This window comes from Alosa alosa, chromosome 10 (assembly GCF_017589495.1).
Source record: "Alosa alosa isolate M-15738 ecotype Scorff River chromosome 10, AALO_Geno_1.1, whole genome shotgun sequence".
Taxonomy (NCBI): domain Eukaryota; kingdom Metazoa; phylum Chordata; class Actinopteri; order Clupeiformes; family Clupeidae; genus Alosa; species Alosa alosa.
In genome coordinates, this window is record NC_063198.1 from 11,862,834 (window position 1) to 12,007,012 (window position 144,179).

General features: G+C 40.6%; 9 protein-coding genes, 1 long non-coding RNA gene and 2 pseudogenes across 13 annotated transcripts; 4 read left to right on the forward strand and 8 right to left on the reverse strand.

The window, feature by feature from the left end:
• Positions 1–9,235: 9,235 nt before the first annotated feature.
• gnl3l (guanine nucleotide binding protein-like 3 (nucleolar)-like) lies at positions 9,236–39,426 on the forward strand. 2 transcript variants are annotated; one of them, XM_048256054.1, is made up of 16 exons: positions 9,236–9,540; positions 9,637–9,677; positions 9,914–10,027; positions 25,742–25,858; positions 26,941–27,024; positions 27,651–27,786; positions 28,317–28,420; positions 28,562–28,706; positions 28,865–28,952; positions 29,036–29,213; positions 29,364–29,506; positions 31,234–31,370; positions 31,591–31,748; positions 36,621–36,722; positions 38,729–38,801; positions 38,944–39,426. In XM_048256054.1, the coding sequence occupies exons 1-16, from the start codon at positions 9,528–9,530 to the stop codon at positions 39,327–39,329; spliced, it is 2,019 nt and encodes a 672-aa protein (XP_048112011.1). In that variant the 5' UTR covers positions 9,236–9,527; the 3' UTR covers positions 39,330–39,426. The 2 variants fall into 2 exon arrangements, with proteins under 2 accessions (XP_048112011.1, XP_048112012.1); XM_048256055.1 differs by lacking the exons at positions 38,729–38,801; positions 38,944–39,426 and adding an exon at positions 36,938–37,123 and having other exon boundaries at positions 9,237–9,540; positions 36,621–36,795.
• A 1,472-nt stretch (positions 39,427–40,898) lies between these two features.
• On the forward strand, positions 40,899–76,811 carry tfe3b (transcription factor binding to IGHM enhancer 3b). Of its 3 annotated transcripts, XM_048256058.1 has the most exons (11): positions 40,899–41,941; positions 42,886–42,956; positions 67,037–67,091; positions 68,540–68,796; positions 69,442–69,666; positions 70,657–70,752; positions 71,660–71,771; positions 72,524–72,580; positions 72,805–72,880; positions 73,139–73,286; positions 74,177–76,811. In XM_048256058.1, exons 4-11 carry the CDS (start codon positions 68,605–68,607, stop codon positions 74,612–74,614), a joined length of 1,344 nt encoding a protein of 447 aa, XP_048112015.1. In that variant the 5' UTR covers positions 40,899–41,941; positions 42,886–42,956; positions 67,037–67,091; positions 68,540–68,604; the 3' UTR covers positions 74,615–76,811. The 3 variants fall into 3 exon arrangements, with proteins under 3 accessions (XP_048112015.1, XP_048112013.1, XP_048112014.1); XM_048256056.1 differs by lacking the exon at positions 67,037–67,091; XM_048256057.1 differs by lacking the exon at positions 67,037–67,091 and having other exon boundaries at positions 40,899–41,752.
• Positions 76,812–78,171: 1,360 nt separating this feature from the next.
• On the reverse strand, positions 78,172–79,035 carry LOC125302541 (transcription factor HES-5-like). The gene is made up of 2 exons (XM_048255777.1): positions 78,939–79,035; positions 78,172–78,854 (listed from the first exon to the last, which is right to left on the reverse strand). Exons 1-2 carry the CDS (start codon positions 78,993–78,995, stop codon positions 78,369–78,371), a joined length of 543 nt encoding a protein of 180 aa, XP_048111734.1. The 5' UTR covers positions 78,996–79,035; the 3' UTR covers positions 78,172–78,368.
• A 4,020-nt stretch (positions 79,036–83,055) lies between these two features.
• Positions 83,056–84,155, forward strand: LOC125302293 (transcription factor HES-5-like). The gene is made up of 2 exons (XM_048255421.1): positions 83,056–83,182; positions 83,298–84,155. The coding sequence occupies exons 1-2, from the start codon at positions 83,120–83,122 to the stop codon at positions 83,700–83,702; spliced, it is 468 nt and encodes a 155-aa protein (XP_048111378.1). The 5' UTR covers positions 83,056–83,119; the 3' UTR covers positions 83,703–84,155.
• A 2,164-nt stretch (positions 84,156–86,319) lies between these two features.
• Positions 86,320–87,471, reverse strand: LOC125302330 (transcription factor HES-5-like). Its single transcript, XM_048255482.1, has 2 exons — positions 87,386–87,471; positions 86,320–87,218 (listed from the first exon to the last, which is right to left on the reverse strand). The coding sequence occupies exons 1-2, from the start codon at positions 87,443–87,445 to the stop codon at positions 86,805–86,807; spliced, it is 474 nt and encodes a 157-aa protein (XP_048111439.1). The 5' UTR covers positions 87,446–87,471; the 3' UTR covers positions 86,320–86,804.
• A 1,216-nt stretch (positions 87,472–88,687) lies between these two features.
• Positions 88,688–89,606, forward strand: LOC125302535. Its single transcript, XR_007194919.1, has 2 exons — positions 88,688–88,787; positions 88,912–89,606. It is a non-coding gene; the product is annotated as an uncharacterized LOC125302535 (long non-coding RNA).
• Positions 89,607–93,474: 3,868 nt separating this feature from the next.
• Positions 93,475–94,772, reverse strand: LOC125302269 (transcription factor HES-5-like). Its single transcript, XM_048255380.1, has 2 exons — positions 94,688–94,772; positions 93,475–94,575 (listed from the first exon to the last, which is right to left on the reverse strand). Exons 1-2 carry the CDS (start codon positions 94,748–94,750, stop codon positions 94,153–94,155), a joined length of 486 nt encoding a protein of 161 aa, XP_048111337.1. The 5' UTR covers positions 94,751–94,772; the 3' UTR covers positions 93,475–94,152.
• An 8,022-nt stretch (positions 94,773–102,794) lies between these two features.
• On the reverse strand, positions 102,795–104,231 carry LOC125302306 (transcription factor HES-5-like). The gene is made up of 2 exons (XM_048255437.1): positions 104,106–104,231; positions 102,795–103,994 (listed from the first exon to the last, which is right to left on the reverse strand). The coding sequence occupies exons 1-2, from the start codon at positions 104,166–104,168 to the stop codon at positions 103,590–103,592; spliced, it is 468 nt and encodes a 155-aa protein (XP_048111394.1). The 5' UTR covers positions 104,169–104,231; the 3' UTR covers positions 102,795–103,589.
• Positions 104,232–121,989: 17,758 nt separating this feature from the next.
• LOC125301442 lies at positions 121,990–123,942 on the reverse strand (annotated as a pseudogene).
• Positions 123,943–131,301: 7,359 nt separating this feature from the next.
• Positions 131,302–132,809, reverse strand: LOC125301443 (transcription factor HES-5-like). The gene is made up of 2 exons (XM_048253833.1): positions 132,727–132,809; positions 131,302–132,618 (listed from the first exon to the last, which is right to left on the reverse strand). The coding sequence occupies exons 1-2, from the start codon at positions 132,787–132,789 to the stop codon at positions 132,196–132,198; spliced, it is 486 nt and encodes a 161-aa protein (XP_048109790.1). The 5' UTR covers positions 132,790–132,809; the 3' UTR covers positions 131,302–132,195.
• A 4,545-nt stretch (positions 132,810–137,354) lies between these two features.
• LOC125302266 (transcription factor HES-5-like) lies at positions 137,355–138,693 on the reverse strand. Its single transcript, XM_048255377.1, has 2 exons — positions 138,618–138,693; positions 137,355–138,510 (listed from the first exon to the last, which is right to left on the reverse strand). Exons 1-2 carry the CDS (start codon positions 138,672–138,674, stop codon positions 138,085–138,087), a joined length of 483 nt encoding a protein of 160 aa, XP_048111334.1. The 5' UTR covers positions 138,675–138,693; the 3' UTR covers positions 137,355–138,084.
• Positions 138,694–141,819: 3,126 nt separating this feature from the next.
• On the reverse strand, positions 141,820–143,261 carry LOC125302242 (annotated as a pseudogene).
• Positions 143,262–144,179: the final 918 nt, after the last annotated feature.

The window sequence follows — 144,179 nt, forward strand, 5'->3', positions numbered from 1 at the left end:
CTCCAAATTCTATATATACGGTCTATGGATTAGACCTATTGGAAGCTAATTGTTGCAGAAGACGCAACGCGAACGGAATGCTTCAGTTACGTGCCTGGTGTACACTCATAAGAAACTGTATGACCACACTACCCAGAGATTTAGCTTGTTGAACCTATAATCTTCTAACCTAGGCGTTAAACCACAAATAATAATATTGGCAACAATATCTTATGCTCAACTGGACTGGTATTGTTCTAGTCTAAACAGGGAAAATCATCAATACCCGTGCACTATTAGGCTAAGTTGCTATCACTAGAGCCCAGGTATTTACACTTCAGTCTAATTTATGTCTTCTTGCCATTATTACATTGGCCTTTGTAGGCCTACAATGATGTTTTGTTTGATTACTTGCTGTTTACTTAGTGTTTTGTATGTCTTCCAGAGCACATCCTCATGTTGGGCTACACAGCTTTCTATTAGGTCATCACGTTAGAAGCAAAGGTGATCTAACTTTTATTGTTGTGCTAGTTAGTTTCTAGAAGTGTTTTTCTAGTAGGCTAATACAGGTTCTTATGTGCTCGTCAATGTTTGGGAAAGTCAATTCATGGGTTTCATCAGGTCACTTTCCACAGGTGTATAAGGCCATCCTTAAAAATATTTTTGTTTGCAGTAACAGCCAAAAAAAATAAAAATGGGTCGGTAGGTAGGTCAATATTTTTTTTTCCAAGATTCAAAGTAAAAAAAAAAGTTCAATTTTGGTCATGGTGATTACGTAGGAATGAATTTACACAAATGTGCATATCGTGACGTAACTGACTGGGTCTTAAACCCGTGCCTTCAGGCGCACCATTGCAAACATCATTCTGATGCAGGTTATATAGACCAGCCTTTCTCAAACTTCTTTGACCTGAGGCCCGGTCATGGCAGACTTTTGGGTCATAGGGCTCATCTACATGTACCCAGAAAGAAGGCTACAATAGCTCTTGGCCACGTTATATTGAAATTTGACTATACAATACTCAATGCTATACAGTATATTATACAGTCTCTGCTCTGTTTCTAAGGAAGTTCCAAAAAACAACGTCGTTCTATTAAGTTTCATTAAATAAATAAATAGCCTTCCAACAGGTTGAAGCGGAGCTTTGATACCAACGTTATCGATTAGTTTCAGTTTCTCTCGCGCAGACGCGCATTGAATGAATGCTCATACCACCACTTAATTGTAGGGCTCCATGTTTAATGACATCGATAGCAGAAACGTTTGTTTTCTTTTTTCGTCGATCCGCGGTTTCTTGATCAACTGCGCAGCAAATTATCAGATGAAGCATCGGGCCTAATTTCACTCCACGACTCCGCGAACCAGCAGTCTCCATGTTGCGGACCCATATTTCGAGAAATGCTGAATAGACCACAACCAATTTCAATACTCCGACACGGTCACCGCTAGACTAGGGGGAGAAGGGAGGAGAAAAGATCTGGCCACAGTTCCTCCAGAACTTCGTGCCAAGTAAAAGCGTTATCAGTTTGTGTGAATGAAACGAAGCGTAGGCCATAGTGTGACATGCGTAAAACCAATGGTGTAGAGATGACGCCAAGTGAGCCACGCAAAGTGAGCCACGTTTGCATGTAGGCAATTTATATTCACAATACTTGGGCCTACTAAAAGAAATATTATTTTATTGCATTTGTATTGGTATTGGTTGTTTAGAGTAAAAAAAACAATCGGTCGGTATTAACGCAAGTTTACAACCGGCAAGTCGGTCGGACTAAAAGGGGAAAAAAAAAAAATATTTGGGTCGGTTCTAAATTGACAGGGTCGGTCGGGTTACGGCAAACGAAAATATTTTTAAGGATGGCCTAAAATCAAGTACCTCGATTATGAATGCAGACTGCATGGTGCTTGATTAATACACCTGTGTATATAGACCTGATGAAACCGTGAATTGCATAACAGATATAATTGATATTACTGAATGTCTTCTTGTGGGTGTGCTACTTAGTAAATCATACGCCTTACCACAGTCACTAAAATATTTTTGTTTCCATTGTGCCAGTACAGTTTTGTGTGAGATAGTGAATGTCCTGTGTACTATTAGTATCTTGTAACTTGACAGTAATACACATTTATTTACTTTAGGTACCCAAACAGAATACTTCATGAAAAGTATGAGTATTTATACAAGCACTTCGGATACACCATGGACATGGGGGGCCTTCTACCTCTACTCCCATCAAGCCTGTTCATCCAAGGCCAGCTAGAAGACCTCGGGTTGATCAAGAGAAGGATGAAAGTGACATCTCCACAATAACACCAGAGGGGTATTCCAGAAAGGAGGTTTAACAAACACTGAGATAAAACTTAACCTCTGGGTTGTCTGAACCTGTGGCGACTAAACCCGAGCTGTCGGTTCCAAAACACCGGTTACCAGTTAGTTCAATCAACCCTGTGTTAGATAACCTAGAGTTGTGCGCGTTCACGGCGAACTTATAAAGGCATCATCTATTGAGAGTCGAAACCATGAGTGAAACCGGCGAAAGGAAGAGCATTTTTCATAGGCGGAGTAGTCGAGGCTTACGAGGAGGAGAGAACTGTAATAACAAAAAAAGAGTAATACTTAAGCGCCTGCGTCCGAGACCTTGCTTGGCAGTGAATAGCCTAACTGACCGTGTAAATGCGTATGTTTAAGATAGCCTATTTAATGTCAAAAGCACAATTAAATAATTCACTGGACTGAGCTTTGAATGATGCTTTCTTAAACTAGCCTACCTTGTCACAGATTGAGTGGGCCATAGAATTCTTTGAGAATCCCAAATGTAATTTTCTATTTTAACGCGGGTTCTGCAGCTGTGGGCCAAGTTAAACTTTTGCGCTCCATCATCGGAAGGGTAATGTCGGAAGGCATGGGTTTGGACACATTTCGGTGCACATTTGGAAAAGTTTATAAGTGATGATGACCTGCCAGTTGGTGAAACTACACTTTAATGATCCTCGTGGGTTTGTGTCCAGGAAAACGAATGAAGTTGCGCAAGAACTGCTTTAGCGCAAGGCAAACTTTACGCACCGACTGACAGCTTGCCGATATGCTCTGCGTCTCCAACACTACAACAACTCCCAGTCGGAGAGCGTGTGTAGCCTATTAAAAAATATTTTATCCCAAATGCCATCAGCAATCTTAACCAAACTTGACAACATGCATAGCCTACCCGGCTGAGCTGTACAGCTATATCTTATGTATTAATTTTCTATAGGCTATGTTTCCTCTTTTTTGTACTGTACTTGTTTTAATTATATCTTCAATGTGTCTGAGATGTTGTTTGTCCATCTGTCTGGTAAGCCAAACACAAATGTCCACTATGGTGTAGGCTAGCTACATTAAAGATTTATTTTATTCTATTCTAATCCACCATGCGTAATGTAGGGATAGAGAATGCTTTTCAAGTAGCCTATATTTAGGATTCAGCTGAAAAACTAGCGCTCTTGAAGCACTCGTTTGGAAAAGAATAGATAGGCTTTCATGTGATGTCGTGGTCTTATCGCCCTCTCACGGTAAATTGCACGGATGAATATTACATGATTTTGTGCTTCTTTGTCAATCGGACCTTCGTCAAAATGAAACGCCATTGTGTGACAAGTGTAAAAATAGCGGCCTGATTGAACATGCACTGAAATAACCGAACATAACCTGAACAAAACCTACCCCCTACCAGGTTAAGTTAAGAGCCTATGTTACCATAGTTACTTACATAGCCTGATCATTTTTGAGCTTTCTGGAACTGAAATCCCAGGTTTACCGTTTACTCTGGGTTAACATACCCAGTTCAGTTCAGAGCCTATGTTACCATAGTTACTTACATAGCCTGATCATTTTTGAGCTTTCTGGAACTGAAATCCCAGGTTTACCGCTAACTCTGGGTTAACATACCCAGTTAAGCCAGTAAACCTGCTTTCTGGAATACCCCCCTGATGGCTCCACCTATGGCCCAGCGCAATCAATGAGCAATGTATTAGAATCATCACAGCCAACGAATGTGTTTTGTGTGTTGTCCCTTCGGATACCCAGGACAACACAAGCCGAAACAACAACTCAGACCTTTTTTCCTAAATAATCCCAGCACCATCTTACAAAGGATCTGTAGGCCAGATGTCTGCATCGTCTGGCAAAAAGAGGACATTGTTAATTCTGTGCATAGTTTGGATGGTCTTGTTTTGTGTTTGCATTATTTTAATAGACTGCAATATTACTATTTGTCAGTGTTTCTCAAACTTTTTCAGACCAAGGACCACTTAAACAATAATAATTTAAACAAAAAACTGTTTGGATTTACTGTACATACAAGTTGGCTCAATATTGCAAACAACTCATCTATTATATTTTACCACATCTACTTGTGGAACACTTGAGAGAGCTTGCGGACCACAATTTGAGTACCACTGTGTGTAAATATAATAAAGCTATTTATTGAAAATTGACCTGTTTTGTATATTAGTTTTAGGAGTTGCATCAGTTTTTGTCCCTTTTAGGCTAAAGGTTTATCTTAGCTTTCATATCTTCTGTCTCACAGGGGGCCATAGTAGTCATAGTCGAATGTTTAGTGCATTTTGAAGGGAGTACATTATGTTAAGGCAGACTGGTTCTAATCCTGGGTACAGGGTCATACAGACAACAGGGGTACTGGTGTTGCCCATTTTTCTAACCACATGAGCAATCCCCTTATGAAAAAGTAGTATAGGAATCTTATAGTATTTTGGGACAAAATATTATAGTAATCTTATAGGAATACGTATTTTGGGACATACTGTAGAAGTACTACTAATAACTCTATAATACCCTATAACTGCTATAGTTTTTCTAGTCTTATACTATAAGATTCCTATAGTACTTTTTCCTAAGGGTCATTCGTGACAGAAAACTTGAGTAGGCTAACCTCTGCCAATGTAGGCAATGTAGGCTATTAAAGCCATAGTTTATACTCATTACTGGAGAAGTCTTCCAGCACACGTTCTCTGCTTCTGTAGGCATTCTGGTGCAATTCCAGCGAAATATAGCTAGGAGTAGGTAAGTGTGTTTGCATTTAGATCTATATATATATTGAGTTATAACCAAGTGGTCTTTCAATGAAAATATCATGGAATTCAAACCATAACTATCTATTCCGATAGCATACAATTAGCAATTAGCTAGGTCAGTGGCTGAACTGCATTTAGGGTGCTTATAACCAGTGTTGTGAAGTAAAATATCTCTAGGAAGATTGCAAAGACTTTTGACTGTAAAGAAATAGGTCTTTATTTTAAAACGTTTCCAACTGTTTATTACTTGAATGCAAGTTGACGATTGCCACAAACGTTTACCTCTTTTAGGAGAAATTTTAAGCTGACATGCAATTGTTACCGAAAAAAAATCAGGAAGCGGTTCTTCTTCCTACTCGGATACTAGGATCAAACACATGAAGTTGTATCTCCGAAGACATTTTGTGCAACAGTTTTGACTCGACTTTTAGCCAGGTTTTAGCACTGTAAAGTTGAAAATGGAGCATAGCACAGGCAGAATCGGACGAGGACGCACTGGAGCGTTACAGTACTGTTAGCCAATCAGAGGCGAGGTCATTAACATGTCATGAATATTCATGAGCAAGAGGCAAATCCTGTCGTTCCTCCCCTCCCACCTTCCCCACCCATAGACTGTAAATATAGAACCCCACCAAATTAGAACAGCATGAAATAGACGCAGGAGAGCATTTTTTTTTCACCAAAACCGGCTCACAGGGCATTCATTAATACTAGAGACCATGGCAAAATGAATGAAAAAACGATGAGATGAGACCTTTAAGGGGGTTTGGGGGGTTTCCCCCCAACTTATTTTTTATAAATTCCCTACTGATATAGCGCTAGCTACTGAGCCAGAACCAAACTGACAACTAGCATAGCAACCTGTAATGCTAGATAGCAGGGATAGCATTAAGGCAACTAGGTTATCAGGGTAATATAAATTGAACTGACATAATTTATTAACAGGAGTTTAGGACTGTATGTTTGCTGCAGGCTTAAAACATCTCATAGTCAGACATTTAGGTGATACTAGTGATAGAAGCCCATCAGTTTTGTCTTTTGATTTTTTTAACGTTCCCCCTCCGATTTAGCCAGAGAGTTTGAATTGTTATTTGGAGAGGCAATGAAAATACACACTGTTGATTGTTATATTTTTTGAAGTCACGTAAGTCTTCTAAAAAGCCTTTCAAATATGTCAATGACGTCATTCATTAGCACAATGCTAGCGTGATATGGGCAACAACGACCCAACCTGTAAGAAATGAAAAGGACATAAGTACTTGTTCATTCAACTTTAGATATAAAATCTATATTGAACCTGCATAAACTACAATAAAATCTACGATTCTTCTACGACAAGCAGGTGAAAGAGATACATTTAGCCGTCTAGCTCCATAGACCCCCATTCAACCTGCACTTGCCCGCGATCACCCCCAGTGGAATTCTAAAGGAACTGTAACCAATGTCGATACAATGAGGCTTAATAGGAAGTGCCAAGGCTCTCCGAAGACGGGCTCTGATAAGGGGAGAACCTTCACTTTCGGAACGCTTCCGGTGTAGTACTGCATCTAGGGGTGCTCGCGGGCGAGTCCAGAATGAATGGAGGTCTATGGAGCTGTACCCCTCAAAATCCACTTTTCTCGGGATATAATTTTTTTTCAAGTAATTTGAATATTGTATTCGAAAGGGGAGGCAAAGACAATACACTTGGTTGAGTATTACATTTTTTTTAAAGTCACTTAATTGTTCTAAAAAGCCTTTCAAATTTGTCAATGACGTCATTCATTAGCATGATCATAGCATAGCATAGCATCAATGCTAGCGTGTTATGGGCAACAACGACCCAACCTGTAAGAAAACGAAAGGACATGACTCACTTTCACTTTTGATTGATAATCCATATCCATTTTGCGAAAAATCAAATCTGAGGGTTTCAGTTGTTAAATAGGTGAAAACAATAAATGTAGCCATGTAGCTCCATAGGACCCCATGTATTTTGGATTCGCCCGTGATCGCCATCTAGGTGAACTCTGGTGAACTGCAGCCAAGTTCAGTTTGTATGGGATTAATAGAGAGTGGGGAGGCTCTCTAGCCTAGAAATCTAGACGTGCCCCTGGCAGCCACAAATTACATTTGCTGCCAGTCTAGCAACTCTCCGTTGGCTTGTGAGCTCCAGAAATCGAAACTTAATCAGCTCAATGAAATCGTGTATAGAGTCGTTAGGTGGGCTTAACATAATGATTGATGGCAGAGTTGCAACGGTTTGGCTTGAATTCCCTGCTACTTGAAAACAAATAAGATGGATGTTGCTGCTGGCGAACAGTGTGACAAGAGTTAAGCTTTTATTAAGTATAGGCAAACGTTTGAACTAGCCATTTAGCTAGCTTTAGCTGGTGGGAAACGCATGGGATTCATAGCGCTGCCGCTGTCCTATTGCGTGCAGAGGGAATTTGAAAGACAAGTGATTATACCGCCCCTCTGACTGAGCACTGCGAAAGGTGAGTGTCCAGACCCTACATTTTAACGCCTGTGATCCACTAGCATGCTATGCGAACTCCCCAAATCGCAACGCAACCCTCCATGAAGACGCTTTGATGGGCGTTCCCTTTTGTAGATGTGTAACGGCAGGGCAAGAGCAGGTAGCCTAGTAAACAACCAAACAAAATGTCTCCCTCCACTATTTTGAAATTACAGAGGGAAAGTCACATCTATAAATTAGTTTGCAAGTTGGGCGGTCATTTCATCATGAAGTTGTCCCTGTAGGATTCTAGCCACACATCATACAAACACGGAAATGTAGACACTGCTATGATTATTTTTTCTCATCTGACATGTTTCTGTACGTTGGCGGTAACCACACTACCGGAAAATTAGGTTTTGTTTAGCCTACGTGATGATGGACCTCCCCTGCGTTTTGCTCTACTATTGGATCGCCTCGCGATGGACGGATTCATTTGCATAAAGTTGGGGATTGCTGAACTTTTTGACGCGCCGCAGCCACAGCACTCGTCGCACCGCATACCCAGAAACCTATGCGGGTGCGGAATTTGCTTCTCATAGAGATGAATAGGGATACTGCGTCGCGTTGTTCGCATCGCATGCTAGTGGATCACCGGCGTAATGTGGGTCTGGCTCGTCAGGCTAGAGGCTCTCCGTAGACGGGCTCTTGTCATTCCCCGATGTGAGTCGCATGCGTCACTTTGCGACTACCTGTGCTGTTAGCCACAGAATAATGACATTAGCCTACACAGCAGTAATGTATTATTTAGCGTAAGGCATCACATTTTCACGGCATGATCTCTAATGTCAGTCCTAGATTAGAGGCTGAAGTAGCCTGCTAGCGAGAGACTTCTGTAATATCAAAAAAAATTGACCTACATAACGAAGTTTGTTCACTGCTGGCAAGTAAGTAAGCAATCAAGCACAACAAAGGCTGTCACTTGAATGGCGTTTGCTAACGTTAGAAATCAAACAATCTTAGATAGCTAAAACGTTTTTGAAACAGAAAGTTAATTATTTTATGGATTTCAGTCGGATCCCTTGGCGTTATGCCGTAAAATCTATAAATCTGAGCATGCGTGACTCACATCGGGGAGTGACACTGTTGTTACCATAGACTGTATATATAGAACTATAAACAGTCTATGGTTGTTACTTAACAATCTTTGCTTGTGCCAGAGCCCGTCTACGGAGAGCCTTGCCACTCCGTATTAAGTCCCATTGTACCGAATTTTGGATGCAGTTCCACCAGAGTTCCACTGGGGGCGATCGCCATGAGTGCAGAATGAATGGGAGCCAATGGAGCTAGACGGCTAAAATTGTCTCTTTCACCTGATTGTCGTTGACAAATCTCAGATTTGATTGAAGTTTGTATAACTTCAACATGGGTTATAGGTCAAAAGTTGAATGAACGAGTACTTATGTCCTTTTGATTTCTTACAGGTTGGGTCGTTGTTGCACATAACACGCTAGCATTGTGCTAATGAATGACGTCATTGACACATTTGAAAGGCTTTTAAGAACAATTAAGTGACTTTAAAAAATATAATACTCAACCAAGTGTATATTCTTTGCCTCCCCTTTCGAATACAATACTCAAATTACTTGAAAAATTATATCCCGAATAAAGTGGGTTTTGAGGGGTACAGCTCCATATACCTCCATGCATTCTGCACTCGTGGACGAGCGCCCTCATGTGGAACCACAGAAGGAACTGCAACCAGTTTAGAAACCGGAAGTTTTCCGAGAGTGGCAGTTCTCCCCTTATTAGACATTCTCTGCTTGTGTCGTGAGTTTCCCCGAGTTCGGGCTTTCAACCAAAGATTCTAGAACAGAGCTCTGTTCTAGAATCTTTGCTTTGTCTCCCCGGAGTGTCGACTCCTTTACATGCTTTTATTTTGACAAAGAAAACTAGACGCAAAACTGGTCATGTCGTCACATCCGTTAGAGTGTGGCGTTCCCTGTATCAGGCTGCGCTCCAGTGTCAACACGTGCAATTATGTCCAAAGCTAGTAAGTATGTTTTTTTTTTAAACTGTAACATGTGATTTCTAGGTTCCTATAAGAGTAATTTACACAGTATTTATAACTTTGCCAACTGTCTTTCAGAACAAAAAAGAGCGAAAAGGCTTGGTTTCATCGGTAAAAAGGTAACTAGCGTGAAGTGTTTTATGGGTTACTACCAGTTCGCTGATGGCTAAGGAGCATCGGTAGCAGATGTGCATGTTGTTGAATGCAATACTAGCAGAATGCAATATGTGTTATTTACTTGTGAACAGTAATGCTGTGGCCTGTGTCTATTTAGGTACAGTATTGGCGAGTTGTCGAGTGTTGGTATGGTAATGTACTGTCGCACATAGCGATTAATTGTAACGTTATTTGTCAGAGCAAGGATGGAGGGCAAACCAGCACCCAGGGAAGCAGAAAGGATCCTGGTGTGCCAAACGTTCGACACTTCAAAGAAAATGCGCAGAGGCAAGCTGAACTTCGACAAAAAAGGGTGAGAACGATTGGCTGATATTAATAGCAAATCAATCATTTTGTTTACTTGCTGGCTGTTGTCATTACACACCGTCTTGAAATTGCGAATTGTACTGGATGTCATTTAGCAGATTAAGTCATTAGTCTCTGACAGTCTGTAACAGATTGTGCAGACACCACAGCAGCAAGTGTATCCCCCCCCCCAGCGCCCACATATTTTGGTCAACTTAAAGGAACCATATGTAAGAAATGTATTTTAATTAATCATAAAATGGCCCTGATATGTCACTAGACATTAAGAAATCATGTTAATTTCAAATACTATATCACTGACAACAGTAGTCCGACCAGGATATTCTCATTTAAAAAGTGAAGTTGCAGCCCTCAACTGATGTTGATGTTGTCATGTTGTGTTTTGGCCTGATGCGCCACCCTCCACCTGTCTACTAATCACAAAGGCTAGTGTTTCGGCATCAAGGTTGCCAGCTCTGCTAGTCAGGGGGGAGGGGGAGGGGATACACCGCTCCACAGTAATTTGAAAGTGATTGCAGCAAAGATTGTTAAGGCGGAGCAAGATATTTCATCAGGAGCCACTTCCGGGAACCCGGATCGCATGAGGTGGGGGGGGGGGGTCAAAATACCCCTTTATGCAGAGCAGAGGCAGCGACTGCTCCATTGAAGTCTATGGGCATAGCTCAGAATTTCACCACATATGCTAAGGTCTTGGTTCTATAGAGTTAGGAATGTGAATTTCGGGCACATTTTCATGATCCTCAAACCCTTCTGAACATTTCAGGTACATTTTAGCATTTTGAGCAATCCAGTCTGGAGAAAATCAACCTTATATCAGGTGTCGCCCGGTTATTTCTGCCGCTGCTGTTGGCGGTTGCAACTTACGCCAATAATCGTCATCGACCGCCTCTTTATGCAGACAGGATTCGATCCCCATTTCGCGCCCATAGACATGAACTACGACGAAGTATCTTGCTCCGCCTTAACAATCTTTGATTGCAGTACCAGTTTTGGCCACAATCTTACATACTGTTCCTTTAAAACTACTGTTGTCCTATGTATAAAAGCACAGCTAGCAACATAGCAAGAGGCTAACAACCATACAGTTTAATTAATGTTAGCCTATTTCATTACATGTGTAGGCTAATAGGCTACTCATAAACAGACGCCATAGCTGTAATCTTTTCCTCGTTTCTCCTCTCCTTTTCCTCTCCTCTCCTTCTCCTCTCTTCTTCCTACCTGATGGCTTGATTCTTTCTTGTCCTGTGTTTATTTGGCACATCAGAATCAAATCACCTATCCCTCAACTACGACGGAGTATTAGGGCCACACATGAAGACATTTTTTTTTTTTTGCCATGGCGAGATTAAACTCGACATGTTGACTTTAAAGTTGCCATGTCGACATTAAACTCGACATTTCGAGAATAAATTTGAAATATTATATCTACTCTAATCTCGACGTGCCGACATTAAACTCGAAATACAGTTTAAACATACCCTACAGTTTAAGCTATGTAGCCTACACTAACACACAATATGTGACATGAATAATAGGCCTACTTCAAATAGGTGTTATTTCAGGTAGATTAATGCTAGATTGCTGATAGATTCAGATAGATTGCGTCTTGTCTGTTAACAACTCATTGTCGTCATTGTGAAGCGCGTCTCGCGGTTATAGAAATACCATGCACTATGCCATATATAGCTAGAATAATTATGTTTCCAATGATATAATGTTTCTATAAAACAAAATTTCACTCGGTTTTTACGTGGGTATAGGCCACCACATCCAAATAACTCCCCTTCATGACCCACAGGCCGTCACTCTCATTTTTTTTAAAACTGCTATTCCATATCTCACCTGCATAAAATATAGTATGCTATAAACATAGATATGTGTGCATTTACTTAGAATACATGGGGTTGCCTGGTCAGGAGGACGGCTTCAATCATCCCTCCATAGACATTCAGCATAGCTGGCTGTTTTGCATCCATTACAAACAAACATGCAATGTGAAAGTCTGGGATTGGGGAGAGCACTTATGCCTAATGCCTAATCTAGTGCATGTCAAACCTTTAGATGAAAAACACTCTTTAATAATAGGCCTACAATAAATAAATAAACCGCTAATGACGTTTACTTTTGACCATCACATCGCCTGTAACTCCGTGATAAAAGGACGTAACAGGAAAGTATTTGGCTGAGCAACGTAAGTTAATATGTTCTATGTTTTGTCCACATGATGTCTATGTCTATCGTTGTTGCACTCGAAGAAAACTGGAATGTTTCATTCGTCCTCCTTTTCAATCGTGCCGGTGCTTAGGCCTACCCTACTTTGGAGCGGTCGTTCTCTCTCCAAACTAACTTTATTCTTAAAATGTTGAGTTTAATGTTGACACGTCGAGATTAAAGTCGACATGACATTTCAACCTTATTCTCAAAATGTCGAGTTTAATCTAGTCATGGCAAAATATTTTTTTCTTCATGTGTGGCCCTAATACTCCTCATAATACGTACTCAACACCGTCAACCAATTGTCAAAACAAATTTAGATTTAATAGACTCAGTCAGACCAATAGTATGAAAAATCAGGAACAGAGTTTATTTACAATGATGCGCATCAAGGGAGAGACAGCATGACTTCACCTAAAGATCCATCAGCTGCTCTAACTAGACAAGGAAATAGTTAGGGTTTAGGTATCCTTCCAGGCTGACGGGAGATGGCGTTGGTCATCCCATCTCACGTGGACTACACTGAATCAGACCCTGATTAGTGGCAACCTGGCAATCCGGAGCAGATAGCTACTGACGCAGCCATGCAGAACAGTGAAACACTGCAAAGTCATAATATTCCTGCTTATCTTTAAATACAGTCACACACAGATATACACAGGGACAGTACAGATATCGTACTTTTAGTATCAAAGTGACCCACTGATGAGAAATGCAGAACATTAAACCACATATTGGAATATTGGACATAATGCAGAACATTAAACCACATATTGAAATATTGGACATAATGTTCTATTCCACTTTCTCTCAGTCCCCCTTTTTCAGCCTTTATGGCTGGAACATTTCATCAAATAGTGCCACTATATAAAATATAAATGATTATACAATTGTTTCATTAAAGTTAGATCCAAATAAGCAGGTACATGACAAGATACATGATTTAACTGATTTCTTCGTAAGTTGTGAAAAATAGCTACACATGATTGGTATACAATAACAACCACATAAATCAAAGAGCAAACCATCATGACAATTAGAACAAGAGCTAGAAAACTAAAAAGAATATATTTGGTCAATCCCCCTAAACTATCCAGAAACTTGTCTATATAATTTCTATATCAGGTTGGGATAATCCCATTGGTGTACCACCTTTTCAGATTATCAACCGATTTAGAGGCATCAGGACATAGATCACATGTATAAAAATAATAAGTTCTGAATCCAATACTCTCAAGTCCCCCTTTAAAAGATTTGAAGCCTTTGACACTAAACAATAGCACAAATCTGATTTGAATCAGAATGAGCCTACTAATTAACTGAGAGCAATGCAGTAATTGTGTCTTTTTACCATGTGTATAATACCTAGGCAAAGCTGAATATAAACCAAAACACATAAGAAATGTCTCTCAACAATTCTCAAATAGAAGCCAATAAAGGAAATGAATCAAATGAAACATGGTTACATGTATAAAAGTGGCCCTGGCTGTCTTGATTTCTCACAGGGTGTGAAAATAAAGTTTACAGACCACAGAGTACTAGTGATAAAACAACAATAACTAAACAGTTATAGGGGAAAAAGAAACAATAGACAAAGGGAAAAAACGTCATCATACCACATTATCATCTTGACACTGGTTTGCATACAGTAGCTGTGAAAACGGTTGTAAAGACCTTTTCATGTCAATGAAGAGAAAAAAAATAATACCAATATAATAACTGCAGTGGGTGTGTTGTTAATAAACATATGAGCCTATTAGTTCAATATTAGTTCAGAATAATGAAGTGAACATCAACAACCTCTCATCCTCCATGAAAGAAAAAGCTATCTTTAATTATCCCCTTAGCTAAAGTGTTGTGGCGTATAACACTATGTCCTAGAGCAAATTGTGTCAGAGCATCAACAATTTGATCAATTCACTGCTGTTGGTAAGATTACAACTTTGCTAAACTGGCCCTCAAGTATGAATTTAACCGATATGGTTCAACTCTTGTCAGTGTTGTCACTGCCAGAAGCATGAGATTGTGGAGCAATGCTTAATACATATGTCCAAGCTAAAAGTTCTGCCACTTGTGCCCCTCTCCCCCCCTTTTCCAGAACCTTCTCTGCCCTCAGAACCTGTATGTCTTTCACTGTCGCCCATTCAGCCAGTCGCTCACCATAGTGTATTGTGGCCTCAAAGCAGGACCTGGCAGGGCTTAAGGCCGACACACCTAGCCAAACAACAGTCAAAACACATCTGTGTCTACCTTGAAGCAGGAACATAGCGTCCGCATGGCTTCCAGTGTTTGCGGCCTACATGTGGAACATGATAACTTGGGTCTTGGAGAAACAGTTAGCCTGTATTTAAGCAAAATGGTCATACTTTCTATGGGGCCTTCATTAAATTTACAACTGGAAAATCTAAACCAAAACTGGAATATGTAATCTGATATAATTAACATACCAATCATCTCGCATATGTGCTCCTGTGACTTGTAGTGGATTGGGGAGAGTGTAAGACGCGAGAAATTATATATAGCCTCGGAAACATAGACGTCGAGCTATAGGCTATCCTCGCTTAAAAGAGCTTGTGTGGACAAATAGGGTGAAGAGTTAAATGGCAATGATATTATTACATACTCCTCAATCTGACTCCATTTGATAAATAATTTGTATCACCAATCAATTACCAAGTAACTAGTTTATCAGCTATTGAGGAGAATGGCATGGCACACTATGAGAATTGAAGTTATCCGATTGGTAGGCAAATTAACAATTTATTAGGCATTAAGCCTTAAAGGTAAATGTAACCAATATCACTTAAGTTGGATGTACAAGTAAACTCACATGGTCTACTGTAACAAAGTAACAACCAAAGGAACAAAGGAAGCTTATCAAAACACAGAGATAAACTTAACCAGTTAACAAGTTATGAATTTACAGATACACCAGATAAAACAATACAAATCCAAAAATAGAGGATAGGGAGAGGGAGAGAAAGACAAAGGGAGACAGAGAGAGGAAGAGGGGGAGACAGAGAGAGGAAGAGGGAGAGCGAGAAAGGAAGAGTGAGAGAGAGGCAGAAGACCAAGCCACAAGGGCCTAGCTCAAGAGGAGAGTGGAGATGGAAAAGGAGAAAGAAGAGCGAGGAGGACCAAAGCCTCCACTTTTATCATTCACTTGGACCACCCCCGACTCATCAGAGCCTTTGTTGTCTGAGGTGGATGGGTGTGGCCCAGGTGGATATCATAACTTTATGCTACAGTTTAATTCTTAATCTACAACTATGCACAGATACATTCAATTGTAAAGAAACCATAATCAGACTGTTTACCACATTACAAGTATTAATTCAAGACCAAACATGAATGTATTATTCACAACACATATTTACAGAGCAATACTGTATGATAATGAGGTTGGCCTATCTCACCATAAGACATCAAGTAGGCCCAGGACTGAGTTACCTCTCAGTAAAGGGGCCAAAACAAGGAGCAAATAGTCACTTTATGCATGAGCGGGTGTTGGGGATCTTTGGCCATGGCCAGCTAAGACAATACAGATCAAACACAGGTATCCACACATGTAACTTGAATGCAAAAGGCATTCTTTAGAAATGCATAAGGTTTGGGCAAAAGACGGGCCTTACAAGAGCAAGGATGGCTTTGATGCTTTGGTCCAGGCATCCAACACTCTTTATAGCACAGCACACAGCATTTAATTTTCTCTGCAAAGCTTCACTAAATTTAGTTAAAACAGATATTCCTAGGTGGAGATATCAGATATCAAAATGTATATAAAACACCGGAGGATGATGTAGGAGGTTGCGACTCTTATGACATTTTAGTCATTGATTAAATCAATGTAATTTGAGGCTAACCGTGTAAATATACACTTAGATCATCACAAATAACATACAAATTTGTTATTTCCCTCACCAATGAGCACTATAGTACAGCGGCTAAGGCCAGATTTTTACCTGAATCGTTCAGTTTTTGCAGAAAGCACGAAACTTGGTACAGTTATAGTACTACCCCTAGTGATCAAAAATTGAAATGGACCCCAACACATAGCGCCCCCTAGTGGCCCCTATCTTGACTTCAAATATGGCCACCAAAATATGCCCTTTTTTTCTACATTTATAATGCTATGCTGCTTTTAACACATAATATGACGTCTATAGCCATCTTTCAGCATTATGAAATGTATAATGAGACAATCATGCATAATTAAAATGGCAGACATGTTGGATTTTAAAGAAGTAGCCATACATTCTGACACCGAGTCAAAAACTGGGGTGCATTTAGGCTATGTGTGAAGTTTCGACTGTGTGACTAAACCCTGCACTTGCCTGGGCTCAATCCTTCTAATTTGCCCCCTAGAGGCTGGCATGCTAGCAAGGAGGCTAAAACCCATAGATGCTAGAGTCTGTCAAGTCTCTTAAAGAAACATATGCTGCCTTTTGGGAATTTAGCTATTTTGTCTTCTATCCTAGAGTTAGATAAATTAGTACATACACCCAGTCATAGTTAGATAAATTAGTATATAACCCAGTCCAACACATCCTACAGTTAGCCTAATTCAATTGAGGTGGGTGGGGCCAATTAGCATATACCAATTTAAGGCTCATAGTGATTGTCCAGTCCTTGGGTGTGCTTTGTGGTGGATACACCATAAGCTCAATACAAGTTGAGGTTGTTCTGATATAGTAAGTCCAAGACTTGCTTGAGGACCACTTTCTCCAAAACAAGAAAGAAAGAAGGGAAATAGGTCCGTAAAAACAGGAATGGTTTTAGAGGTGGTGGCAAATGAGAACTTTTTCCATCTTTATCCTCCTTGACTGATTTTTCACTAGTTTCACATTTGGCTATGGTCAGTGTCACTACTGGTAGCATAAGCCAGTACCTGGAGCCTACAAATGTTGCACAGGTAGTCCAACTCCTCCAGAATGGCACACTAAACGTTCCATTGCTAGAGGGATTGCTGTGTCTCCCAGTGCAGTCTCAAGAGCATGTTGGAGATTCCAGGAGACAGTTGCTCTAGAAGAGCTGGGCAGGACCAGTATCTGCTCCTTTGTGCAACAACAAACAGTAGGAGCCCTGCCAGAGCCCTACAAAATGACCTCCTCCTGGCCGCTGGTGTGAATGTCTCTGACCTGTCAGACTTTATGAAGGTGGCCTGAGGACCCGATGGCCTCTGGAAGGACCTATGCTCACTGCCCAGCACCGTGCAGCTCAATTGGCATTTGCCATAGAATACAAAATTGGCAGTTTCGCCATTGACGCCCTGTGCTTTTCACAAATGATACCAGGTTCACCCTGAGCACATGTGAGGTCTAAAGATGTCTTGGAGAATATAATGTTGCCTGCAACATCATTCAGCATGACTGGTTTGGTGGTGGGCCAGTGATGGTCTGAGGAGGGATATCCTTGGAAGGACGCACACACCTCTACGGGCAAGACAACTGCACCCTCACTGCTCTTAGGCATCAGGATGAAAACTTCAGACCCATTGTCTGACCCTGTATTGGTGCAGTGGGCCCTGGGTTCCTCCTGGTGCACAACAATGGCTGGACACATGTAGCGAGAATGTGCAGGCAGTTCCTGGAGGATGAAGGCATTGATACCATTGACTGTCCCCCCACACTCCCCTGACTTAAATCCGATTGAACACCTCTGGGACATTATATTTTGGTCCATCCAATACCGCCAGGTTGCAACACTGACTGTCAAGGAGCTCAGTGATGGCCATGTCCACATCTGGGATCAGATACCCCAGGACACCATCTGCTGTTTCATTAAGAGCATGCCCCGATGCCATCAAGCATGTTAGGGCCAAACGAACTACTGAGTACCATCATTGTTGGTGAAATTTAAGCAAAATGGACTAGCTTGCCACGTCATTTTTTCCACTTCGATTTTCGGGGGGTCTTTTAATTCAGTCCTCTGTGGATTGATCATTTTCATTCCCAAATAACGAAGTGGCATCCTTTTCTTCCTAACATATTACCCTATGCAGATGACAAACTGCTGGTCCTCCCAGCTAAACCTACTGCTCTCACCTACTCGAATGCCCTCATACAGGCATGTATGCTACCCCCCGACCATTACGCTCTTCAGACAAACATCATCTAGCTCTGCCACCGGTACACTCCAAACTTTGTTCATCTGTTATTCCTCATTGCTAGAACGAGCTACCAGTTCCTACTAGAGCAGGGACATCCCTCTCCACCTTCAAAAAACTCCTGAAGACCCAGCTCTTCAGAGAATATCTCCTCTCGTAGCACTACTTACAACTAGCTAATTCTAGCACTTAGCACCTGACTTGACTGTATAAAAACAACACTCACTGATGCACTTTTCCCTATTGTACTCTACCTTTTTGAATTGTTTTAAATGGTTCTAGAATTGTTGAGAGAATTGTTTTAAAAGCGTTAAACTGTTTACCAGGTTGTAAGTCGCTTTGGCTAAAAATGCGTCAGCCAAATGTAATGTAATGTAGATATCCAGTATGATGTTTTTTCCATTATTTTTCAATAATTGGCTTATTTTCTTACACATAGTGGCCATATTGGAATCTTACCAAATTATACTTGATGCCTTGTATATTATTGAGTTCGTCATGTGATAAAATGACTGTTCAAACTTTGAAATTGTTTTTGAATGATATTTCTATCATGAATAACAATAGAGATGGTCTATATTTTCACATTTGGTATCCGCCATATTGGATTTCAAAATGGCCAACATCAAGTTTGTTTGGAAATCATGTCAATAGCTTCCTTCACTCTAAAAATTGAGTGTTAGAACTTAAAAGACTTTTTTATGTTGTTTAATTTTGAAGTTGTATCAACAATTCGATTAAGAATGGTAGCCATATTTGAATTCAAGGTGGCATCCACTAGAGGGCGCTATGTGTTGGGGTCCATTTAAATTTTTGATCACTAGGGGTAGTAGTATAACTGTGCCAAGTTTCATGCTTTCTGCGAAAACTGAACGATTCCGGTGCTTAGCCACTGTACTACTACGTAGAGGTCCTTATAAATATCAAAAGGATCTCATAAACCTAGGTTTTTCTCTTTAGGATGAATCACCCCTGAGCCTCTTCGCTTTGGGTTTCTTTTCATCATAAGACTACTTCTACTAAATAGCCCTCCTAGTAGTTTTCTTATTTAGGATGAATCACCCCTGAGCCTATTCGCTTTGGGTTTCTTTTCATCCAACGACTACTACTACAAAATAGCCTCGACTCCCTACGGAGGAGATTTTTTTATTTTAATTTTATTTTTCTCACCGAACGTTCGCCTTTTTGCTTTATCACTGGTTCTCGCTCCGACGTCTCAGGAGAATTCCCTTTCAGTAGGACCCCGTCATCAAGTTTCCTTACTTGTTGTTGTGAGCAGATCTCTTATACTCAGAGAAACCTGAGATTCTAATATATATCTTATTCTAGGGCTAGGGCCTGAATCACTAGGGGGAAAAAAAATAAGATGGGCTGTAGCAACCTAACAGCCCTGGTCTGGCTGTAAGTCTCTGGTTTATCCGTTGCTGCGTGTTCAGCTCCCTTATGGGTGTTTCTAGAGGCCCATCCCCAGAACCAGGACTGAAAGATCACCCCCCTCTATTTTGTTTCAGAGGAAAAACAAACACTTAGGACGGTAGACATTATTAAATGATAACTGTAATTCAATGGCACATAATTTTCCAGAACTGGCAAATCTAACAAGAATATCAAACAAGGGCATTGCATGTCTCTTTTAGCATTGACAGGAAAACAAACAAAATAAAATAATTAAAGCATGTTGACCAAACACAAACCAAAACAAAACATGTGCCACTTTTAAGAGAAGTAACTCTTGACTGAATTAATATGGTATGCTATAAACATCAAAACGTCATTTTAAAAGAGAATTTAAGACACCTCTGACAAGCAACACCTTCAAATTGTTTGAACTTAGATATAAAATATTTGTAACTTCATAATTCAAGTGTAATAAACATATTTTCTCTTCTCCACTCTCTCTCTTTACACTGGCTCCCTGACCTTCAAGTGCAGAGATAACAACCACTCACACACACAAACACACACAGCTAAGTCAGAGAAGATCTGTACCTTATGGTTAAGTGTGTTAGTGTTTTCCGTACCAGCAAGAGTGCCCTCAATGGTGACCACAGAATATCCTCAACTCAACAGGGGAGGAGGAATTAGACTTCAAAGACTTAACAAAATCTCGGCTTCAGTTTAGTTGAGAATAGTTCAGTAAATCAAACAAGTTTGAATCCCAAGCAAAAACCCAAAAATAATTCTCTTATTGAGAGGAAGCAAAAAAAAAAAAAAAAAACAATTCAATATAATTAAGTCAGATGCATCTTTCTTATGTGTATTCTCAGTTACAGTCTGTAACAGATAGGTGACCTTCATGCATATCAGCTGGCCAACATACACACCCACAGGAGGAAAGACAAAACAAACTCAGTCTTTAGTTGCAACACAGTTGCAGTTGCAACACAAGGTCTGTGGCTAAAGCAGCCATAATGAAAGCGTTATCATTGTTTGGATACTTCACACACACATGTGTTTTTTAATCGCATAGACTACTACTACCAAGCTGGAATCAAAGCACATCGACTCTCCTCTCATACCCTAAACACGCACTTCGAACAAACAAAAAACGTCTCAGTCTCACGATATAGCGATTGGCAAAACTGTATTGGACCGGTGTAACGTTGGTACTAAATCATCCATCGCAAAGAATGATTTTTGTAGCACGTGCAACAAATGTGTAGGTACAGCCCTGCCCTGGATACATCTCTCAACGTGCGCTCTAAAACATTTGGCTTAAATAAAGATGTAGATCACTGGTGCGTTAATAAATCTACATTGCGGCGAGTTGACACAAATTATTCACTTTGATGAATTTATGTAGTTTCAGTCCTAGTTACTGTACTTTGAGCCATGCTCTTCCTTACTTGAATCACCTTTGAAAATAGAGGATTGAAGTAGCCTATATGGGTGTTTGGGAATGAACGTTGACTCAGATGCCTTTTGAGACTTTGAGCTAAATGTCCCAGCCCGGTGTTTAGGATGCATCATAGACAGGTTATCTTTCAGGTAGCCTATATATTTTCCATTAGAAAACCATCACGTAGCGAACGTGTTGTGGCTAACTCACCTAGCTCCTGTTAGTAGCCTAGGTTATGGTCATAAGCAAATGAGATGACAGTCGAAAGATGCAATTAGTGATGTCAATTTCTTGGTAGCCTATAACCGCATTTATGGTTTTCTACAAATACATCAATAATCAAATTGGCCTCCATCACTCAACCAATGCTAACGGTAACATTATTTTACCTACTCTAGGCTATTGATATAACTTAAGATTAACGTAGCCTACCTGCAGTAAAAACCAAGCATGTCCGATAAACATTCTCAGATTTATTTCGGCTTCAAGAAGAAATGGGAACATCCTACCCTTATTAGACGTTCTCTGCGGTAAACTACAGTCTTGTCCTTGTAGGAAGCGTAGTGTCTTTCCAACCCACTTTAGATTAACTTCCAACAAAATTACGTCTCACTGCAACGATCGCCATCTGGTGGACAAACGACTATGTGACGCCAATGCACCGAAATGCAGCCAAATTATTATGATGAATATTTGGTTTTCCTTTAATCCTACTGAATTTGTAATTATGTATCGGCCGTTGTAATTGCCGATACTGATGGTATGTGCGTGTTTATATGTGTGCACCACCATCTACAGGCCAATGAGTGTACAGTCACAAAACTTAATTTTATAGATGCACCGATATGGAATTTTAGGGCCAATAACGATAACCGATATTTATTGGTTTGTTGTGGCTGATACCGATACGATAACCTATAATATTACTCTTGAAAAAAATTTGGGGAAAGCATTTAATAAGCATAATTTTATTGCATTAATTTTACCTACCACCAAATGATGGGCAGAACTCATAATAGTCCTCAATAGTACAGCAGTGAACATAACAGTAGCCTAGCCCTACAGTATGTGTGGCTCCTTTAAGTGAACATGACGTCAGTGAATTGCGAGTGAGTGGCTAGAGAGTATGAATCGTTTTCATTTAGGACTAAACACTCATAAACGGCTCAGCTGGGAATAAGCTACAGTATAGCGACCAAATCAGAGTTTGTGAGGGAAATTTAGGTTTAGTTTCAACTGCGGGTAACTGAATAAAGCTGCAACTCCTCAGACTGTATCTTATGTCCGTCTACTCTGTTGCGCACAACCTGCTGCAGCAGAAATGAAAGGGGTTAGCCCCGAAGGTTTTAATAACTTATTATGATGACCTGTCTGGAACTGAAGCAGGAATGGTTAGCATATTTCTAGGTAATAATACAAAACCCAAGCTAAAGTAATGTAAATATAATACTAAAACACTAACGAGTTTGTTTATTTGTTTCCCCGACCAGCTCGGTAAAGTGCAAACACATCAGCACAAGACGACTCTAGATAGGGCTGAGCTCGGCTTTGGTAAGGTTAAATGGCGGATCATTCACGAGAGGATTTTGAGATGCACAGATTTCCAAATGAACGCATATCCACATATTTGTTAGAGTGCTGAAATACATTCACACCGCTGACATTATATTGAGGAAAAAGTATAGCCAACCAAGCTCAAGTAGCTCAGTGTAGCCAGACGGGCCTTACGCAGGCCTAAATCAGGACTTTAAAAAATATCGGCGCAAATTATCGGCCAGAATTCTGTTATCGGACCGATAATAATATTTTCATTTTTTCACTTATCGGCAAATAATATATCGGCCGCCGATATATCATGCATCCCTGCTTAATTGTTTTAGACCCCCCCCCCCATGGATGAAATTGGACGAAACTTGGCATACCCCCAAAGAATGTCAGGTTAATCATATACATAAAATTTGGTGCAGTTCTGAACATTTTAACTGAAGAGAGGGGCGATTAAAGCAGAATGATATTGCATTTTCATTTTTTACCGGGGGGGGGTGCAAATCACAATTGAGTGATTATGGGCTAGGTTGATGTGGGCCCTTGACCAACATACCATAAAAATGTCTTCATCCTCGGTGCCACGGTTCAGGTAGTTATTTAGGAAAAACTGCATTTTTTGGGTTTCAGGGGGCCCAGCGCGGGGGGGAAGTGGCCCCCAGGGACCAAACAAAATTTTTCCGTAAAAGTCTAGTGGGGCTACATACCCACCAAAAATTCATGAAGCAGACTTTGACAATCCCTGTATGACCGCTTCGCTAGCGGCGGTCATAATAATCTTTAACAATTAGGGCTGTCACTTTACGAAAATCGATTGCGCAATCGATTGGACCAAACAACACAAGTTTCGAAAACTAAACTAAAATAGGGAATCGATTTTAACCAAATATGTACACTATTAACTTTAAACGAATTAAACAAATAAAAAGGATAGATGTTACAAAATTCACAAACAAAAATATAAGATAAAAGAATTCCGAAATGCAGTAATCATTGTGAAAGCTCTACGTAGGCGAAATGTGTAGAATTGACATTTCTAATCGTAAACACAGACACAGCTACGTTAAATCCTGCAGTAATGTTTGTCACTGATGTAGGCAGTCCACTCGGCTTATTGTTTTTCGAGAATGTTGCACTCCTGTTTGTCATTGTGCACGAAACTTCACACCAATAAATCATCAGAAATATTGCTGGCTTGCATCTACAAGCGCCCTCTGTTCGTCCTCATGCCTGTTAGTTGTTTGTGGATTGGCCTATATTTGGCATTGAAAATGTCTTTAGACATGAAAAATCGATTTTACAATCGATTCAATGAACACTTTCACTGTCTCTCAAATCGAACAGGATTTTTTCACAAAAATGACAGCCCTATTAACAATTGCATTTGGATGCAGATTGAGAGTTAGTGTACATTGTCCAAATATTGTTTTGCTTGTACTGCTTGGTGTTTTAGGGACATTGGAAATGGGCTTCAATGGCCTCCAGTCGGACCTGCAGAGTAAATCCCAAATTTGCCAAAAGGTCGTATGTAGGGCTTTGACTCCGAACTTCTTTATTCGAATATAATTCGATTATTTTTAAAATTAAAGATATTCGAACGAATTTTAGGGATCTCTTAATATTCTAACCTGTAGCCTATGGAGATAATTTCTATAAATGTATTTGGTTGTAAACGTTATTTTCAATTCAGAGGTTTTTTTTCACGCCTGGTGAAGTAAAATCACAAGCTCATTAGCAAGGCTTATTATTGGTCATCTGGGCTCCTGTAGGTGAAGCATCCTGGCTGGTTCGCGCTTAGTGAGCTCACACATAGACATAAGAGACACTTTTATTTTAAACTTAACCTTCCTCTGATTTTAATCACCTCAGTTATCAATCAAAGCAAACAGGGAAAAGAAATGGCAACACAATCATGAAAAACACTCAAATAAATAAATGTGCAGATAAGTCTGAATTAAAAGCAGCACTGGTTGAAGCCTGGAAATATTGTAAACAAAGTAACGTAAGCTTAATTTGCTAGTGTATCATAGTCTGGTTAGACTGTTCAGTTTCCCTACGTGTGTTTAAGTTTCAAATGAATATTTTTTTCTCCTTGGAACAGGCCCGTTTGAGTCTTGGAAAATACTTTTCCATTTGCATCGGGATTGAGATGATTAGAACTTAGCAGTCAATTTGAATGCAACAGTTTTAAACAAATTTGTGCAGCCTGCTAATGATGCTAACCGGATTTAATAGCAATTTAGCCAGTCATCTTGCACGATTAATGTGGATTACATGTGCATGCTGAGGAGGGATGCGCCTGTTGAGAGGGAGAGAGAGAGAGAGTGTACGGGGCAAGGAGAGTCTGTGTTGAGGTAGGCCTACTTCTATCGCCTACTCTGGTAGAGTTTGACCTACTACAATGCAAGATATATTTAGCCTATTTATTTATGGACAACGTGAGGCAGGAGGTGTGTGTTGGTTTTAATTATGAATGTTCTATCGAACTTATTTTTTATTGATATCGATTACATGTATATTGCGATACATATCGCTATCGTTTTATCGCGCAGCCCTGCTCAATGCTCAATAACAAATTTAACAATTTTAACCTTTCGTGCACGTAGTCTATTGACATTGACTGATACACTGCCCTCTGGTGGACAGAACATATAGAACTTAAGTTTGATACCAATATCGGTCTTACTGGAGACATTTAATGGTTAAAATATTATTAATACATATTTGAATATATTCGAATTTTAATATTAATAAACAAACAAACTTCGAATATGATTTTTGGGCAAAAGTCAAAGCCCTAGTCGTATGGGTGAAGCTTGGTAGGTGTAGTGCGCACATTTCTTTAACATCAGCATCTCTCAGGACACTGTCATGATTACTTCATACACTAAATGGATTGTTGGATTGGAAATAATGCCTTCATATATTAAATCATTTCTAATTTGTTCTTTATATATTTGTTCCTTATATATGTATTTTTTTAATGGCACCATCAGCTCGAGGAACTCCAAGAGAAGCAGAAACTGTCCAGGGAGAAGGAGCTCATGAAAAGAAGGAGTTTGGACACTTTCCAGAGAGATATCCAGCAACGGCAGCAGGCTTTTGAACAGAGGGTAATGATATCAGGACTGTTTACATTTATGTCAGCAGTGTGGGATAGAACGCTCATTTGGGTATTTTTTAAAATGCATCTTATCGGGCGGACCAATCAAATCGGGCTTTATGATGATGGACAGGTGAGCAACAGCGCCTGGTCTATCACGTCATCTGAGCACGCTTAGATTAGGCTTATGTTTGAAACAAAAACGCTGTGGCTAGAAGGATACATGGCTTTTAAGACCCCATACGGAAAATGCATATTATTTAATGAGGTTTTATCACTGAAAACGGTTATTTCTGAAAACTTTGGCCAAAGTTGATATGTGGGAAAACTCGTGGTTTCACTTTCATCAAGGGAAAACAGCACTGTTGCATTGCGACATTGTTAGTTTGAAATCTCTGATTGACCACCTGTTCGAGGGATTTGCGACAGCCTTTCCCAGCTGTTTAACATGTTTGTAGCATATCAGTGTTCAACAGAATTATTTAAAAAAAAAACGGAGGGATAGGCTATCAGTTTTTTCCTAATATAGCCTACCCTACTACGTATCTCTTAGATTTTGCTAATGAGTGTTGTAGGCTAGGAGTTATTGACGGCACTAACTTTTACAAAAGACCAGAAAACAATGTTAAGGCATTTGTGGAGAAGGTTGGTCCGTGTGTTTTCTTCCTACACCTCAGGGTAAGCTATTTTGTTGCTCTGATTGGTTAGGTCTATCCAATTGAGTGCAGAGGCATTCCACCCCTGTATCGGTTGAAACACGCCCCATAACTATGTCCCCTCATCTTAATCTGCATTGCCATGTGTACTGGTTGTGAAAATGGAGACCACAAGAAGTAATTAGGGATTTTTTTTTTTTTCTGGCTCACTTTTACTCACAACGTACTATCTGGCTACAAAGGATTCTATTCACTATGCTAAGATAACCTAGCCGGGGAGCTACCGGACTATGACAATGCATGCACGGAGACAAGAATGTTTTTGCTCACTTATCTAACTCTAGGGGAGACGGTGAATAACCCGTTTTTATAAAACGGTGGCGTGTTTCTTTAAATGTGTGATTAGTAATCAATGTCTATCCATCTTTGTGTCCAGGAAGTGGAAATGCAAAATTTGGAGAAGCATGTTAATTTTGAGAATGAAAGTTCAAGGAAGGCGTATTACAGGGAATTCAAAAAGGTAAGAAAAGTTGGTCACACTTCACTTGGATAGTCTACCTACAGACAATCTGCAGATGCGAAGATTATCAGTGAAGTATCTGTAAACAATATGTTAATTACAATTAAAGGTTAAGGTTAGGGGTTGGATTTGGTTACGGTCATGTTCATTTGTTCATCCATAATTTTACATACTGAACTTAAATTTTAAATCTGGGCAGACTAGCCAAGTAAAGTTTTACTGAAAAGTTTCCTGATATGTTTTGTTTACCTCTGCATCAAAAACTGAAATTCTAAACAGAATATTTTCATATCTAGATACTTCCTTTCAAACAGCCAAAACCTATTTACTCAAAACAAAGATAAATAATATACAAATGTCTGTGTTTTTGTATATCGAACTTTCATAGACACTAATCAAAACGTGTCTGTCTTTTTTTTTATAAAGTAGCATCAGGAATTAGTCCTTTGCCTTTGAGAGATTTCTAAAAATCAATTTGATGGAACATTTTAAGTGATTGATTTTAATTAGCACTCCACCCAGTAGGGGGGAAAAAAACTATTTTGTTGCACCTGCATCAACAAGAACTGTGGAAAATAACAACATATAATTCTATTCTCTGTGGTTTTGTGTCTCTCTTTGTTAAGGTCATTGAAGCTGCTGATGTGATTCTGGAAGTCCTGGATGCCCGTGATCCTTTGGGATGTCGTTGTCCCCAGGTGGAGCAGGCGGTTGTCCAGAGTGGAATTAACAAGAAGATTGTTCTTGTTCTCAACAAAATTGGTAGGTTGGAAAGACTTGTACCCATGCCAAGTGGCCATGTGTTATTTGTACAGATTAATCTGTCGTCATTGCACAAGTTGATTTGTACATCCCCTACTTCATTTGCACCCCCTTGTTCCCTTTCTTATCTTGGTAAGTGATGAGGTGAATCCGAGAAATCAATGGGTACTAAAATATAATAGCAAATTGAGGATGTGTTGTCAATGTCTCTGATGGTTGTTGCAGTATTTTTTTCTTTTAAGACGGGTGTCACTTGCGCTCAAGCCTTTTCGGTGCTCACAGTCCAGGACCAAAGGGTCAGAGAGACTGGCTGGGCCACTTCAGAGACTAAACCCAGGGATGACCGGAGCACTCAGAGAACTTTTTAACTTTTTTATTGTGGTGCGACGCACTGCGTCTTCCTCAGAGTCCACTTCCTCAGAGTATTTTTTTCTTTGTTTATTGTGTTTTTGTTTTGTCATTTTAAGGGTGCAGATTTTGATTCAGAATGTTCAGTTTTGCAAGTAGATTTACAAAACTCTTTTTCAAAGATCTTGTGTCTAAGGATATCATTGAGAAATGGATCAAGTACCTTCGCCATGAATTTCCAACTGTGGCCTTCAAAGCTTCTACCCAACAGCAGAGCAGAAACCTGGTATGATTTTAGTCCCTGGAAGATTCCTCATACTCTCTACAATGTTAATAAAGCAGTTGTACTGTGCTTTTACTATTTCATTTGTTTGTGTATGTTGATTGCATGTATCACTTGTTCAAAATGGTAACGCTTGTTTTTCAGAAACGCAGCAATGTACCAGTCACAAAAGCCACAGCTGACCTTCTGGGTAGTAGTGCATGTGTGGGTGCAGAATGCTTGATGAAACTCTTGGGAAACTATTGTCGAAACCAGGACATCAAGACAGCCATCACTGTTGGTGTTGTAGGTGAGTGTTCAGCCATAGTGAAATCGTATTGTCTTTAAAAATACATGGGATTGCACTGTAGTTGGACTTCTGTCTGTCAATAAAGGATTAAATAAATAAATATTGTTAATTTATCTTAAGTCTGAGTGATTTCCCCTAATTTTTTCCTAATTTCAAAGGTTTTCCGAATGTCGGCAAGAGTAGCTTGATCAACAGTCTGAAGAGAGCCCGGGCCTGTAGTGTGGGAGCCACCCCAGGAGTGACAAAGTAAGTGTAAAGTGTAGTGTACAGGCACAAAGTCCTCACTTGTGACATGCTACCAATCTTACTACCTTATGTATGTTATTCAGATGCCTTCAGGAAGTGCACTTAGACAAACACATCAAGCTTCTAGATTGCCCTGGAATCGTTATGGCAACCTCCACCAGTGATGCAGCCATGATTCTTCGGAACTGTGTGAAGATTGAACAACTGGTAGACCCTTTACCAGCCATTGAAGCAATCTTGAGGCGCTGCAACAAGACACAGGCATGTTGTTTCCTTTATGCATTTTAGTTTGCTTTCTGTTTCTATGTGTAAACAATGTGCTTAGTTGATTCACTGATTTCCCCCCCCCATGTTTTTAACAACTGTAAAACATTATTACTGAAGTCTTCTGCTTGTTTTTGTTCCTCTTAGATTATGGAACATTATGGGGTTTTAGATTTCCATACTGCTCTGGAGTTCCTGGCCTTGCTAGCACGGCGGCAGGGGAAGCTGAGAAAAGGGGGACTTCCAGACAGTGACAAGGCTGCCAAGAGTGTCCTCATGGACTGGACAGGGTGGGTGTCAATTGTCATGTTTTGGGTTGCAGCAGATATTAGCATCAGGAAGATTGACGGTGCTGCCATCTGGTGGCCATGGGATATACTGTATGTGTGTGCGCGCATAGATAGATAGATAGATAGATAGATAATATTCTAACCTAAAAAGAAACTAAATCTGGTTTGAAACTTTTGGTATGTTGGTAAACTGGCACACACAGCACTTTGAAGCCGTTTGCAAATTCCGAGTGATGCTGGAGCATCACATTCTCAAAGCATTCAGAGTCGGGACACTTCAGCTGATGGGACAGAGAGCGGCAGAGCGTGACATCAGTCTAACTGAAATGCTGACCGTGGGAGGAAATAGGACAGGTGCGGACTTGTTTACAAATTATAGACCATAAATGGTAATTCAATAAAATCAGTTTCATAGTATTCATAGTATTGTCAAGCTCTTGAATGAGAAATAAATCCACATTTCCGCAAGAGATGGGTGACATTGACTTAAAACTGTATCACAGTATGTAAGGGATAATGTATAGAGTGCCGGTCATTATCGGAAAATAAGTCCCGACAGGGTGAACAGGACCTCTTGCTTCGTCCTGAATGGACTTATTTTCCGATAATGACCGGCGTTCTATACATTATTCTGCTTATCACATGGCTACCTTGCCAAAACGAAAAAATAAACTCCACATGATATGACTCTTTACATTTAATTGTTACCGACCGTTTCGTCGTGGCTTTTGCTGAGAAACAAATAGTTCGCAACACGCTGAACTTGAATCAAACATTCTTTAGAACACAGCTGATCAACCGTCTGCTTTCACTTTTGGATGAAGTTCCAATGAAGAAGTGACCGGACTACTTGCGGAGTGATATGAAAGATGTAAATCAGAAGCACAAAACCCGTTGCCATTGACAGCGGTAATTATATGTTTCAGGAATTACAGGTAATTACAGGAATATATTTTACCGTAGAATATTGGGAAATCCCATTCAAGTCAATGGAGCATTCTACTAGCATTGTGAAGAGCCATGTAATAAGTCATGATATTGTTTGGCGATAATGATATAAATGGCAATATGAAAGAAGTCATGTCATCTTAGTCTTGAGAACCACAATAAAGTAAAACTTGATCCCGACCCCCAATTAACTCTTCTTCCTCGTCTACAGTTTGAACTACACATTCATGCATCTTTGTTCTCATTTTACATTCTACATCCTCCTTGCAGCACATATAAATATATCATCACCTATATCATTGATGTCACAATATTTTTTTCAAGTGTACAAAAGAGAGATTCAACCCACTATTTCTGTTAATGCCAGTTTTTATCCATGACAGAGTGGCCGCACACTTGTGATCTCTTTGTAGGTTTATTTATAAAGGCTGTTTGCTGAGACATCAGTCTTAAATAAATACATAAGAGAATAGAGTGTGCGCCTACTGTCTTCAATTTGTTAACCTCCTGGTCAGCTCCTCTACTTGGGTGTGCATCCCTCCTCGCTTTTTTAATGAATTTTGATCTATGAGAAACTCATTTATAAGGAGAATATACGGTATATAAGATATAAGGACAATGCAGAGCGCTTTTCTATTTTCAGAGTGACGGATTGAATTTACGAATGTACGCTCAAAAACAGGTCATTGCTATGTTAGCATTCTGTTTCTTATGCTTAAATACCAGGTTATTGTGACCAAAAAACAAGATTGTTTCTATATGTCTGTTTACTATTCCAGAGGCCGCATCAGCTATTTTACTCATCCTCCAGAAACGCACACAATGCCTACCCACGTCAGTGCTGAGATCGTAGCAGAGATGGGCAAGGCCTTTGACTGGGATGAACTAGAGAAAGGAAATGAAGAGGCACTTGCTGGTACAATTACTTTTGCAGCTGTTGTGACTACTCCCGTCTAGTTTATTTTGAAGATCACGGTGCTAGCCATGTCAAAGCCTTGTACTAAACTAAACAAAGCCATGTACCTGTTCTATTGCTTGCTATTGGCAGGCAGAGTTTGACTGTTGCTCCTATTTGGTTGTTTTAATGCCAAGACTGAAGCTCAGAATCATGCTTTGTGACCTCTTCTCTATTATAGCATTGGACCCCACTGAAGTTGAAATGGGATTCTGCATGGCAACATCAGGTATGACACAAGGCACTCAGCTGGACATGCCAGTGGAAGATGGCGAAGGTTTGGAAGATTGCGAGTCTGTTAACAAAGCTGAATCAATGGAGGATGATCAGGATCCAGAGGTATTCTGACATGCTTTTGTGGTTTGGAGTTTCCACTGTCTGTTGTAAACCTAAGTTGGAACTTTGAATGAGAAACTTGTCAGGCAGGAGGAACTTTGTTTTTTTCTCTAATGAAGTGTACAATATCTTAACAGAAATGTGATGTGTTACGAAGGTGCTGCGCACTCATAAGCAGTGTTTTTGGTAACACTTTATAATAACTACACAATTCATCATTTATTAAGCCTTTGTTACTTATTAGTTAATGGTTTGTTCATCATTAGTAATTTTTTGTTCATACATAATTTATCATCAGTAAAGCATTTGTTCACACAATTATAAATGGCTTGTTCATAGTAAATAAGCCTATCCAAAAAATATGTTTGTAAGTACATAATTTGTACTTAATAAGTAATGAAACAACCACTTATAATGAAGTCATTTTCTTATTATAAACCAGTTGCAAACTATTACAAAATGCTTTGTTCATTTGTAAAGCATTGTTCTATGTTAATGTTCTATTGTGCTATGTTAATTCTCATAAATAAAGTATTTACACACAGTTATAAATGATTTGATCATAGTAAATAAGTCTATATCTAAAATATGTTTATGAATTATTGTTAATTATGCAATACTATTAGGAATGTATAAATTATTGTTAATTATGCAATAATATTTTGTTAATGAAGTAATATTTCCATTAATGTGTTGCAAGGCATAAAACGTCCTCACTTTAGATGAGCTCACAAAATATCATTAACTAACCACTTGTAACTCCTGAGTTTATCATGAATTATAGTAAGTGGTTTATAAAATATACCCTCACCCTAACTAATCATTAGTGCATGTGTATGTAACAACTGTTAAATAATGGAATCAAAAACATATTATTGCATCATTTATTAAGTTTTAACAATAATGTATAAACATATTTTAGATATAGGCTTATATACTATGAACAAACTATAACTGTGTGAACAAATGCTTTACAAATGCTTTACTGATGGTAAATTAGAAATTACTAATGATGAACAAACCATTAACTAATAAGTAACAAAAGCTTAATAAATGATTAATTGTGTGTAGTTATTATAAAGTGTTACCGAGTTTTTGAATTCCTAGCCCCGCATACCTCATTACAATTTTGGCCTTTTTGTGGCATGTTTGGTCAAAATTTGTCCAATCTGTAGCACTGAAATAGCCTGAAAAAATGAATACAGTCTGGTGACTCGATTTGGAAACGTTTGCAACCAGTAGCGTAGCCAAAAAACGGGTGGGCAAAGCCAATTTGATTGAACATAAGAGAAGCCTAGATGAGATGCACCATACAAACATTAATCATATGCATGTTATATTTATGACTTAGTGGAATTTACTGAACGCTTTTGATCACAGCTGACAAATTACGCAGAAATATTTTCAACTGGAGCAAAACAATGCATGAATGTAGCTTTGGCGCATCACATGAAACACAACTGAGACAATAGATTGACCATATTGCACAACTGCAAAGCCTTATCATAGGCATGTCACATTCATGACATGAAAAGTAGAACTTATTGAACAAAAAAGACAAATTACGCAGTCGTCTAAACATTTTTAAACTTGCGCAAAACTGCATGAAACCAGCATCGGTGCGTCGCATAAATTAAAACACAAATTGAAGCAACCGCTTGACCATTGGACAATCCTACTGCAAAGCCTTTCCATAGGCATGCAACGTTTATGACATAAAAAGTAGAATATGAACGCATTTCATCACACAATCGGGCTGATGAACATGCAATTTTAACCTACTTTGAGAATGAAAAGGAAGGCCAATTGTAATGACTCACGTCACTCTGAATATTTTGATGTTTAAAGACCGTGTAAGGAAAACGTCTCTTCTGCCAAAGTGCACCACATACAACACCCAAAATATGACATTAAAATAGCCTGTAGAATAAACATAGTCATGCACCTCTGTCAAGTGCACAGGTGTGAGCGTTCGTCTCTGGATAAACATTTGGACGTCATCCCCTTCAATTAATGGGCTATGGGTGCCTTGAAAGCAATGCATTTGGGTTGTGCATCACAAACTTTTGCCCAAAGAAAAAGTTCCATTCTGTCAAAATCAAGCCCAACATGCATTGCTTGGAAGCCCCCTCAAACGAGGTCAGGTTTACCATATTTACTGCGCATGTGATTCAATAGTAAATCACAAGATATTAAAACTGAGCTGATCGAAATGTCCTCCTGGGTTGCGGGAGATGATGACACACTGTGAGTTTCCACTTCTTGTCCCTGCTCTGCCCTTTTTTTTTTCTTTAAAGAAATTTCTAATATCCATTTGTCCTTCTGTACACTTATTTCGCTAAGGCTAGTTAGTAGAAGCACGAAACAGCAATGCGTAATAGCGTAGAGGAGAATTGAAATTGCAACATTTTGCAACAAATGATTCTAAACCTGCCCAGATAACGTCGGATTTTCTTGCGCTGCTGTTAATGCACACAATGGACACAAAATACAAAAGTATTTTCTACGGGGCTATTTATTTCATTCACGATTAGAGTTTTTGTTGTTGTTGTTGTTGACGGCCCATAGATCCGGGGCTATAGCCCCGAATGCCCAGGTCTAACGACGCCACTGCAAAGCAGTAGAACCTTTCGTAGAACTGTTACATATATGTTGTAATTCATAGCCTATTAAGTTCATATCTTTTTAATAATTCATATTCTGTGACTTGCATAATTACTAATAGCCAACTAAGTATCTAGTAATTTCATATTGATTTAAACTATTACACTACACTTTTCTTTAATGTTATTACATTGGTGGTGTGTAAGTCTAATTGACTGCCTGCCACTTTAAGGACGTGAGAGTAGCGTAACAACATATCGGTGGATTGAACGCTTGCATTTCACTGTGTTCGCCACGACTGGAAATAACTTTTGCATAGTGCATTACGATATGTGGATAGAATTCGGGATGTTTTCTATGTCATTAGTTAAAATAAATGTTAAAAAATAACTCTTATGAAATCATTCTTGGATCATAGAAGAGGTAAATGTCTTACAATGTTATTCATTTCTATGATTATATTGGTAGTACTGCACTACACAAACTGAGCCCACAAGCTAGCAAACATGACACGAGCTAAAAGGACATCTCCAGGTGTAAACGTTTGCCAATGGGTTGCATATTGTATCCTACTCAAATGTCAGTAAACCAAGTAGGCCTTAATTAACTTACTTTCATAGCTTAGGCAGGTTAGCAACACTAGGTTGAGATGACAGATGCAAGTAAAGCAGATCATTAACGTTAGCCTTCTATTTATTGTCCTCAAAACTGCAGAGGAGTGAACAAGTTATAGGGCATTCTCTGGTGTCTGCAGAAGTGAGTGTGGCATCTGAGTCAATATTCTGCGCGAGGGGCTGTTGTGGTGGGTGAAATTTTACGGGGAAACCATTATGATTGGTCAAATTTGCGAAAAAGTTGCAGTGTTTGGACAAAATTGCGAGGTCGCCCAGAATTCACGAGGATTTGCTGAATTTACGTTAATTGTTGCGATCGCAACATCGCGAATTCCTGGAGGAACTGACTGAGAAGGGTCTGGTTTCAACCCGGCTATACTTCGCCTAAACTTTACAAACTGACAATAAACCGCATCAGCAGTCAGCAAACAATGTATATGGGTCTACCTTTGCTGTAAATAAATTTCTGCATTTTTTGACATTTGCAAGTGTTGTTGCTTCTGTTTATCACAATAAGCTTCGGTTTCGTCTTTCCCTCTCGGTGACCACCGCCATGACACTGAAAATGAGGACACTTGTGCCTAAAAGTTAAGACAAAGGTCCAAAAGTGAGGACACATACGGAATCGGAGTAACATATAGGGGAATAACATTAGAAAATAAACCATTTCTATAGAAGGCACCTATTTATTATAACATAATATATTATAGTAACATTTGTTGTTGTTTTTTTCCACATTAGTCAGCTGTTTCCAAAATTCCCATACTTATTATAATAGCATAGTAACATTAGATTTTGTGTGTGTGTTTTTTTTCCCCCACATTAGTCAACAAACCCACCTTTTTAACCCAATAACTTTTTTGTCACTTTTTCCTGGCTTTTTCTTTGTGCGACTGCCTGCATGCCTGTGAGTGAGAGCTTATGGCACTCTTGCCCCTGGAGCTGACATCAATATCTGTTTCACACTTTACAAAATGCATGGTATGCATCTGTCCTGCTTTTGGTAGCAACGTGGTGTTCAGAATACCACGCCGAGTTGAAAGACGTATTTTGTTTCGCCATATGCAAATGGCTCAGCAACGGTGTTCATTCATTCAATCATGAGAGTTGTCGCATTGATTGCTTCGCGAAAACGAAATCGGTGGAGTTTTGTGATATCCCGTGCTACGGTGGTGGCGGATAGGCTACTTGGGCGGAGGGTCAGAAATGATGACACGTAACAGAGATGAGTAGCTTACAGAGGCCTTGAAATGAGGCATAGCCTATGTGCTCATAAAATGCGGACAGATGGCTAGTCATGACAAAAATCTGGACAAATGTCCAAAAAGGAGGACACCCTCTCTCTGTCCGGACAGAGAGCTTAAAAACCGGACTGTCCGGACGAAATCCGGACGGATGGCCACCCTACTCTCGTCGCTGATTGGCCTGACATTTTTCTTGTCTGAGGGAAATGGTTATGAACTATTGTGTTCCAGACTAGATCTCCCTGAAAGAAGATCTAGGTGGACGGGCCAGGCTAGCACTGAACTACTTTCCTAAAGAACCAGTTGAAGAACATGGCTGATGTTAGTGTTGGTCAACTGTTACATGTCTTTGGACTGATTCTTGTCTTCGTGCTTTGGTAATCTCTTATTTTTCTTCACTCAATTTTCTTCAGTTTGGACCAATGACTGTTGAAATCAAAAGGTCCCAGGTTAAAAATGGGAGTGGTTTGGAGGGTGCAACTCCTAAAGCTGTAGACCTGAGAGACATCCTTGATGTGGATCCTCTCCAACAAGGCCAGGCTCTGTTGGCTGCTGGCAAAAAAAGGAAGAAACAGCAAAAGAGAGCAGGTACTAAATATATCCGGTGGTTGCAGCATATGTTGTCATCTTTTAATGGTTTCATATCTACAACTGTACTGTTTAGAAAATCTTGAGGGACTCTGTAGATCCCATGTGTGTATTCTAACTAGCCTACTTTTGTCCTCTGCAGACAAAATTGCTGTGAAGCTCTCGGACACACTAACATCAGCTATGAACACTTTTTGGGACAGTTGATACAATGACCAGCAAACATCAATTGGAGTTGGCTGTTTTTTGCTTGTATTTTCAGTATAAATGTAAAATGGTAAAATTATGATGTACAGCTATCAAGAGAAATAAATATAATTATCATCAATTTCTCATTAAGAATTCTTGCATCCATTACTGAAATGATTCTCTGGGTTTATTCTCTGGGTTTAACACTTTTCTTAAACATTGCTGTTATTTCTGGCTTAAAGTATTTTTTGACTGCTGGAAAAGCCGTAGGTTATGGTTCCATAGAAACTTTACATATAATGTCAATAGTTTTGGGTTATATTCCAATGGGTATGATGATAATTGGCACTAATGTTTAGGTATGATATTTCTAGTTGTGGGTAGGGGAAATTCCCATTGAGCTCTGTATTATGTGACTGACTAATTTATATAGCTGGACCTCTTTAAAATACTAATCAACCAACCAGGAAGCTTGCAAGAATGGCACTTGTAGGCTATAGGCCATTCTTCAAGTAGGCTACCCAGGAAAGTGTTAGGCCTGATAGAATAGAATGCCTTTTATTGTCACTATACACTGTACAATGAGATTAAGAGCAACTCCTTTTTCCAGTGCCAACATGTACGTAAAATAAATATAAGCAAAAAAAATAAAATAAGTCCGGGGGGGGGTAAGGTGCACAGTTCTGAGACGCTGTATACATATACTGTGAAGTCAGTGCATGTGTAAGTTTAGAGTGGTTATGGCCTTTGGGAAAAAAACTGTTCTTGAATCTGTTAGTCCTTGTTCTGATGCACCTGTAACGCCTCCCTAAGGGCAACAGGTTAAACAGATCAGAGCCAGGGTGGGAGCTGTCCTTAATGATGGGTTTTCCTCTGCTGAGGCAGCGGGAGGTGTAGAGGGTAGCCAATGATCTTCTGTGCTGCCTTTACAACTCTCTGAAGCCTCTCCCTGTCTGCCACGGTGCAGCTGCCGTACCATACTGTGATCCAGTATGTCAGCAGGCTCTTGACCGACGAGCGGTAGAAGGTCAGCAGCAGATTGGAGTCCAGGTTGTACTTCCTGAGGACCCTCATGAAGTGCAGTTGCTGTTGAGCCTTCTTGATGACCGCTGTGATGATGTCTGTCCAGGAGATGTCAGCGGAGATAAGGACGCCGAGAAACCGGAAGGTGTGGACCCTCTCCACACACTCACCATTAATGATAAGGGGGGCTAGGTCGGTGTTATGCTCCCTGAATTACAATGATCTTGGGTTTTCTTAGTGTTTAGAGCCTAGTTGTTCTCTGAACACCAGACGAAGCGGGGTTACTGGCTTATCTGGGTAACTTCGAGAGTAACTTGCATGATCACTTGTGGCGTAACTTCCCGATTAACCCGTACTACGAAAGGTGGATAGGTTTTAACCGAGGTATGATGCCATGGCAATTTACGCTGCATCTCAAACCTGCTCCGAGCAGGTTATGTTCTTGGTTAACCCGAGGTTTCCGTTAACCACACCCTTTATAAGTACCAAACCTCCACTAACGATGTCTCCCGTAGCCTACCTGGATGATTCATACTACATTGGAGCGCAAATCGTGAGGGGCTCGCTTCACAGGGGAGAACCGGCACAATTGTAACACTTTTTTATTTTTCCAATTCAAACTTGATTTACACAAAGACGATAGACTTCAGAGATGTGAAATTTGACCAGAACAGAGTCGTACATGTCTCCTAAAGCTGTAGACCTGAGAGACATCCTTGATGTGGATCCTCTCCAACAAGGCCAGGCTCTGTTGGCTGCTGGCAAAAAAAGGAAGGAACAGCAAAAGAGAGCAGGTACTAAATATGTCCTGTGGTTGCAGCATATGTTGTCATCTTCTAATGGTTTCATATCTACAACTGTACTGTTTAGAAAATCTTGAGGGACTCTGTAGATCCCATGTGTGTATTCTAACTAGCCTACTTTTGTCCTCTGTAGACAAAATTGCTGTGAAGCTCTCGGACACACTAACATCAGCTATGAACACTCGCTTCGCAGGGCGAGGGGTTTTCGAGACCGCCATATATATATATGCAGGAGAGGAGCTGTCGCCTGGACCTGCCGTCTGGACCTGTCTGCTGCCATGGGAGGAGATCTTGCCAGAAGAGGGGCCTGAAGAAGCGGTTGTGGAGAAGACTACGCTGGCCTGGGCGTTGACTCCGTTGCGAGAAGACATGGAGCCCCTGCCCCCGCCGGGCGGCTCGAGGCTGGAGCTGGCGGTGGCTCTGGCCGCGACACGTGAGCAGAGCCGAGGGAGAGCGGCGAGGAAGAAGTTCTTTGACGACGGACGGTTGGCGGAGCCGCTGGGTGCAGCGAATTTATGACGATGGGGCAGCTTCAACGGAAAGGCCCTCTGAACTTTAAAACGTTTGGGTGCGTGTGAGGGGCACCGTGCTGTGCGGGCGCCTGTTCTAGTTGGCCTGTTGGCCGGCGCCTTTAAAAAAAAAAAAGTTTGTTGTGTGGAGTTTGATAGCATGGCCACCTCGGGGTGGCTCGCGCCGCTGAACCGAGGGAGTGGAGCGGGCCGGGAGCAGAGCAGGACGGCTCTGCGAGGAGGCAACACAAGGAGGGACGCCAAAGACGGTAGCTGCAGTGGGAGAGCTCAGCATGGTCCGGTTGCTACATCTGACCCCCCTCGAACCCCGGTGCTTGGTACAGTGTCGACGGTTGAAAAGGCCACCTAGGGCCCCGCCAAGAGAGTAGGAGTGCCGCGGTGACACGCCGCGAAACTGCAGCCTGAGGGCGGCTGCTGAGAGGGAGCTGGTGACTAGCGGGGACGGCCACGTGTTTGCTAGCACGCCCGCACTGGATTGCTAGCAGCGTGGCTCCCCGTTGAGTGAGCTCCTGCGGCGTGCACCCCACGTGAGTTGGCGGTACTGTCGCACTGGACTGAGTGGCGGGCGACGCGCGCCGACGTTAGCATGAGGCTACCTCGTGGTCATTGCCGAGGACGGCAATGGCTTGTTGGGGGAGCTGTGTAACGTCAGCGCACAAGACATTGCGTAGCGTTCTCCCACGCAGGGCATGCTGGGATGCGGGAGCGAACATTTGGGGTTTATGTCTGTATTTCTCCTTAGTTTTGAGTGTAATGTTAGCGCCTTTATTGTAACATGTTTCCCTTTTAGTTCTTCCTCGTGTGTGATCCTCTTTGTGTGGGGGGCTGCGTCCACCCCTGTATGTGTAGCGTGTGTGTGTACTTGACCTGCCCCGTGTGTATTGTGTTCTGTGTCTGTCCCTCTGCTGTGTCCCTGATTGGACAACTGTCTGTGTCGCTATCAAATCGTTACGTTGCCAACAGCCTTGTCTTGCTTTGTTTGCTTTCGACGTATTTGATTTTTGTTTTAATTCCTCGTAACTTGTCACAATAATTGTGCATTCCTCGTCCGTAAAATAAGTAGCCTAGAAATCTAGACGCGCCCCTAGCGGCAGCCAGGGCTAGTCTAGCAACTCTCCGTTGGCTTGTGAGCTCCAGAAATCGAAACTTAATCAGGGCATTGAAATCGTGTATAGAGTCGTTTGGTGGGCTTAACATAATGATTGATGGCAGAGTTACAAACGGTTTTGGCTTGAATTCCCTGCTACTTGAACACAAATATCCTATTAGTGCAGAGGGAATTTGAAAGACAACTGATTATCCCGCCCCTCGGACTGAGCACTGCGAACGGTGAGTGCCCAGACCCTACATTTTAATGTGGGTCTGGCTCGCCAGGCTATAAAATAAGGTGATCACGTCATCATTGAAAGTGGTGACTTGCGCTACAACCCGCCCCTTTTATGTGAACGCGCACAAACTCCAATTAGGTTAACCCCGGTTCAACAAATCAACTTCAACAAATCAGCGTCGTAGTACCGATTAACACCACTTATGATAACCAGGTTTTGTCAACCCCGGTTTAACAAAGTAACCCATCTGGGTAGGTTAAGCTCCCTTCGTAGCCTAGTACAGGCCCCTGGCTGCCAAGTTCAGGACCCTCTCTGTAGGCTGCCTCATCTCCCTTTGAGATGAGTCTGACCACTGTGGTGTCGTCAGTAGGCTACATGAGGGAGCTACATGGCATCCTCGTCAGTAGGGTGTAGAAACAGTAGGCTACATGAGGGAGCTACAGCAAGGGCATCTTCTGTGGACCTGTTTTGTGCAATATGCAAACTGATAGGGGTCGAAGTCTGGGGGGAGCTGAGGGCCACAGGACGATAATCATTTAGGCTGGTGATGGTCGACTTATTCGGCACTGGGATGTGGCTGATTTTAGGCAGAGCGGGATGACTGCTTGGGCCAGGGAGAGGTTGAAGATTCTGGTTAAGATGACTGCAAGCTGGTGGGCACACGCTCTGAGCACCTTACCTTACTCCGTCTCCGCCGGCAACCTTCCTGGGTTTCACTGCCAGGAGCATCTGTCTGACATCGTGCTCCCTCACAGATGATGGAAGTTACATTTAAATTACATACATTTACACTTCTCAAGCAGTGATCTCACCATGAAGATTGAAATGTAAACAAAAATTTAAAGTACTTTTAAACCCATTCTAAACTTTTTTTCGTCGAATGTCTCTACTCTCTGTTACTCTACCACCTCCATGTGTCAGATTTCAGCAGGTGTGTTGAGTGTGTGACGTAAATCTCTCCATCTGGCGTCAGAGGCAGGCAGCTTCAGTGGAAGCTTGCTGAAACTAATGTCAATAACAGCTAGCTGATTTGCTACGAGCTGCATTGGAATAACGCTACTGATTACGCACTTACAATGAACTGGTGAGCAATCTTACATGAAGATATGTCATCCAAAACGAACTCATGGGATACAAAATAAGGAAATTACGCTACGATTGTGGACATCAGAAAATGCACGTTAGGCGAGAAGTCTAACTGGTCTTCCATGATGCCTGAACATCCATGTGTAACTTGCCTAACTCTAACATAGCTAGTTTGCAAACTAATTGGGTAAGCCGTATCGATTTTGAATATGATGTTTTAGTTTGCAACAAGGTACTGTGTCGTAATGGCTACATTGCTAAAAGGTGGTTGACAACATTGTTTTATTTGTCAGAGTAACGCGGCACAGTAATGTATGGCGTTACATTAACTTAATGTTATCATGGCTACGATGTCAACTTAGGTGTCGTTAACTTAGCTGGGTAATTTAGCCCACATTTTAAGATCACAAAGCATTGAAAGCAATATTGCATTTGTTTCTTATTCCTTGTGTACTTGTCTAACACTGTATATATAGTGATTAATTCAATTGTACACAACATTAATCATGATCAGTTACTGCTACATGCTAACTTGATGTTGTGAAAGTTTGAGGCTAATTTAACCCTTTGGTTAGCGAAAGTTGATGTACCACAACGTTAGTGTACTACCCAGCGGATATAAACAAAGTTAATTTGTTTTAATAATCAAAACAAAATTGACCTGTAACGTAACAGGCTGAATAAAACAAAGAGGATTTGATATTATGAACTATGTGCTCGCAGCTATTAGCCTTTCTAAATTTAGCACGCTATGCTAGGTTGAATTTAGCTAGTTCTAGTTAGCCAACATTATCTGTCACAATGGCTTACTTCCGTCATGCATCATTAGTTTGATTTGAAATATCGACATTTAAGTTTTATTAAACTTTAACCAACTGACAACATCTTACTTATTTGATCATAGTGGTCTAGTCTGATATAGTAAATATTAGCCGTTATGGATGGATATTAGCTAACTTGTTGGCCAACCGGTGATTGGTTAACGTTAGCATGAAGAAGTTTATGCGGATCGTCCATTGTGAAGACAGTAGCTGCTAACGTTTAATGTCAATGATTATTGCTTGATCAGAGATTAACGTTATACTTATTCACTAATCGTTTGTGTTTGTTGATATCCATCAACTTTATTAGACTTGCTACCTGTGGCCAGCATTGACGACGGTGAAAACGTGTGAGGGTTGCTAACATCAACTGTTTTGTAGGTAAGTTGATTTACCACTGTCACGCTATCCGGATAAATAATCCTTGGTCACCGCTATTTACCGATTTACGGCTCCCATTGACTTCCATTCAACACATAAAAACAATACTTCGTGTTCAAAGTCTCAAACTAACGTCGGTGACTTATGCCAGCAACCATTCCACGTTGGTAATAAACTACGTTTTGGTACAACATATATGCAGCAAGATTAAGGCCCGTTTCACACCGGGAACGTTGCGTGAACGTCGCTTGTCAGTTGTCAGTGTAACTGGTTAGACTTCTGCGTTGTGTTGATTTTTTTAATAAAGATGACCCAAAATACTGCTTAAGTTTTATTCTGCACACACGCACAGCAAAGCATACAGTAAAGGGTGAGTTCGCCAATAGTTCCTCACTCCATAGACAAGATATTAGACAGGCAAACAAAAATGCATGGAAAGTGAAGAATAATAACAAAACATACATGCACAGCAAAGCATACAGTACAATTCCAATTAGCTCAAAATTGAGTCAAACCCGGAACAAATTAGTAACAAGCTGAATTTTTCAGGATATGTTCAGAATACCTTTAGGAATAACATATTAAAAGTCCCCATGAATCCCCCTTGTGCTTTCTGAGATATTCAAGATGGCGTCCAAAATTGCCGCTATTTGGAGATTTTTCCATATCTTAGGCTTAAAACATAATACAAATGCAATAAAAATGTTTAAATATAACTTTTCTCATACAAAGAATCCAAATTCACCATTGACACACTGCTAAAATTAAAGTTAACCAAGATTACAAGGTCATTAATGTGACACGAAATTCACATAGTGTACCCATTAAGCCCAGGCACCATTTAAGCCCATTTGTAACTTTGAAGTCATTTTTAGAAAAAGAGGGGCCTGTATAAGGCTATTCATTATTTTGTCTAATCACACAATGTCTTTATTATATGTTAGTTTTTATTTGGCACCAATCACATTTGTCAATATTGAATAAGGCTCGCTTACATCTGTGCAGTCTCAAGGAGGCTCAGATAAAGTCGCTTCAAAACTTTTTCGAACGCCTCAGATAGAGCCTCTTTTCAATTATTTTCAGCCACTGACTTAGTATGTAGATTCATATTATGTAAATTGGGAGATTATTGTTCCTTGTTTTGTGTGTATAAACAGGTAGTTCATTGTCATTCTTTACCATTTGACTAGTCAATACATGTAGCCCTACTTATGTAAGACTATTTTGCTCTCCATAAATATCCTCTGCGTTGTGTTTTTAAAAGAAAAGTTGAAATAATGCAATGTGACGTTCGAACTGGGTCTTACTGAATTTGTTTATTTTCGTACACAGGCCATCACATTCAGGTGCTCCTATTGCGTGAAATCTGACAAGCCCAGCCCAGCTGTGGGACACTTAGTTAAAAGTTAATTTTCACGGAGCATAGCCCCACGTCATGCCTACACCACACCCCCTTACCCTTAGATTCCCGTGGGAAAATAAAGAAAATACAAAAACTCCTAAAAGAAAAGCAGAACTCATGTGGGGAAATTCAGGGAAACAACATTAACCCTGCTACAGATACACTGCTTAAGGATTAAAAATGTTGAGTATACTAACTATATGTTTTCTGATTCATTTTACACAAAAAAAAGGATTTTGGATGGCTGAACTATGTTCAAAAAATGCCTTTTTCCAAGGTGGGCTTAAATGGTACAGTGACCCAAAAAACAGCTAGCGTAAGCTAACTTAAAATAAGAATTCCTTGTTAATTCAGAGAGTTTGGCAAAAGAGGAATAACTATGATGGCAAGTTTTAAAGCATATTTAGGCTACAGGCATTTCTGTATACATTTGATCATGTTTTTTTTTTTTTTTTTTTTTTTTTTTTTTTTTTAAGTATATTTTTTTTGGCCTTTTTATGCCTTTAATTCGACAGGACAGTGGAGAATGACAGGAAGTGAGTGGGAGAGAGAATCGGGATGGGATCAGGAAAGGACCACGGGGCGGGGATCGAACCCGGGTCGCCGGCGTACGGTGCAGGTGCCCCAGCCAGTTGCGTCACGGCTGGGGCTACATTTGATCATGTTTATAAACCATCTTAATGTCTATGAAAACTATGTGAACTTAGAAGGTTCAAATCTCTCATGTCGTGAGCGACTTGCATGACAAAAACGTCAGATTTATTATTTAGCAGCTGCATTTTAACAGTGACAAAAGTGATTTTGCAACTTTGGTAGCTCTTGGTCTGAACGCATAGTTAAACAACAATCAGACAGCAATTTTCCCTCTATAACCTTTAGAATATAATGGCACATAATATTATATATAATGCTGACTTCATATAATGCAGCACCAATGCCAGCTTTACTAGATGATGAGGGAGAAACTGAAGAATCAACACCAATTTCTGATGATGAGGATGATTACTGAAGTGATTTATTATTATGAAATGTCTCCATTCAAGAAACTAATGATGAACTTGACTGACTTACCCTAAAAAACATATATTTTGACCTTTTAATTACATTTGTATCAGGTTTTAAGCCTGAGATACGGAAAAATCTCCAAATGGCGGCCATTTTGGACACCATCTTGAATATCTCAGAGAGGGGGGGGATTCACGGGGACTTTTAGTATGTCATTCCTAAAGGTTTTCTGAACATATCCTGAAAAATTCAGCTTGTTACTAATTTGTTCCGGGTATAACCCTATTACTACTGGACTAAGGGTGAGTTCGCCAATAGCTCCTGAAAAAGTTCACACGTATAACTATATTACAGGTGCTAATGTGCTATCCCAGCTACCTACTGTAGCTAAACTACTGTACATTGCTGTAGGGCTATTTTTGGCATGTGGCTAGATGGAGGTATACAGCATGTAAACAATGCATTTAAAAAGTAAATTCAGAAAAATAACTCACAAATGATATACATAAACTGAATACAAACAATATAAAGTGAAGCAATCTTATGGATGACAATATTTAAAATAAATATTTATAAGATTGCTTATGAGGTTGCAATCAGTCTCTCTCCATAAAGATATTAGACAGGAAAGAGGAAAGGGGGAGACAGGGGGGTCAAGACCAAGGGGGAGAGGAGGGGCTACTAGAGACCCTCAATACCAGTGTGTAATAAATTGAATAGATTTACTGTAACTAGATAACCTAGATCTATTGTGCAATTATGTGATTCATACAGTAAGTATAGGGTCTAACCTGTTACACTCACCCCTTCAGAATTGCACAAAGATCTGCAAACATCCATCAGGTATACAGGCCATTAGAAGTAAAACCTTCCAGCATAAAAAGCTGCCTACCCCATAAGGGCTAAAAGAACACATAGGTTGATCAAGTCTCAGAATTTTGTATAGGAAACAGGGATGCCGTATACACCCCTTAGACTAAGGCCTACAGTCTATACCACAATGGAGAAGGACAAAAGTAATGCACACTTTACTGAAACCCATAACAACCCATTAAACCAGGTCAATAAACAGGGTTAGAAAACAATACTCAAACATGGATGACATGTCTCTCAGGGACATCATCGCTAAGAACAGATTGAAGCTGAACCAGAGATTCAATCAACCTACACACAGGCCTTATAACCCGACCAAATCTAGAAGTGTGAGGTGAGTGTGGTGCATGTGTGATGTGTGAAATAGGAATGTGTGGCTGTGTAGATGAACTAATGTGATTGTGACTAGAAGCATCAGTCAGACCATGCTCAGGATGGGAGTCAGAGAGAGACTGGACCAAGCCAGGATCATCAGTCCAGTCTTCTGTAAACCCTGCAGTGACATCTGAGTGATGCTGTGAGACCCATGATGAAGTACGGGCTCCACTATCTGCATTCAGAGAAGAAATAACTTCATCCAAGGGATGGACAGACACTGTATCACTGAGAACTGCAGGCACAAAGTGGGGCTCATTCTCAACAGAATCAGCATCAGAATCACCTTCTGTGGAGCTTCCATCTAGCATCTCACTCAGAGGGAGAAAATTGACCTCCAGCAGCAGGCTACGATGCACCACTTTCTCCTTTCCAAGGTCATCACGAATTCTGTAAACGTAGAGCACTGGCTTGGCAGCAATGACTGTGTACATGGTGTCTCCCCACCTGTCTGCTAGCTTACGCTTTCCGCGGCAGCCCTTGTTCGCCACCAGCACTCGGTCTCCTATCGACAATGGCTGACCTTTGGCCTTCTTGTTGTACTGACTTGACTGGTGTTTCTGTTCTGATTCTGTGTTTTTCTGGGCAACTGACATGGCAGACTTGAGATCTTTTAGTAGAGATTCCACAAAGGAGTCATAGTCACACACTGTGTTGTCCAGCAAAACACTGCGGAACATCATGTCCACCAGCAGCCTTGGAACACGGCCAAACATGAGATAAAAAGGAGGAAAACCAGTAGTCTCATGGGCCGTGCAGTTGTAAACAAATGTCATTGTCTGGACCATCTGATGCCACTTGTGCTTCTGTCTAGGAGGCAAGGAGCAGAGCATGCCACCCAGAGTCCTGTTGAACATTTCAGTTCCACCATTCCCCATAGGATGAAGGGAGTGGTGTGAGACTTTGAAACACCAGCAAGGCGAAGAAGCTCCGCAATCAGCTAGCTTTCAAAGCTTGTTCACTGATCAGAATGGATACGCTCAGGAAAACCGTAGACACAAAAAAACTTGACCCACAGCGTCTTTGCCACTTTTCTTGCTTCTTCTTTGTCTGGTCCTGACAGGGAAACGCATGGGCGAGCTTTGAGAAATGGTCTGTGATTACAAGAACATCCACAGACTTGTTGTTGTGATCCTCTGCAGACCAGAAGTCAATGCAGACAAGTTCTAGTGGAGCAGTGGTCTTTATGCTCTCCAATGGGGCTCTTGCAGCTGGCTCAGGTGTCTTACTCAACACACACCTCCCACACTTCTTAACATAGTCACGGACCTCCCTCTCCATGTCATGCCAGAAGAACCTTTGACGGGCCAGGTGGAGTGTGCGCGCCTGACCCTGATGGCCAGCGAGGTCATGGATCCCCGTCAGAGCTTTAGACTTCAGCGCTGCAAATCTTTTGTGGTTTGTCAGAGGGTCCTTACAGACTCTATACAGGACACCATTCTGAAAGACCAGTTTGTCCCAGTGCCTCAGCAGCTGTAGAGTAGACTGGCTTTCTCGGCAACGCTCACGGAAAGATGGTCTTTGTTTCCTTTCCACATAAGGTATAACGGCTGCAATGGACGTGTTTCGACGCTGGTGGGACTGCAGGTCCTGTAAAGACATAGCGGGTAGAGCAGGCTGGCCCACAGGAACCACATCAGACAGGTGTTCCACTGCTGACATCGCTCTGAGCTGTGAGGCAGACTCCCAGTCACTGTGGCTATCAAGCAACGTTGAAACCTCATCTTCCGAGAGAGATGCATGGGAGCTGGCTGAAGACCCATTCATACAGGTAAGTGCTTGTGGCTGGCTGATGAAGCGGAAAACATCCTGGACGAAAACATCTCCAACATCCTTCACACACCCAAGCAGGTCTCTGTATGGTTCTGAAAGCAGCCGCTGGCTCAAAGGCTTGACAAAGGTGTCTCTGCTCAGTGCATCGGCAACAACATCGACAACTTTCCTGGAATATGCTTGATCTTGAAGTTATATGGAGCCAACTTTGCAACCCAGCGCTGTTCACAGGCGTCCAGCTTGGGGTTTGTCATGATGTATGTGAGTGGATTGTTATCAGTCCACACTGTGAACTGGCTGCCCTTCAGGCAATGGCTGAACTTAACACACACCGCCCACTTAAGCGCCAAAAACTCTAGTCTGTGTGCTGGATAGTTGGCTTGGCTTCGGCTGAGTGACTTACTTGCAAACGCCACTGGCCTCGCTCTGTCGTCACCATCCTAGACTTGTGAGAGAACAGCTCCCAGGCCATCAAGAGACGCATCAGTGGAGAGAATGAAAAGCTTATTAAAGTCTGGATGGGCAAGGACCACACAGTTGACTAAAGCAGCTTTCAGCTCTGCAAAACCCCTATCACAAGCTGCCATCCAGTCTTGAGTCAACTGGCGAAAAGTGCCACCTCTCCCCCCTTTCGCTGTTCTGCCTCAATGCTTAGAGCTTGCAGTTAAACAAAACAGAGGCTTTGCAATGGAGGGACCGTTTGGAATGAAATGCTGGTAGTATAGGACCATGCCCAAGAACGACCGTATCCTTTTCTGGGACGGGGTGCAGCCATCTGACTCCATCAAGTCAGTCTTCTCAAAGGATGGAATCACTGCAACTTTATCCTGATCTACTGAAACCCCATTAATGTCCACTATGTGGCCCAAAAACCCCATTACTGGCCACTATGTGGCCCAAAAGCCCCATTACTGACGACTATGTGTCCCAAAAACCCCATTACTGTCCAGTATGTGGCCCAAACACCCCATTACTGGCCACTATGTGGCCCAAACACCCCATTGCTGTTAACGGACTGCCTCAGGAAGTAGCACTTCTTTCGAGAAAGCTTGAGGTTGTTGGCCCTCAGCCGGTCAAATACAGTCGAATACGCTCTAATCACTCACCGACAGATGGAGCAAAAGATAGCAAATCATCAAGGTAACATAAAAGTGTGGAAAAATTCAAGTCACCAAAGATGCTGAGCATCATCCTCATAAAGGATGCAGGGCTGTTACATAGGCCTTGTGGCAAACGGTTATATTCGTACAACCCTAACGGTGTGGTAAAAGCTGTGAATTTCCTATCAACGTCACATAGGGGGACATTGTAAAATCCAGACGTCAAGTCCACAGTGCTGAAAACGGCATTGCCCCCAAGCGCAGCAAGGCAGTCAGACTGATGGGGCAGAGGGTGGGCATCTTTGATGGTCCTAGCGTTCAACCACCTGAAGTCTGTGCAGATACGCAGGTCCCCATTCTTCTTCTAGACCATGACTAGAGGGGAGGCATAGTCACTCACAGACTTCTTGATGATCTCCCACTCCTCCATCTCGTTCAGCACATGCCTCAGTTTGTGGTAGTGTGCTGGTGGGACTCTACGATGGGGAAGCCGGAAAGTACGGTCATCTGAAAGGTGGATCTTGTGAACAGTCTTTACCCTTCCTAAGTCTTTAACCTTCCCACAGTCAAGCGAGTCTTTTGAGAAGATGTCGCTGTACTCCAAGAGCAGGGTGGCTAGCTTGGCTTTAAGTCAATATCAGTCAAACCAGCATCCTTCTTTGCCTGAACCAGAGCAGTGTGCACACTACTGGACAGCACTGGGTTATGGGCAACATCCTGGGTTTGACACAGTCCTTGTGCAATGTTCCTCCATTGTCAGACACGGGAACACATCAGCTATCTTAGCATTGCGCCACAGAGTGACAGGATCCATTGTTGGATTAAGAACCTTCATTGGGACCCAGCGATCTCCCCACATAGCTGTAACAAGCTTTCCCACAAGAATGCGCTTTGGAGCTGAGCGGGCAGAAGTAGGCTCAACAATGATGGTGCTACCAGGGGACACATGGACATCACTGAGTAGCCTACCCCACACCAGGTGTTCTTGCTTTGGGAGAAGTGTAACACTATGCACCAGCTTCACTTTTCTGACTTTGTCTTGCTCACCTGGGCCCTCCCACTGTGACACACAGCTCAGTAGCTCCAGGAAGCGCTCACATTCAGGGTCACTGCTTTTGGAGGAAATTAGTTCCCTGTATTCTTTTTTTATTTCTCATGTTTTGTAGAACAGACTTGATCACGTTAGTACTAATTATGAAATGATCTCTCTGGCCAGCAACAACTAGAGTGGATACAATGAACTTAGACTCATACACTTCAATTTCAAGGTCATAGAAGCACTTCGGATATGTTTTTAAGCCACCACAACCCACAATCACCACATTCCCAGGAATTAACTGAGCATTGGGCAGCACACCAGCAGCCTGAAGTCTCTTCTCTGCCTCTTCACTAAGTGTACAAGACATGGAGCCAGAATCTAACATTCCTCTCAAAGTGACCTTGCCACTCACCAACACAGGTGCATAAAACAGCTCACTTGACCCTTCAAGACTCTGCGAGCCAATGAGAATCTGCACCTTCTTGCAAAAGTCGACTGTTGTTACTGTAGATGGAAAGCAGATCTGGTTCTCTCATGAGGCCTTCTGTACCACCACCCACGCTTGCCCTCTCACAGCGTGGGGCATCTAGTTTAACGGAGTGCGGCTGGCCTGTGCAGATGCTGCCGCTGGATGAGAGGCACTCGGGCAATCATGTTTGAAATGACCAGGTTGAAAGCAGTGACGACAGAGTTTCAGCAGAGTTTCGGCTGTACAGGATGGCTCATCTCTACCTGTGTGCTGCTGAATGAGCGGTTGAACTGTGCAGTGGACTGAGTGACTGCAACAGGGCCCAGACTGTGAAGGGGAGGAGAGTGCGGACTCATTGAAGCTCCTCGTCTCAGATCTCACTGATGATCATCTAAGCGCTCCTGCACTTCAGGGGCTGTCCATCTCCCAGCTGGTTTATATTTGTGAGGGTCTGGGCAGTGAGTAACAAACATCACAACTTCAGCACTCACATCCTCAACACATCTACCCTGCCTGCGGAGACATTCATCGGCAACATCTATAGCCTTGTTCAGTCGCACCCAGTAGTCCAGTGCACTCTCACCTTTTTTTGGAAATGTGCTATAAAAGTCCGCCATGGGCATGCCAGAGTATGGGAGTTCACTAAAGTTCTGCTTCAGTATATCAAAAACAGCTGCAGGATGATTACAGGGGTTAATTTCTGGGTTGCTACAGTGGGCATCGCTTTCAAATGACCACTTCATTCGCGCATTACGCGGCGTGAAGCTGCGTGAAGCTTTAGTACCACTTTCAGCCACTGTGCGTCGCTCTGCCACTGTACATCGCTCTGCCTGCCGTCCCTTACATAATTGTTGCCGAGAGTAATGCCAGCCTACGAATTCAATAACAAAATAAATCATGCATAATTAACTGAAACCCATAACACATGGGTCTCTCAGTATGGGTTTGAAAACCACTGGCTCGTAATCACAATAATTTAACACACGACAGTTGGATAACCTACTTCATCATGTCCCCATGCCTACATTTTTGTGAGTAGCATAGAGATTGTTAAAAACAATAAAGTATGGCTCTCTGTTTGGGACATCGAAAACTTATATTTTTAATAGACTACCGTCGAAGATGCTGACTTGCAAAAGGGTCGGGATAACACGTTATCTCCACTATCATCAGTCATGCCCCTTGATCAAAGTGGGGAATGAAATAAAAGTTTGAGAACCACTGGCTTAACAAGTTACCTACAGTCCAGAACAGAATCTGTTGCAATATTCTGATGATCGGCGATGATATCGGCAAATGTTTGTTTTCCAAAGTAAGAATTTCACTTCACCATGCACCTTCGACAATAGCTGGCCTACCTGGTATCATTACAAACAATATTCTGTGTCCTAAAACTGGCATATGTTATGGCATTGTGTCATGTAAGTTCGTTGCAAAATCTAGAGAAATGTGTGGGGTGGTCAGCGGGGGACAATTGAGACACACATTGGATTGTGTTATTACTTGAACATTCCACACTATCCACAGCTGTGGTAGGCCTATCAGGGGCAGGAGGATTACTGTCAGCGCCAGGCTTTATATAAAATTCTTCAACAGAAGGCCTCGAATGTTGTCTTGTTTGTGGGCGCTTTGCTTCGCTTCTGTAATTTCGGCTTCATTGAAAATGAGGGCTTCCCTCAATGACCCTCCGAATAAATAAAGGTTGAATGAATGAATGAATGCAGGCTTGCCCAAAATAAAAAGCATGTGGTTTGCGCGGCCTACAGTAAATAACAGACCCGAGAATGTGCGTTATGATGCTTTTTTACGAGCAAGATGTTTTTGGTACCCTGCGCACACTGCATGTTCTTAAATAACAATGATCATCAGTAATATTCGACCATTAATTTGGGTAAATGGGCAAGCGTGACCACCTTGATTGGCTGATGATTGTAACGGGCATGATTCCAAACACCTCCCTTTACGATGATGAGTGACAGGTGACAGGTCTCAGAATGCGTCGCTACACAAGGGCGGAAGATGATGAATAACTGGGGCCGTAGGCTATTCACAAAAGGCTTTTATCTTACTACTAGGAGTAGGCTACTCCTAAATCGCCACAGATTTTAGATTGGAGTTTTCTCTTAAGTTATTCACAAAGCCTTTCAGACAACTCCTAAACTAGGAGTGAGTCTTCGTGGCTATGACAGTTTTCTGACGATTGTAACGCGGGAATTCCAAACACCTCTCTTCCGATGATGACTGACAGGTCGGAGAATGCGTGTGCTACACAAGTAGTGCGAAGGACGGAAGATGATTTAATAACTGAATAAAAAGGCCTAGCCTAAATTAATAAAGAGTAAGGCAAAACAAATAGCTTAGTACCCTAATGAAACATAGGCCTATGGAGTGATGCAGTAGCCTACCTTTGCAACATTATTAAATGAATCTGTCACCATATCCCTAGGCTACGTTTGCAAAGAGGAGAACATTTTAATTTGATTCACAATGAAACGTTACATTTCATTTACATGTTAACAATGAGTAGTTTGTGTTGTTGGTGGCGTTATTGCATCCCTTTTATGAATGCAAAATTGTTCCCTCGCGATTGGAAGCTCCTGTTGCGCATAGGCTATTTCAAAACATCACAACGTAAAATGCCACAAAAAAGCTGTTTATGAATAGGTCTTAGTGAGTTAGGAGTCCTCTCGACTTAAGCTGTCCCAGACTTAGGTGCTACTTTTAGGTCTAAAATGCTTTGTGAATTACTTTTTGTGAAAAAATTAGGAGTCCTAAAGTTAGGAGTGACACGCCCATTATTTTTAGGAGTTGCTCCTAAATTCGCCAGTTAGGAGCTACTTTTAGCCTTAAAATTCTTTGTGAATAAAGCCCCTGAATAAAAATGCCTAGCCTAAATGAATCAAGGCAAAACAAATAGCCTAGTAGCCTAATGAAACATACGGATTGATGTAGTATCTTTGTAACAGGGGCAGCCGTGGCCCACTGGTTAGCACTCTGGACTTGTAACCGGAGGGTTGCCGGTTCGAGCCCCGACCAGTGGGCTGCGGCTGAAGTGCCCTTGATTAGTGTGTGCACACTGTGTGCTGTTTGTGTTTCACTAATTCACCGATTGGGTTAAATGCAGAGACCAAATTTCCCTCACGGGATCAAAAAAGTATATATACTTATACTGTAACATTATTAAATTATTCTGTTACTATGCCTACGTTTGCAAAAGAGAACATTTTAATTTGATTCACAATAATGTTACATTTAATTTACATGTTGACAATGATTAGCCTAGTTTTGGTTGTTGTTGGCGTTGTTGCATGTTAGTTATGCCTACAATGCAAAATTGCTTCCTCGCGATTGGAAGCTCCTGTAGCTGCATAGGATTTCAAAACCGCAGGTTTGTGAATAGGTCTGTGAGTAAGGAGTCCTCTTGACTTCTTTTAAGCTGTCAGAGGTGGGAAGGTGTGATTTTTGGGGGGCAGGGCCGGATTAACTGGGCACAATTGTCTGATGGCCCCCCTTCCCCCCAGCCAACGTGAATCGGGTGGTTAGTTAATAGGCCTATCGTGGAAGATTTTTCCTGCCATCTAAGGCACGAAGATCTGTGAGGCCAAGCCTCACCAAGTAGCTTGTTTGTTTACCACTAACATTCCATTTAATTAAACTGCTTCATAGGCTATGCCAAAATAGTTTTCAACATTTTGAATATTAGTGTTGGGTGAATTGTAATGTTCTCAAAGTAGCCTTATGGCTGAAAGCTGCTTGGGACACCCCCCCGTCAAGCAATATAACCATACAAACGCGCTTCCTGCACTCATTGTTTCAAAAGGAGTAATTTTGGCTTTGTCAGAACTGAAGAGCTGTGGGACGCACGCACGGTATGCCCAATGAAAATAAATGAACATAGCGCAACACGACCCAACACAGACCCCCTTCTCTCGTCGTCAGTCACTGACATGAACGAAACACAGAACCCGCTTCTCTCCGGCAGTCACTGACAGTAACCTAGAATAAATGCATGGGGAAAAACACTTCCCCATGACAAAGACATCGTAAAACACTGAAAGTTAATATTTTGTCACTAGCAACATACATTTGACAAAGGACAGATGTATTATGTTCCAAGTACCCTATGCGTAATTCTGCTTCATAAAGTTGAACAAATACATTTGCTTATTTCACAGAAAAATATAAATAGCCAGTCTACAGTGCAGAGTTGGTAAGTTATGGTAGGCCAAATTGCAGTGAACATACAAACAGGGGAAATTATTTCTCTTGCAGCTGAGTAGCCTCAGGTGCGCACGTGGACATAAGGCCGAACATGCAAGCCAATGAATCGTGCTTTCCGACAATCGCGCCTTTAAACTTAAATAGGTTAACATCACAAGTTAAGCCTTCAAGCAAGGAAAACGATGATTTGAAGACATCTGTTTTAGTTGGAAGGGCAAGGGGGTAGCAACAGGGCAACACAGAGACAGGCCGATGGCAGGGCTGTTATGAGTATTAAAATATGGGATATTCTACGGAAAACATTAAAAGCGGCAAGACAGCGGGGAAAGTTAAAATACGTGATAAACACGGAAAAAGTTGGCATGCATTGTTTCGGTCCCCTGCACAGGGATTATGTGTCATACTATTGATCACATATGATTATTTGTGAAATTGTGCAAACAGGCAAACACATTTGAAAAGGAAGGACTGGTAGCATGCAAGCTCACGGGAAAGATTGATTTAAGAACGTTATCACAAAGTGTGTGGCTCGGGCGGAAGACAATTGGCAGGGGAGGGTCATGTCTTTTTTAACAATTCTGTCGGAGGGTCATTGAACAATTTCTAGCAGGCAAGAGAGGGTCATGCAACTTCCAACTGAAGCACTCAAAATTCCTCCGGTGGCCCCTTCAATAAATAACGATCAGCCCCTAGATTGCTGCTGGGCTATATGTCTTGGTTCTGTTAACAACTCATTGTCAAACGCATATCTCGTGGTTGCATCCATTACAAACAAACATGCAATGTGAACGTCTGGGATTGGGGAGAGCACTAAATGCTCTACTGAATAAGCACGAAGTCAAACCTTTAAATGAAAAACACTCTTTAATAATCCAAAAAAATAAACCGCTAATGAAGTAGGGCCTAAACTTGTGACCATCAAAAATCGTTTATCGCTTGTAACTCCGTGATACCAGGACGTAACAGGAAGGCATTTGGCTGAGCAACGGAGGTTAACCCTTTAGGCGCCAGAGGTTTTTTTCCGAAACGATCAATTTTGACATCTTCATTTCAAAAGGCTATATCTTAAAAGTGATAAGAGATAGAGACTTTCTGTAAATTAGAGAAATATTAAGGATGACCCAAAGTTTATGTAGAGATTAAATGTTTATATCTAATTTGCATATTATGACGTCATATGGTGGCGGCCATCTTGGATTATAGAATTTTCATGAAAAGTTGCATGTTTGAATGATAAAATGCACCACTTATTTCCCCCCAAAATGTCCCTCACCTTCTGTATGCTATATTGCACAATACTGAATGCTCAGGTAAATAGTAAGTAGTGAACAAACTGTGTAAATCATTACTAATAAATGGCAGAAACAAACCAAATGCATGTAGCGGTAGACTGGCCTTTTGCTGTAGAGATTTTCCATTTACTACATACAGTAGGCACTCTGATTCCATGTATGGGGCACATATATATATTATTCAGATGACACACAAACACAAGTAGACAAGACCTGTTTAGTTCAAAAGCTCATTTGCCACGGCAAGGCACAGATCAGGAGTGAGATGACGAGACAAGACAAGAGACAATGTTAGTATTTTTTTTCTTTTTGTTGTTTTTGTTGATGTTTTTTTGTTTTTTTTTCTTAGCTGAGACACACACATCACAAGGACATGAACACACAAAAAGGAACACATAGTGTACTGTATGTCCTAAATGATCAGGGAAGTAGATAGCAAATCAACAGTGTAAATTATTACTAAATGGCTGACTTTTTTTTTTTTATGTAGCAGGCCTTTTGCTGTAGAGATAATGACTCCCTATCCCTATCCATACAGGGCCGGCATTCCCATCATCTTGTGATAGACTATGCATGACCTAATGTGTGTGTGTGTGTGTGTGAGGGAGAGGGAGAGCGTGTCACCACCTCCACCATCACGAGCAGCATGGCCAGATCTGCCTCGTGGCGCCGTGGGAGAGAATTTGCGCCTTCGGACTAGGCCTACTGTCATTCTCATTGCGACTCCCCACACTGCCACTCGTTCCCCCTGTCCTATGAGCACTTCGACCTCGTCTAACATACCCAGTGGCATTAGACAAAGGCTCCACCACGTTACTGTCGCCCGCGATTGTGGAGAGGCACACGTTCAGAAGACAGAAGCTAAGCTATGGATATTAGGCTACCTCCAGCCTCGTTAAGCCACACCCACTAACACCCTGCTAACTTCCCGATGAACACTCGAACCCGTGAAACATTATTCCCACCAGTGACATTGGGCAAGCGATTCAACGTTTGTGCTTGGTGTAAGCTAAACTATGGAGTAAACTCTCACTTTGTCCAGCTGCATCATTGCAAGGCAGGGGCGCATCTGAAGCCTCACTAAACGAATCACCGTCATTTTCTGAAGGCAGATATTCCCCTTCAGAATCAGGGTCCTTGAATAGAAGACCCAACACTTCATTTCAGGTAAACTTTTTGATGCCATTAGGCGATAATCTAATGCAAATACTGCGCTGGCGTTGACAATATCGCTCTGACAAAGTGGCTCCTGCGCACACTAGCTCCGGTATTTCATGCACTGATTCAATGCGCTGTAGCTAGAAAGTTTTGTTTAAAGCGTGTCCTTTTTTCAACTTCGGGGGATGGCGTTATGACATGTCTGCCATCTAGTGGAGTGGAAGTCGAGCGAAATATGACACCCTATTTGACTAAATCGGCCGTTTTATTCAGTACGCATCTTGTCGACTATAGTCGACTGTGGCTTTAGAGGGTTAATATGCTCCATGTTTTGTCCAAATGATGACTGTCTATCATCGTTGCACTTTCGGAGAAAACCGAATGTTTCATTAGTCCCGTTTCAATCGTCCGGTTGTACCTACTCAAAAAACAGATAGAACCTTATTATTCTAAGGTAGCGAAATAGCGTTCAGCATGATTCATGCCCAATTAATTCCCCTGTTAAAGTGTTAAGCCTTTGTAGTTTGGTTTCGTGATAGCCTATGATAAACGGCTTATGGCCAAATATGTGAAAACGTTAAAATACAGTAGGCGATAAACCGGAAAAAAAGTTGACAGTGATTTTTCATAATCACTTTGGAGGGTCATAGAAAAATGTATTGCTGGCGAGGGAGGGTCACGTCTTTTTGGACTAATGCTCCCAAAACTCCCCGGTAGCCCCTTAAATAAATAACGAACAGTCCCTAATGAAGTAAACTTGTGACCATCAAAAATGCTTTATCGCCTGTAACTCCGTGATAACAGGGCGTAACAGGAAGGCATTTGGCTGAGCAACGGAGGTTAATACTCTATATTTTGTCCAAATGATGTCTGTCTATCATCGTTGCACTTTCGGAGAAAACCAGAATGTTTAATTTGTCCTCGTCTCTCGGCTGCAAACGGGATTCACTTTCGCAGTTAACCAAATATTTCTTTATTAGGGCAGGGCAGGCATATTTCTGGCTATTACATTATTTCTAAACCAGTCTGCTAAAGTCTGTAGTGAAGTCTGTGTAGGGTTTTCCAGGCTCCATTTCTTTTTACGAGACACCCTGCTCACTTGAGCCATCTACCGGTTGTTTGGGTTGTTGCAGCGTCTCACTGGAAAAATACAAATTAAAGTCGCGTGATACCGCGTGATCCCACGCGCGGACCGCGAGTGAAGCTGGCCAAGTCGAAGCACTGCCCACTGTACGTAGTGAAACCTTTACAATGACCCTGGCTTTTCCCATCAGTCTGCTTGCTATCACATCATACATTTCAGCAGTACTATATTTGCGTCGGTCTGAATGAGTGGTAGTTATAGAGTGATGCATTGTGTTATTTATGTCATGTGCTTGCTCTGCATGTCTATTGGTAGGATAGCCAACTGAATTTACCACTTGGTCTGGTGAGCTTCTAATGACGCGGGTAATGGGGGTGGAACATGCTACTGGATTCAGAACTGACTGGCCTACTCACTGATAACTGGCCTCTCCATCTGATTCCATAGAGTAACCCCTCCCAAGCCCATTAGATACGTAAACACCATTCCATTTTGAAAATGACATTTCAACAGTAGTGAGTGACTATACCAATATATAAAATAACACCATTCAAAACCACATGTAACTTCTGATGAAATATATCACTAATTCAGAAGCATTGGCCTATTATTTCAAATGAAAATGCAGTAGAAAACCAGGCAAAATAAAATCAGTTAGATAATTATTTCAATAGTAAAATATAAGTAATATCTTAAAAGGAAAATACTAGTGCAGACTAAGCAATAGAACGCACAATACTAATCTTACGTCAATGACTTACGCACAGACCGTATAAATTTGGCTACACATGTCACTGAACAGAAGTCGCGGAGGAGGCTTCCATGCAGGAGGTAGCTAGCTGTCGCTAACGGCGGTAGTAGTAACTTCAACAGCAGCAGCCCACGGTGATCTAGCAAGCGCAGATCAGATGAACCAAGGGTCACGGCACCATTGTAACTGGGTAGACTTCTTTGATTGATTTTTTAATAAAAATGACCCAAAACGAGCACGGGATACTGCTGAAGTTTTATTCTGCACACACGCACAGCAAAGCATACAGTACAGGGTGAGTTTGCCAATAGCTCCTCTCTCCATAAAGATATTAGACAGGCAAACAAAAATGCATGTAAAGTGAAGAATAATAACAAAACATACCTGCACACACGCACAGCAAAACATACAGTACAGGGTGAGTTCGCCAATAGCTCCTGAAAAAGTTCACACGTATAACTATATTTCAGGTGCTAATGTGCTATCCCAGCTACCTACTGTACATCGCTGTAGGGCTATTTTTGGCATGTGGCTAGACGGAGGTATACAGCATGTAAACAATGCATTTTAAAAGTAAATTCACAAAAATAACTCCCACATAATATACATAAATTGAATACAAACAATATAAAGTGAAGCAATCTTATGGATGACAATATTTAAAAGAAATATTTAGATTTAAACTGTAACTAGATAACCTAGATCTATTGTGCAATTATGTGATTCATACAGTAAGTATAAGGTCTAACCTGTTACATCAGCAAAGATTCTAGAGCGCTAGGTTGTCAGTAGCGCTGCAGGCCTCTCTGCCAATTAAAACATCTCCTTTTCTCACGTCATTTTTTTCTTCACTGTTTCCACTGAATGGAAACGCTTCCAACGCGCTTGCGTGTGGCATGAAAAATAGGCGTGAGCCCTATTCCTAGCAGGCACGTGTTTTCAGCGCGGCTCGAGCGGCGCCTTAAGGGCCTATCGCATTACACGCGGCATGCGCTATGAAATGCATTATAGTCAATGGCTTGCGCGCGCAAGAACTGGTCTGCCGCTGCGCTCAGCAAAGCGCAGACGGCGCTCTTGCGCGTGCCTGATTGAACTTTGACCGCGCCGCGCTGTAAGTTGTTGGTATTTAGCACCGAGTCCAGCGGCAAGCACAACAAAAATCTTTGGGACATTACCTCAACCAAGAGCAACCTAGCGGCGAACGCAGCGCATACCGTGTACAATGTGATAGCCCCTTGAGACGTGCATTTCACGCAAGCAGTGTGCAAGGTCTAACTTATTAACGTGGGAGCCGAAATAAAAACGGACACGCCACACAGCTAACACGCTCACGCCACGCACCCGGTGTGAAACGGGGAGTTCTTCACATCATCTCTCGTCCATTAGTATAAGGGCCGTGGAGTGCGGCTGCATGGAGTTTTCTATGTCTTTGCTTACCTGCGTGTAGGGATGTAACGATTACTGGTATAATGATAAACCGTGATAAAAATGTTGACAATAACAATTACCGTTTTCTTTTGAAGTATCATAATTATCACGGTTGATTACCACGGTGTTGAAACAGTGTGTTTAATCCTTCCCAGCTTCATCCGAGCCTGCTTTTAACATACAGTAGGCCTGGTACAATGAAGCAAAATTGGTACCCTACTGATTCTGTTGTCTAATTGATGGTTTTAACTGCTATTTGGATTAGGCTACACCTGATTTTAAAAGGCGGAACATTTTCACCGCAAAACTTGCACTGTATCGTTTAGCCACTCTGCGTCTTTTTATGTTCGCGTCCACATTAAATCCATTCCACTCACGTTATCAGAAGAACACAGTAGCCTAAAGTTTTATTTCAAACACTTACTTTGGTCTCACTCAGGGTAGGAATTTCACGGCGGCCATGTCGTTGCCCCTTGCGTTGGCCGTAATGTCCCTTTGAAAATCAGAGGTTTACAGGCCACGGTGGACTTGGTGCCCTTCTTTCAATATTCTGCTTTGCGTCCTACTAATAGCGATTTTATTTAGCCTATGGCCTGTCAAAATAATCTTAGCATTCACAGCGCAAATTAATTTAGTATTTTACGCAGTGGAGAAAGTGACAGCGCAAGAAAGAAAGTGCGTCTAAATTCACCCATTCTTCTCAGTTGAACTACTCGCGAAGTAGCCCACTCATCACACAGACATCACAAGTATCACATGAAAGAGCTTTTTCTCAGCTTTTAAACGATGTTAGCCGCGAATTGCTGTGGTGAACGGTTCGCTAGAAAAGTAAATAATATAATTAAATTTAATAATAAATTCAACTGAAGGTTTTCATCCATCTCCCTACCCATTCCTCTCGGTGCAATACTTCACGAACCTTTCGTTTAACACATGACAAACCATATATAAGAATAAACAGCAGACCTTACCCAACACAAAGGTGTAAAGCAGTCCCCTGTACAGTTAGCCGTTCCAGAGTAATCCAGTTTTGAATTTGCAGTAAATTTCGACATGCATGGATGTCTCCAAATTTGGGCTTTAAGTTTTACAATGTGTTTAAATTGTTCCACATGATTTCATAACGGGCCAAATACAAAATAAATGTTACAAATATAAGCCTAGATATCGGTAAAATCAGAGGACAGCTGACTAAGAGTTTGTGAAAGTAGATCACAAAATGCTAAGCATGCATCTAGGCTATTTGAGTTTCTTAAAGCTGAACTGTGCTTAAATTGTTCAATACATGATTTCATAACAGGCCAAATATAAAATAAATGTTAAATATAGCCTAGATATCTGTAAATAGATGATTTGCAGTTCTATGTAATGTGTCATGTTTCATGTTTTTGTAATGTTTCATACAGTGATGCAGGTCTACTGCAGTGAATAGGCTATACAACTTTGATAATTTTTATAGCCTTTGTGGCCTTTGTGCCCTCCACCAAATATGCCCAACTGAAGGCCAAGTGGCCTTGCCCCCCGAATAGTGAAATTCCAAGCCTGGTCTCACTCATTGGATCCAAATAACATTAATAGCAACCTCCAAGTCATGGCAGGGTAAGTTAAGCGATAAGCACATAGCCAATTAAACATGAAAAACTGAATGGGACACTTTTTGAAACTATTTCAGCTTGTGTAGGCCCATCAGTGCTTTCTGAACATATTGAACACACTTTTAAAAATACAGTGATAATACCGAAAACCGTGATAATTTTGGTCACTATAACCGTGAGGTTAAATTTTCATACCGTTACATCCCTACCGTTACATCCCTAATTAAAACATCTCTTTTTCTCACGTAATTTGTTTTCTTCACTGTTTTGAATGGAAACGCTTCCAACATGCTTGTGTGTGGCGTGAAAAATCCTAGTCCTATTCCTAGCATGCACGTTTTTTCGGCGTGGCCTGAGACGTGCGTGTCACGCAGGTGGTGTGCAAGGTCTAACCTGTTAACATGGGAGTCGAAATAAAAACGGACACGCCACGAAGCTGACAGGCTCATGCCACGCACCCGGTGTGAAACGGGCCTTACAAAGTAATGCGTTTCTGTAATTATGACCGCCGCTGTGGCCAAGCGGCGGTCATATAGGTTTAGTCAGATTTTTTTTTTTTTTTTTTTCGCATGTCCAAATTCAAGAATTTCTCAGAATTATGAACAGGCAAGATGGGGGTGGGGTTCTAATCATGTTTTGGTACTTGTTGTCTAGCAGATACCAGTGAGAATTGAGTGTTGGTAATGCAATTTAGTGAGACAGTTAGTTAGAATCATAGGCCTTTCAGCGTGATTTATTTTTGTGGAAAAAATGTGCTGGACTGGGATTTTGTACCGCTCTGCGGTACATCTAGTTTAGTTACTTTATTGGGTAAGAATGTAAGGGAACGCATTACAATTCAAATTTCAGTAATTAGTTACGCTGAACAACTGTAACTGCCTAGATACATTATTTCATTGTAGAGATGTGCGCAGTAGATCACACAATTCTCTTCCTGCACTGCTCTCCCTCAAACAGGTTGGTTTCAGCCCGCACCTGCCCTACACAAATCAAAACAGTGGCTTGTGCAAGGACTGTTCATGCAGACTACAACTGGTGCGGTGTAGCCTACACAACTTTGTTAAAAATTGATGCATTCAAGTTATCTTTGCAAAGTTAGTATAGCCTACTTATCACAATGTTGTCAATCGCGTTGTCAATCGCAAATGCTAATTTGTTCAAACGTCTCTCTACCGCACTACCTGTAGCTTAATTTGCGGAGGACGAAGAGAAAGCACCCGTTTGATAAATGAGCCATTAGTGGAGAAATAACTTTTAAGAAATAATCTGTAGCCTAGGGTAGGCTACTGCAAAAAACAATATTGTTGGCGATTTAATTTAGCGGACATTTTTAATAGGCTACAGCATTAGAGGCTTAGGCAACTGCATGGCCCACGTTCATAAATTAATTTTGCCCTGCTTCCAACTCTTGACTGCACTGTAGCCAGTTGACTGCTTGACACTAGGTTATTTATATTTTTCTGTTGGCTACAGACTTAAAGACCATAGTATAAAATGTTTTCTAAACAACAAAAACAGAAAGGATGCAGGCAGCAAATGTAGAGGAGCTATTTCCGATGGAAGAACAAAATGCTGAATGAAGCCCAAAGCTTTACTGATGTTAAAGCACACCCACATGACGATAAAATGAAACTAAACAAAAGGTAAATTTAGCAAAGGTGGCAAAATTAATATAGGCTATTGGCTATTGTTAGGTGTGAAAGTAGGCCTACTAGGCTACTTTTAGCTGACCAATGCCTTGAATGCAACTTGAAATTGTGAATATTAACAACATGGCCTAACTCTTTGAATGTTGCACCCTGGTTAGAGACCAACTCAAAAGTAAAGTAACAAAGTTACTTTCCAAAATAACTAACAAGTAAAGTACCGGTAATTTCATTACATTTTAAAGAAGCAACTAGTAACTTGTTGCTTTTTTTGAGTAACGATCCCAACACTGCAGATGGATTATACGAATAATTAGTAAGGGAAAACAATTTCTACTGTAATGTCCTGTTAAATTACATATGTCATGGCGACATTGCACTGCACAGCCACCAGATGACACCATTGCACTGTACCTCGGTCCCAATAGCTGCTGTTACCAGAGACTTTCTAATGAGGAGACACAGCACTCAAAAAATCCTCCATAGAAATGCATCGTCGGGGTTAGTTTGTAACGCCAATATGGCAGTTGTCTACATATATACCGCCCCTTCCACGGCAGAAAAGTCGACATGTGAAAACATTGTGCCAATCGTGTGGTGTGTTGTGAATACATCTTGCCAATCATGTGTTGTGATCTCACCGCTGGAGGAAGGTTGGTGTCGTGAAGCCTTGCGCGCACACATTTCTGTGTATATATATATATATATATATATATATATATATATATATATATATATATATATATATATATATATATATATATATATATATATATAGTCAAAAAGTTGATGGTCAAATATGTACTATTGTGTTAACATTTTATTGACTAAAAATGCGTTAGAGGATGTTCATCGCGATGACGAGTTTGTTCTTGGCGAAGCTATTTGAAAGTCTTCCTTACGAGGAGCAACTTAGAATTAAACAGCAGAGCAGATGTAGGCTACTGGTGCCCATACAGAAATCAAGGGAAAAAATATAAACAGTAGGCTACAATGATGTATGCAAGTATATGTGGAACCCAACATAGGCTATTTGGATATCTTGCATCTGCTGAATATATTTAATTATATAAAGAAAATATAAGAAAGTGGCCAATATTGAATATTTACTCATATTTTGAAATATATTTATAAATACATGGCAATATATTTATTTAACATAGATGGAAATATGTAAGGGATAATGCCCAACGAGGTGTCCATTATCAGAAATAAATGGACGACGCGGAGGCGTGAACCGGAGGACGGTTGCGTCCGCGAAGTCCATTTATTTCTGAAAATGGACGCATCGAAGGGCATTATCCCGTTTATACCATGGTCACTTACGAAATAATAGTTGATTCCATTGTTGCGAAGCCTGCCTTCAGGCTCAACCGTCGTCCTAGGCCTACTATCGTTGTTATAGTTACCATTTATAAGCATTTATATGGAACTGCTTTTTTTTACCAGATCTACTTCATAGGTGTAGTATATCACTTTTTAAACGACACCCTTTTCATCCTAGATCATGGTATAAGTTCATTTAACATAGATCTTCTTTAACTGGAATATGTTCAAGCTGCATAATGTGAATGTTATTTTTCTGTATGGCCATGCCTCTTGATGAAACCATGATGAAACCAAAGGTGGGGTTTGGAGATCTGTCTAACTTTGACAGGGCATATAAAAGGCATGAAAAGAGCAATGAACATGTGAGTGCATAAGATTAAGTTGCATGAGACAAGTGTTTCCAGAGGAGGCCTTCCAAGGTGTCCTGAAAAGTTATGCCCATCACTTTGATTCAGAGAGACTGAGAGGTCTGAACTGTATTCAGATCAGGACTTGCAGGGTAACAGGGGAAAGCTGTGTGATTTACTTGGTGTTTTCTAAAGACATGGAGACAGTGCAATGCCTCAGCTTTACAAACTGTTGTCATTGGAGCTACATCTGCAGGTGTAGAAAGGAGCTTCTCTTGAAGTGGCTCAAGTTCTACAACCACTCTGCTGGCCATTGACAGGACACTGGTCAAGTCACTGGAAAAGACGCCTAGTTGGTACGGCAGGGTCACAGATGCTTCTCTTGAAAAGGAACATAGGGAAGAATTTACGTATAAATAAATGGATAATTTTTATGATGTAGGCGAAAATGAGCTTCCCCTCTTTGAAAGACCAGCAGCCGCCACTAAAATGAAAATGATCAGGTAGAAGTGTGGACCGTTACACAAAGTTGTTGAAAGGACACATGCTTCAGGAAAACAATTCAGAATGTGTCAAGCATTAAGTCAACTCTGAATCATACTTTGCATGGATCATTACATATAAATACTGAAATGCATATGTGTATGTGTACATGTAGGATTACATGTAATCAGCATCAAATAAATCAAATCAAAGTAAGAAAGACAGTAATACAACACAGTAATACAAAACATTCATAAACAGGAATCACTGAAGATGAAGTTTACCCTTCTTTGCATCCTCCACTGATGTAAAAGTGAAGAAACTAGCCAATCTAATTTGTACATCCCAAATTATAAGCCACAATGTTTAAACATACTTCATTTGACAATTAGCCTATTGTTTAGTGTGAAATAAGTTGCACAACACAACCTCACTGGCCCTCAAATGGCCATAACCTCATTGTCACAAGCATATTCATACAATTTGTTGTTGATTCAGGGAGAACTCAACCGTTTTGGTCCCCTCAGCCAGAAGCTGCTGCAGCTCATCTCTAATGTTGAGGTCATGACGTTGTAATGCAACACTGTTTGGTTGGGGATTGTTATTGGGAAGGTCATGTGCTGCTATTCATGAGTTAACAGAATATCAGTGTTTGGAGTGCTTACAAGCCATTCATCACCTACTCTTGTTGTTTCTGTTCTGATGTTCAGATCTGATGATCTGTTATCCTTGATGGTCATAGTACATGGACATCGTTGACTATGGGTGGGTAATACACCACAAAAGACTTTGTTTGGGTGTCTCAAGAACGGACTATTATAGGGCTGATCCAGTTGATGTCTTTCATGGAGGTGCACATTTTCAAGTTCGGGATGTAGTGGACAAGGAGCTTGTCATAACGTTATGCTACCATGGATGTTGTTTTGAAATGTATGTGAACATTATTCTTCCAGAACCCTACATTAAGGACAGATTTTGTATGTCTTTCATAACGCTGTCATGCGCCTTTGCGTGAAGTGAAAAAAACTATTTCTGAGCAATTGATATCAACCAATTCAGCACAGTGGGTTGACGGTGCCTTGTACGTCGGACGTAAGGAGCTTTTCGTAAGAAGACTCCTAAGGGACTTCTGTCTGTTGAAATCTGTTATATTTCTAGTCTAATCTAAATATATATTCTTACATGGTCATCATACAGTGTTCAATAAATTCAATAAATAGAAACAAAATGTCAAAACATTCAATTAGAAAGTGAATTTGATATAATACCGCATACAAATACAAACACTACTTCATCCATTTTCAGTACTAAACTCACAAAACAGCGCTCATAAGAAGGTAAACACTCCACTCTTGTGGTCATACAGTGTTACTGCATTTAGAATGCGACAAAGATGGCTAGTCATTCTAGATCGCGAATGTTAGCCACCTGGTTACCTGCATGGGTCAGGAAATACAAGTTCAGGGAGGGCATATGGATCTGGTCCGTTTGAACAAAATAAATGTCCTTAAAATTTGCACTAAAGCATACCAAACCAAATAAAAGTTACAAGACAATATAAAACATCGGCGGAACATGAATTATGTGGATGGACATACATAATAATTGTAACAACAGATATAAGACATATACAATATAATTATAGCACAACTTTTAATGCGGACCCTCTTTTGCCCAGCTTACCAGCAGCCTTTCTGCTGCAGGACACCCACAATGCAACTACTGTACAGAATAATTACAGAATACAAGTCTAGATCCATTTATGCATGATTTAACATTAACTATATGGAGTACTTTATTAACACAGTTACATAGCCATGAACTAGAGGTTTTGTAGCTGTTGAGTGGAGCTAGGCGGAACGAAATTCATCTGGCGAGAGTCAGGATAACCATCCTTACAGCTTTTTTTATTTATTTGTTTATTTATTGATTTATCTCATAAGTAGTTTGTCGGATTGATCCTACAGTTATATGGTAGGTTTAAACTAATGTTGTTTGATTAGACAGCTCAGGAATTCCAAGAATAGGTGCAGGTTGTTGGTTTTCTTCTCTCTTGGAGCACTGAGTGTGCAGTGGTTGTGGTTCTGAGGAAATATTCTTGGGCCCACAAACAGTTATTCTTTCATCCATGGTTTTATAACAAACATTCACACTATTCATAAAAAGACAGTCCCGTCAGCCTCTTATTTGTTTATCTTTTGTTACCTTTTCAGCTTGACCTCTGACCCCATCACCCTGTAAATCTTTCGGTCTTCAACAACCGCCCGCCGCCGGAGCCATGTCGTCCCGCGTCCTGCTGCGGCAGCAGCTGATGAGGGAGCAGGCACAGGAGCAGGAGAGGCGAGAGGCCCAGCAGCAGGCCTCGGTGGCCCAGCTCCGGGCCTCTGACTCCTCCCCTGCTATCTCTGTCACAGTGCCCCCCTCCGCTGCTCGCCCGTCTCCCGCACAGGTACCTGTGGAGGTGCTCAAGGTACGTAGCTACACTATACTAGTTTTCGCCTTTTAAAACTACATCTTTGGCTGTTTGAATTACAGAGGAGTTGCCTAAGAGTGTCTGTTGTTCAGATTATTTTGGCTTTCCTTCCTGTTATGTTTGTGCCATGCAAACAGCCCTTTTCCTAATATCATTTACATATACTACTGATTCAGGTGATATGACGGTTGTGTGTTATCAGATATAGTCCCCTCCACAGTTGCACACGCGTTTTTGTTAAAAATATTTATTTCATTATGAGGATTTCTTTTCTTTTCGGAAATAAATATGCTTTATTTGGTTGGAGTTTCCTTTTGTTTTCATTGTGAAACTAAGATAAGACGAGATAAGAAACTTTATTTTCCACAAGACACATTGGAAAACAAACCAAATAGATGATACTGGACAGACAGCAAAAATAGCAAGAAAATAAATTCAAGATAGTTTAGAAGTAATTCTTGTGGCTAAGATAAAATGCCAAAAGATATATTTTTTATATACCTGTTTTTACTCATCTTTACCAAGGGTACCAATAAACATGGCGGGTGCTGTATATATGTATATCATACACACAGAGCTTGAGAATGTCTATGTCTGTGACTAAAATGCCGTGTTCTGTTGTGTTTTTATGAAACTATATAGGTGCAGACTCACTTGGAGAATCCAACAAAATACCACATCCAGCAGGCCCAGCGACAGCAGGTCAAGCAGTACCTCTCTACCACTCTTGGGAATAAAGTAGCAACTCAGACTCTCGGGGTGTCGCCCGTACTCCAGTCCAGCTCGGCCCCCGAGATGGCCCCGTCTGCGAGCAGTGCCCCTAACAGCCCGATGGCACTGCTGAATCTGGGGTCCACCAAGGAGGAGGTACCCTATACTCCATTTACTTGATAGAGAGTGATGGGCAAGGCAAAGGTTGAGGAAGAAAATACAGAATATAAGTATTAGAGAATAGAGAATACAAGACAAATAAAAAATCATATATACTCAGAAGACGAGGAAGAAGAACATGTAATAATATAATAAGAATAAGAATATTAAAATGGAGCCATTGCCCAAAGGTTAGAGAAATGAGCATGTGACTGTAGGCCTGCTATATTTAGATCCCGGCAGGAAAAATATGGGCACAATAAGGGTGATAGAATGTACAGTGCTCTCCTCCCTCAACATCCGTGGACAGTTTGTAGATCCTATGTGGTATTGGAAGTGACTGATAGGTACCTCTGGAATTATGCCTGAAAGGTCTTGATAAATCATTGTTATTATGTTAGATAATATATAGGATAGATGGGTGCTCTCCAATAGCATTGCAGTTTGAAGAAGATTGATGCAGTAGCATTAATTGATGCAGCAACGTATGGTAACCAGGGCCTGGTTTGGTCACATCAGTCTTCATAAAAGTGCTAAGATATATGGCATCCATCACTAATAAAATGATGGATACTAACCAACAATACAAACAGATGCATCAGGGCATCCTCTGGTAGCATTGCATTTGCAGAGTTGTTCACCTCTGCTCTAGTCAGACCTGTGTGTATCATCCGCCTCTTGCTTGCTTTTTGTCACAATAAGCTGGCAAATATCACACAGAGACCTTAATGATATCTGTACAGGGGGAGCAGGAGCTTTGGAAAAGCAGCACAGTGTGGGCAAGCACCATCTTGGTTGGGGAAGCACTGTAATTATTATTTATAATGGTTGTGATATGTTTCTCTATAAAAGACTCCTGCTCACATTCAGACATTACCTTTTTAATTTGTATGGAGTGCTTGGTGCTTGCTTGTAGCAAAGAGCGATTGTGATTGTGTGAAAGTGTGATTACATAGTGACACACTAAGCCCTCTTCTCTCTCTTCAGATTGATGACGTCATTGACGACATCATCAGCCTTGAGTCCAGTTTCAATGATGACATTATGTCATTGATTGACTCTGGCCTTCAGCTTCCTAATACGGTACACTTGCCTCCTCTCTTGTTAACATGTTTATTTGTTTTACTTATTTATTGTGTAATGTGAACAGTACAAAATGGGGTAAGATGTAACTCTCATTCCTTGCCCGATTTGCCAATTAACCAGGAGAATTAACGTTCTTGAACCTAGGCTGATGTTATCCCTTTGGGTTGTCTAGTATTGTCCCTCTAACAGTGCTCATAGACACTCACACACACACACACACTCTCTCTCTCTCTCTCTCTCTCTCTCTCTCTCTCTCCCCCTGACACTTGTTTTCTCTGTCACTCTCTCCCCCTCTCCTTGCTTGCACGCAGATGCACACATACTCGTATAGTAGGAGTCACCACAGAGCCACGCTGAGTAATGGCAGGACCATTCTGGTCAGTCCGACGATTAGAGTAACCTCAGGTAGTCTTTATAATCTGTTTGAGGTTTTTTTAACGGAGACATTTGACAGAGAGGGTGCCCTAGTGGTTTGACTGAAGATGAGGATTTTGGTTATGTTGCCAGAGCATGAAAAGAAAAGGAAGAATTTTCAGGTAAAGGGTGATTGTTTTAAGTTAGAATAGCCTGAGTTTTCATTCTTAGACTGACATCCAGCAACAGAAAAGTTATCTTTTCTGATAGTAGTATTAACTTTGTCATATCTTTGGAAGAGACATTCCCATGGTTTGGTGTTGAGACTTAAACTGACATTCATTTGTTTTGCCAAAAGCAAAACATTAATGGCCTGTTTAATAGCTCTATTTGGTCATATTAACCCCTGTGCAATTTTAAGCTAACTCCTCTTTTTTGCTGCATCTGTGTTGTAAATGACCATGTTTGTCATTCCTATGGTTATTTTCTCTAAGTACATGGCTATTGTTTGACCAGTAATGTGAAGAGGTCGTCTTATGGATTTTCACAGCTACCAGGGAATCTCCTGGATGTCTACAGCAGTCCTGGCATGGCCACTCCCACCATTACAGTTAGCAACTCCTGTCCAGCAGACCTCCCCAATATCAAAACGGAACTGACAGGTATCATTGGCATACTCTTGATTTCAACACAGTGAGAACTGGAATGGCACTCGAATGCAAACGTCCGCAAATCACTGTAAAACAAGATTTTTGTCAAACTCTGTACACGGGATTGAAGGAAGCAGCTCAGCTTACCATTACTCCCAGATGAATCAGAACCTAGTGTGCAAAAAGTTGTGTTGACATTGTGAATAGTGACTTGGCGGAACTGTGTTTTACTACGATTCAGTTGCACTGTTGGTGCACTTAACAGTAAAGTAAGATATTCCGATTCATTTTGTCTTAAGTTTCTTATCATTGTGAAGACATACAAAAATGTATTGTCTTCATCGGTTCCAAGCACTTCCTGGTACATTTATGCTGAATGAAAAGTGGAAGCAGTTGCTCGATGTGTCATTCGTTAAAATAGAAGTGTTAAAGTAGAGGCGTTAGGCGTTCTTTGAGTCTGAGCTATACTACTCCAAAATGTAATGGGTCCATCCTCTGCCAGGTACATACACTTTTCCAGCAAATTGAATAACAATCAGGCTAGTAGTTTTTGCGTAACCCTACTAACAAAAGAACCAACCAACCAAACCCCTTGGCAGAGGTTATAAATATGAAGCGTCATGATCCTAGGCGCGCACTTACATATCCTGTGGAAGAGAGAAGATTAGATTGTAGTTAAATTGACACCTTAAAGGATGACTATCATCAGTAGCTATTTTACCACTGGTGTTAATGTCTATTAATGTGCTATGAACTTGTTTCAGAGGTCGAAGCGAAGGTTCTCATGAAGGAGAGGCAGAAGAAAGACAACCACAACCTCAGTGAGTAGTGTCATTTCTATTTATTGGACTGAAGGAGTGTGTGTGTGTGTGTGTGTGAGGGAGAGAGAGAGTGTGTGAGGGAGAGTGTGTATACGTGTGCACACTATGAATATTTGACACTGTGCTTGTATGTGACTTGTTATGTGTTATTATGGCCTCCGTTTGTAGTGTTGATTTGTGGTGATGGTGTTTTGTCTCTTATTGACCCACTGTTATTTTTTCAGTTGAGAGGAGGAGGAGGTTTAACATCAATGACCGCATCAAGGAGCTGGGCTCACTTATACCCAAATCCAGTGACCCGTGAGTGTCTGACCTTTTTTTATAAAGTACAGCTTGGTAAATTATGTATTTCTTTAAAGCAAAAGCATTTTATTTCACATAACTACATTCCCACTCACCATGTAGCATCGAAATGAACCTGCAAAAACACATGGCTTAGGAAAACATTGAACGTCAGTTTTTTGTAAAGGACTCTTAATTCCAGTGTGCAGTGTGATGCTTATGTGAGCATGTATCTGATGCTACTTTCATGTTCCTCTGGGGATTCTGGGGCGGTAGGGAGATGCGCTGGAACAAAGGCACCATCCTGAAGGCCTCGGTGGAGTACATCCGCAAGCTGCAGAAGGAGCAGCAGCGCGCCAAGGAGGTAGAGATGAGGCAGAAGAAGCTGGAGCACGCCAACCAGACCCTTCTGATGCGAATACAGGTCAGCTCCAAACACGCACCGGGGGGGTATTCCAAGTACGTAGTTTAGTGACAAACCTCGGTAAGTTAACTCGGAGTAAAGACCTATTCACACCAAGAACGATAACTATAACCATAACGATAAAAGTGTTCACACTGAACAACGACATTCAACACACTGTCTCTCCTTGTGTTAATGAATGTGACGGCTAAAATTCGATGGGTTCCGATTGGCTACTAACTTTTTATCGTTCTCAAAATCGCTCTGAAAGTGACCCCTAACGATATCGTTTTTCATGTCGTTATAGTCATGGTTTATGTATGAACGTGGTTATTCATATTAACGAAAACGATATTTGTTTATAGTTATCATTATCGTTATTGTTCTTGGAATAAATGGGCCTTAAGGGGTAAACCTCCTAATAAAAGAGCTGTATGGCTTTATTCTCCTTACAAAACAATGCCAGAGGGCTCTTGTTGTAGGAGGTTTACCACTTACTCTGAGTTAACTTACCCAGGTTTGTTAAACCACGTACTTGGAATACCCCCCAGGAGTGGCCATCAGAGTTTAGGGGGTACACAAAGGGTTACAGAAGGCTTGTGAAATGCCACTACAATTCAGTTCTTATTGAAATGACTGAAATATTGTGGAACTTGTGGAACATTGGTATCTAAATGGCCAAAAATACATACATGAGTTGCATTATACAAATCATTTGTTTCCTAAATAAGCACACGACTAGTATTTCCACAACCTTTGCATAATGAAATTGGTGCACAACCCCTAATATTATATTATAATCATAACCTAGAGATGAAACAAATTGTTAGCTCTGTAAAGTATCTCTAATCAAATCCCCCTCTTCTGCTGTGATTGTTTTTGTTTGGTGTAATCGGGGCCGCGGTCATCAGGAGCTGGAGATGCAGGCTCGCCTCCATGGCATCCCCGGCACCTCCGCACTGGGCCCAGACGCCTCTCTTCAGGCCCAGCAGCAGCAAGGAGTCAACCCCCAGGCCTCCCGTGCGGACCTCCACTCCCAGACGCTCCTGAGCCTGGACGTGGGCTCCATGGCGCAGGCCTCCTCGTCCTTCCTCTCCCCGCCGCCGTCCGGCTCCCCGGTGGGGGTCACCATCAGCAGCCCCCTGGACCTCGGCGCGCTGAGCTTCGCCGAACTGGACGACCCCGCCGCCACCTCCCTGTACCCAGACGTGGGGCTGGGGGACATCCTGATGGACGAGGACTGTGGCCTGGCGCTGGCCCAGTCCACGGCCGAGCCGCTGTTCTCCGTTTCGCCTGGGGCCTCCAAGAACAGCAGCAGAAGCAGCTTCAGCATGGAGGAAGACTTGTGACAGAAGCTTGGAGCAGTAGCTGACACAAAGACTGTGTGTGTGTGTGCGTGCGCGTATGTGTGTGTGTGCGTGTTGAGGGACAGGGTGTATGTGTACTGTGGTGCTTATTATGTCCATGTTTAACAGAAATTGCATGTTTTGTTTTTTATGTGGTGAGATCACCTTTTCAGAACCTCGCCACAGCTTACGTTTTCCCAATGGCATAGTCATACATCACTCCCAATCAGGTTTAGTATAATAAGACAAGGCATACCTCACAGGCCACACGGAATAGATAGTCAGTGGTTCCCTGGAATGAAAGATTTTAATCAGTAATCATACAAAATATAGCTAATATAATAAAAAGAAAACAGTAGCACAAATATGGTTTGTCAGTGTGGAAGATGTGATACTATGAATAGTGTTTTCATTTATTTGTATTTGAGCATTCAAAACAGAGAAGGGAAATCAACCATCAAATCATTGGTTATTATGTATTTTCATATGAACACTTAAAAATTAAGGATGGGTGATTCACTAAAAGTTTGTGGGATGGGTTTGAGGGCTGTGCAAATATTGACATCAGGGTGCAATACAAGTGATCAGTGTACTCAACATGATATTTTTTTTTCTGAAACCAAAGGGATATTCTAGGGGAACTATATTGTTGGTGTCTGTTTTTTAAGATGTATTTTTTTCCAGCTTGTATATGTATTGCACCTTATCTTTTTGCATCTGTGTTCTTTGAAATACCTCTCAGCTGTCCGTAGCACTTTAAGCTGGTGTCCACCTCTAAATGTTTTTTTCCCAGCCTCCTAACCATTTGTTTGTTAGCCTCAGTGCACACATTGAACATTTCTCAGAACTATATTTTAGCACCATTATTGACTTTCAGAGGAGTTCAATTTGCAATATTGCCTGAGTAATTTGTGTGCAGTGGAATATTTTGTTTTTTCCTGTACCACTCTTGCATGCTAGCTGTAAGGGTGATAGGTGTGTGTACTCCCTGGCTTCGCTCAAACATAATAATGACATGATTATATTAATTATGAGTTCTGCTTCTCTACTTCAGCATATTATATTGTTTCACACAGTATTTTAGCGTGTCCTGTTGTTTCACCCGTTAACTTAATTGTATTGTTGTTTTTGGGAAGCTTTAATCACTGCTCAGTCACTAACATCTATATACTAGATATGTTCAATAATCCAGTTGTACAAAATTATGACATTGCGTCCGTATTCAATTCAAGAGATTTTAACAATGGACTTCAAGCCAAAATAAATCATGAATGAATGATTTTGTGTTCTCATTTGAATAGAGTGCCTTTAGTGCAAACCAAGACCAGAGATACCCATGCACAAAATGCACAAAGGGTACAACAAAGCATGTTGTTGATGTCAAAATAGTAGCAGGGTTTCAGAGTGTACATGTTTAACACATTGATTTTTTTTAAAAATCAGAACACATCTAAGTAATAGGTGTTGTTATTTGTCCATCATCATGGAATCATTATCCACTCTGAAATGTTAGTAAGGGTTGACTCCTAACATGTCTGAAATTGTATGCATTACACCACTGTTTTTTCACAATTTTCATGAGCAGTTTACTTTCCTGGTTTCATTTTGATTTCCAAATTAAGGGATGCAATTACGGTTGTTGTTCTCAGTACTGTAGCACAAACAGTCCAGCTGTTGTTGTGTTTAAAGCTCCAACATTAGCAGCTCCATACCAGGAATGTCAGATACTCACAGAATGTAAACATTTTACTTTTTAAAAAGTTTTAAAGTTTCCTTTGACAACTGTCTTCATCTGCTGTTTGAACCGGTGTTGTGTTTAGCATAACATTAACAATATTCTGTGTACTAATATGCAATTGAATGTGAAATGTCTCTAGGGAATCTCACTAGAATGCTGAGAATTGCAGTGCTCTAGTGGCTTGTTTATACTTCTATTTGCCGTTTGTTTTGAATGTATTCTATCTGGTAGTGCTGAGAACTCCTCACACGAAGAGAAGGGAGAGTGTTCATGAATATGCATTTTTTAAAATTACTTTATGCAAGGACTGCCGGACAATGCAAATGCTCCTTTGTTTTAAGGGAATGTTTTAGATTAGGTTAATAGAGTCCCATGGTGCATTTTATAGAAAAGTTATACATTTTGTAATTGTGTCCATAACCTTCAAATTAACAAATCAAAATAAATGTCAAGGGAAACCTGTACCATCTCTGACTTTCCTTTTGTGCTGAAACAGGTGATAAGGACTAGATCCATCAAGACAATACAGTAATAAAAATATACTAAGATTAGCATCTGAGCCATTTTTTCTGTGCTTGCTTAAAACCTCCTAAACTTCTGACCATCTTTAGATTTCCTGGCAACCTGTTCCACAGGCTTGTTGCTACATGCAGAAAGGACTCCTTACCTAAATTACTCTTAACTCTAGGAGGTACAAAATCAGTAGAGCTGCCCCTGGTGAAGTAGCTGTGAACATCTCTCACTCAGAAAGGTTTTGCTCATAGTACATACTCTTAAACATTACTCCATAACTATGGTTTAGATTATATGCATTAGATATTTGTAGTGTGGAGTGAGAGTGTTTGTTTTTAATTATTATCAGAACTTTGTATGGGCCATTTGACAGATTTACCTGATTAATGTTACAGAATAAAAGGTGCTGCTCTTCAATTTCACCAAATGCACCAGACCTAATTTTACCAGACATTTTAATTGGTTGATGATACTATATAGATTGTTTAGTTTATTTTAGCATGTGTGGCAGCAGTGTTTTCTTTTATTAAATGCTTTTAACAGTCCGAGGCCACACAGTGCTGTGTAATGCAATCAATGTCACATAGAACTTAACTGAAATACCAGTGTCTCTGAACCTGAGTTTCTGCAAATTCTATTTGCATCCTTCAAAGAGGTCCCATGAAACTAAATGAGACTATACAGACCATATATTTTATTGCTTGAGGAGACATGCATTTCAGTCTGCCTCACACACTCTCACACCAAGATGCTAGAATCGGCACCCTCAAATTAAGGCGAGCTGAATGTGCCCATTGATCCTTTGTGTTCCCTCACAACTGTTGCTTCCCAGGCTCCAAGCTGGGTTATTAGTCGCCAGCACACTTCAGAGACACACTTCTTCACACGTCATATAAACAGGTTTGTTTATGTAGACAAAGAGGGGGATGTTTGCCACTTATATGGCCGCGTAATAATTGGGTCTATACTTAATATACCGGAGAACCACAGTCTTACCAGAACACTTCTTACCACACACTTCAGAGACACACTTCTTCACACGTCATATAAACAGGTTTGTTTATGTAGACAAAGAGGGGGATGTTTGCCACTTATATGGCCGCGTAATAATCGGGTCTATACTTAATATACCTGAGAACCACAGTCTTACCAGAACAACAAAAACAAAAAACAGACTTGCTGTGGCAAAATACCATAGGTGTCTGTTACATGTAACACAATGCATCCCTCATTGGATAAACACAAAGCACATCATTTGATAATTTGAGTAGTTATCGCCCCCCCACCACCACCACCACCAACTCACACACACACACACACACACACACGCATTCACAAATGAAGAAGACACACAATATCAATATGATATACAACATTATGCCCTATAAAATCTGTTAATATAAAACAGATATTATATAGGCAGATTCTTTACAATACAATTATTTACAGGACAAATCTGGCCTGAATGGAGTCACACCATCAAGGGTTGCTGAAGCTGAGGTAGGCCTAAAATGTGAATACCGAAAGTCTACTATTTTTTCGCAGTGTCACTCGTTCACTGCACCATGGTCTCCACATTGGCTGCTTGATGGTGGATGAACTTTTTGAAGAAGGGTACAAAACTTCACTGGTCGATGGTAGGGCATGACTTAGCCCAGTGCTACCACCAAGCGGCGTCGTACTGTAGTGTTTCATCGGCATCGCTTGTGAATCTTTCAGCTCGGTGTGACCTGCGAAGAAGCAGAAAGTCTCCTCCAAACACCTGCGGTATCCTTCTGCGTAACTCTTTCCAGGTCCGGTGTCAGGAGATGCCGATGTCCTCTGACGCGTGGAGTCTTTTATGTAGAGCACAGCCTTCTCAAGGATGTCGGCTTTTTCAAGCTTGCTTCTGGGTTGGTGGGTCTTAAGTTCACTGTTGAGCAGTAGCTTCAGCTTTTCAATGCTGCTGTTGATGCGATCCCTGCGTCTTTTCTCCACAGCTGGCTTCTTTATCTGTGAAGAACATAACATTAAACACATACAATTTACAACTGACTTAATGTCGTGAAGAGATGATCATTATATGCCTACACTTACTTTCATTTGATCTTTCACTGAGGATGTCCTCAGGTTGCAGATTTTGAGAGATGCCATCAAAGTCTTTTCAAGCGCCCCAACAGTTCTGAAGACTATCTTAACATTTCAGTCGGTAGGCCTATGTCTTCAGCATTCATATATATAGTCTACAACAAAAAAGACTAAGCGTTATGCCTATGATAGGGTAGGCCTATGCTAACTAACCAATCAGAGGCATAAACTGCACAATAGCAGTGTTTCAATTAGCCAACTCCATGGCTTCCAGAACACAAAGCGTGCGTCCCGCGCGAACAGGTGGGGTGCGCATTAAATAAGGGCCGTGAAATAGTTGACTACATGACCCGTGACAGCATTTTAAGACCCTGTCCCATTCAAACCGAAGAATGAATCAGGAACGGCGGGAAACAGAGCTGACAAAGCATGAATGAAGTTTGCAGAACAATTAAGTGGTAGGCCTAGCCTATAGGCTTGTGGCAGCTTCCCGCCAATAGCTTTCCGTCCAGCCAATATGGCTAGGTCCTGTCAAACTCATTAGTCTTAGCCTACATTTTGTCATGTAGCTATTTTTATTTGGTCTACATTGAGACAACAAACGTTAGCTTGTTCTATTTTTTTCTAATCGAAAATAGTAGGCCTAGGTTGGGTAGAGCCTATGATCATTCACTTCCTTTTTCACTGACCTATTCCGTATTTTGGCGCCATTATTTTTAAAACCTTTAGCCTATTGTGTTTGTCCACAATGATCAAGAGGGCAATCCCCTGGGAATGAGGTGCTTCTCTGAGGGCATTGCTAATGTGATGGTGACGACGGCACACTTCTTTTGTTCCGCCATTGAATTGGTGCTGTGGGAAAGTTGCGACAACATAGCCTCCAGGATTAGTCTTTGAAGACCCTGAGCTCAAAAGAGCAGCTGGCTCATGTGCGCGGGAAATTTGTCCATAAAACTTTTTTAACATATTTTTTTTACCCCTGGGAGTCTTTCTTAGGTCATCTAAGAGTGTCATTCATTATTGAAAGTAGTTATTAAATGTCTAACTGTATTTAAATCAAACTATTTTTTTTACATTTTATTATGGTAACTGAATGATAGGCCCTACATAGCCTAATTTCTAAATCTAAAATATGGATAGCTTACATATGTGGTACATATATGGTAGCCTACATATGTGGTACATATATGGTAGCCTATCACAAAATGATAAAACCACATCATAAATTTGGCCTATTAGCCTATCATCAACAGTAAATGTAGAACAACATAGGCTATGGTCTATTCTAAGCTATAGGGGCTATTCATAAACCTGTGTCCTGTGATAACGATGTACATGGAGGCAGATAAAAATAGCCTTTATTAAGCCTATGTGTCCAAAAAATGTCCCAAAGGATTAGCTTTATGCATTTTATCAATCTCTATCCCTTGAACTTAAATCAGTTCACAGAGAAGGCTCTCAACAGGTGTGTGGACAATCTATCCTGCCACAAAAGTAAGGGAGAGAACAGAGAGAGAGAGAGAGAGAGAGAGGGAGAGAGAAGTTGCTGAAATGCCCTTGTAATAGGCTTTGCAAAGTACATTTTAAGTTTATGTACATATATGTGTGTGTGTGTGTGCGCACGTGCATCCCAACTGAGGCCCTATTTCTCACACACATACAGAGAGGCAGATGCTAGGCGTCATGCTTAGTGTGGGGTGCCACTGCCAGTCAGTCAGCTTGGGATCTGGGAATATCCTGACCTCTCCTCTCTCTGGAGCCTGCTCGTGCCCTTGATGTGGACGCAGGCTCAATGGCATTCCAGTATCACATGATGGGGCATTCACCAAGCCAAGGGCCCTGAAAAGCAACTCGGAGTGGGAAACTGTGGCATTGTTGAATACCTTCTGCCTCATTTGAACCCCCTTTTTACTGTGTCAACAGTTGGCAGCGTGTTGGTGGCCCACTTTGAAAAGAGAGGAAGTCCACATGGGCAGTGGAGATAAAAACCAAATTAACAACACTTAATGCAGTTTTCAGTTAAAACTACCAGTTCTTTACATAACATTTAGAACATGTAGTTGCTGTCTTATTTTGTAAGTGGGTGTGTTGGTGTGTGTGTGTGTGTGAGAGAGAGAGAGAGTGTGAGGATCTGTCAAGCATGACTAGAATGATGTTATCCTCTGCTTCTGACAGGACACTACCTGAGGCCATTCTAAGGTATGGCGGTAGAGGTGGCGATGGTGGTGGTGACGGGGGCTTTTGTGTGGACAAGAAGAGGTCCAGATGGTCCATTGAGGGCCAGGGCATGGTCCATTGAGTGGCGGTGGATCAGTGGCAGCGGGGAGGAGTGCACGCTCAATGGGACTGAAGTGTGGGAAAAAGGCGCAGGTCTGAGCTCTCACACATTCCACACCGGAGAGGGGCTCCTCTGGCCTTGCTGAGCCACTCTGGCAGCTGGCTTCAGTGTGCCCCTGTGTGTATGTGTGTGTGTGTGTGTGTGTGTGTGTGTGTGTGTGTGTGTGTGTGTGTGTGAGGGGGACTCATTAGAAGGCCAAGTCTTCCCCCCTTTTGAATGAAGAGAATATCCATGCTGGAATGCGATCAGTCCCTAACAATGTGCCCACCCTCGTGTTCCCCCCGTTCTCTGTAGTCGGCACGGTTTGTCATTCGTGAGTCACTGGTGAGAAATGTTTAGTTTGAGGGATGAGGCAGCAATGAAACAAAGGCAAGTGGAGTGAAGATTTCCCTCCAAAAATGCCCAAGCATCTGGCTAGCGAGCAGAGCTATTACCATGACAACTTCAACTTGTAACCAAACCATCTTGGGTTCTCATGGCATAAGTTTAAATTGAAACGATAAGCAAGTAAAAAAAAAAAAACATCACTTTAACGTGTGTGTGTGTGTGTGTGTGTGTGTGTGGTATGGGTGACATTCATCATAAACACATCATTTTCAGCAGCAGAGTATATTGTTTATGACCCCACTCCCAGCTGACTCATCTTAATTGTAGCATTAAGCACACCTGTTCTGAAGGACAGGTGAACCCAAATTAGAACAATGGTCTTGAACTTTCCTAAAAAGTTCCCAGCCCTACCTTACAGTAAACAGTGGGCCAGTAGCAGATGTTGAGGCACATGTGTGGTTAATGAGAGGCAAAAGCGGGTGGGATGGGGTGGTGGGGGCTTGAAGAGTAAGCAGCCAGAGCAGGTGATGTATTTGAGAGCGACGCAGTAGGAACACACACGCGCCCCACAGTCCAGAGCTGCAGCGGATCTCTGCCGCTGCTTCAAAGTGTGTGTGTGCCTGAACGCCTGGCTGTGTGTATGTGGGAGAGAGAGAGAGAGAGAGAGAAAGAGTGTGTGTGTGTGTGTGTGTGTTCGGGGGCGTGAGGGATTCTATTGACTGGAGGACGTGTGAGCAGGATCCTGCCTGAGTTTCCCACACTATCCATTTATTACCCAGTATTCCCTAGGGGGAAGTGGGGGCCTCCAACAATGGAAGTGTGCCTTCCTCAAGGGGACAGGATAATTGTGTTCAATTGACATGCACAATGTGAGCATTCGTGTGACTGTGTGTGTGTGTGTGTGTGTGTGTGTGTGTGTATGTGTGTGAATTTTAAAAAAATTCACTATATATTGAACAATTTCCACATTAATCGTCACAAAATTAAATCTTATTATTTTATATCTGTCATTCATAAAAAGAGGTTGTGTGACAGTCATAAAAATAAAACATAGACAAGCACAATCTATTCACCATGAGCTATTCATGCAATTTTTTTTATTTCCAGGTATAGAGTACCCTGTATGTGCAATGCTGCCTTGCTAATCAGCCATTATGCCCACCACCCATGTGCAGACTGTTTATTTGTCAGAGAGAGGTTTCCCAGGTAATAAAAGCAGTGTAACGACCTGCTTGTGTTTAGGCTGTGCTATGGCTATCGCAAAAGTCTGGTCCCTCTGCTTTTGGCTGTAAGGCCAGTTAAGCATGAAATAATTGATGCCTCTGCCATTGTTGTGGCCGCCTCACCCACTGGCCTGGTAGTGTGGGAAACCTAATCTTGCCTGGGACTCATGCCTTTGTAATGCTAATGAGGTCCTATAAATAGAGGAGAGGGAGCCACCCTCAGCTCACAGATTGCTTGCCTTCCTCTGAGGAGAACACCTCTCTCTCTCTCTCTCGCTCTTGCTCTCTTGCTATCTACAAGAATGGCTCCCATCATCAGCATGGACTTTGCCAACCCAAAGCTTTCCAACAAGGAAAAGCATAAAGTAAGTAATGCTTCTAGTACTTTGAAATAACTTGATCATGCCTTTTATTGAATACATGTGCTTTGATCCTGTGCCCAAGAAACTAATCAAACTTTTTGCTCTTCCTCAACTTTAGCTGAGAAAACCAGTTGTGGAGAAGATGCGCAGAGATCGCATCAACAGCAGCATTGAGCAGCTCAAGGCCATGCTGGAGAAGGAGTTCCACAAGCAGGACCCCAACACTAAGCTGGAGAAAGCTGACATCCTGGAGATGACGGTGGCCTTCATGAAGCAGCAGCTGCAGTCCCAAAGCTCGGCCCCCCAGCAGGCCCACAGCGACGGCTACTCCCAGTGCTGGAGGGAGACCCTGCACTTCCTCTCCATCAACTCCAAGGTGGACACCAGCCTCCTGCGTCTCAGCCAGTCCAGTCCACCTCGGGCTGCCAGAGACTTACCGCTATCTCCTGTCACTCCGAAACTGAACCAGATGTCACTGAAGCAGGGCGCTGTCACACAGAAGCCAGTCTGGAGACCCTGGTAGACAAAAACTCATTCAGACTCTCATGTGAACCTGATGGATGTTGCGTACCATCATGGTGTAGGAAATGTATATTTCCAAATGTTTAACGTATCTACTTCTGTTCATGTTGAATTAGAATAAGAAGTTGTGTGTTGATGTTTCTCTTAAAGAGAAGCTAAATGCTTAATTGTCACTTCATGTTGAAGTATTTCTTTTTGAAAATAATGGATTTGCCGTGCATTTAATTTAAAATGCAACTAAATATCCATAGCCTATTTTGTATCATGTGTTTTCATGTTGAAGATCATGTTGACAATTGAATTGTTACTCAGAATCAGAGTCTCGTGTACAGTTCCCTTGAACCTTGATTATATTTGATCATTTTGTGTGGACTATAAAGGTGTCCCTCTTTCATTTTATACCACAATGGTATTAAGCATTTTAGACACTGTGTGTCTGCATTTGCCACTTAATAAATACTATAAATCTTATTTTCCCTATACCTTCTGTCTTCATTTTTTGCAATTAAAATCCCAGGTGAGGTAGACTGTGAGGTAGAGGCCACTACTCACTTCACATTGGGGGAATCAGGGTAATGACAGCAGTTTTTCTGGTGTAAAATTTAGGTAATAGACATAGACATTGACATAGAAATACGATTAAACTTCATATCAATAAGCTACTACTGACCATTTTTAATAGCAAAACTCTGAAAATATTCAGTATTTTCACACGCACATGCACACACACACACACACTCACAAACACACATCTACATATTGGTTGCACCTGTTTTTGTTTTGTTATTCTATTTCTTATTTTATATATTGACTGTTGTTATTTGTTATTTAATCAAAACAGCAGGTGGTGTAGTCAACTAGTTAATAATTATCACTTTAAAGATGTCCACAAATGCCATGAATTCATTATATTATGGGAATGTCATTGTAGTCAAAGTAATCATAATAGTATAATAGTCTTTCATGGTGTGAAATGCCTCTCAAATACAATATGAGTAATTCAGGTTTATTCCAAGGTGAAAAGGGGTGGGGGTGAATTGCCCAGACAAAGTGCTACCTAAATGGCAATAAAATGAGTAGTAAACTAGCAGCACACGAGGCCGTTCTTTTCATGCTTTTATCAGAGAGCCTGGGTCCCAAGCTCTAACCGCTTTCCCACACTCCTTAGCCAATCACAGAGCAGCTTGCGAGACCTGATAACATCAATGGCTTAGAGTCAGACAGACCTGCGTGGACGAGCTGGGGGGTGAAGTGGGGAGTGTGTGTGTGTGTGTGGGGGGGGGGAGTGTGTCGGCAGGAGGATGGGAGGTAGGGGGTGCCAGTGTACTTAGGGTGTGCCAGCCCCTAATCCTCAAACACACACACACACACACACACACACACAAAGACACACACACACACACACACACACACACACACTCTACCCCCGACACCTACCTCCTTGCACACCTCCACCCCAGACCACAGGCTTTCAGCGGCAGTAAAAGCCTCATCATCGCACAAGCAAGATGTCATCCCACCACACTCCGAAGGCTTAGCAGGTCATGGCTTCAGGCTTGGGAAGAAACAATCCTCACCTACACATGCTGAATGTGTGAGAAAAAGACAAGATCAATAGCCTACTACATACAAGTATAAGAAGGACAGAAAAGCCTCTCTTACTCTGTATGTAGGCATACTTCAGAAAACCGACAGCAACCAGTATGGATGTGAAAGAGTCACAGAGTGATTCTTCACAGAACATTGTCGCCATCCCCCTCTTTTTAAACGATAATTCCTAATTGCATGGACGACTGTTAATTAATATACGATTTAAAATGTGAAAATACAACATAAATGATGTATCAAAAAAGCAACAAGTGGAGTCTTTTTTCCCTGGGGACCGATTAGAGGGGAAGCCCAGAGAAGAGAGGGGTCAGAATTCACACTAGCGTGTCTAATGGATAATTTAGTGCGGCACACTTCCTTTGTGCTGGTGATGAAAGGGAAGCTTGAGTCTGGAGTGTGGGAAATCCTGGGAGAAGCCGGCTCCACACATGTGACAGTCAACACAGGCCTCTCTCCCACAGGCTTCACCAGCTGTTTGATGAAACCGGACCTGACAGCACACTGCCGCGCCTGTTGCACTGTGGGAATGGTGGACAAACACGGGTCTGGCATGTGGACGGTCTATCTCTCTCTCTCTCTCTGTCTCTCTCACACACACACTTAGTTATGCACTGATGCACATACACATGCCCCCACCCCACCAACACATGCACACACACACACGTCCATGCACCCACCCCCACACACACACACACACACTCCTACACACGCACACACAAACATACACACATACGCATACACCACACACACACACACACACACACACACACACACACACACACACACACACACACACACACACACCACACACAAACATACACTCACACACACACAGGGACTGCTCGCTATCAGGTAACCTTTTTGTGGTGTAAGCCAGTAAAACATACTTTTTAAATCAGCAGATAATAAAGAGCAGTATTGTGTTTTTCTTTTCTGCAATTTTCTTTTTTATTTCAACTATTTTCTATAATTCTATGTACAGTATTTCCTGTACCAATAAAAGGGTGGGCAATGTAAACTATTGTAATGCTTCTCTTGTTATTGGAGTATATTATAGAGAACAGATTTCCAATGTGAAATTCAGAGTATAAAAATACATTTATTGTAAATTCCAAATAACATATTCCAGTGCACATTACAAATGTCAATTAGAGACTGAAGTCTTAAAAGATGCTACAGGCACCTATAATAAATCCTTCACAGAAGGTAAACACATTTTAAACAAGTTGTTCAAAGTATATTTTCAAATACAGACAAATTACAGTAACTCCACAGGAATCACATGCTAGAGTCAGAGAAGAGCAATAGCACAATCTTCATCTTCAAGATGTACAGCAATTGAAAGGTCACACACATGCCTTACTGACAGATGTCATACAAATGCTTCTTTATAAGTGCAGACTTAATGGACATTTCACACCATTCATGTCCATTTCTATTATAACAGGTATGTTGGGTTGTCTTGATCAGATTTACATGAGCTCGAGCAGTTTCTTTACCAGGGCCTCCAGACTGACTTCTGTGTGACTGCTCCTTGCTTCACTGGTGTTTGGCTGTGTTTGATAGAGATGACTGGAGATGCTGGAGAGAAACTCCTGGGAGCATTCAGGATGCTGTGGCAGTGGCTGAGACGCAGGGGTGTGGAGTCCAAGTTGGAGTTGACAGACAGGAGATGCAACGTCTCCCGCCAGCACTGGGAGTAGCCGTCGCTGTGGGCCCGCTGGGGGGCCGAGCTTTGGGACTGCAGTTGCTGCTTCATGAAGGCCACTGTCATCTCCAGGATGTCAGCTTTCTCCAGCTTAGTGTTGGGGTCCTGCTTGTGGAACTCCTTCTCCAGCATGGCCTTGAGCTGCTCAATGCTGCTGTTGATGCGATCTCTGCGCATCTTCTCCACAACTGGTTTTCTCATCTAAAATTGAGGTAGAAGAACAGTTGATTAGAATCTTATTCCACTACATGAAACATGTTTAACTCCTTTTAAAGTGTTTTCTATGCAAACAAACCAACACTGGAAAATGTGCACCCAATCTAACTTACACAAGATTTTTTTTAACACATAAATAAAACAATACTTACTCTGTGTTTTTCCTTGTTGGAGAGTTTAGAGTTGGTCAAGTTAGAGCTGATAGGTGCCATTCTAGCAGAGAGAGTGAGCGTGTGTGTCTGTCAGAAGGCAACTGGTCTGTCATGAGGCACACTGCCCTATTTATAGGACCTCATTAGCATTACAAAGGCATGAGTCCTGGGCAAGATTAGATTTCCCACACTCCCAGGCCAGTGGGTGAGGCGGCCACAACAACTCAAATCAAAATTACACACATTCCTCAATAAATCTGTGTGACTGCAAATACGACCCCCAACACACACAAACACAGACCCCCCATTCACTATTTAGCCACAAACTGATGTAGTATAGTGTTAGTGGGGAAACATATCTCTTGTTGATCACACGATTGAATGCCATTTCCACATTTCATTTCTGTGAAAAGATGCCACTTGTTATTTTATAAAATCATGATGCAGAATTAGAGATGTCTGCATGAAAGACATTTCCCTGGATAACCTGTAATTAAGCAGACAAACATAGATGTAGGCTATGGGGGTTGTGGACACAGAAGTCGTTTTATGGGAACCTCTCTGCTACTGATAAGCTTCTTGCAGATGGTGAATAGATGAGAGAGAGACCTGTCTTATCAGCACAGGCCTTCTGTTTACAAAGCACGTTTATGACTGCTGTTTATTTCAGAATATCTCAATAGTCTCATCCTAAGACTTACCAACACTGGAGTGACCACTGAGGTCACATGGTGAATTAGACACTCTGTCAGAGGCTAGCCTACATCCATAACCATTTAATACGTCCTGTAATGTGTATATGGGTTTTTATGCAGATTAAAGTAGCCCGTGTATGCGCAAAAGACGCTGAGATAAAATAGCCCTACCACATGGGAATTGTAGATGGTGACGTCTGGCAAAACACCTCTGCCTTGTATCCTTTTTATTTGTTGAAAGCGTGTGGCGAGGTTTCCCATGACTGTCTCACATCTAGCGCTTTTTACAGCATTGAGATCAAAGGTCTGAAGCGTGGCTGAGAAACTTTATCATCCCACCATAACGGGTGGCAGCCCGCGCTGTCTGTCCCAGCAGGTGTTAGGTGTGCTACCCAGTGGCTCGTGTCATTGTTTTCTCACGCTGACAGAGGAAGCAGTCCCACGCGTTTTAGGAGAGCCGGAGAAAATCATAAAACATATATTGCCACCATTGGCTGCAATTCAGTGGTTGGTTGAGACTGTGGGAACATCCAAGGTGTTGCGAATCAGACTGTTGTTCAGAAGTATAAATGCCTCGCTCAGACAACACTTGGCATCACAGACACAAGCAACAGCAAGAAAGCGCTTCGACCATGGCATCATATGAGTGCAACAGAGACTTTCCAGTCGAGATAATTCCCTCTTCATGCGCAAGACATAGCATTAAGGTAACCTAAATATCCTTGAATATTTAAATTGTCTGTTGAAGTTTTTGCATTACACTCTGGCTGTATTCAAAAGCTAGGTTGTATTCAAATATTAACGACAGGCTACTTTTTTCCTTTATTTCAGTGTCGCAAAATAATTGTGGAGAAAATACGACGAGACCGAATCAGCAACAGCATCGAGGAGCTGAGGACATTACTTCAAACAAACCAAACAAACCAGTGTCCAGAGCAGCCCAGCGCCAGACTCGAGAAAGCTGACATTTTGGAGATGGCTGTGCAATTCCTGAGGGAACAAGCATCTTCAAAATCAAATGAAAGCTATCAAAGTGGTTTTTCGCACTGTCTGCAAGAAACACTCCGTCACCTGTCTTTGCACGCACCACTGCAACCTGCGGAGAGGGAGCAGATTAAACGTTTTTATGTTCATCAGCGGACCAGCATGCACACGCGTCTGTCAACGGAGCCGCGCGCCCAGTTTTGCATGCCATCAAAGCGACATTCAACATTAAGAGTGCGGAAATCTTTGTGGAGACCATGGTAAAATGCACTACGAAAATGGTCTATCCCACTGGACTTTGGGGTCCGACATTAGTTTAAAGAGTGAAAATGATTTTCTCCGGCAATTCACATTTAGTCTACATTAGCCTACGTGTGTGATGAGCAATGAGGTATTGACTGAATTCTCTCAATTAAGCGTAATTGCCTTTCGTAAAGGCGTTGTGTGACATGATGTAGCCTACCCCCAAGATCAAATTCAACAATGATTGTTTTCAAATCATGTTGTATTGATGACACTTATTAAACATTCCTTGTATTTAATCATTTGTTTGCTGTGTATTTCTATTTCTATGGACTTCCTGAAAAATGTATAACAAATAATGTTACACGAATGTGTTGAAGAAATGTTATTACAGGAATCTTACAGTATTTTGGGACATACTATAGAAGTAGCCTATAGGTAGCCTACACAATAGAACTACTATAAATCAGTAGTTCTTTACTACAAGGTCTTACACAATCCACATTTCACATTAGGATAAAACATAAAGATCTAAGTTTAAAGCAAAGTGTGTGTGTGAGAGAGAGAAAATTAGGATTTTTTGTTGGCCTATTTAATTATGACACCCAAGTGGCAATTTAATAGACTTCTGACAAAGGGAATTGTGATTGACACAAACGTTTATTTGGTTTATAGCATATCTCAGTGAGAAATTCCATGCCAAAAGAGCATCATATGAGAGGCTTGGCAAATATTGAGGCAATATGTAACATCTTGATCACTCTTAACAGAGTATGGTAGGAAACACCTCTTTAACCAGAGGGAAGTTTATAGTTTTACATACAAGTATGACCAAACTAGTAATCACATTGTGATTGAAGAGCTACACACATCATGTGGGAAACGCACACTTAGCATGTGTAGGATGACACTTAATATAAGTGGCAACCTAAACATGAAAACAGAGGTGAAAACACAACATGAAATACACAGCATCTTCATAGAAGATGGCATGCATATAACAAGAAGGACAAATCCCAAGAAAGAGATATATTCATAACTTTGCATGAAGTTTGTATGTGCATTATACCAATGTGGTATGTGCAAATGTAATTTGTTGTAAACAGACAGTATTGACAATGGTTTTAGCCAGTTTTTCTCAGAAAACAAATTAATGTTTAAAAAACGTCCTTTTAAACAGAAATTTGCATACAAATATCATTACATATGGTGACATATTCATAGAATATTTACTTTTCAGAAGATGTTTTGGATAAAATATCATCTGAGACGTATAATTTATAAAAAATATAAAGAAACTTTTGATGAACAAAAGCACTGAGCATTTAATATACACCAGTTAGCCAGATCTCAGCCTGAAGGATTCGATGAGAGCCTCCAGGAGGCGCTTTTGGGTGCACTCTTCTCCTTTTTTGGGCAGACTGCACTAAAGCTGTCTGTTGGCACCGGGTGCTCTCTTGCCTGTAGACATCACAAGTTGCTTGCAGAAATGGGAGCCATTTAGGAAGCACTCTTCCACTGGACTGTGTTCCGTCTTCACCAGGAAAGGAAGAGGCTCTCGGGTGGAGAATCCAAGAGAAACAGGCCCTCACAGAGTCAAGGAGCTTTTGGTGAATTACAGACCAATCCTTCATCTCCAGGTCTGCTCAAGAACTCTGAGCCTCAGGGTTACGGGGTTGAGCTGTTGTAGATCTATTCGTGCATCTTCAATCGCTTGATCATTCAGCTGTGACAGAAAAATGACACAGTAAATTAATTTGTTCGTCACATTACAAAACTATATCTTGTCATAACAAAGAGCAATGCAATCAAGTGTTCATTTGTAAATTTAAATTACCTTGTGAGGCAAAAGGTGCTCCTTTGGGACAGTGGTCTTGGAATTGGTTTTTGGCATCATGGCTTATCTTGTCTGCAGATCTCTCAATTTGGAATGAATCTGATCAGCACTGGCTTCATGTCCTCTATTTATACTCCTAGATCTCCATATGAATGTGTGGGTCTTGGGCTGGTTGGAGTTTCTCACAGTCAGCAGCCAATGGCTGAGCTGCAGAGGACAATGAGGAGTATGGAGCTGCCACATGCTGGATTCTCCCATTGCTGGGGCACAATGGTCAAACCTCAGGGGAACAGGTGCTGGGTTGGGGGTGATGGAGAGAGACCCACAGACCCACTGTGTGGATGTGGGAAAGGACTGACCCTGTGAGGAGAGTTAATCTGCTGCCTGATGTTGGGGTCACTGCAGCAGAGTCTGAGGATTCTCTTGATTTCTCTTTAAAGCATTCTTTTTCCCCATAAATATTGCTTAGAAATTTTAAAAGCACTTTAACAAGACATTTCCTGATATTTTAACATGCTACTTTTAACCAATTGGAAAGTACCATTAATTTAAAAACAAACTAACACCTTACCCCAAACCTTAACAGATAGACATTTAGTCTTTTATATTATGAATTGTCTGTTCTGTGTTTCTGAACAAAAACAAAATATGTCTGGAAATGTCAGGTTCTTTGTCAGAGGAGGGCTACTTTAGAGATCTTGTGTCTTAACAGTAGAATGTCCATCTGAGCACACATTATCACTGTGCATTATAAAATGTACTCTAATCACTAATATATATATATATATATATAAAGCTTGATTACCATATTGATGTTGTGATAGAAGCACATTTTTATCACACATTTTATCATAAACATCTGAAGGGCAGCATCCACAGTACTAGGCTGACATTAGTTATATTAGGCTACATATACTGAAAAAGTATTGTTAGTTTGCTATGTTCAACTTTACCATTCAAATCTTTTTTCAAACCAGATTTAAGCAGAAAGGAAGCATATAGCAGTTTCTGAAGCAGTCTAGCTCTAGTCTAGTCAGGATTTTAATTGTCTGCAGTTCTAAAGCCTTGCCTCAAGGAATGCCAAGTGAAATGACAAGGACATCCGTCTCCTTTTTGCAACAATGTATCATGCTCACACTCAAAATCAAAAGCATAATATAATGCAATGCATCAGTTGAATAGTTGAGAAAAAGTGTGTAATTAAAATATTTTCTAATATACTTTTATAATGTTGATATGCTAAATTATAACTGGAATGTGTGTCTATTCCCCTGTGTGTGTGGGTGTGTGGAATCTCCAGTGGTACTGTGGATGCTAATGACCAGGAACTGAGACTTTCCCACACTCCCCACCAGTGGAGTTTCTCCTTCACAATAGAAGTGTGCCTTCTTATGCTAATTCCACTCAGCAGCAGACTCTGAGAAGATCTTCTGAACTTCGAATGCAATTTATATAATGTTAGTAAAGCAAAAATATGCAGATAATTCATACAAATATGTATATAAACAGACAAAGTGTTACAAAGTGTAACTTCTTTGTTTTAAATGGCGCTTAAAATTGTATTAAATTTGACTACACACCAGAGGAAACGTTATTGAACTATTTTGGGGGGAATTCTTTTCTAATTGATCATGAAAGGGCTGCTGGAAATTAAATCAATCAGATTTATGAATTCATGTGTTGAGTTGCAGAGAAGGGAAATGAAGACGAGCAAAAAATGAAGAGGTTTGTTTTCACATTTGCAGCCACATTGGCTGAATAGATAAATGTTTTTAATCATTTTTTTTATTTATTTTTTTATTATTATTATTTGAACTTGTGAGAGATTGTTGTATTGATATATGATAGCGTTAGAGACAGCTCATCTGTCTTAAGTATGGGTGCGGAGCCCATTGACCCACAGGAGGTCTGTGAGAGAGTCCACCACTCTTTCCCACACTCTCTCCATTCTCTGCTCTTCAATGGGGGAACAATAGAAGTGTGTCTCATTACCCTCCACATTAGTCAAGGAGTTTCATCCCCCTGCTGCCATGCAGTTACATGTGGTCACTGTGGTGTATCATTTAAGAGCGGTCAAACAGCTGGATTGTTGTTTAAAAACATCTTGGACATTTTTCCAAGCTTTTCCAAAAATTTTCCAAATTTTTGAATCTGCTGTGATTTAATCAAGTTTGCCAGTAAGCCTGAAATGAGGCCAGCCTTCTTCCCATTAAAATGTGAGCTGAAGTGCACGTATTGTTTTCCCACAGACCCAAGACCCTTGTATCTGAACTACAATGCACCAGTCTGCAGGAACGACACCACCAAGATAATGTAAGAGAGAGGGCATATTTTATTGTTAGGTTCTAGCAAAAGGAGAACATCACATACATAAGTTCTGTCTGATTCAGACAAGTTTCACAGATATTATATCAATAATGTATGGTCTCAACTGAGACATAGATTGGGTTATAAAACAAGTCTTTATAAAAGACAACAGCAACCCCATATCAAAGGCAGTTGAAAGTTCATTTCACAGAATGAACAGGATGAAAAGGATCACACTCTCACACATGGGAGATCACATTGTTTTCTTAAATATTAAGAAAGTGTCACATATTCTCAGAGTTGAGATTTTAAAAGGTAGTTCCATCATTGAAGTGTGTTTTAAAGTTAAAGCATAATTGCATTACAATGATACAATGAAATAGTTTGACACATGTCAAGAACCATTGGCATGTACAGCCATGGTGATTTGCATTATTTTAGATTCTTCTAAAATCAATATGTTCAATATTTAAAAACTTTTAAAATGTTTTCCATTTTACAGAAAATCTTCACTGAAGACATTTAGTGTGCAATGGCTTGCAAATACTTTCTTTCTTGAAAGAAAATCAAGTTTCTTAAAACAAAAAAAGAATCAGATAACACCTTAACAATCAAACATCTTTTAAAAGAATAAATGCTCTTAGCAGACCAATGTGGTCAAACATCTTGGAGAATCTTGGAGAATCTTGGTTTGAAGTTTTCTACCAAGGCCTCCAGGGGGCGCTCTTGCCCTGACTCTTCTCTTTGCTCAGTGTGTGCTGATTCAGCACACTAATCTGAGGCAGGGCTTGATCTGCCATGTCCTCATCAGAAGACGGCTTCTGGGTCTGGAAGTGGTTCAGCACAGTTCCATGGGAGTGTGTCTGAGCCTCATCTTTAGACAGGAGGTGAACAACCTCTTGGGCACACCTGGATAATCCCTGAAGAACATCATCAGAGGAGGGCAGAGTCTTATGCTGGAGCTGTCGTCTCAGGAGGCAAACGGTCATCTCCAGGATGTCGGCTTTCTCCAGCTTGGAGTCGGGCTGCTGGTTGAGGAGCTGTGGACCCAGAAGATCCTTGAGCTGCTCGATACAGTTGTTGATGCGATCTCTGCGCATCTTCTCCACAAGTGGCTTTCTTAACTGTAAAGACAAAGAAGATGTCATTAATACATTTATTCTTTAACTATTAAAGTAATAGGCTGACAAAGAATGTTGATATCAAGTTTACAAGAGGTAAGGTTCCTGTATTTACCTTGTGGTTCAGACTCAAATGTTCCTTTGAGTAGCCTGCTGAGGAAGTGATTGTAGGCGCCATTGCTGTAGCTGCAGTAGATCTCTCTGTGTAGAGTGAATCTGATCAGCACTGGCTTCATGTCCTCTATTTATACTCCCAGATCTCCATATGAATGTGTGGGTCTTGGGCTGGTTGGAGTTTCTCACAGTCAGCAGCCAATGGCTGAGCTGCAGCGGACAATAAGGAGTGTGGAGTTGCCACATGCTGGATTCTCCCATTGCTGGGGCACAATGGTTAAACCTCAGGGGAACAGGTGCTGGGTTGGGGGTGATGGAGAGAGACCCACAGACCCACTGTGTGGATGTGGGAAAGGACTGACCCTGTGGGGAGAGTTAATCTGCTGACTGATGCTACCATCAATAACACTGACGAAGCATGTGGATGTGTATGAACACTATGAATTGATTTTGGCAATTGTATTTGTTTATTGGTGCACATTTTCATTCAATTGGAATGAATATATGATGTAATGTATACAATTTTTAAGTATGTTTGTGAAATATCCAATTATTAATAATAAATGATTAGTAGGAGGAGGAGTACAGGAGCCTGGTGGTGGACTTTGTGCAGTGGTGCAAACTCAATCACCTTCAACTAAACACTTCAAAGACCAAGGAGATGGTAGTGGATTTCCGAAGGTCTAAGCCCGCTCTGCTACCAGTCTCCATTGATGGGGTCAATGTGGAGGTGGCAAGCACCTACAAGTATCTGGGTCTCCACCTGGACAATAAACTGGACTGGTCAGCCAACACTGAACAAGAAAGGACAGAGCAGGCTGTACTTCCTGCGGAGGCTGCAGCCCTTCAATGTGTGCAGCAAGCTCCTCAGGATGTTGTGGCCAGCGCCCTCTTCTATGCAGTGGAATGCTGGGGAGGAAGCACAAAGAAGAAGGATGCTGGGCGACTTGACAGGCTGGTAAGGAAGGCTGGCTCTGTAGTGGGAGCTGAACTGGAGTGCATCACTTCAATATCTGACAAAAGGACCCTAAACAAACTGATCAACATCTTGGACAATGAATGTCATCCGCTCTACAGCACTATCAAAAACCAAAAGAGCTTGATCAGCTGGAGACTTCGCTCACTGCCATGCACAACTGAAAGGCTGAGGAAGTCATTTGTTCCTAGGGCCATTGAACTGTCCAATGCCTCACTTAAGGGAAGAGGAGAGATAGACTTCTCTGCTTTATCTGTCTGCCTCTCCACCCTCTCCATGTCCATGTTTTTTGAGTACTGACTGCCCACTACTGCTTACTACTGTTTTACTACTGTTTTACTATTGTACACAGCCTAATGTTTTCACTACTGTTTTACTGCTACACTGTTTTTCATGCTATATTAGCACACATGATCAATGGCTGCAGTCAGGCTTCTGATACAATACTGAATGAATGAATGAATGAATGAATGAATGGCTATAACCCTATTACCTCAACCTGTTCTTGCACTGAAATAGTTTTTTATTTTACCTTGTCTACATTACACTTTACTCTCCTATTTTTCTATATTATTTATGCTGGTCTCTAGACCTTACTCTTGCACTGTTGCACTGTTGGACTACTTTTTGCACCTTCACCATGACACTCACTCTCTTGAGCACCTTGCCAGGCACACATGGTTGGACTACTGTTTGCACCTTCACCATGACACTCACTCCCTTTAGCACCTCACCAGTCCCGACCCTGTCACTACAAGCGTCTTATGCTTGATCTCCCTCAAGCACATTGAACTTTCTTAATTTAACTTACATAGTGTATTTAGTATTTAGTTTTGTTAGTTTTCTTATCTGTCTTATCTTCTACTGTCTTTATTATACAGTGGAGTTTAGTTATATGTTTATACTTATACTTATGTTTACCATTTCTGCTGTAAGTGCATGTTGTGTGTTATGTCTGTATGCTACTGAGACCCTTGAATTTCCCCTTGAGGATCAATAAAGTATCTATCTATCCATCTATCTAAATAATCATTAACCTAACCCAAACTATAACCAGACTAGGTAACTAGACATTACATGAATTCTTACATGAGTTATATCCCTTACAAACAGTCAGGACCCTCACAAAAACATACCTGTTAAAAGTTTGTCATCATTTTCTGAAATGGAGGGACGCTCCCCTTTAGACTCTCACCTTAGGTCTCAGATGCAACAGATGTCATCCTCTTTCATGTTGCTGGTAGAGCGGTCATTTGAGTTTCCCACACTCAGGCCTCTATGCATTAAAAAGCTTTCAAATCACCCATGTTGAGGAATGATGACTATCTGCTCAGAGATTTTGAAATTATCTGAGGGGAAAGACCCTGACTGTTACGGGCCAGGCTCGTATGGACCGAAAACATGAAAGGGAGACGAACACTGAATGAAATTATCACAAATATTTATTGGTATCACAAAAGTATGTCTAGGGGATGTGGGATCATCTGGTTGAGAGTGCAAGTGATTGGAACGCCGGCAGGAAAATCAGAGTGAGTGTGGTGAATGTTTGTTGCATAGTCAAAGGGAAATGTATGCCAGAGTGAGTGAGTGAGTGCATGCATGAATGTATGTCGTGAGTCTGAGAGTCTATGTGTGTGTCGGGTTCGAGAGAGAGAGAGAGAGAGAGAGCAAGTTGGTCTGGCTTTTAAAGCCCATTTGCACACAGGTGTGGCTTAATTGGCAATCAAGCACTCTGCCGTCTCCAGCCAGTCAAGGCTCCGCGGTGGCACAGACAGCCAGAGACAGAGAGGGTCATAACACTGACGCACATAGTTAATATATAGCTTTTGGTTAGGGACTGTTCTGTATTTAAGGAATGGACCACCGGAGGAAAATAGGGGAGGGTCATGTCTTTTTATTCTTTGTTAATGGGAGGGTCACCCAATTTTTTTTTAGTGTAGGAGGAGGGGTCAACCAAATTTTGTAATCATGAAAACAGCAACATTTCAAAGTGGCCTAGGTGCATATTTTTAACCCCTCTCTGCACACCACGTTTACCCCTCATTTCCTTCTTTCTTGCAGAGTAGCAAGATAAAGGCCTCGCGCTGCGGCTTTCGTAGAGACTCAATGGAGACTGAGGGATATAGGCACTAGCAAAGGTTCTAGAGGGAATGTGATTTCTGGCGCCATATTATGTTCTCTTTCGTTCCATAGCTGTCAACATTGAACATTGAAAATAAGGGAGATGCCCCAGGTTTCTCACCCAAAATACGGGAAAATGTCAACATCATCCCCATTAACGTCTGAAGGGTTTGTAGCAACAAAGTAGCCTACTTTATTCATGCCTAACAGCCTATATTACAGTAATTTGGTCAACTTTACACAGCCCTAAAAGGCTACATTTACCTTTGGCTTACTTTTAGTATACCGTGTAACAGCATGCATGCTTAACATTAGTAAAGCATACTTGCTTCATTCATCCACATCCAGCTCCTAACGTTTTGACAAGCATGTCTACCAATTGACCTTGTTCCTGCCCAATCTCTAGCTTTGCTGTCTCCATCCTTTCTGTTTTTGTTGTTTGCAAAAATATATAGTATTTATTGGTAAACAGCAACAAGTGCAATTTGTTAATTGCTGTCATTCTTTCTCCTGCGCAAACAAACATGTGTTACGTTCCAAGTAGCCTAGTGCGTAATTCTGCTTCATAAAGTTGAACAAATACATTTGCTTATTTCACAGAAAAATATAAATAGCCAGTTTAGGGTCTACAGTGCAGAGTTGGTAAGTTATGGTAGGCCAACTTGGAGTGAACATAGGCAGAGACTTTCTAATGTGGAGACACAGCACTCAAAAAATACTCCATAAAATTGCATGGGGCTAGTTTGTCACGCCAATATGGCCGTTGTCTACGCATATCCCACCCCTTCCACGCCAAAACGTCAACATGTGAATACATTGAGCCAATCATGTGGTGTGATGTGAATACACTGAGCCAATCATATGGTGTGTTGTAAAGACATCGTGCCAATCATGTGTTGTGATCTCGCCGCTGGAGCAAGATTGGTGTCGTGAAGCCTTGCGCACGCGCATTTCTGCCGAAATGGATGCCCGACGAGTGCCCAAAAAGCTCAAATGGCCGCCGAGTGGAGGGACTTGCCTAAAAGGACTTTGACATAGGGGAAATTCTTTCTCTAGTAGCTGAGTAGCCTGATGGTAGGCAGGTGCGCACGTAGACACACGGCCGAACATGCAAGCGCCAATGAATCGTGCTCTCACGACAATCACACCGTTAAACTTAAATAGGTTAACATCACTCTAAGTTCGCCTTCAAGCAAGGAAAACGATGATTTGAAGACATCTGTTTCGTTGGAAGGGCAAGGGGGTAGCAACAAGGCAACACAGAGACAGGCCCGATGGCAGGGCTAATGTTATGAGAGTTTTAAAATATGGGATATTCTACGGGAAAATATTAAAACGGCACGGAAAAAGTTGGCAAGCATTGTTTTGGTCCCCGTGCACAGGGATTATTTGTCACATTATTAATCACATATGATTATTTGTGAAATTGTGCAAACAAGTGCAACACATTTGAAAAGTAAGGACTGGTAACATGCAAGCTCCCGGAAAGACAATTGGCAGGAGAGGGTCATGTCTTTTTTGACAATTCTGTCGGAGGGTCATTGAACAATTTCTAGCAGGCAAGGGAGGGTCATGCAACTTTTGACTGAAGCACTCAAAATCCCTCAGGTGGCCCCTTAAATAAATAACGAACAGCCCCTTATTCAATTGTTTTAGAAGTAGAGTTAGGGAAATAAACACATTTCATATTTTTATTTTGCTTCGTTCATTCATGCTTTTGGCTTTGAAACAGAACATCGCAAACTGACTCAACTAAAATGCAAATTAAATTAAATGAACCCTTGATGTGATGAACTTAACTGTATCTCATATCTAGGCATATCCTGTTGTGTAAAAACATACAGTACAATACAAATAGAGCAGGACTGGCTCAATGGAGATTTATACCGTTGAAATATCTCATGCACATACTTTTATTGGTTTTTACTCTTAAAACGAATGTGTTGAAAACAACACAGCTTCCGTTGTTTTAACACATCTCTGTGTCTAGATAGGGACAACACAGTTTGTGTTGTTTCCTTTTTTATTTGTTACACAAATGTGTTGAAAATAACCAACATGCGTTGAAAACAACACAACTTGAGTTGTTTTTTAACACATCTCTGTGTCCAGATAGTCAAGTCAAATCAAGTTGGCTTTTATTGTCAATTTCTTTACATGCACTGGTCATACAAAGAATTGAAATTTCGTTTCTTACTTTCCCATGCAGATAGACATACTTTAAATACAGACATAGACATACTATAGACATAGCCATAGACAATAAACATTAAATTAAAGTGCAAGACTGAAATATAGAACATGTATGTATCAAAATAGAAATATAGGACATATATATATATATAAAAAAAAAAAAAAAAAAAAAATAGAGGTAGTTGTGTTGTATATTTATATAGTCTTAACAGTTACATGAAGTTTAAACTTGTGCTTGTGTGACCTGTATATTTACATTGATATGCAGTATGCAGTAATTTCAAGTAAGTAAGGACAACACATTTGTTTTAAGAGTGTATGGTAGAAGGGGAAGCACGTGTCTATTCTTGTGTGTGTTAGTGGAACCTCTAGTGGGACTGTGGATGCTAATGACCAAGAACTGAGACTCTCCTCTCCAGAGCGTTCCCACACTTTGACCATTCTCCGCACCCCTCTGTAGACAATACAAGTGTGCCTCCTTCATGCTAATTTATCAGTAGGTAGCCACATCCTACTATCATTGGCAAAGAAAGTTTTGTTTGTTTGTTTGTTAAATACTGGGCTGTCCAATCTTAATGAATAAAGTCCATTTATACAAACTAATCTAAACATATTATAATCATTGTTTTGGACATATGATCAGATGCATATGTGTGTAAGTTATGGTAAAATATGCATAATGTGCACCTAAGCTCCTGTTATCAATATCAGTGGATGGCTTGCGTAGTATTATACTGTACAGTGCGTTCAGAAGCTTGTTGATAAGGTGCAGCCTTTAACCCATCAGATTTAGTCAGGTACTAGTCTCTGGTCTGTCAGATATGTAATGGGCTGGGTGACAATGCGGTTACATTAATAAATTCTACAATGGGAAAGTAAGATTATATCATACAGATGCAGTTATTTAAAAGAGACAAAGGGCTTCAAAAATATCATCCTGTACAACCATGATTATAGTAACACTGTTATGATATCTCAAATTTCACAGTTTTTCAAAAGGGTTCCATTACAACATTTATTTTCTTTTAACAAATCTGAGTTTCTTGATGTAAAGATACCACCTGCATTTGGCTTGGACACTGGCGGACTTTTTCTTTAAAGTCCTTTTAGGATTTATTACTGGCCAATGTAGTCAATTTGGACAGTCTCGCTATGCATGTGTCCGCAATGGCCACCAGGGGGCACTCTTGGCTGGACTGACTCTTCCATGTCCCATATAGAGGCTTCCGGGTCTTGAAGTGTCTCCACACTGTTGCATGAGACTGTGTCTTCATCACATCATTATGGGGAATCTGGGTAAATCCCAGAAGAACAGCATTAGATTAAGGCTGCGTCTTATGCTGGAGCTGTTGTCTCAGGAGGCAAATGGTCATCTCTCATGATGAATGAATTTTCATTCTTTTTTTACACATAAACATGCAAGGTATGGTTTTACTAAAACATATTAAAAAGATGATAAAAAATATGTGCCAGTGCTATGACACAGTAATCTCAATACATTTTATACACACACAATGCCATATATACAATGTTTTGGTATGGACAACATTTGCCATTTTGCTGGGTGTCTAAGAGATTCTGTGAGAGAGTCCACCACACTTTCCCACACTCTCTCCATTCTCTGCTCTTCAATGGCGGAACAATAGAAGTGTGTCTCATTACCCTCCACATTAGTCAAGAAGCTTCATCCCCCTGCTGCCCAGCTGACAGTGAGAGCAGTGGAGTCTAATTCAGTTTCTATGCAACCACTGGATTAGATTACATTTATGAATTGTTTTGATTTAACAAACATCGAGTATAAATAATATGAGATATAACATTTCTTCAAATTCATTATGATACTTTAAGGCAAGAAACACTATCCACATTCATAATGCCATATTCAAGCATATTTTATGAGCCTGTATGACGACTGTAAAACAAAGATGATGCCTTTTTCTACTTGATATAACATTTTCCTTCACTATCACATTTGTATAGTGTTTTGAAAGCTGTAATGTTTCAATATGATCAGCATGAATGAAAAGATCAGTGAACCAATCCTGCATTTTGGTTTCATTGCCAAAACATTGAACATCCATGCAATAGTAGACGCAGTCTATCACTGTTGATGAAATTGTGTTGGTTTCAACACACATCAGAAACAAATAGATAGAACCATTTTGCATTTAATTGGAATATTGTAAAATAATCCTGTATTTTACTACTTTTGTACTTAATTTCTGTGAATGTGTACAGTCAAAAGGGGTTTTAATTATACAGACGAAAACATGCCAGAGCAGTTAGATAAATCATTTAGTGTATACTATCATGTCAGCTCTAACCGCTTCTGGCATGAACTGTCTAATTTAAACATCCGGAAGCCACAATATCTTACCCAGTGACATAATTGCTTGGTTCTTCATAGACACCGTGAACATCAAATCTCAGTGTGTTTCAACAGGTGCCACTGGACCCAATAATTGGCTAAACATGTTGCAAAAACATCTCCAAATTTCAAGGTTGTTGGAATGCTCTCATAATGAAATGATGTGGAATTGAAATTCAGGTACAGCTACTTTCCAGCCCACAGATGCTGACAATCTGAGCATACTGTTATTTTTTTACTAATGATATGGATAAAGAAATGTACCTTCTGAAGTTACTTTACTGCAGAGGTAACTATTTGTTGACATTTAATAGTGTTTAACTATTGATAAAAAGAGAGACAAGCGAGAGTCAAATATGCAGAGATTGATTTATTGTACTTTTCTGGCTTGAGAATTAAGCCATTTGAAATAAATAAAAAAGTTTAACAACTTAGAACAAAATTATTGTCTATTGACATTGTTAAACAGGTTGATCTCCACTGAGACAAATATAACAGGTCTTTATAAAAGACAATGGAAACTTCATATCAAAGCTATTTGTGGTTATTACAGCACATAAGAGATGCATTTCATTGAAAACACAACATTCAAGTTTCTTAAATGTTAAGAAAGTGTAAAATTTCTCCCATTGTTAAGGTAAGTGAGAAAACCTCCCTCCTTGAGAATTCCTATTAATTAAATCAGTTTCTAACATCTTAGAACAAAATCCTTGTCTATGTGACATTAGTCAACAAGTTGTTCTCTAATGAGACAAACATAACAGGTCTTTATAAAAGACAATGGAAGCTTTACATCAATGCTATTTGTGGTTATTACAGCACATAAGAGATGCATTTCATTGAAAGCACAACATTCATGTTTCTTAAATGTTAAGAAAGTTTTACATTTCTCATTGTTGAGTTAAAAAAAATCCCTCATTGAGAAAACTCCATTAATGAAGTCAGTGCAGTTTCTTAAGAGACAACAATTTACTTAGTAAACAGGCTGTAGTCATTATTTCAATAACATAGCATTTGAGTTATTTTCAGCTGTGAAAATATCACCAATATGGCTATTTTGCAAATTATACGTGTAAGAAAGTCTTCGCTGAAGACAATTGTCAGTCCATATCCCAGATATGGTATTCCATATTTCCTCCTGGAAATGATCTTACATTCTTTTCAGATAAAAATAAAACATAACGCCTGCATTTGCAGGATTAACCAATGACAGTCTTAGTTCATGTTGAACTATACTTCAGTTTTCTACCAAGGCCTCCAGGGGGCGCTCTTGGCTGGACTCTTCTCTTTGCTCAGTGTGTGCTGATTCAGCACACTAATCTGAGGCAGGGCTTGATCTGGCATGTCCTCATCAGAGGACGGCTTCTGGGTCCGGAAGTGGCTCAGCACAGTTCCATGACTTTTTGACAGGAAGTGAACATCTTCTTTGGCACACGTGGAGAATCCCTGAAGAACATCATCAGATGAAGGCAGAGTCTTATGCTGGAGCTGTCGTCTCAGGAGGCAAACGGTCATCTCCAGGATGTCAGCTTTCTCCAGCTTGGACTCGGGCTGCTGGTTGAGGAGCTGTGGACCCAGGAGATCCTTGAGGTCCTCAATACTTTTGTTAATGCGATCCCTGCGCATCTTCTCCACAATGGGTTTTCTTATCTGCAAATAGGAAGTAGATGTCATTAATACATTTGGTCTTTAAATATGCACAGAGTGTGAAGTCAATGAACGTTTTTGGAAAATCTGAAAGAGTTTGGTTACAATATTTACCTTAAGATTCAGACTCAGGTGTTCCTTTGGGTAATCTGCTGTTGAAGTGATTGTAGGTGCCATTGCTGTAGCTGCAGTAGATCTCTCTGTGTAGAGTGAATCTGATCAGAACTGGCTTCATGTCCTCTATTTATACTCCCAGATCTCCATATGAATGTGTGGGTCTTGGGCTGGTTGGAGTTTCTCACAGTCAGCAGCCAATGGCTGAGCTGCAGAGGACAATGAGGAGTGTGGAGCTGCCACATGCTGGATTCTCCCATTGCTGGGGCAAAATGGTCAAACCTCAGGGGAACAGGTGCTGGGTTGGGGGTGATGGAGAGAGACCCACAGACCCACTGTGTGGATGTGGGAAAGGACTGACTCTGTGAGGAGAGTTAATCTGCTGCCTGATGTTGGGGTCATTGATGCTGACAGGGCACATGTAGCCCACCACTGTATACACACGTGTGGTGGTGTGTTCATGCATGTCATAGTCTTTCTGTTTGAGAATTCAAATATTGTGCACTATCCTTTAATGATAGGCTGAGAAAACATGTCTGAGATCTTTAAGTAATTTTACTACAGAATTCTTGAAACATTCAACAACTACCACTGAAAACTCTTGGAGTTTTTATGCATTCATGTAAGCTTTCATTTTTGTCAAGCTCTGTGCTTTTGTGAACTCATTAATTTAAAAAATGCAATAAGAATGACAATTGTTTCCATGTTGCTGCACTGCTGTGGTGCATTTTGTAATAAAATCTTTGTGAAAATAACAATATGGAGGGGAAATTGTCTTCGGAACATTCCCTTCCCTCTGTCTTCAGGAGTTCTGCAGATGTACCAGATGTCTTCCTCTGTCATGTTGCTGGTAGAGTGGTCATTTGAGTTTCCCACACTCAGGCCTCTATGCATTACAAAAGCTTCTCTAATCACCCATGTTGAGGAATGGTGACTATCAGCTAAGAGAATGACATCACAAACCATCTGGAGGGAAAGAATCTTATTGGCTGAGCTTTGTGATTCACCAAATTCATAATTTCTACGTCAAAATTCAAGACCATACTGGAAGTGGTTTGAAGAAGGATTCATAAGAGTTTAGACTTTTTAGTTTCTGCATGTATACATTAATACTGACAGAGACTAGTCTACTCATTTCTCAGTACATCAGAGATTCCTTCTTGATTCTTTAATTATGCCATTCATGCATGCTAACTTTTTACCGGCTTGAACACACTGCAGTGCATGGCTCTGACGTTGGTCATAAAGTAAAGTCTTGATGATATGCAATTTTTTAAGAAATTATTTCATTATTATCAGAGCTGCAGTGGACGCTAAACACAAGTAAACTCAGTTTATCCACCTCTGAAATTTCAGAAATATAGTATATCCAGCTCTTATTAGAGGTTTTCCACCACTCAAAAGTGTTACCAATTGCAACTTTTAACATTCAAACATCAAACTGTATTATCCACATTCACAATATGTACACTCATCAACACTCTAAGAACCATTACCACTGGTATTGTTATAAATATTGGACAATAACCTCTACCATCTTCAAACATGTTCTGAATGTCTTCAGAAAAAAATCTGATACCGCATGGCGCAGTCCACCTTACTGTGATCACAGAATTCATAGTTTACCCCACCTCTTATTTTAGCACTACGCCCCTGATTATTAGTATAGCACACACGCCTATTCCCTTGTGTATTTGTTGAATCACCAGTGGGACTGTGGATGTCAATGACCAGGAACTGAGACTCTCCTTTCCAGAGCTTTCCCACACTTTGACCATTGACAGTCCCCTGTGAATAATGGAAGTGTGCCTTATCAGGACTGGATAAGGGCATCAAGACTAACATTTAATCTCAACCATAATTAAGCTGTTTACAATGGATCTTCAGGTTGAGTGTCCTTCGTCAAGTGGTAGCAATTTTACAGGCCTCCTGACTTTTGAATAAACTGAAACATTTCTCATTTGTTCTCAGAATTGTATACAAAACAGGTATATGTACAGTACATGTATGTTGTTTAGTAAACATCATTTGATTTGACCCTTTATTTTCTTACTGAAGACCTCTACAGATTCTGCCCTGATATTAGCATCACAGGTTTTTGTAGAACACCAAGCAAATTCTGATGTTTCAAGATTGTGTCTATTGTCCCACAGGAGGTCTGTGAGAGAGTCCACCACACTTTCCCACACTCTCTCCATTCTCTGCTCTTCAATGGGGGAACAATAGAAGTGTGTCTCATTACCCTCCATATTAGTCAAGGAGCTTCATCCCCCTGCTGCCCAGCTGAGAGCAGTGGGTAATAGTTCTTACGTTTTATTCAGACATCTGGAAATTTTAAATTTCAATAGACAAAAAGTTTCTTGGGGATGTACAAGGATACAAGGATACAAGGAAGTTTATTGTCACATGCATATAGTTACTGGAAGTAAGAAATGCAGTGAAATTATGTCTGGTGTCAGCCTATTTGTGCATTAATGGGGATATTACATACATTCATGTATAGATCAAGTTTAGCTTTTATTTGTTTAAATATGGTGGGATATTCCAAAATGTTGGTAGTTCTAAATGTTGATAATGGATACATAGCTTGTATGATTTACTAATGTGGCTGTTTCAAATTCAACAAAAAATATTCTATTGAATAGTTTTAATACACCACTTTCTGAAATAATTGAGAAGCCACCAAGATTGGGAATTTAAGACGAAACAATGACACTATATGTGCAGAACAATAATATGCGTGGAGAACCTTTTATTAGACTTTTTTCACTGAATTTAAAATGTAAAATATGCCTACTTCATTCTCTTTCACTGTCATTGGTTAGTGTTGTCATACTGTGTATATTTTCTGTTCTTTTTAGCTTTTGAGAACCCTAATGCACAGAACTATGCATATTTGAAGGAGTCCACAGCATATGCTGACTATAACGAAAAACTGAACAATCAGTTGCAGAATCCTGCTATCATGAGTTGAATGATGATATCATCACTTTATTCATTTACTCAAGGATTGACCAAGAGAATGCAGCTTCTCACTGTGTTTGTAAAAATACAAGAAAAGCAGCATTTATTTTCATTATTAGATAAATCGGTAACACTTTACTTGACAGTATCGACATAAGAGTGACATATGACATCAACATAAACATATACATATGACACTGTCATGACACATGAACCCTAACCCTAATCCTAACCTCTAACCCTAATCCTAATCCTAATCCTAAACCTAACCCTAATCCTAATCCTAACTTGTTATGACAAAAACCGAATGTCACTTAATAACAAAAGTGTTATGTCATAAACGTTTATTCATGACAGTGTCATGTCAATCTTATGTTGATACTGTCAAGTAAAGTGTAACCGATAAATCTAATATTTTGACACAATTAAATCTAACATTTTGACCCACTGTGTGGATGTGGGAAAGGACTGACCCTGTGAGGAGAGTTAATCTGCTGCCTGATGTTGGGGTCAATGATGCTGACAGCTCACCACTGTACACACACGTGTGAAACATTGCAAGTGTGTCTATCCCATTTGACCCTAATGATCCAACACTGTAGGATATATTTCAGAAATGACTCATCTTGTAGAGATAATCCCCCTATTCCAGCTAAATTAGAGTTTTTATATGTTTGTTTCACATATTATGAAAAAAGTTTTAAATTTGAACTCTTGAATTACTTCAGACTTTTCACTGACCATCATACCTTTAAAAAATAAATTCACTTTATTTCAACATATAGAAAAAGGAGGGAAACTCCTTAAAGAATGCACTTGGGCTCTATAGCAGCTGCTGGTAGATCGCTCAGTAAACTTTGCCCACTATGAGACCTTTATGCACCAACAAAAGGACTCTCTCTAAACTCCTAAGCTTCTTCATCCCTCATAAATAATGTTAAAAACCTATTGACAGTTATTAGTGCGTCTTCTTGTAAACAGAGAATGACATCACAAACCATCTGGAGGGAAAAAACCTCATTGGGTGAGTTCTCTAATGGAAGGCTACTATGAAATTAAGCTTAGTTAATTGTCAGAAAAGAGTACAGAATGCTTGTCATTGTAAAATTAAATATATTCTTCATGTTTTACAATTAAATGCACATTTGTTGTAGATATTTTATAAAACATCTTCTCAATGTTTGACTTAGTTATATGGTGGACTAAAATACCCTTGTTGTTCCCACAAGCCAGTTATGCTACATTGCAACAACATCATTACCATAATATTTATTATAATGGTTGTTATATATCTAGTTTGTCAATATACAACATGAAAATTGCAACACGTGCCTTTTCCCTTGTGTGTCTTTGTGGAATTCCCCAGTGGGATGGTGGGTGCCAGTGACCCAGCTACTGAGACTCTCCTCTCCAGAGCTTTCCCACACTCTGCCCATTCATACAGCTCCGGATGAACAATAGAAGTGTGCCTTGTTAATTCCAACCCATCTGTAGGGGATCTGTGTCTAATGGTGCCCTCAGGCTGAAAGGCTGACGTTTTTCTTAAATGATTGTTAGAGAATTAAACTGACTGAAATAGACATTTTGGATTTGTTTGAGTCTTACAATACACTGTATTGAATACAGAATATCACAACTGAGTTGGAATTGGAAACATTATGATATAAAGAGATTGTCAATAGCAATACCAACAGTAAAAACGACATAATATCTTTAACCATTTTTTTCATTATCTCTTATGAATCCACTGTTTATCACAGGGTGTTTAAATGAATAGCCTATATCTTGTAGAGTAAAACTCTGTATTCATCCTGGCCATCTGCCACACCAGTGTGGTCTGTGGTCTCTGGTCAGTCATCTCTCTCTATTCTCTATGAGAGAGTCCTCCCCGGTTTCCCACACTTTCTCCATTGATCGCTCTTCAATAGAGGAAGAACAGAATAGTGTGCCATTACCCAAGTTCAGCCAGCTGCTGTTCCATTCACAAAATGTAGTAGTGTTTCATTTAGCAGCAGTCAAACAGCTAAGATGCAGTATCACTTTCAGTATGCAACTACTTTCCAATATTTAAAGGTGACTTTTTTAGGGAACATCTAAAGCAACTTCATACTGATCCTATACTAAAACACAGATGACAAGAGGTCTTTTTCCATTTGAAAATAAATATGGCAACAAGACGTATCAAAAGACGTATCTTTTTTTAGTGTGAATAGTGGAAAAGCATAGACTCATTCTCATGCTTCAAAGCCTATGTGTGAGGAACAGGTGGATTATACTAGGGCCAGAGGTTGCCTGTAGCTAGTCACAGGTGTTTCTGTAACATGTGCAGGGCTGAGGTCCTATGAGATAGGTGTCTGTGTCATCAGCATATAGGTCTTGGACTGTTGGAGTTTCTCACAATGAGGAGTGTGGAGCTGCCACATGCTGGATTCTCCCATTGCTGGGGCACAATGGTCAAACCTCAGGGGAACAGGTGCTGGGTTGGGGGTGATGGAGAGAGACCCACAGACCCACTGTGTGGATGTGGGAAAGGACTGACCCTGTGAGGAGAGTTAATCTGCTGCCTGATGTTGGGGTCAATGATGCTGACAGGGCACACTGTGGTCACAGTCACTGTACATACTTTGAGAGTCTATTCATGAGATTTAAATCTCTTTGAAGTGTCAAACAACTATTACCTTTTATTCATAGTTTTTGGCAGCTTAATAATCATATGACTACTACATTCCATGCCTCTTGAGAATGATATGGCAATCACAATAGAACAGTAATTTTAGCTTGTCCGTCAGTAGTGTGATCAAACATAAACAACAGTTACAGAAATATGTCTTTCATGTCCTAGCACTTTAATAATAAAGCTTTATTTGTATATAATAAAGCTTTATTTGTATAGCACCTTTCATACACAGAATGCAGCTCAAAGTGCTTTACATTTGAAGCATGTAACACAATAATAGTCAGTCAGTCATTATCAATCACTTTTCTTTGCTGTTTATGATATACTCAGCAACATATCAAAAATATAGAAAATGACGTCATAAGACTGGCAGCCTTAACCCTCTTACCCCCCACAAGCACGCCATATGGCAACTGTGGCAAGGAAAAACTCCCATATTCCAGGAAGAAACCTTGAGCAGAACCTGACTTAATAGGGGAGCCCATCTGCTTCTGGCTGGCTGCGCCCTCCAATAGTAGCAGATGTAGAATAATCTGAAAATGTAGTCTACAGGATAAGATGAGTTAACTAAAAGCTTTCCTGTACAGGTATGTTTTCAGATCTTTTTTAAAAATATTTACTGAACTCGCCTGCTTGATGTACAGAGGCAGGGTGTTCCATAGTTTGGGGGCATAATGGATAAACGCAGCTTCTCCACTTTGTTTGTGGAGCACTTTGGGTACGATTAAAAGATTAGAATTGGATGACCTAAGTTTCCTTTGTGGTTGATAAGATATTAAAAGCTCAGAGATATATGAAGGTGCTATGCCATTCAGAGCTTTGTAAGTAATTAACATAACCTTAAAATCAATTCTATAGGAAATAGGGAGCCAGTGCAGTTCAGCCAACACAGGGGTGATGTGTTCTCTCTTCTTAGTCTTAGTTAAAAGTCTAGCCGCAGAGTTCTGTATGAGTGCCAATTTCTTTAGATGTTTTTTGGGAAGACCAGTGAAAAGTGCATTGCAGTAGTCTAACCTGCTAGTGATAAAGGCGTGAATTAGTTTTTCTGCATCTTGTTGAGTTAAAAAGGGCGCACTTTGGCAATGTTTCTCAAGTGGAAATAGGCTGTCTGAGTAACTTTACTGATATGGGGCTTAAAACTTAACTCTGCATCTAAGATGACACCGAGGCTTGTTACTTTTGGTTTGACCTGGTGTGCCAAGTTCCCCAGATTACTAAGAATAATATCTCGCTTTAGTTTTGGTCCAACCAGAAGTACCTCTGTTTTGTCATCATTTAGTTTCAAAAAGTTTTTGCTCATCCACTGATTAATGGAGGTTAGGCATGCAGTGAGGGAGCAAAGGCCATCTGGGTTAGTTGGCTCCACAGAAAGATACAATTGGGTATCATCTGCGTAGCTGTGGAAGTTTACATTATGCTGACTTATGACGTTTCCCAATGGAAGCATATATAGAGAAAAATAGCAGGGGACCAAGGCAGCTCCCCTGGGCCACACCAAAAGGCAAGTCATGTTTTTTCAGATACATGATCTCCTAGACTGATATAAAAATCTCTGCCAGTAATGTAGGTTTGAAACCAGTTTAGAGCATTATCAGAGAGACCCACCCACTTCGCAAGGCGGTGAATTAGGATGCTATGATCAATGGTGTCAAATGCCGCACTCAAATCCAGAAGAATAAGGATTGAGACTTTGTTTGAGTCGGTAGCTAGTCTGAGATCATTGACTATTTTTACTAGAGCCGTTTCTGTGCTGTGATTTGATCTAAAACCTGATTGGAATTTTTCAAGGATACTGTTTTCGTTGAGGAAGGTATTTAACTGATTACAAACAACTTTTTCAAGTACTTTGCTCAAAAAACGATAGATTTGATATAGGCCTGTAGTTGCTCAGATTGGTATGGTCAAGATTTGACTTTTTTAAGTAAAGGTTTCACAACAGCGGTTTTAAAAGCAGTTGGAAATATACCTGTTTCTAATGAGGTATTTATTACCTTGAGAAAAAAGGGAGCTAAGCCATCATATACTTTTTTGAGGAATGTAGTAGGGATTGGATCTAAAACACATGTTGAGGAGCCGGTTTGAGTTATAATTTTACCAAGCTCAGATTGAGTAATAGTGCTAAAGGACCTTAATTTTGGGGGCTGTTTTTGGGTGTACTATCAAACATATTACTTGTGTTACCAATAGCCTCCCTTATAGAAATGACTTTGTTTTTGAAGAAGTCTGCAAATTCTTCAGCATCTTAGAGAGGATGCTTGACTGAGTGTATCAAAAGGTGTTTGATGCAATAGCCTATCAATGGTAGAGAACAACACCCTAGAGTTTCCACTGTTTTCAGCAATTACCTTAGAGAAGTGGTTCCTCCTCTCATTCGAATAGCTCTATTATAATTTGCAATTTTTTTTTTTTTAGAATGGCACGGTGAACCTGTAACTTAGTTTTTCTCCATGTTCTCTCAGCTTTCCTACATGATCTTTTTAGATCATGGATATTTTCGTTCATCCAAGGTGTCAGTTTGCTACAGGGCCTTTTTTTTAGTCTTTAAGGGTGCCACTCTGTCAAGCAGAGCCCTAATTCACGATTGAGAGCCTCTACCATTTGATCAATGGGATGATGTAAAATATCTAAATTTATGGAGTCTATAAGAGCTATGAACTGCTGTTCTGCTCTAATGTCCAAGAGTCGCGATTTGATTGCAATTTAGGGATGAATTTTTGGAGTATGTAGTACAATATTAAAAGATACACAATGATGATCAGACATATTTATATCATTTACTGATAAGTCTGTGACTTCTATCCCTCTGGAAATGACTAGATCGAGGGTGTTGCCAAGGTTGTGGGTGGGTCCTGTAACATGCTGCTTTAGCTCTAAACTGTCCAACACATTAAGGAACTTACTGGCTTTAGCATCAGTTGTCTTATTGACATGAATATTGAAGTTAAGCCATTTACAATTATCCCATCATAGCTAGTGATGATGAGCGACATAAGTTCAGAAAACTGGTCGAGAAAGCCAGTCCATAGTTTAGGAGGGCGGTATAAGGTTAACAGAAGTACAGCTGGGTCAGCCTTCAGAGTGAGGGCAATATACTCAAAGGAAGCGAATTCGCCAAAGTTGACTCGTGTGCAACTATATTTGTTTGAGAGAATGGAGGCAATTCCACCACCTCGTTTGCCTTGTCTAATTGAGTGGAAGAAATTATAATTTGGGGGACAAGTCTCAACAAGAACAGCTTCGCTGTCTGAAGTCAGCCAGGTTTCAACAAGAAACAGAAAATCCAATTTTTTTCACTAATAAAATCATTGATTGCAAAGGTTTTGGTAGTAAGTGCACCTATATTTAGTAAACCCATGTTAGCTGAAAATGCCTCTGGCTTTTGAGGAATATGCTGAGGTATGGAAAGAATATTTGTTAGGTTTCTAGTTTTAAATTTGTCTTTTCTTTTTACTATCGTTGGGTAGAAATCAACGTTGGAATAGAACTATAAGCATAAGTCATGCTATTGCATGACACAGCTTGATCTATGGTAGTAGTATTGTATGTTACCCTGCAGAAAACATTCTCAGACTCATCCACATGTATAATGCCATTCAAATCAATACCTGGGGGGCGTGAATCTGTAATATTTTCTACAGAATGTCAATGTCTCAGTGTGGACGCTATGTTGTCAGAGAGTAGCCTGGCTCCATGTTGGTTTGGGTGGAGACCATCACGCTTCAGCATCCTGGGCCTCTCCCAGAACAAGCCCCAGTTGTTGACATAGGGGATGCTTAGGGAAGCGCAGTAGCGTTTGAGCCAGGTGTGGAGATCGAACAGTCTGGACCATCTCTCAGCACCTTTTCTGTAGGTAGGGAGAGGCCCAGAGATGACAAAGCATTTTTCTGTGCCCATCAGAGTGGTGATGAGAGTTTTGTAGTTTTCCTGCAGTGCTACTGACTGCTTATCTCTGATGTCGTTCGTGCCCACGTGTACGATGATGTTGTTGACCTTGGTGTGGCGGGCCAGGATGCTTGGGAGTTTCTGCTGGATGTCAAGGACCTTGGCACCAGGAAGCAGTAGACCTTGGAGGGACCGCTACATGATGGGGGGAATGCAGAGGTCTCTAACCATGGAACTGCCGATGACCAGGGTGGAGGTTGATGAGGTCCGGGGGAGGGGGGTCGGGGGCGCCGACTTTGAGGAGGGACCAGGATGGTTGTCTCGGGCTGGAGGGGCTCCTCATCCTCGGTCAGAATGGCATAGCGATTTTCCAGTCGTATAGGTTGGGCTGGGCCTGAGTGCCGTCCAGACCGTCTGCCGTGCTTGTGATGCTTGCTTCTACGCCATGGCTCAGGCTGGTGTGGAGTGGAGCTGGCCAGCAGAGCAGGCTTGGTTTTCAGCAGAGGCCGGGGAGAGGCAACAGGGACAGAAGTTGCATTAGTGCATGGCATGGTTAAAGTATTGGAGGACAGAGGAAATCAGGGCATCTGGCATTTGTGTGTGTAAGAGAGGTAACGTTACTTCACGGAGAGAATGGTGTCGAGGAACTGTTCATCCTTCTCAATCTGATGGAGGGTCGCTATTCTGGCTTCGAGTTCCACTATCTTTTTTCGCTGAGAAGGACGCATGAGTCGCAGCCTGGTGCACAGCTGAGGGAGGCATCGTGTCGCGGCGAGGGCTCGCCGGTGTCAACTGTTTTTAAACGTTTGTTTGCTAGTTGGCTAGCAACAGCGATATCGTGCAGTTCCGTGATAACTCGAACACAGGTAGCGGGTAAGTAATCTGAGAAGATCTCACTTTTATATTGAGTCACTAGTTTTGAGAGACGTTAGAAGGAATTTGATGCTTTCTTCTTCCAGATATCGTTTCCTTGGCCCGGTATTATTTTGCAGCCCTTGATACTGGCTTAACGTTTGACAGAAAAGTTTGGCGATCAAGGTTATAGAGTCCGATAATCAAAGCCTCGAGCAACAACAGTTTATGCAAGAGTTTGTTCCACGAGATATAATCGGTAGCCAGTAAATCCGTAGAAAGTAGATGGTAACAAGGAGATTTAAGATAGATAAGTTTGGAAGTTTAGGTAGTTACATACGGACACGCCGAGCGGCGTTTAATGTTTAATGTTTAATGTGTAGCACTTTTTTCTTTCAGATAACCTGAGGAATGTTTTAAGGACCAAAATAGAGCAGTTTGTTTAGGAATGCTGAATGGAATAACACCAACAAAATGTCTTCAGTTGAACTGCATATTTTATTGCAATTTTCTGGTATGCAAAATGTATGCCATATGGAAACAATAGGTTCAAACAATTCTGAACATAGACATTTGTCAAGACAGCAATCAATTCCATGGTTTTGTCTCCATTGGGATGAAGAGGTGAAATACAAATCAGTCTTTGTAAAGACATTGGTAACATCATGTCAAAAACACCAAATAGGTATCTTGTTAAAAGCACCTCCTTCAAATAGAAGGTAACATTACATTCTCTTAAATATTAAGAGAGTCAGGTATATCTCACTTCTGTGAGATCTTTATATAATCAACCCCTCAACAAAAGACAATTATAGGATATAAAGCTTTAAAACAAGCTTTGAAAGTCAAGTTTAAGAAATAGTAATATTTCATAGAAATATTATTAACTGCCTTTAAGTAAGACATATCAATCATGAAAATAATATCAGCATGGCTGACATAGCATTTTAAACCGTCATCTCAAAGACATTTATGTTGCCATAAAAGCAGCCTTTTCATTTCTTTAAAAAGAATAATGAGACAAAGAAGTCATCACATTTCAGTGAAAGCATTTCAATTGAAATAAAATTGATCTAGGAGATACATTATAAAAAGCTTAGAAGAAGCCAATATCTGACATTTTATAAAAAAATGTTTTCATGTCTTCACAGAAGACAAAATCCATTCTGCTAAAAATTGCAATATTTCTTTTCTTGTAACAGAATATAATATATTCTTTTAATTTAAAAGTAGATATCATCTGCATTAGCAGACTTTAAAAGGTAATTAAATGTTCTTTCTGTTTCCATCTCTGACCAATTTGGTCATGTAGTTAGAAGTCTTTCCAAAGAATCATATGACATGAAGTCATCACATTTTCAATTGAAGGAAGAATTGATTGTATCAAGTTCTAATAATTGAAATCCACTATAATAACATAAAGACTTCCAGTTGAAGCCAGTGACATGTTTAAAAAAATATGTTTCTTCACAAAAAAGACAAATCCTTTGCTTAGAACAATTGCAAAGTAATTTTCTTTACAACAGAACATAATGTATTCTTTTGATACAAAGAAGATAATTTCCCTGCATTTGCAGAGTTGAACAAATGAAATGTCCTAGTTATTAATTTCTGACCTATTTGATCATGTAGTTGAGAAATCTCTTCTGTGTGGAATTCTACCAGGGCCTCCAGGGCTCTTGGCTGGACTATTGTCTTTGCCCTGGACACACTTGACAGGAGAGCTCCAATGGGCACTGGTGCCTCTCACTTCTGCAGCCATCACTGGGTGGTTGTAGGGTCTGGAACTGGTCAGCAACTTCCTATGGGACTGTGTTTTCCCAAAGTCCTGGGACAGGAAGTGAACAACGTCTTCAGCACACCTGGAGAAGCCCTGACTGGCAGCATCGAAGGAGGGTGTAGTTTTCACTGCATGAAGATGCCGTGTCAGGAGGAATACAGTCATTTCAGGATGTCGGCTTTCTCCAGCTTGGAGTGGGAATGTTGGTTGAGGAGCTTTGGACAGGAGGAGAGCCTTGAGTTGTCTCGATGCTGTTAGTGATACGATCTCTTGGTTTTTTTTTTTTCCACAATGGGTTTTCTCAGCTAAAAGAAGAAAAAATATTTTTTATTAATACATGTCCATTATGTATTTCAAAGACAAACCAACAAAGAAAACAAATGTCAAAGTTGTAGAGGCAAGTTACAATATCTACCTTGTGGTTCAGACTCAGGTGTTCCTTTATGAGTAGCCTGCTGAGAGAGTGATTGTAGGTGCCATTGCTGTAGCTGCAGTAGATCTCTCTGTGTAGGAAGTGAATCTGATCAGAACTGGCTTCATGTCCTCTATTTATACTCCCAGATCTCCATATGAATGTGTGGGTCTTGGGCTGGTTGGAGTTTCTCACAGTCAGCAGCCAATGGCTGAGCTGCAGAGGACAATGAGGAGTGTGGAGCTTTGCCACATGCTGGATTCTCCCCCATTGCTGGGGCACAATGGTCCAAACCTCAGGGGAACAGGTGCTGGGTTGGTAATAAAGAGCTTTATTTGTATAGCACCTTTCATACACAGAATGCAGCTCAAAGTGCTTTACATTTAGAGCATGTAACACAATAATAAATAGTCAGTCATTATCAATCTGCTTTGCTGTTTATGTTATACTCAGCAACATATCAAAAATATAGAAAATGACGCCATAAGACTGGCAGCCTTAACCCTCTTACCCCCACAAGCACGCCATGGCAACTGTGAGGAAAAACCCCATATTCCAGGAAGAAACCTTGAGCAGAACCCTGGGAGCCCATCCGCTTCTGGCTGGCTGCGCCCTCAATAGTAGCGGATGTAGAATAATCTGAAAATGTAGTCTACAGGATAAGATGAGTTAACTAAAAAGCTTTCCTGTACAGGTATATTTTCAGATCTTTTTAAAATATTTACTGAACCCCGCCTGCTTTACGTACAGAGGCAGGGTGTTCCACATGGTTAAAGGCATAATGGATAAACCCAGCTTCTCACTTTGTTTGTGGAGCACTTTGGGTAATGACATTAAAAGATTAGAATTATGATCTAAGCTTCCTTTGTGGTTGATAAGATATTAAAAGCTCAAGAGATATATGAAGGTGCTATGCCATTCAGAGCTTTTGTAAGTAATTAACATAATTGTTAAAATCAATTCTATAGGAAATAGGGGAGCCAGTGCAGTTCAGCCAACACAGGGGGTGATGTGTTCTCTCTTCTTAGTCTTAGTTAAAGTCTAGCCATGAGTTCTGTATGAGTGCCAATTTCTTTAGATGTTTTGGGAAGACCAGTGAAAAGTGCATTGCAGTAGTCTAACCTGCTAGTGATAAAGGCGTGAATTAGCTTTTCTGCATCTTGTTGAGTTAAAAGGGCCGCGACTTTGGCAATGTTTCTCAAGTGGAAATAGGCTGTCTGAGTAACTTTACTGATATGGGGCTTAAAACTTAACTCTGCATCTAAAAGATGACACCCGAGGAGGCTTGTTACTTTTTGGTTTGACCTGGTGTGCCAAGTTCCCCAGATTACTAAGAATAATATCTACAGCTTTGGTTTTGGTCCAACCAAAGTACCTCTGTTTTGTCATCATTTAGTTTTCAAAAGTTTTTGCTCATCCACTGATTAATGGAGGTTAGGCATGCAGTGAGGGAGCAAAGGCCATCTAGGTTAGTTGGCTCCACAGAAAGATACAATTGGGTATCATCTGCGTGGCTGTGGGGGAAGTTTACACTATGTTGACTTATGGCGTTTCCCAATGGGGAGCATATATAGAGAAAATAGCAGGGACCAAAGGCAGCTCCCCCACCACACCAAAAGGCAAGTCATGTTTTCAGATACATGATCTCCCTAGACTGATATAAAAATCTGCCAGTAATGTAGGTTTGAAACCAGTTTAGAGCATTATCAGAGACCCACCCACTTTGCAAAAGGCGTGAATTAGGATGCTATGATCAATGGTGTCAAATGCCGCACTCAAATCCAGAAGAATAAGGATTGAGACTTTGTTTGAGTCGGTAGCTAGTCTGAGATCATTGACTATCTTTACTAGAGCCGTTTCTGTGCTGTGATTTGATCTAAAACCTGATTGAATTTTTCAAAGATACTGTTTTCGTTGAGGAAGGTATTTAACTGATTGCAAAACAACTTTTTTCAAGTACTTTTGCTCAAAAACTATATAGATTTGATATAGGCCTGTAGTTGCTCAGATTGGTATGGTCAAGTTTTGACTTTTTTAAGTAAAGGTTTCACAACAGCGGTTTTAAAAGCAGTTGGAAATATACCCTCTTTCTAATGAGGTATTTATTACCTTGAGAAAAAAGGGAGCTAAGCCTTCATATACTTTTTTGAGGAATGTAGTAGGGATTGGATCTAAAACACATGTTGAAGAGCCGGGTTTGAGTTATAATTTTACCAAGCTCAGATTGAGTAATAGTGCTGGAAGGACCTTAATTTTGGGGGGCTGTTTTTGGGTGTACTATCAAACATATTACTTGTGTTACCAATAGCCTCCCCTTATAGAAATGACTTTGTTTTTGAAGAAGTCTGCAAATTCTTATCTTAGAGAGGATGCCTGACTGAGTGTATCAAAAGGTGTTTGATGCAATAGCCTATCAATGGTAGAGAACAACACCCTAGAGTTTCCACTGTTTTCAGCAATTACCTTAGAGAAGTGGTTCCTCCTCTCATTCCGAATAGCTCTATTATAATTTGCAATTTTTTCTTTTTAGAATGGCACGGTGAACCTGTAACTTAGTTTTCTCCATGTTCTCTCAGCTTTCCTACATGATCTTTTTAGATCATGGATATTTTCGCTCATCCAAGGTGTCAGTTTGCTACAGGGCCTTTTTTTGGTCTTTAAGGGTGCCACTCTGTCAAGCAGAGCCTAATTCACGATTAAGAGCCTCTACCATTTGATCAATGGGATGATGTAAAATATCTAAATTTATGGAGTCTATAAGAGCTATGAACTGCTGTTCTGCTCTAATGTCCAAGAGTCGCGATTTGATTGCAATTTAGGGATGAATTTTTGGAGTATGTAGTACAATATTAAAAAGATACACAATGATGATCAGACATATTTATATCATTTACTGATAAGTCTGTGACTTCTATCCCTCTGGAAATGACTAGATCGAGGGTGTTGCCAAGGTTGTGGGTGGGTCCTGTAACATGCTGCTTTAGCTCTAAACTGTCCAACACATTAAGGAACTTACTGGCTTTAGCATCAGTTGTCTTATTGACATGAATATTGAAGTCGCCATTTACAATTATCCCATCATAGCTAGTGATGATGAGCGACATAAGTTCAGAAAACTGGTCGAGAAAGCCAGTCCATAGTTTAGGAGGGCGGTATAAGGTTAACAGAAGTACAGCTGGGTCAGCCTTCAGAGTGAGGGCAATATACTCAAAGGAAGCGAATTAAGCCAAAGTTGACTCGTGTGCAACTATATTTGTTTGAGAGAATGGAGGCAATTCCACCACCTCGTTTGCCTTGTCTAATTGAGTGGAAGAAATTATAATTTGGGGACAAGTCTCAACAAGAACAGCTTCATGTCTGAAGTCAGCCAGGTTTCAACAAGAAACAGAAAATCCAATTTTTTTCACTAATAAAATCATTGATTGCAAAGGTTTTGGTAGTAAGTGCACCTATATTTAGTAAACCCATGTTAGCTGAAAATGCCTCTGGCTTTTTGAGGAATATGCTGAGGTATGGAAAGAATATTTGTTAGGTTTCTAGTTTTAAATTTGTCTTTTCTTTTTACTATAACGCTGGGTAGAAATCAACGTTGAATAGAACTATAAGCATAAGTCATGCTATTGCATGACACAGCTTGATCTATGGTAGTAGTATTGTATGTTACCCTGCAGAAAACATTCTCAGACTCATCCACATGTATAATGCCATTCAAATCAATACCTGGGGGCGGAATCTGTAATATTTTCTACAGAATGTCAATGTCTCAGTGTGGACGCTATGTTGTCAGAGAGTAGCCTGGCTCCATGTTGGTTTGGGTGGGAGACCATCACGCTTCAGCATCCTGGGCCTCTCCCAGAACAAGCCCCAGTTGTTGACATAGGGGATGCTTAGGGAAGCGCAGTAGCGTTTGAGCCAGGTGTGGAGATCGAACAGTCTGGACCATCTCTCAGCACCTTTTCTGTAGGTAGGAGAGGCCCAGAGATGACAAAGCATTTTTCTGTGCCCATCAGAGTGGTGATGAGAGTTTTGTAGTTTTCCTGCAGTGCTACTGACTGCTTATCTCTGATGTCGCTGCGTGCCCACGCGGTACGATGATGTTGTTGACCTTGGTGTGGCGGGCCAGGATGCTTGGGAGTTTCTGCTGGATGTCAAGGACCTTGGCACCAGGGAAGCAGTAGACCTTGAGGGACCCAAGCATGATGGGGAAATGCAGAGGTCTCTAACCATGGAACTGCCGGCGACCAGGGTGGAGGCTGATGAGGTCCGGGGAGGGGGGTCGGGGGCGCCGACTTTGAGGAGGGACCAGGATGGTTGTCTCGGGCTGGAGGGGCTCTCATCCCCGGTCAGAATGGCATAGCGATTTTCCAGTCGTATAGGTTGGGCTGGGCCTGAGTGCCGTCCAGACCGTCTGCCGTGCTTGTGATGCTTGCTTCACGCCATGGCTCAGGCTGGTGTGGAGGGAGCTGGCCAGCAGAGCAGGCTTGGTTTTCAGCAGAGGCCGGGGAGAGGCAACAGGGACAGAAGTTGCATTAGTGCATGGCATGGTTAAAGTATTGGAGGACAGAGGAAATCAGGGCATCTGGCATTTGTGTGTGTAAGAGAGGTAACGTTACTTACGGAGAGAATGGTGTCGAGGAACTGTTCATCCTTCTCAATCTGATGGAGGGTCGCTATTCTGGCTTCGAGTTCCACTATCTTTTTCGCTGAGAAGGACGCATGAGTCGCAGCCTGGTGCACAGCTGAGGGAGGTATCGTGCGGCGAGGGCTCGCCGGTGTCAACTGTTTTTAAACGTTTGTTTGCTAGTTGGCTAGCAACAGCGATATCGTGCAGTTCCTTGATAACTCGAACACAGGTAGCGGGTAAGTAATCTGAGAAGATCTCACTTTTATATTGAGTCACTAGTTTTGAGAGACGTTAGAAGGAATTTGATGCTTTCTTCTTCCAGATATCGTTTCCTTGGCCCGGTATTATTTGCAGCCCTTGATACTGGCTTAACGTTTGACAGAAAAGTTTGGCGATCAAGGTTATAGAGTCCGATAATCCAAAGCCTCGAGCAACAACAGTTTATGCAAGAGTTTGTTCACGAGATATAATCGGTAGCCAGTAAATCCGTAGAAAGTAGATGGTAACAAGGAGATTTAAGATAGATAAGTTTGGAAGTTTAGGTAGTTACATACGGAGCACGCCGAGCGGCGTTTAATGTTTAATGTTTAATGTGTAGCACTTTTTCTTTCAGATAACCTGAGGAATGTTTTAAGGACCAAAATAGAGCAGTTTGTTTAGGAATGCTGAATGGAATAACACCAACAAAATGTCTTCAGTTGAACTGCATATTTTATTGCAATTTTCTGGTATGCAAAATTTATGCCATATGGAAACAATAGGTTCAAACAATTCTGAACATAGACATTTGTCAAGACAGCAATCAATTCCATGGTTTTGTCTCCATTGGGATGAAGAGGTGAAATACAAATCAGTCTTTGTAAAAGACATTGGTAACATCATGTCAAAAACACCAAATAGGTATCTTGTTAAAGCACACTCCTTCAAATAGAAGGTAACATTACATTCTCTTAAATATTAAGAGAGTCAGGTATATCTCACTTCTGTGAGATCTTTATATAATCCAACCCCTCAACAAAAGACAATTATAGGATATAAGCTTTAAAACAAGCTTTGAAAGTCAAGTTTAAGAAATAGTAATATTTCATAGAAATATTATTAACTGCCTTTAAGTAAGACATATCAATCATGAAAATAATATCAGCATGGCTGACATAGCATTTTAAACCGTCATCTCAAAAGACATTTATGTTGCCATAAGCAGCCTTTTCATTTCTTTAAAAAAGAATAATGAGACAAGAAGTCATCACATTTCAGTGAAAGCATTTCAATTGAAATAAGAATTGATCTAGGAGATACATTATAAAAGCTTCGAGAAGAAGCCAATATCTGACATTTTATAAAAATGTTTTCATGTCTTCACAGAAGACAAATCCATTGCTAAAAATTGCAATATTTCTTTTCTTGTAACAGAATATAATATATTCTTTAATTTAAAGTAGATATCATCTGCATTAGCAGACTTTAAGGTAATTAAATGTTCTTTCTGTTTCCATCTCTGACCAATTTGGTCATGTAGTTAGAAGTCTTTCCAAAGAATCATATGACATGAAGTCATCACATTTTCAATTGAAGGAAGAATTGATTGTATCAAGTTCTAATAATTGAAATCCACTATAATAACATAAAGACTTCCAGTTGAAGCCAGTGACATATTTAAAAAAAATATGTTTCTTCACAAAAGACAAATCCTTTGCGAACAATTGCAAAAGTAATTTTCTTACAACAGAACATAATGTATTCTTTGATACAAAGAAGATAATTTCCCTGCATTTGCAGAGTTGAACAAAATGAAATGTCCTTAGTTATTAATTTCTGACCTATTTGATCATGTAGTTGAGAAATCTCTTCTGTGTGGAATTCTACCAGGGCCTCCAGGGGGCGCTCTTGGCTGGACTATTGTCTTTGCCCTGGACACACTTGACAGGAGAGCTCAATGGGCACTGGTGCCTCTCACTTCTGCAGCCATCACTGGGTGGTTGTAGGGTCTGGAACTGGGTCAGCAACTTCCTATGGGACTGTGTTTTCCCAAAGTCCTCGGACAGGAAGTGAACAACGTCTTCAGCACACCTGGAGAAGCCCTGACTGGCAGCATCGAAGGAGGGTGTAGTTTTCACTGCATGAAGATGCCGTGTCAGGAGGAATACAGTCATTTCCAGGATGTCGGCTTTCTCCAGCTTGGAGTCGGAATGTTGGTTGAGGAGCTTTGGACCCAGGAGAGCCTTGAGTTGCTCGATGCTGTTAGTGATGCGATCTCTGCGCAGTTTTTCCACAATGGGTTTTCTCAGCTAAAAAGAAGAAAAAATATTTTTTATTAATACATGTCCATTATGTATTTCAAAGACAAACCAACAAAGAAAACAAATGTCAAAGTTGTAAGAGGCAAGTTACAATATCTACCTTGTGGTTCAGACTCAGGTGTTCCTTTGAGTAGCCTGCTGAGGAAGTGATTGTAGGTGCCATTGCTGTAGCTGCAGTAGATCTCTCTGTGTAGAGTGAATCTGATCAGAACTGGCTTCATGTCCTCTATTTATACTCCCAGATCTCCATATGAATGTGTGGGTCTTGGGCTGGTTGGAGTTTCTCACAGTCAGCAGCCAATGGCTGAGCTGCAGAGGACAATGAGGAGTGTGGAGCTGCCACATGCTGGATTCTCCCATTGCTGGGGCACAATGGTCAAACCTCAGGGGAACAGGTGCTGGGTTGGGGGTGATGGAGAGAGACCCACAGACCCACTGTGTGGATGTGGGAAAGGACTGACCCTGTGAGGAGAGTTAATCTGCTGCCTGATGTTGGGGTCAATGATGCTGACAGGGCACACGTTGCCCACCACTGTACACACACGTGGGAAATGTTTTTGGGAAGTGTGTGTAGAGCCATTTTGAGCCAAATGATTCAAGACTGTAGAACATATTTCAGAAAGAGCTTATCAATATTTTAAAATGTCTTAAAAAATTAAGCCCCCAACTCTAAAAATGCAGTTGTTTCAAATATTCGGTTCAGCATTGTAAATGAGTACTATTAACAGTTATTGCAGCCCTTATTTGAAATTTGACCTTTTATAATGTCCTGTAAACAAAATCACAAACAATCTGGAAGAAACACAATCTCATTGGTTGAGCTCCTGATGATGCTTTGTGAAAAAATGCTTAGTTAATTGTCATGATGAACTTAAAATGATCAAGGAATGATTTTGATTACCAAACTGAACCTAAATTTCAGAGGTTTTAAAGTTTAAAAAGCATTTTCTTTTAGGTATTCTGAAAACATTCCGACCTTAATTTTGATATGGTAATGTCGATAGTCAAAATATGCAACACCATTTTGAAAAATGAATTTAAACTTGATATGTTCTGTTATTTTTCAATAAAAATATGTCAGTATACTTCAAAAATGCAACACGTGCCTTTTCCCTTGTGTGTCTTTGTGGAATTCCCCAGTGGGATGGTGGGTGCTAGTGACCCAGCTACTGAGACTCTCCTCTCCAGAGCTTTCCCACACTCTGCCCATTCATACAGCTCCGGATGAACAATAGAAGTGTGCCTTGTTAATTCCAACCCATCTGTGGCCATGCCTAATGATTGTCTCAGGATAAAATTCCCTTTCTCAAATTCCTCAAATAGGCTCTTTGCATGTACGGTTCGTTTGTTTCCGGTGGAGCCAGGTGTGTTTGAACCTGAATTTATGCCAGTTAAAATTGTTATTATTGAGCAATCAAGTTATTCAGTGTCGGAGTGAAGATGTTAGGAGCAGAATATAACAAAAGATGCCGTTACAACACAGTTAACACCTCACCGGAAAAGCGGCCGCATTGAAAGCCTTTCGTGCAAAGAGCCCATTATGGTCAAAAACGACCTCTGAATGAGTGATGCTGACAGGACACATGTAATTCACCAATGTACACTTTGAGAGTTTGTTCGTGTTACATTTCTGTTATTTATTATGACCGCTTCGCTAGGTCATATAATGATTGTCAAAGTTTTTTTTTTTTTTTTTACTGGAAGAAACTGGAATCCATGCATTTCCACTGAATTATTTTTGGAATCTGATCCCTTATCATACCTGTTCATTCTTACTCGCTGCTTTCGACTTATCGCGGACTAAATTCAAGATGGCTGCAAACGTTAAACTTCGTGGAAGATACTGTCTGTATAAATCGCCTTGTAAGTAAACTACCAGTGCTTTTTCAAAGTTCTCAATGTCTCGCTTTTTAAATGTCAGGGCCCCTCGAAGTCTACCAATGAAGTGTGGAGATACATTGAGCCTCGTAAAATGGGTGTAAAACAGTGATTTATTTGCATGGTTAGCCCGATGTCAAGCACCACTACTGAAAAAGCTGTTGGTAGCATCGGCTAACTAGCTTCAGATTTTGGAGTGCAGGGGACAAGTCGAGATGGGCTATGAGACATACGCTCACACTCGGTATCATGTTTCAATACACTTTAGGTCAATATCACACCGGAATTCTCCTTTAAAAGTGGGTTGGAAAAACAATGGACGCTTCCTACAAGGACTGTAGTTTACCGCAGAGAACGTCTAATAAGGATAGGACGATGTTCACATGAAATGTAATTCCCATTTCTTCTTGAAGCCAAAATAAATCTGAGGATGTTTATCGGACATGCTTGGTTTTTACTGCAGGTACGTTAATCTTATAATATCAATAAGGACCTAGGTAATGTTACCGTTAGTGTTGGTTGAGTGATGGAGGCCAGTTTGACTGATTGCATTTGTAGAAAACTAGACAGAGATGTTTTTGTTTATAAATAAATAAATAACATTATGCTGATACCTTTTGCTTTTCCCAAATACAATGTAGCCTACAGGTGTAAGTGACCTTTCATCAATCCAGTTGCAATGGATGAACTGTGATGAACTGCCCTACCTTGATTGTTTAGAGATTTTAAAGGTTTTATAACAATGCTACATCTTCTTTGGCTATTCTACAATCTATTCACCTTTTCAGCACCAGTAGGCTACTTTCTGTGCAGCCGCACACACACACTCAGGCATGCCAAACAAGTATACACAAAAGTTTCAAGAGTGGGGGATGGAGTAAAAGATGGAGACAAATTGAAGTGATTTATTTTCGCGGAACGGATGTACAGGACTGAGCGGCGGTCATATTTTGTACCACTATGCGGTACATCTAGTTTCTTTTCATTTTTTGTCTTTGAAGTATCATCCATGCCTTTGAAGTATCATCCAAACATTTTTGAGTAGTGAAAAGCATTCGGATCAATTTGATGAAAACAAAGTGGGAATGTCTACAACTTTTATGGTCTTCTGTTTGGAATTTAAGTCATTTCCATTTTTACAAATCTCCATCTACAAATGTGATGCTTGGGTTTGCCATGTAGAAAATGCCAATGGAGGGAAAATCCTTCTCAGAAATCCTCCTGTCTATGGACCCTTTCAAGAGAGTTCCATTATCAGCATCATAGTTGGCCCCACAAGACTTCCTTTTTAACATTCCATATGTTATCTTAATGCAGAGGAAGTAGATTGGGGCCCAAATAGAACGTTCAAGCATTGTTTTTGTTTTTATTGTTGAAAGGGTCTATAGACATAACAGATGTGCCCTCTGTCTTTTTGTTTGCAGAGTTACCCAAATGCATTACAAAAGCTCCTCAGAGTTTTTTAATCAGTGGCAGTAACAGATCAGCTCTTGCTTTTGTTGAAAACAACAAATTACCTTGCAAAGAGTTTTGGAGGGAAAGTAACCTATTGGCTGAAGTTTAGAAGGAGGCATTTGAAAATAAGCAGGTCTGTGAGTTAGTCCAGTGATTTTCAAAGTGGGGGCCCGGAGGGGGGTGCCAGGGGGGCCTCAGCAAGTTGGAAGGAAAAATAAAAGCAACAAATAAATACATTTGAAAAATGTAAAATATACCTATTACTATGAGGGTTGTTATACAATGCCATTATAATAATTTGTCGCACAACTTCTTGTTCAGACCATGGTCATCTCTAAGATGGACTATTGTAATTCACTATTAGCTGGCTTACCCGCTTGTGTAATAAGATCATTACAGCTGATTCAGAATGCTGGAGCACACCTGGTCTTCAATCAGCCAAAGAGGACACATGTAACTCTTCTCCTAGTTACTCTCCAGTGGCTCCCTATAGTAGACAGAATTAAATGTAAATCTCTCACTTTAGCCAATAGGACACTGACTGGATCTGCTCCAAGTTATTTTAATTCAATAATCAAGCCTTACATCCCCAACCGCCCACTGCGGTCTTCTGATGAGCGTCTGTTATGAGCATCTGTAGGCGCTTTTTTCAACGCGGTTTGTCGCTAGCCTAACACCTGTTTCGAGTCCGAGACCCCGACCACAACATCCACGTCCACTAGTGAGGCTTCTGCCTGTCGCTAATATGCCTGATACATAATAGTCTATGTCTTGGTGTGATGTCACAGGTACGCTGGCGATTACGCCGCTCTGTCCGGCACCTGTCTTGTGTCTTTTCTTATTTTGTAAATTGTTTGTTTGTCTTGATGTCACGGGTACGCTGGCGACTACGCCGCTCCGTCCAACATTGTTTGTCTTTATGTGTCAATGTCTTGTGTGTGGAGCGCTTTGGATTGTACTAAGTTCATGTTAAATGTAGCCTGGCCTTGGCCTGTCTACGTACTTCCGGTCGATTTCTTTTCCCTACAGTACTCCAGAGAGTCTGGTTTCCAGGCTAAATCCATGTTAAATGCGCTTTATAAATAAAAATGACTTGACTTGACTTGACATGTTAGTCGACCAGTCATAAAAACTATGTCTAATTCAAGACTCTATTCCTCAGTGGTTCCATGTTGGTGGAATGAGTTGCCCAGTGCTCTCCGTTCCTGTGGTAGCTTTGGGTCGTTTAAGAGGGGTCTAAAGACATTCTTGTTCAACATGTAGTTGTTTAAGCGCTCATGTGTTATGGTTTGTATAATATTGTTTTATTTTCATTAGGCTGTTGATTAATTTGACATTATTGTTTATTATTGATATTCTCCTTAATGTAGTATTACCATGTCATTGTTTTTATATTATTGATTGGATGGACATTATTGTTTTATTATTGCTTTTCCCCTCATTTTCATTGCTTTTATTAGGCTATTGATTGAATTGATATTGTTGTTTATTATTACTATTCTCCTTATTATATTTGACCAACATTCTAATCTGTTCCCTGTTCAATTTTAAATATTATGTTGTTTTGTATTTGTGTGTCGCTTTGGACAAAGGCATCTGCCAAATCCATAACCATAACCATATCTGAACATTATATTTTCCATGATAATGACTGGGACACACAGTAGAGTGATAGCTCTCATATAGCAGAAAGCCCCAAATGCAATTTGTACACACTGTATGCTCCATCGCGAAGTGCTTGTGGCTAAAATAATTATTAGGATTAGCTTAATGTATTTTTACATTTGCCTAGTGGTATTTGGGGGGCCTTGTCGTAGAAAAGTTTGGGAACTCCTGAGTTAGTCAGTTGATGAATGCAGTGTGACTGCATAGTGGAGGTTTGAAACATTAAACATGATGGACAACTGTAGGTCATATAAGACGATTTAATTGCTGCCTGTGTCTGGGGAGTTGAACATTGTCAAATGTCCTCGAGTTGCCATGTCTGGCCATTTTGATCAAATACATGTCCAAGTCTTGACTGTGTACTACCAGGACCTCAGAGGGAGCTCTTGGCTCGACTCTCTTGTCTATTCTGGACAGGCTTCAGAAGAAACCATTTTAATTGAAGACAAATCACGTTATTTCAATATATAGAAAAAGGATGTATGTATTTAGGCTCACCAGATAAGTATAAGCAGTATATATACTTTTTTGATCCCGTGAGGGAAATTTGGTCTCTGCATTTAACCCAATCAGTGAATTAGTGAAATTAAGTGCCTTGCTCAAGGGCACTTCAGCCGCAGCCCACTGGTCAGGGCTCGAACCGGCAACCCTCCGGTTACAAGTCCAGAGTGCTAACCAGTGGGCCACGGCTGCCCCGACAGATATAACATCTGTCATTCTGTCATGGTGCTGGTAGATCACTCAATAGAGTTTCCCACACAGACCTTTATGCACCAACAAAAGGCCTCTCTGTAACCCCCTAAGCTTCTTTTCCCCTCATCTATAATGTTAAAGAGCTATTGACAGCTATTAGTGCTGCTTTCTGGAAACATATGACATCACAAACCATCTGGAGGGAAAGAACCTCATTGGGAGTTCTTTATGCACAATATCAGCCTAGGTAGTTGTTTATTATCTGTAAACAATTACAGAATACATGCTCTCAATTTTTGGTTTGGTAAAATGGAGGAGTCAAATACCCTTGTCGATCCCACAAGCCAGCCATGCTACACTGCAACATCACAGGCAAATATTTATTGATGTCTTATAATATTGGCTGTTATATTTATACTTTATACTATACTCAATATACAACATGAAAATTGCAACACGTGCCTTTTCCCTTGTGTGTCTTTGTGGAATTCCCCAGTGGGATGGTGGGTGCTAGCGACCCAGCTTCATTGGAAAGTTAGAAAATATAATTTATGGAGATTGTTGAAAGTTGTCAACACAATATTTGTCAAAGGGTGGTTGTCAGTATTTTGCTTTGATTAGCAAAATAAACTTCAACTTTTTGGTCAGTCAGCGGCATCCACACAAATATCTGAAATCTCTGTCTATTGTCCCACAGGAGGTCTGTGAGAGAGTCCACCACGCTTTCCCACACTCTCTCCATTCTCTGCTCTTCAATGGGGGAACAATAGAAGTGTGTCTCATTACCATCCACATTAGTCAAGGAGCTTCATCCCCCTGCTGCCATGCTGACGGTGAGAGCAGTGGGGTCTTTAGTAGTATCACAAACTATGTGAGATATCGATCAATTGATACTAACACTACTATGCAGTCCAGGTCATGTGAAATCAGAGCTTTAGAAGTTAAAAAGCAACTTTGATGACTACATAAAACAGTTATCATGTGCCATGTTTGAACAGATGTTGGGTTAGCAGCTCTTGAAAGCTCAGGTTTTGTGCTGTAAACAAAATTTGGAGGGAAAAAAGCTTTGCCCATTTTCATTGGTCATTTTTAGAAAGCACACCATTTAGGGCATATGATTTATGAACCTAAACTAACTAAGAATACCTTAGTTATGTTGATGAATCATAAAGTTTAGAGATGTTTTATTATGATGTCATATGTGAAAGATGTGTAATTAAAGTGCAAAACAAAATGGACTTAAAGCAACACCAAAAACGTTTCCTCTGTCGCACACACACTATTTGTTTATCCAGCACCGGCTTTGCAAATAACGATGTCCACAGACAAGGTAGAATATTTTATGATTTTATGAAAGTACGATGTATTGTGACATCAGATGCAAGTCAAATTTGTAGTTTCTTATGTCTCATTCCATCAAACTACAGATCCGCTACCCGATCTGGCAAACTTACATAGTGTGGTTATAGCCGATAGAGGGCCGCAAAGCGAATGCAAAAGTGCCGTTCACCCTGTTACGAGTTGATGAACCACTGAAACGATTTTGGAAATATTATTTTAAGGTACAAAAAACTCTTTGGTGTTGCTTTAATCCATGTTGTTAGAAGTCTGGGAGTTGCTAGTTCTGTCTGTGACCAATCTATTTCACACTCTTGCCATTCACTCTTCACTTGTGGGATAATAAAAGGGTGTTTTATTGCATAACATTACTGAAAGGGCTTTGTTGCCCAGGTGACTGTGATATAAGCCCAAACATCTGGATCTCTTTCAAAGGTAAATATAAAATTAGCAATTGAATTACAAACCAATTGATTACTCATTTTAAATGTTCCGACATAAAACAATATAATTTCAGTAATTACTTCTTCTTTTTTTTTCATACTGTACATGTTCCTGCTACTTATATTAATGGTCCAATGACAATTTTTACTAAGCACATATTGAATTCTTGTCTTTCCAGGGAAGACAGTCAGTTTGGGGATGCTCAGTGGAATGACAACAAAAAAGGGAAATATGTTTTTAGAAACGTTTTGAATTGCAATATTCTATTGCAACCTGCATGGCCTGAGAAAATTAGGCCACATAAAATATGTTCAAACAATTTGAAGTAGTATTATTGTCAACAATGCAATACTCTTAAAGCTTAGTCTCCATTGGAACAACAAGGTGTTTAAAAAGTTGTTTTTATAAAAAACATCATAATATCAGGATGTCTAAAAACATCTTGCGGATTTACACTTCTTCTTTCTTAAGTCTAAATCTGGTATGAGAAAATTAGGCCATACAAAATATCTTCTAACAATTTGAACTATTATTGTATCATTTTCAACAATACAATGCTCTTAACAGGTCAGTCTCCATTGGAACAACAATATATTTTATACATGCATGTTTATAAAAAAAACATCATAATCATATCAGGATGTCCTTCGAGTGGAAGGAAAATATTGTTTTCTTAATGATCAAAAAAGAAAATATGTCTCAAAATAGAGATCTAAGGTAAGCCATCTTTCACCATTACAAATTCAAAGCATTTCACTAACATCAAAAAAACGGATGTTCAGCCATGAAAATAATATCAACATGATACATTTTCAATTGACTTCTTAAAAGACATAGAGCATAAGTTTGAATTAACTCTGATTTCTTAACAAAATCAATACAAATGAAATAGAGAATCATTTCACTTAATTGTAAAACAATGGAAATCTGAAACTCATACAGTTTGAGTTTGTGTCTTCACTGAAGACAACATAAATTACAAAATGTTTGCATTTACAATCTTATTTGCATTCTTTGATGTAAAGAGGATAAACTCCCTGCAAACTGCCTTGCAGGCTGTAAAAATTGGTCATTTCAATTTTTGTTGGTCATTTTGTTGGATTTCAAGTCTTTTCTGTGTAATGTTCTACCAGGGCCTCCAGGGGTCGCTCTTGGTTAGAATCTTGTCTTTACCCTGGACATGCTGGACAGAAGAGTTTAACTGACACTGGTCACTCTCCTTCTGGTAGTCATCACAAGATGGTTGTAGGGTCTGGAACTGGGTCAGCAACTTTCCATAGGACTGTGTTTTCCCAGAGTCCTTGGACAGGAAGTAAACAACCTCTTGAGCACACCTGGAAAAGCCCTTTTTAACAGCATCACAATGTTGCAGAGTCTTAAGCTGGAGCTGTCGTCTCAGGAGGTAAACGGTCATCTCCAGAATGTCGGCTTTCTCTAGCTTGGAGTCGGGTTGCTGGTTGAGGAGCTGTGGACCGAGGAGATCCTTGAGTTCCTCGATACTTTTGTTGATGCGATCCCTGCGCATCTTCTCAACAACTGGTTTTCTTATCTGCAAGAAGAATAACAACTCATGAATACCTTGCTCTTGCAATGTAATCTGCACAGCATGACAATATGTTTAATGAAGACAGACATTTTATTTTAAATTTTAATTTACCTTATGTGGCAGATTCACATGCCTCTTTGGGTAGTCTGCTGAGGAAATGATTGTAGGTGCCATTGCTGTAGCTGCAGTAGATCTCTGTGTAGAGTGAATCTGATCAGAACTGGCTTCATGTCCTCTATTTATACTCCCAGATCTCCATATGAATGTGTGGGTCTTGGGCTGGTTGGAGTTTCTCACAGTCAGCAGCCAATGGCTGAGCTGCAGAGGACAATGAGGAGTATGGAGCTGCCACATGCTGGATTCTCCCATTGCTGGGGCACAATGGTCAAACCTCAGGGGAACAGGTGCTGGGTTGGGGGTGATGGAGAGAGACCCACAGACCCACTGTGTGGATGTGGGAAAGGACTGACCCTGTGAGGAGAGTTAATCTGCTGCCTGATGTTGGGGTCAATGTTACAATGTTGGGGTCAATGTCACTGTACACACACACGTGAAACATGAGAAGTATTGAATTTGTTTTGAGTCATTGAACAATATGACCTTGTTGCATTTTTAAAAAAAAAACCCATTTGTGTAAAAGAAAGGTATCCTGGCTAAACAAAGATGTATGATAGTTTCAAATACATAATAGCCATAATGTCTTGAATTATGGATACAAAAATGCAATAACATAAATGCTTAATCAAATAAATAAAAAAATATAAAAGTACTATTTACAAAACATAATTTTTCGCCATTAAACAAAAGCACATTTGTACATCATGTAGAAAATGGAGGAGAAAAAAGTGGAGGGAAAACACTATCCAGAGTGTCTTGTGGATCTCCAGATGTAACAGCTGTTGTCCTCTTGCTGGTAAAGTGCTGAACACAGTTTCCCACACTAAAACCTACATACATCACAAAAGGTCCCTCTCTAAGCCCTTTAAATACCTCTAATCACTAATGTGAAAGAGTGTCAGACAGTCATTTAGTAGGCTACTGTTTGGTGTAAACAGAGATTAACATTTCAAACCATCTGGAGAGGAAGGACCTGGGTTAGTACTGAAAATTCAAGAAGTCAAGAAGTTGATGCTGTAAAAAAAGAAAATAAGCATGTAATTCAATGTTAAGGACCATTTTATTTCAAAATCACCATATTGGTTTTAAGACAGAATACCTATGTTGAATCACATCTTTTGTCTATTTCAGAAAAGATTCTAATTGCCTACATATTTGTGTCATTATTTTTCCAAATTCACTCTGAGATGAATTTTATTTTGTGGTTTGTGTGCGAGTGAATGCATAAGTTGTGAAAACACTCAAGATCAATGGTAAATATGTATTGATACGAGCTACTGTCAACATTCTACTTAGTTAAGGTTACACGTGCCTATTCCCTTGTGTGTATGTGACTGTATGTTAATGACCAGTTACTGAGACTCTCCTCTCCAGAGCTTTCCCACACTCTGCCCATTCATACAGCTCCGGATGAACAATAGAAGTGTGCCTTGTTAATTCCAACCCATCTGTAGGGGAGCCCTGACTAATGATGCCCTGAGGCTGAAATGGTCATTGTTGATGTACTTCCGAAATTAAGGCAACTGAATTGCGGAGACTGAGATAAAAAAAAAATGTTACTGTCATGACTCATGACTTTTTGACTCTGAGACATTCCTCAGAGGATTCAAATTGTAATCATGGATGTGGCAGCTGAACCTATGATATGATCCTCAAGATGTTATGTTATTTTCAGAGAATTATCCTTTGTCTTACTATTTAATACCCTACCCACTATATCACTGAGATCTGGACTTTGTGTCTATTGTCCCACAGGAGGTCTGTGAGAGAGTCCACCACGCTTTCCCACACTCTCTCCATTCTCTGCTCTTCAATGGGGGAACAATAGAAGTGTGTCTCATTACCCTCCATATTAGTCAAGGAGTTTCTATCAACATAAAAATATCAAGGTCGTTGCATGCTAGGAGTTACTTACATATATTTATTTAAATGTATTTATTTAATTAAGAACTAATGATAAGCACCATCATACAATAGGCCTACTAAGAAGTTTCTGCTAATAGATCACTTTAAAACCCAACACTCTGGAGCTTTAAGGTCTAGAATTGAAATCTGTTCCTTAGATTGACAACACAAATGTCCTCTGATAATTCAGGATCATTGATTCATATTTATAAAATGCTGCATTAGCTACTAACTGGGACTAAAAAGAGGGAGCACCAGGGGCGTCGCCAGCCGATTTTACCGGGGCTTCAGCCCGGGGTAAATTGAGCTCAGCCCGGGTAGGCAAAAAAATGTTATTTAACTTTTTTATTTCGTTGTGCATTCTATCCCTCGTAGCCTGTTAGAACAAGGAATCCCGAACACTAAACTCTGACAAGGAGAAGCAGAACGGGGCGGGCGGGGGGGAGGTGGGTGGAGAGCGGCAGAGGGTCGCTTCGCGGTCTGGTCAGAGAGCAGTGGATCTGTGCTCCACGTTTTTACTGCTGTCAACTCACTGGGTGGTGCAGCGTCAGGTTGCGTTACATTGAGAAAGCAGACGTGACATGGCCAGCAAAAAAAAACAATTGAAACTGTTTGCAAACTGAAATATAAGCTTAGTCCTGTCCGACCAACTCCATAAAGGCCAGCTATTAGTGTTGTTTAGCCTACCTATCCTATCGCTAGCTGGCTAGCAAGCTATCATTAGTAAACACTAAGCAGCTGAGTCAAAATTAACTTTTTGAAATATGAATATCTACCATTCACTATCTTGAATATCTTCACTGACAAATGAAGTGGCGAAATTCACCCACCATTCAATAGGTAATCCGTATTTTCTGTCTGAAGTCTACCAACTTCAATATTTACCAGCATTTGTCTGGTGCAATTTTGCAAGCAAGCATTAGGCAACTGCAAGGCATCTGGTCAGGTTAATTGGCACGACACATTTCAGTGCTCGTTTTGAGAGAGAGAGAGAGAGAGAGAGAGAGAGATTTATTACACTCAGCTCTAAACAACTAAATTTAGCCAGAAGAGCTAAATGCTTTCGCAACGTTGTTGAACATTTGTAGGCTGCCCTACTGATGTTCTGAGGAGCAGACGAGGATGTTACACTATAGCAAAAAAAATGCAGTTTTGATACACATTAGGCCTGCAATGTAGGATTTTTTCGTAAGGGAGATGTTTTAACAGTGACAAACTATAAACCATTAAGGGGCTGAGACAGCTTTCATTCACCCTGTAATGAGCCATTTAACCATCAAAGTGATTACAAAGCTGATGACAAACATAAAACAGCATTAAAAAACCCAAGTTTCATCATGGGAATGAACGTTCCATGGGAATGTGTTTAAATGTCCACTGAAATGTATGCAAATGCCCTATGCATAAGCAAAGCATTTGTAATAAAGCTGAACATTGCAATCTCAAAAGTTCTTTGTATCCTGCAATGTAGTAAGTTTTTGTTGGTTTGCCACACACTGATCTGATTCCATGATTTTGTAGAGGGTAGCTGTTTTCTCTCTCTCTCTCTCTCTCTCTCTCTCTCTCTCTCTCTCTCTCTCTCTGTGTGTGTGTGCAATCCCATATTAACATCAAACATTTTACTGTCTTTTTGGTAGATCTCTGGCATAGATCAAACAACAAAAGAGCAGTCAGGTGATGGAGAGAAAAGGGAGATCAACAGAGGGAGGTGCAGAACATTTGCTTAATGATACATTACATGCAACCTCACACTTAAACGTGTATGTACAGTAATTCAATAATAAATAATTTGGGCAGTCTAATGTAGTCTGTTGTCTACTATAATAACACCTTTTTATGTACTGTATATATATATATAAAAAAATCCCCAGCTAATCTTTACATTTACATCCAGTCCAGCCGAGCTAAGCCCAGGTTGTCCTGAAAGTCTAGAAACGCCCCTGGGGAGCACATTACACCGGTGTTAGCAGCCCTGCACTGGCTCCTTGTGCAGCACAGAATACAATTCAAAGTGGCCCTGCTTGTTTTTTAAAGCCCACATACAGTACATTGCTGACATGTTGCATACATTCCCTCAAGGTCTTTGAGGTCTGCATCCCAGTCACTTTAGAGTATCCCACAGTCACGGCTCAAACAGAAATGAGACCCTGCTTTTGCTATGGTTGCATCAAGACTTTGGAATACTTTCCCAAATGGACATGAGAAATATACCAACCCTAACTGCTTTTAAATCCAACCTTAAGCCACACTTTTTCCGTCTGGCATTTGGCGACTGTTGATCCTGAAGTTGGGTTCTTGGAGGACAGTCATTGTCATGTCTCGGACTGTAAATATTGCATGTTTGTTTGTGTGTTGGGTATGTTTTTGTTTTATTTCTTTTTCTTTTTTTTGCTACATGAAGCACTTGGGTCTTCCTTACTTCCTTACTATCAATTTAACCTTTTGGAAAATGGAGGGAACATTTCAAGCTTTGCTACTTTCTCCAGGTGTTATTGTGCCTGCCTGCCTGCTTTTCTTTTTCCTTGTGGCATATTTTAGAAGTAAATAGTGTTGTCCTCAATGTGGGGACTGGACATTTGACAGTTTTTGATTCTTAACCAGGTTATGATCAAATTCATAAAACACATTAAAAGTGACCTTAAAGACCCATTGTCTATGTATCTAGATAATTCATTGACCAATCCAGTACAAGAGAATAACACAATAACACTGACATGTTGAATTGCATATTTTATTGTAATTTTCTGGCATGAAAACTGCCATAACCGAAAAGTATATTCAAACAAATCTGAAAAAAGATTCATGTCAACATCTGTTCTGTCTCCACTGGGACGAAGAGGCAAATAATAATTAATCTTTATAAAAGATATTTGTCGGATTGTATCAGAAACAACTATTGTGTTTCAAAAAGTCTTAATAACACTCCTTCCAGTTGAAGGTAACATTTATTTTTCTTAAATATTAAGAAAGTCAACTTTGTGTCACTTTTATGAGATCTTATATAGACACCATCCTTCAGTGTGTTACAATTAAAAAGCTCTAAAACAAGCTTGGAAGTTAACAAAAATGATCACATTTCATGGAAATAATAACATAATGAAAATAGTCATGTAAAATCATGACATTTCATAAACATGTTCTATCTTTGAAGATAATAGTGAAAAATAAACTAGTACATTTCACAGAAAATGTTAATATTCTGTGAATCTGATCTTGTCCACCAATGGAAATCCATTATGGAAGTTTCAAATTGAAATCATTAATGGAATTCTAAAAATGTTTGTCTTCAATGAAGACATGCTTAAAAAAGTAAGCAATATATCTTTTCTTACAAAATAATTATATGCCTTTAACGTAAAGATGATCAACCCCTGTAGGCTTCATCAACGTGAAGTTTCTTCTGTTTCTCATCTCTGACCAAAGTCATGTTGAGAAGTCTCTGTAATTCTACCAGGGCCTCCAGGGGGCACTCTTGGCTGGACTCTTGTCTTTGCCCTGCACATGCTGGACAGGAGAGCCCAACAGGCACTGGTCACTTTCCCTCCTGTAGTCATTGCGTGGTGGTTGTAGGGTCTGGAACTGGGTCAGCAACTTCCTATGGGACTGTGTTTTCCAAGAGTCCTCGGACAGGAAGTGAACAACGTCTTGAGCACACCTGGAGAAGCCCTGACTGGCAGCATCGCCAGAGGGTTTAGTTTTCACTGCATGAAGATGCCATCTCAGGAGGCAAACGGTCATCTCCAGGATGTCAGCTTTCTCCAGCTTGGAGTCGGCCTGCTGGTTGAGGAGCTTTGGACCCAGAAGATCCTTGAGCTGCTCGATGCAGTTGTTGATGCGATCTCTCCGCTTCTTCTCCACAAGTGGCTTTCTTATCTGCAAATAGGAAATATATGTCATTACATATGTTCATGATCTATTAAAATGACAAGCCAGCAAAGCCCACAAAAAGAAAACTGAATGAGGTAAGTTACAATATCTACCTTGTGGGGATTCAGGTGTTCCTTTGGGTAATCTGTTGAAGTGATTGTAGGTGCCATTGCTGTAGCTGCAGATCTCTCTGTGTAGACTGAATCTGATCAGCACTGGTTTCATGTCCTCACATTTCTCACAGTCAGCAGCCAATGGCTGAGCTGCAGAGGACAATGAGGAGTGTGGAGCTGCCACATGCTGGATTCTCCCATTGCTGGGGCACAATGGTCAAACCTCAGGGGAACAGGTGCTGGGTTGGGGGTGATGGAGAGAGACCCACAGACCCACTGTGTGGATGTGGGAGGAGACTGACCCTCTTGCCTGATACTGAGATCAATGCCAGAGACAGGACATAGTTTTGAATAGCATACACATATTTTATATGTAATAATATTATTATATATATATATCTATATACGGAGTGACTATTTGCACCCCTGATACAATTAGCCTTGGCCACACAGCTGGGCTATTCGCACTCTGTATGAGGCGTGACAGCAAAATAAACATGCCGGGCATACGTTTTTTCGACAGCAGAAAGTGAAGAATTCAGAAAGGTTTCGCCACTAATATTTCCTCTGATGAATTTTCTGGTAGAAAAGTTGTGTTTTATTTGTATAATCTTTGTTCAGTGAATACATACAAACATCCTTTTGTTAGTTAACAGCAAGCTTATGATTATGGTGGTCAGGTCTACGAACTCTAAATTTCCTTGCCAACACTCAGAAGCTCATGGAAGCATAGATAAGTGGTTGGCACAACAGGGTGGCACACTGGAGTCGATTCTTGTGAAAAATGTTTTTGCTAGAACGATTGAGAAAAGTAGCTACCCTAAATATAAGTGCTCCGTTTCTTCTGCAGAGAAGGCACGCCGTTTAAAAAGATACAATGAAGAAGAAAAATCTCAATAATGTAATGTAATAATGTAAATAGCACACATTACTATACACCAGGGTACAAATAGCATCAGCTTATAATTACAAATAGCATACATTGATGCTATATTATTATTGTCTTATTATAAGATATTGCTATTAATTATAGTTGTATCATTATGTGGGCTTTCCATACATGTGATGATCTAAAAACGTAGAAATATATGCTTTTTTTAAACTGTTGGTATATTCAGGGTCCCAACCGACATATTCCATCATGTCAGTGTTTTCGTATAAAATACTTTGGAAGTTCTGTCTGAATTCCCCTGTAAAAAAGGAGGGAAACTCTTCTTTAGACTCTGGCTCTCCAGATGTAGCCTACCAGATGTCCTCCTCTGTCATGTTGTTGGTAGAGCGCTCTTTGAGTTTCCCACACTCAGGCCTCTATGCATCACAAAAGCTTCTCAAGTCACCCATGTTGAGGAATGACGTCTATCAGCTCTGTGTTGTGCTGTAAACAGAGAATGACATCACAAACCATCTGGAGGGAAAGAGTCTTATTGGATGTACCCCTTTTATAATACAATGTAAAAGTAAAATCAAATAAAATATTTTTGAAAAGAAAGTCTTTATCTTATACTTTCCTTTCTTTGATTTGTTTGTGTAATAACTATTTTTTTTCCCTAATTAACACCCTTTTGAGTGGAGCAGTGTTTTTAAATTATTAAAATGGGTCCAACAAGTACTGAATGTGCGAGAAGTGTATGCAGGTTACTTATATCATAAGAAAATGAAAGATAGGTTCTTGATGGCAATAAGACTGAAATTAAAATAGGAATGTTCCTACTTTTTGGAATGTTGATTAGTTACTTACTGGTAAGTCATTTGTCTTGTATAATATAATATGATTTAGTTCACTTTATTTTGACACACAATAATCAGAGAAGTTTTTGAAGTTTGTTGTCTAAAGAAAAATTCTTTGACTGCCAGACAGACTCCTTTTCTCATCCTTTTATGTCTTTGGTCTGCATCTGAGCCTATTGACCCATGATGGTCTGTGAGAGAGTCCACCACGCTTTCCCACACTCTCTCCGCTGCTCTGTAATGGGGGAACAATAGAAGTGTGTCTCATTACCCCTACCATGGAGGAGCATTCACCTCCGTGTTGCTGCCCGTATGAATACTTGGAGTGGCGTTTCTTTCAGCAGTTCTGTCAGCTAGATTCTTTTAAATATCTTTTTTCTTTTTCTTCTAAAAGTCGAGATATAGTATTTCAGAAAAAGTTTAATCTACATTCTACCATTTACCAATCTGAGTGAATGAATAATATTATGCTAATGACTATAGTTAGAGCAGCTGATGGATCTTTAGGTGAAGTCATGCTGTCTCTCCCTTGATGCGCATCATTGTAAATAAACTCTGTTCCTGATTTTTCATACTATTGGTCTGACTCTATTAAATCTATGGTATCAAAATTACCATCATAAGAAAATGGATATGCAGAACCCTATGTGTCATGGCCTACTCTAATTCTATAGTAATGGTTCAGGTTATGCTTATGGTTCTTGGGAGACACTTTTGTCCAAAGTGTCGTACAATAAAATTATTAAAAAATTACATATCAGTTGTTGAAGTATAGAGAAATGTAATTGTTTGGGAAAATACATTTTTAATTTAATGCGAGTAACATGACTAAAAAAAGTTGGGACAGTTGGGCATGTTTACAGTACCCCTGTGTTGCTTTATCTCTGTATTTAACAATATTCTGCAAATGTTTGGGAACTAAGACCAGTCACCGAGATGGTGGTGACCAATCACGGTGCCAGTTAACCTAATTAGTTGTGAATTTTTCCAGCCTTTTGTTGACTCCGTCCGAACTTTTTTTGAGACTCAACTTTTTTGAGACTCAACTTTTTTGAATACTCAAAATGAGCTTATATTTGACATGATATAATCAAATTGGTCACTTTCAACATTTGCTATGTTGTCTATATCCTTTTTGCAGCTAAATATGGCTTTATGAGATTTGCTTATGATCACGTTCTGTTTTTGTAAAAATGTACACAGCATCCCATTCCCAACTTTTTTTAAAATTGGGGTTGTACAACCCGTTACTCTGTAAGGAGAATCGATATCTATAGCTACATACAAGGATGATCGATTTTGACTTTTCAATTCAATAATGTAATATCTCTGAAAATGCATGAACATTGGTAATTGGACCACACTAACCATTGACTATCATGGTCAAGGAAATAAAGGAACAATTCAGAATAACTCTTCTATTGGGAAGAATACACCTGAGATGAAAAATGGAATGAGGGACTAAACAAAGATATGAAAATGTATTTTTACTTTTATTTTATGCATTTTTTCCAGTGCATGATACAGTCATTTCATATTATTAGGTGCATTCTAGAATTAGTTCAGTATAAAGTTCAGTAACAAGTTCACTCAACGGTCTTTATGAAAGACACAGACAGATTCATATCAGGGCCAGCTGTGGCCATTATGAAAACATGTGAATATAGTTCACAAGTAAATCACTCCTACAGAAAGGAGATTACATTCACTATTCTTAAATATTAAGAAAGTTTCAGATTTCTCACATTGTTGAGAACTTATAAAGTACTATTCCCTCACAGAGGGAAATGTTTTCTAAAGGAAGAAGTTGAAAACATTTTGTACGACACAACCTTTGCTCAGAATTTAAGCACAATAAAATCATCACATAGCATGACATAGCACTGACTCAAGTAAGGATTGTTCATTGAAACCATGAACATCATTACAGCATTATAGCTTCAAATATCGAAAATAATGTTGTGAAATCTGAGTCTTCATTGAAGACATGCACATTTTCATACAGTTAATGAAGTTTCAAAGAAAACCAAGATTGGTCATTACATATTAATGACAATATCTGAGTTTGTTCCAAGTAGCCTACAATCGTGTAATAACTAAATAATTGAAAAACCCCTCACAAAGGACGTTTGAATTGCAAATGTTTTCTCCATCTGTACACATAAATGTCTATTATTTTCAAATAAAAAGAAAATAAGACACCTGCATTTGCAGGCATAAACTTTGACCCTATCAAAACATGACTTCTTGGGTGTGTATCTTCGACTGTAGTTTCCTACCACGGCCTCCAGAGGGCCCTCTTGATTGGACTCTTCTCTTTACTCAGTGTCTGCTGGTCCAGCATGCTCAACTGTGGTGTGTCCTCATTAGAGGACGGCTTCAGGGTCTGGACGTGGTTCAGCACGGTTCCATGGGACTGTGTCTGGACCTTATCTTCGGACAGGAAGTAAACAACCTTTTGGGCACACCTGGAGAATCCCTGATGAACAGCATCAGAGGAGGGCAGAGTCTCAAGCTGGAGCTGCTGTCTCAGGAGGAAAACGGTCATCTCCAGGATGTCAGCTTTCTCCAGCTTGGAGCCGGGCTGCTGGTTGAGGAGCTGTGGACCCAGAAGATCCTTGAGCTGCTCGATGCAGTTGTTGATGCGATCTCTCCGCTTCTTCTCCACTATGGGTTTTCTTATCTGCAAAGATAAGGAAGATGTCATGAATACATTTGTCCTTTTACTGTTAAGGTATCAGGCTGACAAAGTATGTTGACACTGAATTCAAAAGATGTAAGGTTACAATATTTACCTTGTGGTTCAGACTCAGGTGTTCCTTTGGGTAATCTGCTGTTGAAGTGATTGTAGGTGCCATTGCTGTAGTTGCAGTAGATCTCTCTGTCTAGAGTGAATCTGATCAGCACTGGCTTCATGTCCTCTATTTATACTCCCAGATCTCCATATGAATGTGTGGGTCTTGGCTGGTTGGAGTTTCTCACAGTCAGCAGCCAATGGCTGAGCTGCAGAGGACAATGAGGAGTGTGGAGCTGCCACATGCTGGATTCTCCCATTGCTGGGGCACAATGGTCAAACCTCAGGGGAACAGGTGCTGGGTTGGGGGTGATTGAGAGAGACCCACAGACCCACTGTGTGGATGTGGGAAAGGACTGACCCTGTGAGGATAGTTAATCTGCTGCCTAATGTTGGAGACAGGGGTGACAGGACACATGCTCATCATTACTGTTCACACGTGTGAGACGTGTGAGACATTAGTGTAGCCATCAGTTTTGAAGCACTTTGAACTATGTCACGCAGGATTCTTCATCAATGGATCTCAGTTCATTTGCTTTTTCATTTTATGTAAATGTAGGATGAAGAATGAGTTTCTTCATTCTTCAATGCTTTAATATTAATTTGGATGACAGTACATTTGGGAGATGATTTGTCAATTACTTCTCAATTTCACTTAAATGGAGGAAAACTCTCCTCACTAGACCTGTGACAGTAGGAGTGTAGAGATGTGTCCTCTGTCTTGTTGCTGGCAATGCACTTTTCCACACTACAAAAGGCCCTCTCCATCCAGCTATCAGCTTTGTTGTTGTGAGTCAGAAGAACAGAATGCCATCACAATCTGGAGGGAAATATCCTCATTGGCTAGTGCAGTAAAGCCCCAGAATTAGTATTTATAGCACAGAGCTTTCTTAGTTGAATTCCCTTAAAATAAAATTACAATTTAAAAAGTTGATTATCTTCGAAGAAATACAATGTTATTTGTTATTACATGCGGTATGCATGTAATAACAAATAACATTGTATTTCTTGGAAGATAATTCCAAACAATGATTCAGGAT

Bases quoted from the DNA above. Each gene is read 5' to 3' on its own strand.
- tfe3b (XM_048256058.1), top strand. From the start codon at position 68,605: ATGTCGTCCCGCGTCCTGCTGCGGCAGCAGCTGATGAGGGAGCAGGCA. The intron at 70,753-71,659 runs GTACACTTGCCT...GGATTTTCACAG, and splicing joins GCCTTCAGCTTCCTAATACG to CTACCAGGGAATCTCCTGGA. The intron at 72,581-72,804 runs GTGAGTAGTGTC...TTATTTTTTCAG, and splicing joins GAAAGACAACCACAACCTCA to TTGAGAGGAGGAGGAGGTTT.
- LOC125301443 (XM_048253833.1), bottom strand. From the start codon at position 132,789: ATGGCACCTACAATCATTTCCTCAGCAGACTACCCAAAGAGGCATGTG. The intron at 132,619-132,726 runs GTAAATTAAAAT...TTCTTCTTGCAG, and splicing joins ATGTGAATCTGCCACATAAG to ATAAGAAAACCAGTTGTTGA.
- LOC125302269 (XM_048255380.1), bottom strand. From the start codon at position 94,750: ATGGCGCCTACAATCACTTCCTCAGCAGGCTACTCAAAGGAACATTTG. The intron at 94,576-94,687 runs GTAAATACAGGA...TTGTCTTTACAG, and splicing joins ATTTGAGTCTGAACCACAAG to TTAAGAAAGCCACTTGTGGA.
- LOC125302330 (XM_048255482.1), bottom strand. From the start codon at position 87,445: ATGGCACCTATCAGCTCTAACTTGACCAACTCTAAACTCTCCAACAAG. The intron at 87,219-87,385 runs GTAAGTATTGTT...CCTCAATTTTAG, and splicing joins CCAACAAGGAAAAACACAGA to ATGAGAAAACCAGTTGTGGA.
- gnl3l (XM_048256054.1), top strand. The intron at 25,859-26,940 runs GTAATGATATCA...CTTTGTGTCCAG, and splicing joins AGCAGGCTTTTGAACAGAGG to GAAGTGGAAATGCAAAATTT. The intron at 28,953-29,035 runs GTAAGTGTAAAG...TATGTTATTCAG, and splicing joins GCCACCCCAGGAGTGACAAA to ATGCCTTCAGGAAGTGCACT.
- LOC125302266 (XM_048255377.1), bottom strand. From the start codon at position 138,674: ATGGCACCTACAATCACTTCAACAGATTACCCAAAGGAACACCTGAAT. The intron at 138,511-138,617 runs GTAGATATTGTA...TCCTATTTGCAG, and splicing joins AACACCTGAATCCCCACAAG to ATAAGAAAGCCACTTGTGGA.
- LOC125302306 (XM_048255437.1), bottom strand. From the start codon at position 104,168: ATGGCACCTACAATCACTTCAACAGCAGATTACCCAAAGGAACACCTG. The intron at 103,995-104,105 runs GTAAATATTGTA...TCCTATTTGCAG, and splicing joins ACCTGAGTCTGAATCTTAAG to ATAAGAAAACCCATTGTGGA.
- LOC125302541 (XM_048255777.1), bottom strand. From the start codon at position 78,995: ATGGCATCTCTCAAAATCTGCAACCTGAGGACATCCTCAGTGAAAGAT. The intron at 78,855-78,938 runs GTAAGTGTAGGC...TGTTCTTCACAG, and splicing joins CAGTGAAAGATCAAATGAAA to ATAAAGAAGCCAGCTGTGGA.
- LOC125302293 (XM_048255421.1), top strand. From the start codon at position 83,120: ATGGCTCCCATCATCAGCATGGACTTTGCCAACCCAAAGCTTTCCAAC. The intron at 83,183-83,297 runs GTAAGTAATGCT...CCTCAACTTTAG, and splicing joins CCAACAAGGAAAAGCATAAA to CTGAGAAAACCAGTTGTGGA.